General features: G+C 41.1%; 2 protein-coding genes across 2 annotated transcripts; both read left to right on the forward strand.

Moving 5' to 3' along the window:
• Positions 1–5,533: 5,533 nt before the first annotated feature.
• On the forward strand, positions 5,534–97,118 carry LOC132832558 (butyrophilin subfamily 3 member A1-like). Its single transcript, XM_060850649.1, has 10 exons — positions 5,534–5,600; positions 11,012–11,041; positions 13,035–13,070; positions 33,075–33,095; positions 34,259–34,294; positions 35,608–35,634; positions 91,478–91,504; positions 94,336–94,727; positions 95,420–95,523; positions 96,032–97,118. Exons 1-10 carry the CDS (start codon positions 5,534–5,536, stop codon positions 96,093–96,095), a joined length of 804 nt encoding a protein of 267 aa, XP_060706632.1. The 3' UTR covers positions 96,096–97,118.
• Positions 97,119–103,054: 5,936 nt separating this feature from the next.
• LOC132832675 (nurim-like) lies at positions 103,055–124,500 on the forward strand. The gene is made up of 4 exons (XM_060850762.1): positions 103,055–103,229; positions 119,975–120,177; positions 121,775–121,951; positions 122,903–124,500. The coding sequence occupies exons 1-4, from the start codon at positions 103,070–103,072 to the stop codon at positions 123,227–123,229; spliced, it is 867 nt and encodes a 288-aa protein (XP_060706745.1). The 5' UTR covers positions 103,055–103,069; the 3' UTR covers positions 123,230–124,500.
• Positions 124,501–144,179: the final 19,679 nt, after the last annotated feature.

Raw genomic sequence — 144,179 nt, forward strand, 5'->3', positions numbered from 1 at the left:
ATATTGCATGAAGTCCTCGTTTACCCTTTCCCCAATTGATTTTTACAGTCGATATGTACATTAATTTCCTTTCCATTATTATTTCATCTACACTAAATAGTGTAGTTATCACTGATGGTCCTGTTCACCACTCTTTTAAATAACACTTTACCTTTATAATTTCTTATTCTACCTAAACTGTTTCTCTATCTTAGTTTCCTAAAATTAGGTCAGCCCTACCTATTGTGCTATAACAATTGTTAGCTAACAGTGCCATTTTTCCCAAAGTTTCCTATTTGTTTTTAAACCTTCAATAACTTTCAAGAGCCCGTTGCCAATTAACGTCACCTCGTAATGATGCATTTATAATGGCTACCAGGTTATGCTTAGTTATTTTCTGTTTACCGTCTCTTCTGCTTTGTTCCGAATGCTGTGTGCATTCAAAAACAGAACATTTAGATGCAACATTTTACTCTCTGTAAATTCTGTTGTTAGATTTTGATTCCTACTCTTTATCCTTTCTTATCATACGCTGTTTATTTTGTCATATATTCCACGTTATACTTTTCCCTTGACACTAAGCTATCATGTTCCCAAATTAAATTATCATGCCCACTTTTCAGTTTGCAATCCTTTCTATTTACTTAAGCTATGCGTAATTCAAGAATTCCCTTAACTATCTGGCATGCAATCACGCTGTCTTGCCCCTGAACACTAGTCAAATCAAATAATCCATTCGTTAGAGGTGGTGCTTTGGAGTATTAATCCAGGTAATTTCCTCCTTCCTTCGTGTGCCGCAGTGTCTGCAGTTCAGCTACTAGCTCCAAGCAGAAGCTGAAATCTTTCCAAAAGAAATGAAATGAATATATGACACAATGGAACAGAAAGTGATGAACAGTGATGCGATACATGGGACCTAAATGGAATGGAAGAAGACTCGTGTAGATTACAAATATCAGAACAAGTTAGACGAGTCAAATGATCTGGTTCAACGCTGTCGTCTTTTTATCAATACTTTATGTAGAAAAGATTGATGTCAGCCGTAAGAGACAGGAGACTGAAAGGAGGAATGTTTTTTACCCTGAGTAAATGTATCTTTAAAGTGCAAAAGCAACACGCTGTCAAGCAATTTGATTGAAACTCAAACCACAGTCCCATTGTTAATACAGATGAATACGGGCCTCAAGGCAATTCTGGCATTGGAGTGAGGTGGGGTGAGTTTTCTTCGACCTTTTTGAGATCTTGCTGACGTTTGGCACAGAGGCAATACATATCTGGAATGCTGTTACGTTACGAAATGCTGTCAGATTACGAAATCACAGTGAATAAGATTCTGAAAAATATGAAGACGAATGCGAGGGTCACGATCAGATTGATTTCTGCTACATGACATTGAACTCAAGCCACGTGGTCAGGATTCATCATCCATTTTCCCAACACCGGTCTTAAAATACAGAGATTTTCTGTTTTGATTTACTGTGGTGGAGAATCCAACATTATTTATAAACCTGCTGGTTTTCACCCATAATTAAATGCTGTTCTTACCGTGGTGTAATATTGTTCTCTGTCGATACTCGATTTCAGAAATAGAAAAATTAAGAAAACAGCTTTCAGATGCTGGTGAGTTCATTTACTTTGAACTAGAATTAGCAACGTCTTTCCTCCTGTTGTCCGTGTTCTCTTCCGAGACAAGCCTCCATGTACTCACTCCTCGGCTCAATCTCTTTGTCATTCATTTTCTGCTCTTTAGGGCGAAAATATCTCTTGGGTAACTGGTGTTCTGAATCTATCATTTTATGCAAATTCTACTGGTTTCCTTTCCATTAAAAATACTTTTGGCTGCTAGTAGGTTCATATTCAAATCTCCACGATGCTTCCACTCCTCGACAATTTATGGAGTGATAGCCGACTGATTACTCCAGTTGGTCATGCTAAGCAGATCAGATTTTATGTCTGAGGGTAAAATTTGTTCTTCCAATTATTGATTCTTTCAGGTGACTGTTTTACTGATCATGGAATGCAGGCAACGACATGATTTCAATGTTTTGAATTATTTCATTACCAACAACTTTCTATGGTATGGTAATCCCCGTCATATTATAGTCCTCTTTCGGACTCACGGTAGATGGAGAACCAAATACAGAAACTTAATTGGAAGAAAACAGCATATTAATTGTTACATCATGTGGTGAAAGAATGATATCTAGATAGTGATGGAATAGTGTATACCTGATATTCTGTATCGTATGTTTTAAAATATCAAATTCATCACTAACTTCACTTTTTTTTTAGCATCATCCAGATCATTCTTTTCTCATATTAATTACATTCTTGCTGTTGATTTTGTTTTTAGACGACAGTATTGCCAAAAAAGACAAAGGTAAATAAAGCGATTAAATGGTTCCCAATAATGTTGCCGGTGGTGAACAGAAATGCAAACAAAAGACTGGCAAATTATTCGAGAATCCATTAGTCATACTTAGAGGCAATGTAAACATGGTAAGAATAGCAGTGATCAACCACTACAAGAGAGGTTTCTGGGGCCCTCCCTACAGCGGCCATAATTGCTGGAGTCAATTGGTGTAAATGGGTTTAGCAGTGATCAATAGAAATTAAGTCATTTTCAATTCAATAATATGATGGTATGTATGTCCCAAGGCTGATAAATAGAAGCATTCACCATAAATCTACACAAATTGTTTCACTATTTTCCGTGCACAAAAATCTGTATACTTGTAAAATTTTGATACTACTAATAAACAAACAGCTCATATAACTAGTAATATTTTTCATAGAAGTGTCATGGAAATGAAAGTAAGTCTGGATCATCTGACAGAAGTTTGATCCGTAATTTTCATGTTCATCATTGGCAGGAAATTGGAAGTCCACATGAGCAAAAATGATGTAAAAGCGCAAATAAAAATAAATAAATGGTACAAGAAATTTAAAATGAAATCGTCAATGTCTGTACCTTAAGGCATTTCTAGATATTTCTAATGAAAGAGAAGTTAACAACAAACTAATAGCAGACTGGAAACACGGGAGAGAAATTGACAACCTCAGAAAAGTGCATTTGCACTAAGCCACAAAACAATCTTCTGTAGAAATAAGACCTCTTAAACGGATGGATTTGAGGCCATGCAGATTCCATCAGGGGCGAGTATTTCAGAGACCCAACTCTACAAACGTGAAAATGCCATAGCTTGTGTTGTGAATGCGAAACTTCTGGAGCAGCAAAGCAGTTACTGGGATATGAAAGCGTCATCTGATTTTAGAGTGTCTACCGAAGACATAGAGGAGACAAAAAATGGACAGAATTTAAAATGCTTTGGGCAATAGAGCAAAACGGTCGGTGCCAATTTTAACACCATGCTTCATTACTTTGTTGTTGCAATCATTAGATTTAAGCTCGACTTTGCACCATTCCACAGTAAAAGCACATCCCTTTTAATCTCATTGTATAGGACTGCACTTTCTGTCTGCATTACCTTTCAGTTCAGTTGAGCCTGGCATATAATTGTGTTCCAAAATGAAAGCACAACGTTTATTCTTAGTGGAGCTCAAACTGAGTTACTCAAGGATAAAATAGACGTGGAGCGGATGCTTCCTCCGGTGGTGCATTCTAGGATCAGTGGTCATAGTCTTAGGATAAGAGGTAGCAAATTTAAAGCAGAGTTGAGGGGAAACTACGTCTCTGAAAACATTATGATTCTGTGAAATTCACTAACCCAACGTGCGGTGGATACTGGGACAGTGAGAAAATTTAAGGAGGAATTAAACAGATTTTTAATCGGTAATGGGTTGAAGATTCTAGCGAGAAGGGCGGGAGCTCAGCAGTTAGCACTGCTGCCTCACCGCACTAGGGTTCCGGGTTCGATTTCAGCCTGGGGCAACTATCTGTGTGGAGTTTGTACGTTCTCCCCGTGTCTGCGTGAGTTTCCTCAGGGTGCTCAGGTTTCCTCCCACAGTCTAAAAATGTCCAGGTCAGGCGAATTGTCCATGCTAAATTGCCCATAGTGTCAGGTGCATTAGTCAGAGGGAAGTGGGGCTTGGGGGGACATCTCTTCAGAGGGTCGGTGTGGATTGGTTGGGCCGAAGGGCCTGGTTCCACACTGTAGGGAATCTAATCTAAAAAAATTTAGGAATGGAGCATATCAGTCATGATGGAATTGCAGTACAGACTCAAGGAGTCGAATGGTCGTATTCTGCTCCTATGTCTTTTGAGTTACGGATGTATTTTAATTATTTCTTCATGTTAAATTTAAGTCAAACTGAAATTAAATTGTAGTTTTATTCTGTTTTACTTACTGCAAGAAAAAGGTTTTTTTCATCTTATTTTGTCACTTTATGCCATTAGAGTCGGTTTGCTAGACTGGTTGCAGGGATGAAGTGTATATCTAATAGAAAAGGTCCAGTCTAGAACAAATGAGGTTTAGAAAACTAATTATTTGATCTAATACAAATGTAGGATCCTGAGGGGATTTGACAATCTGGAGGCAGAGAATGTTTCCCACGGTGAGAAACAGATGTAGGACATTCAAGTTACAAATAGCAAGACTCCCGTTAATATGCAGGTGAGCAGCAGGTTTTTCTTTCTCTCAGATAGTTATTAGTATGTGCAAGTGTCTTTTGTGTGTGTGTGTCTTTTGACTGATGGAAACTTTTGTATATGAACCCACAAATCTGTATTCTATCAAAGGATGGAATGGGGAGTTTACTTTTGAAATCTTTAGGAAATTGAAGAATACTGCACAATCAGTGAAAAGGATTATGTGCCTGATTTACTGACAGTTTTCTGAAACGTGGAAGTTGAAGAAAGTCACAGTAAGTCAATGATATTTGGTTAGTGAAGAGCTATCATTCAAACATCTAGGAAGTTGAGCAAAGTAATGGCGGTGAAGATTATGGAAATCAAGAAGGAATATTTTGCCACTTTCATAAGAAGGACGCAAAAAGGAAAACAAGGGAAGAATTGAAAATGAAAACATACTTTCAAAGGTAGATACAGATAACCATAGGGAATGATAGTGTCCTGCGCAAAATATAATCACAACAGACAAAGGAAACCTTATGCTAACGTGGAGACATTGAGATAGTATAAGAGCTGTAACCTTTTTGATACTGAGAAGGCACCAAAATAGAATGTTTTGAGTAATACAAAATAAGGCAAGAACATTTTTAAAAATTTACGTTGCAGAATCACATAAATTTTACATTCACCTCTTGCCAATATAAATGCTACAGAATAGTCAACTGACTTTTTCTCTACATTTCCTGTTTCTCTTTGTTTGCCTTTCCTTTTTCTTACTCCATAGCCCTAGAGGCGAATCCTGGAGGCAAACACAGGGGGCGAGTCTCTTAGCTGTGCATGAGCCGCCCCGCCCTCCTCTAACCCCCTCCATACCACCTCTTTGGTATCCAAGATTGTACCGAGGGACTTGTACCTAAGATGGTGCCATAAGAGGCAGGCATTATAAAAATGCTTCACTGTACTTCGACAATGGTGTACACGTGACAATTATGGATATTCTATTCTGTTCTACTAATGGCAATGATGACAGCGCTGCTGATAATCATCACCATTTATTTCATAGAGATGGACGACCATAGGAAAACCGATGGTGAGTCACTTATTTAGATATTTGCACAGAAGTTACTGATCACTTGCTGCAATGGCTTACTTTATTTTCTGAACGAAAAATCATAAAACCAGACCTAGAAAATGCAAAGCTCCTGGCAAAATCTTCACAGATTTATCAGATTTTGCAGGCAGACCCACTGCTTTTACGATATTTGATAGCTCACGTCCTGTGCAAAATCATATAGTGAAAATAATGGTAAGCACCGTACCATATGCACTCGATTCCAATTACGAGAGATTTAGTGTCATATTCTAATCACGAAGTGGTTTGTTTGTTTTAAAAATCTTTTAGACTTTGAGTAATTGTTTCTGTGTGGCCCTAGAAGAAATATAATTGAACTTGTTTATTAACATCATGCTTTGCAAATCAATATTAGTATTAAGTAGAAACACCTCGGAAGGGAAAACTGCAACTTCCTCGAAATTTCCTTTGTATTGAAATCTGGTGTTCAATTAAAAATAGCGGCATTTATTCTCCACGTGCATTTCTGTCACAGCCCTGTATTGATCCTTCATTTTTCAGATAGCAGATTGAAGGAAGCTCGAACAGGTGAAATATTATCTACCCTTTTCATCCATTCAGTGGTACGTGCAGATTCACGAATAGTAAGAGCCAGACTGCTTTTAAAAATACCATCTCCTTAGTCACAAATAGTCGTACAGTCAAAGAACTCTATAGCATGGAGACAGACCCTTCCGTCCAACTCATCCATGCTGACCAGATATCCTAACCTAATCTAGTCCTATTTGCCAGCATTTGGCCCATATCCGTCTCAACCCTTCCTATTCATATACTCATCCAGATGTCTTTTAAATGCTGTAACTGTACCAGCCTCCAACACTTCATTTGGCAGTTCATTCTATGCACCTACCACCCTCAAGGTGAAAAGTTGCCCCTTAGGTCCCTTTCAAACGTTTTCCCCTCTCACCTTAAAACTATGTCCTCTAGTCCTGGTCTCCCCTGCCCTGGGAAAAAAAGACCTTGCCTATATACCCTTGTCATGCCCCTCATGATTTTATAAATGTCTGAAATTTATAAACACTCCAACACCCCACGAAAAACAGCTCTACCCTTTTCAAATTCTCCCTCTTGCGCAAATCCTCCAACCCTGGCAATATCCTAGTAAATCTTTGCTGAACACTTTCAAGTTTCACACCATCCTTCTGATTGTTGGGAGACCAGAATTGCACACAATGTTCCAAAAGTGGCTCAACCAACTCATATACAGCCGAACTTTAACCTCCTAACTCGATGCAACATGCACATCCTTAAATCTATGACCTCTCGTCTTGCGGTCCCCTACCCTAGGGAAAAGACCTTGGCAATTCACCCTGTCCATGTCCCTGGCGATTTTCTGAAATTCTGCGAGTTCACTCCTCAAACTCCAATGCTCCAGGGAAAATGGCCTCTCCCTATAGCTCAAACTTTCCAACTCTGGTTACATCCTTGTCAAATATCCTTTCGAATTAACATTTCATGTGAAGAAGACCTGGTGGTTTAATGGCAAGTAACTGTGCTAACTGTGTGGAAGCTGAGGCTCATGTTGTAGGGATCTGTATTCGAGCTACATTAAATTAGATTGTTAAAATTAGAAGTCAATAAAAATCTGCGATTAATACACCAAGGTGGTAACATAAATAGTGTCAAATGTCACGCAGGCACAGCTGCTTGACGGAAGTCCCTTTTGGAAGGAAATCTTCCAATTTTATCTGGTAATTCAGAAAGGCCGTTAAATTTTAATTGTTTTCTCCATCTCGCCCTCAACATCACCATAATGCAGCAACAACCGAGCTTGTGTTTGATTTTCCTGCATGGTTGGAACGCGATCCATTCTTTATTTCCTCGACAGAGATCATGAACAATCCTGTTCGTTAACCTCTAAACACTCTCATTGATCTTGTAATGTCTATGTCAGCTGCAAATTGGCTGGAAATAAACAACGTGTGTTTATCTGCAGAACTGCAGAAATTACAACAAATTCTTGAGGATGTTGGTAAGAGCTGGTGTATGATTTAAACTACTTAAAGTCTTTGGCAATTTTCAATGTGTGTAGATGTTTTAATAGTTGAATCAAATGTATCAGATATTCTTCGACAACAAAATTGGTTTCACTCCATGATGTGATGTTCATATTTGTTAAAATGTCAGTCTGATTAATCATGGTTAGAAAAATCAATAAAATGGATATTTAGAGGAATTAACAAAACAGTTATTCGTTCGCCATTTTTATTGTTTTATTTCCTCATAATACCATTAATTCTGAAACTTTGCAAAATTGATTCAATTGTAAGTCCCTCCTGAACTTTACTTCAGTTACAATATCATAATCACAACAACACAAAATATGTGTTCAAGGAAATCACGAACAGAAAATATATAAAACTCCTTTTTATACAGGAACGACCACTGCTCCACACATAAACTGTTGGTGACTAAAAGCTTTTTTCCCCTCAAAGGGCATTAGAGTTGCAATACAAGAACTATAAGAGATTTGGAAAAAATGCAAATCAGGGAATAGTCAGAATAGCCAAGAACATTGTCGATTTCTCCTTAAACTAGAATAGGAGATTTTATCTACCATCTTATTGAATGGTATACACCTTGTACTGAAGAGTGGGAAGACAACAATTTGTGAAGCATACTGAGATATTTTTTATTAATCACCAAATAAGAATGGAGGCTCTGTGGATATAACCTCGTATGGTCAAATCAAAACAAAATCGCTTTAGTAGGGGTGGATGGTGCCATTCTGTTAATTGTATATGCTTCAGTTACAGTGTATGTGTGCTTTCTCGACATTTAACTGAGGGTATCCTATATGATTCCCCTACGTGAAGAACAAATGAGAGGTGGATCATAAATATGATTGTGGTTTGGTATATAGTGAATACAGTAATTAGAATATAATAGGATAGATCGGAATAGAAGAGAATAGATTAGACTACAACAGAAATTTATTGCCACGTGTATTGCACATGGAAGGCTTCATAAGTCGCCCCACCACGGCACCTACATCAATTGCAGAAATCATATATAATAACAAAAAACAAGCGAAATTTAAACAAAGCTCGTCACCGATCGGTTAATGGCTACAAGGCTCGAGGAAAGCCAGTTTAGAAATGATGCAACAGCCTGGAGATGCAGTCAGGAGGCGACTGTCATGCAAGTCTGATGGGTACTTGGCCAGAAGCCTCCACTGAAAAAGGCTGCCATGTTGCACAGAGACCGCCACTCCCGCATTACTGTAAGAGATAAACATGCTGAATATAGGCGATATAATTGCAAGTTTAAAATGGAGTAAGGAGGTCAAATATATTATCAGACTAAAAATGAACGCAAAATGGCATCTTAAAGGATTCTCTTTACAAAATACAAGTAAGAGATTTTCTCGAATAAAGAATGCAGAATATTGTCCTGCTGTGCTCGGCTGTTCTATGATTTTGAAACAAAACTATCTAAATTCACAGCCTAATATCGATATCCAGTATGAAGTGTGCAAGAAATTAAGTTTACAATTCAGAATGCTTCCCGTGTTTTTCATGCTATTTACACTATTTATGTTTTATCTCAGAGCAACTGTTACGTTTGAAAGATGAAGGTAAAACTATTTTCTACACTGAATCACTACTTTTGTTGGAATTTCCAAGATGAAATGACGTGGAATTAACTTAACCTTCTGCCAATGTGGAATGCAAGTAAAAGCAAGCAATCAGCATATTTTGCATTCCTCCACATATTTAATACCATTAAAACAAAACATGTTACACCTACGCTGCCAATATGGCAACATCTGTAATGAATTAAATCGACATTTCAACTTAAAACCTTTCGTCAAAAGTAGTGCTATTACATTGATACCGTATTCATCTACATTATTCACAGTTTTGAAAAATAAGGCAATGCAGGAAACATTTCTGGTGAACAAATGCATTCTAAGTTTGAACTTACCATTATGACCTGGGCTCGATATTTGTATTTTATCTTACCAGCCTTAAGAAAAGTATACTTGTCTATGAATTGCATTTAAAGAAAATATTAAGATGACTTTATTTTTTATAGGATTTGCATCCGCTGAATTATGGCAAGCTAGTGATTAGATAGTAAGATTTCACTTAATAAACAGCGTGCAACTTGGGATTTAGCAATGCATGCAGGTTTTTGTAAAACATGTATTTCAATTCTTCGAGTGTTTGACCATATCAAGAGATAAAGCAGTCAATTCGCCACTCTTAGCGTTAGGTTGAGGATGGTTTAAACAAGATTGTCAGGAAAAGTAGTCATTTTTTAGAATCTTGTTCATAACAATTCCTGGATCTTGCTTCAGTGTGTTTTCCAGAGTGGAGTTACAGCTCAGTTGGGATGGGAAGGGAGATCCAGATCACAACATCAAACGAAGCACAGTATGGAAACTGTATATCATTTATAACTATCATGTGAAAGTCATTTTGTAACCAGGTCTAACAGAAAACTGTTTGCAGTTTCGCTAAGTAGATTTATTCATGCTATATATTGATTCACAGAAGAGTGTCCTGATATTATGCAATAGTGTAAGAGAATTAGAGGTGGCATAATGATCCACAGAATGATATAAGAATTTACATATTTCTGGAGAATTAAAAGTGAGATGTTCGATTACAAAATATTTGAAACATTTGGAAATTCTTTGGATCAGTGTTCTGGACAGATGTTTAAATTAAATATTAGGGCAAGCATTCCCGTGAAAGATTTGGTAATTTAACAAAAATGTAAAAGGTGAGTGCAGAGTGGCGATATGAAGAATGGTAGCCAAAGATTGGAAGGGATGCGGTAAAACAAAAAGTATAAGGGTCAAATAAATGACAAGATGGAAATGTTTAGAATAGAAAAATAGTTAAACCAAAACGACAGAAAAAATTGACTGACAAGGCCTCACAAGAAAAATCATACTGCAAACAGAAATTGAAAATTTTGGCCATTAAAACAGAAATGAATGGACCATGACATGATGGCTGTTATGAAGATTTTGTTGTAAAGTAATGAGGTTGAATATTCAAGAATGTTTCAAGGCAGGTAGGAAGAACATGAAAGAAGTGAGTAGAAGTAAAGTAGCTCTGTTGTAAAAGGATGAGTTGATAAAGCAGTGACGAATGATCTTGACTCAGGATATCAAGATGTATCAGTTCATCCATATTTTAGTTTGCATTACAGTTGGATCGTATGATGAAGGGTACCCGATTTACTATAAATCCTCTGTGTCCTGTGGAAGAAGGCTGTGTTTCAAGTTTAAAAGATCATTAAGTTGAGCATTTAATGTTCTACTTCAATGGCAAAACTTTTAAGAGTGTAAATTTATTAATTAAGGTGTTCAGTGTTGGGGGTAATTTGTTCATCTTTGCATATTTTCTCTGCAGAACTTAGACGACTTAGAAAGCAGCCTAAAGGTAAGAGATGCAAAAAAAGTTACAACATTTTCGGCATTCCAAAATATCCAGAAAAAAAAACTCAAGTGCTTTAATGTTCTTTTTGTCAAAACACAAAATGAAGTGCGTGCATAAATGTCATAAGGACAAATTCAATAATCCAAAGCTTAAAAATCACACAGCACCAGGTTATAGTCTAACAGGTTTATTTGGAAGCACTAGCTTTTGGAGCGTTGCTCCTTCATCAGGTAGTTGCGGAGCAGGACCATAAGACGCAGAATTTAAAGTAAAAGATTACAGTGTCATTCAACTGAAATGATCATTGTCATTTCAGTTGCATGACACTATAACCTTTTGTTATAAATTCAGTGTCTTATGGTCCTGCTCCACAGCAACCTGATGAAGCAGAAGCAATCTGAAAACTAATGCTTCCAAATTAACCTGTTGGACTATAATTTGGTGTTATGTGATTTTTTTTAAAACTTTGTTCACCCCCGTCCAACACAGACTCCTCCACATCATCGATATTTCAAGACTGTGCTACTTGGGATTAGATGTTTAAAGAGTCCTACATTATAAACGGACATTACAAATTTTAATTAGACATTGCTTTCTCCAATGAACATAAAATATCACAATTGCAATAAACAGAATTAATACTATGTAAAAGTAAATAATGAGTGGTAGTTCATTTAAAAATGAATGAATGGCTCACAATACTTATGACTTGGTTATGGTGTTGATCAATTGAGAAACTTATAGACAGCGGTGGAACTCATGATAGATTAAATGCAGACGAATGTGACATATTGAAAACGAAGGCACTAACTCTGCATTAATTATGAAAATCCTTTATCTAAACGAGAGTCTAGAAATGTTGCCTAATAATTTTATTTAACAAAACAACAAAACCATTGAAATGCAATCATGGAATGACTTATCAACTTTGGAGTAAGCTATAGCAAACGGACTTAACAAATGTGCTACTGTCAGGAATATATCTGGAATTAGGATTAATAGTGGAATTATTGGAATTTAGAAAAACATGCAATGATCTACTTGTAGCACAAGAAGAATTAATGGAATATTTGTCAAAAGAAGTTTTTACTTTTTGAGAGACACTCGAACAAGAAGACACAATTTAAATATGATGGGACTCCTATTTAAATTGTATATTTTTTTCTCTCTCAGAACAGTTCTGAGGTGTTCACTACCCCAGAGATCTTTTCTGGCAGGTTTACTTGTTTTTTTTTTAAGGAAGTTATGGCTAGAGTCTTTATGAAGAAGGAAACTATGATGTTGATTTCCGTTTTTCTATATTGATGTTTGAACTTTAAAAATGCAAAGGAGCGTAGATTTTCAAATCAAATTATATAGAAACAGGTTTAATTCCCGGTTTGTTAGATCAATACTGAATTAAACATTTCTTTCTCTTACAGAAGATACAGGCGCCTCAAAACAAGGTAAAATGACAAATGAGAAATCAAAACACAAAGGATGCCAGAAATCTCAAATAAATTGACTGTGGTGAGTGACAAATGGAATGAACCTTTCAAATGGATCTTCATCAGAAGTGGAGCAAAATTGAGATGCGTTCAGATTCAGTAATGATAGATGAAAGCAAAAGGGGAGAAACAATTAAATTGAAATTTTGTCATTCTGGAAGGCAGGAGATGGTGAATGCTGAAGATACGAACAAGGCACGTCAAGTGGGATGACAAAGAAGCATGAAAGTAATAAAGTATCGATATGAATGTGCTTTTAGTGTCAAAACTCCTAACATTGAATGACATCCATGGCTACCCTTGAGAAGGTGATGGTAAGCGGCCTTGAGAAACAGTTTCAGTCCATTGTGCGCTGAATTCATTAATCAATTCACTCACCGATCTGCATGAACCACTTTTAAATAGTTAATTGGCGCACCTATGAGATTGTTTTTGAAATGTAAGAAAATTCAGAGATAAAAAGTTAAGGTGAAAGATTGTCGATTAAACATTGTGAATTTGGTTTTCAGATGTTGAAAACCTGAAGGCACAGCTACTTGACAAGGGTAAGTAACTATCATCACGACTTCTTTAATATTGATTTAATTACTTTACAATACATTGCTGCTCTGAAAATACTTATTTCTTCAAATCTGGTTTATTTTTACTGAAGACTAAAAACACTGAAAAATGATCATTAATTTTGAATGCTGTTATACTTCGCTCTTTTTCATGAAACTGTCATAAGATTTAAAGATAATTAGTTAGAATTGTGTCTCAGGTGTTATCACAAAATATACATTGCCTGAAGAATGACGCAGTTTAAGGTTTGCATACAGCCAGTGAGTTACTTAGATGTTCTACCATGAAATCTTTCCAATAGTGACTGATTGGTGTGAAGGACATGACCATGGCTTATTCTAGGAGATTTTTGTTAACAAGTATTGAGAAGACAGGAAAATGTTGAGATGCAGCCGTACAGCATATCATGGTGAAAGAATAAAAGATATTCTGTGGAGTGCGCTTTTCATTATTATTGTATTCCAACCTTTATTACGATCTTTATGCAGTAAGGCATTTTGCTTAAAGAGTATTCTCTGCTGTTTCTGTGAAAATTAAAAATTACTTCAAAATTAAAAAGACAGTAAGCATTTTTTTAAATAAAGGTAAGACGATCATGAGACAGTTTTGCTTCTACTTTCTTTATTAAATTATTATGATAATTTTTGCATGTTGTCAATAGCTTCAGCCTGGAAGCTTAAATTTGCCACACACCTACCAAATTTCGACAACAAATTTGTTAGTAGACTCTACTTGTTATGTATGTAGTTGCGTATGTGTTGCCCATTAAGAGATTGGTAGTGTTAAACATAGGCAGGAGCTAGTTGGGCAGTCTAGGCCTGACTGTGGAGCTGAGAGGACATTGGATATGATATTTCTATTCAAGTTAATCGCCCGCTCACCTCGTGTACTATTTATTGTTCAAGTGAACCACAAACGCAACATTACTCTAACGTCCTAATCATTCACTTCTGGGTTACCATATTTTTCTTACAGATTCAAAATAAACAAGTGGAATATCGTTGCCAACATTTTCAAACTTAACCTACTTTTGAATCTTCCAAATGTTAGAATATAAGACGTCAGTGGCCAGTTTCGGAAGTAGACAAGATGAAGGTCAGATTTAGGATTTAACGTTAGGCATTTGGATAAGCGTACTTTGAAATTGAAGTTTATTAACTTGAGACGACCAATCTTCCTCCACTGATTTTATTTTTCCTGAAAATAACTTGGATGTACCAGAAAAAAAGAAAGTTGCCCAAAATAAAGAGGCCAAATAACACAAGAAGACAGCTTTACAAATTGACGCTCAGTTCAAAGGGTTCAGGTGGGGGAAGGAGGGAAACGAACAGCACATGGATAAGATTAGATTAGATTACTTACAGTGTGGAAACAGGCCCTTCGGCCCAATAAGAACACACCGACCCGCCGAAGTGCAACCCACCCATACCCCTACATTTACCCCTTACCTAACACTACGGGCAATTTAGCATGGCCAATTCACCTGACCCGCACATCTTTGGACTGTGGGAAGAAACCCACGCAGACACGGGGAGAACGTGCAAACTCCACACAGTCAGTCGCCTGAGTCGGGCTAACGGACAACAGATTCCTTACAAGACACATGAGAAAGATCGACATCATTCAGTGTTATCGGGCTTAAACTACAACATGCTTTTTTGAAAAATCTTGAAATACATAGTTAGATCTACCAGAGGTACCCGCATATGGTGATCCTTGTAATATCCTGCAACCTAAATATACGTATTTGTGCTACCTATAAAGAATACAGATCATTTAACCTATGTGTCTCCATTTCTTATCGCACAATCTAAAAACTACTCTTCCATGGTCTGTTAAACATTCAGATGTTTCCTTAAACGTATCTTATGTCTTATGTGTCATATAACTTACAGATCGACAACTGGAGAGAAAAGATGACGGTAAAATTCTAAGAGAGTCATAGAGATGTATAGCATGGAAACACAGCCTTTCGTCTAACTCGCCCATATTGACTAAACATCCTCAATTAATCTAGTCCCATTTGCCAACACTTGGCCTATATCCTCTAAACCCTTCCTATTCGTAAATCCATCCAGATGCCTTTTAAATGTTGGAATTGTACCAGCTCCATCTTCCTCTGGTAGTTCATTCTCTACACGCACCATCCTCTGTGGGGAAAAAGTTGCCCCTGAGGATCCTTTTCAATCTTTTCCCTCCCACCCAAACCTGTGTCCTCTAGTTCTGGACTCCCCCATCCCAGGAAAAAAATCTTGTCCATTTTCCCTATCCATAGCCCTGATGATTTTATAAACCTCTAAATGGTCGCCTTTCATCCTTTAACGTTCCATGTAAAACAGCCTCAGCCTATTCAGCCTCTCCTTATAGCTCGAGCCATCGATACCTGGGAACATACTTCCAATTTTTTCCGAATCCTTTCAAGTGTCACAACATGTAGGAGGGAGACCAGAATTGCACATAATGTCCGAAATGGTCTGTACAGCCTCAACATGACCTCCTAACTCCTATACTCAATGCTCGGACAAATAAAAGATAAGCCTACCAAACGCCTTCTTCACTTTTGTATCTAACAGCGACTCCACTTTCAAGGAATTATGAACCTGCTCTACAAGATCTTTTTGCTTCGCAACACTCCCCAGAGCCTTACCATTACGTGCATAAGTCCTTTCCTGGTCTGTCTTTCAAAAATTCAGCACTTCATATTTATCAACATTCAACTTCATTTGCCTCTCCTCAGCCCATTTGCCCATCTGATTAAGATCTCGATGTATTCTGAGGTAACCTTCTTCACTGCCCACGATACTTCCAATTTTGGTGTCATCTGCAAACTTACTAATTATATCTGCTATGTCTACATCCAATTCATTTATGCAAATGACAGAAAGCAGCGAATCTGGCACTGGTCCTTGTAGCACACCACTGGGCACAGGCCTCCAGTCTGAAAAGCAACCCAATCTTCATACTTATTCATCTTGTCCATTTTCCCTATCCATAACCCTGATGATTTCATAAACCTCTAAATGGTCGCCTTTCATCCTCTAAGGTTCCAGGTAAAACATTCCATAATTATAACTGCCTTCTTTTTCGATTTAACTTGACAATTTTTTAAATATATTCCGTGTTACCCTCTTGAGCAATTGTGGTTAAACATGTACCTTAAATGTGATTGAATTTGCTTAAGGGATTTTGATTGGATGAGAGCTAATTGTTGTGACTGATATTGCCTATAATAATTGTCCCTTTGTTCAAGAACGGGAGTAAAGACAACCCTGGTAATTATAGACCAGTGAACCATACTTCAGTTATGGGTAAAGTGTTGGAAAAGTTGTAAGTGAGAGGATTTATAATTATCCAGGAAGGAATAAATTGATTAGGCACAGTCAGCATAGCTTTGTGAATGGTAGGTCGTGCCTCACAAACCTTATTGAGTTCCTTCAAAAGGTGACCAAACAGGTGCAGGAAGGTAAGGCATTTGATAAACTTGGCCACAGTAGGCTATTGCACAAAATAAGGAGGCATGGGATTGAGGGTAATTTAGCAGTTTGGATCAGACATTAGCTAATTGAAAGAAGACAGAGGGCAGTGGTTGATGGGAAAAGTTCATCCTGGAGTTCAGTTACCAGTGGTGTGCCACAAAGATCTGTTTTGGTCCACTGCTCTTGGTCATTTTTATAAATGATCTGGATGAGGGCATAGAAGAATGGGATAATAAATTTGTGGAGAACACTAAAATCGGTGGAATTATAGGTAGGGCCGAAGGATGTTGTAGATTACAGAGCGACATAGATAAACTCAGACCGGAGCTGAGAGGTGGCAAATGGAGTTTAATGCAGAAAAGCATGAGATGATTCACTTTGAAAGGAGCAACAGGAACAAAGAGTGTTGGGCTAATTAGTGTCAATGAGCTTAGGGATCTCTGTGTCCATGCGCATAGCTCCCTGAAAGTTGCCACCTAAGTTGATAGGGTTGTTGAGAAGACCTGTGCTATATTAGCTTTTATTAGTAGAGGGATTGAGTTTCGGAGCCATGAGTTGCAGCTGTACAAAACTCTGGTGTGGTTGCACTTGGCGTGTTGCATACAGTTCTAGTCACCACAATATAGGAAGGGTGTGGAAGCTTTGGAAATGGTTCAGAGGAGATTTACTAAAATATTGTCTGGTATGGAGAGAACGTCTTATGGGGAAAAGCATGAAAGGCTTGAGGCTGTTTTTGTTAGAGAGAAGAAGGTTTAGATGTGCCTTAATTGAGGCATATAAGATAATCAGAGAGTTAGATAGGGTGGTCAGTGGGAGCGTTTTGCCTCGGATGGTGATGGCTAGCACGAGGGGACATAGCTTTAAATTGAGGGGTGATAAATATAAGACAGATGTCAGAGGTAGTTTCTTTACTCAGAGAGTCGTAGGAACATGGAACGCTCTGCCTGCAACATGGAACGCTGTGCCTGTAACATTTGCAGATTCGCCAACTTTAATGGCATTTAAATGGCCATTGAATAAATACGTGAATGAAAATAGAACTGTATAGATTAGATGGGTTTCAGGTTAGTGCCTCAGGTCGGCACAACATAGAGGGCTGAAGGGCTTATACTGCGCGATAATGCTCTATGCTTATATGGTCTAATTAGTAGTTGCAATTTGTGATAAAGCACTCCTTGTAATGACCATACTGGAAATCAAACACATGTTTCCCGTTTCCGATCTATTTGTACCTTTGCCCTTTGTTTTCATATTAGATGACCTCCAAACGATGTGCATAGTCTTTCAGAGTGCTAACTAAAACTCACCAATTCAAGGTGTGTTTTGTATGATGGTACATGAAATAATTCTTCCCAAATGAATAATCGACACGATGGTTTTGAGATACAATGGCAGTGTCCCTATCTCTGGGTCAAAGGGACCCGGTTCAAGCCTCACTTCCTTTGGTGGTGTGTCGTAACTGATTGCGAAAATAATATAACTAACATGGGACACCTATGAGACTTTTAAAAATTCTGATTACCCCAATATCTATAATTCAGGCGATTACAATTGGTGCCTTCTTACAACGCAGCACATTTCAAACAGACCCTTAGTCTAGAGTCCAGTTAAACATTGCATAGTTTGGCTCACCCACAATGGATCAGGGTTTATTTCCAAGATGAAGGACTCAAGAGTTTACTGTGGATGATGACTTATGCTAAGATAGCTAGTCCCTTGCTAATTTAGATTCATGGAAACATTAATTTCAATGCTTCAATTATGTATTTATTTGTTCATTTATGTAATTAGAAATAGCTTCACTGAAGGAACGCCTCCGCGATGCTGGTAAGAAATCATTCAAAAATAATTGTTTGGAATTCGTCCTGGTAAAGACACCATATTAAAAAAGTTGACTGTAATCCTTGTCTAAAGCAGGTAAAATTAAATCTGGAGGGCCACAGTAGTAATGCTCTCAGGAGCACATTTTGCATGGTGTGCAAAAATGTGTTTCTTCATACACTTCTGGTTTAACTTTTCTGAATTTCAATATATCTTTTTCAATTCTTCACAGATTATTTAGCATTTGAGACACAATTTCCAGCAAGGAGGCCCTGCCGTTCATCAAATTCCTGTCAAACCTCTGCAGATATTTTAACCAACTTGTTCTGGAATAGATGGAACGTCAACCTCAGTCAATAGTATGGACAAAATTTCTGCGGCAAAAAGAGCCTAGATATTTTCTAATGAACATGTTTCAATATGTTACTTCACATCTCTGGAACAGGTCAGGCCTGAACCGGGGCTTTCAGATTCAAACGTAGAGGCTGTACTACTGCATCTACAACAATTCAGCAATGAAAGATACTCGCTCTAACACTGAAGCCCTAAAGTTTGATTCATTTAATGATCTGTTCGAACAATTTTTGGAAATTCATTTTCTGCCTTCCACTATGTTGGTTGGCAGAATATTCCTTCATTTCACCAAGCACGTGGTGTAAAAAAAACGTGTTTCTTCCTACATTGTCTTGCTGACATAATAATCCAGAGATATCTCATCCTTGTAGCATCAACTTTCATTTCTTCATCTCATCTAACCCAATGGTAACTCGTATCCTTATATCACATCTCTCCTCTACGTTCTTGGCTCAAAACGAGATCAACCTTAGATGATAAGACCAAATATTACATAGCACTTCCCTCATACCCGAAGCCACTTTGGAAATCACTTCAGTACGTTTCAGAGTTTAGGGAGTCAGCGGGCAAATGATTCCTCTTTTTTGGACACAACCTCGACATGTCTGTCTTATTCATAGAATCATACAGAATATCGGCTGTTGTCTTAATAATTGGTTGGAGGTGGAGGTGGGGGGGGGAGAGATGGTGGTGTAGTGGTGGTGATGAGCATTTAGTGATTATAATACAGTTGAAACTTAATGAGATACAGTTAGTTGCTGTCCTGTAGGAAGTGGCATCGTTGTTACTTGTCATTTATAGGTTCAATCTTCAGTGCTGTCTCGACAGATAACCGATTTAGCTCCATTCATGGCTGCTCCATTTGGAAAGAATGCATACCATGCAATCGACAGACATTGACCATGAATACTGCTGTGGCATTGGTTAGCCCACGAATTTCTGCGTATCGAAGCAAACGTGTGAAATTGTTGGCAACGTAGAACTAGAGAAATTTATATTAGATTAGATTAGATTAGATTACTTTCAGTTTGGAAACAGATGTGGATTAGTTTTAGAAAATAACCCAAAAACTATGAAACAGTTCTATAGTAATGTGCAGAACCATAAATAATTTTGATAAATAAACAATTAAAGATGTTCAATGGTCATCGAGTCAGGAGCCAAATGATATGTATTCATCAAAAATTATTATCAGCGAAAATCAAAGATTGATTTCGAATAATTTTGGAATGTTATTAAAGTGTGAAATGCCTTATTGGTGTCTACAGAATTAATAATACCACTTAAAAGAGAAATACAGGTAGATAAATGAAGAAATGATATTGAAAGGGCATAATTAAAGAGTTAGGAAACAGAAATTAAAGCAGCAAACTTTCTCAGAGTTTTCACCAGCACATGACGGTGTAATGTAACATGCCTGCAATAGAGTCAGCCATTGATTAAGCTTAAAAACTTTATAAATGCCCATATTGCTTCAATTAAATTCAGCAGAGAATTAAAAGCAGTCAGGTGACAAGCCAAACTTGTATTTGAACTGATCTGTGTAAGTTTTCGTGTCTTGGATTTAATTCGTATTCACTTTTACAGGACTGTTCATTTGTTGTGAAGCTTGCATTTGTTTACGACGTCCTGCATGGATCCCGATGGAAGATATTTTCTCTTCAAAGCACTGCTCATGGTCGTAGTGGCAGCTGTTTCACCAAATGCTGTCTTTCTCAATTAGTTCGGGAACCAATTAGACTGATGATTAATCTAAAATGGGAAGGGCTAAACAAGGACCTAGGAAATTGGTTTACTGTGGATTACTTTGACATAAAGAGGGAAGATTTGTTGGGTAGGCTAAAAGATATTAAGGTGGACAAATTCCCAGGTTGGGATTGAGATAGAATCTATCCTAGGTTGCTGAGGGAGGCAAGAGAGGAAATAGCTGGGGTCCTGACAGATATCTTTGTAGCATCCTTAAACACAAGTGACGTGCCAGAGGACTGGAGAGTTGCTCATGTTGTTCCCCCTGTACAAGAAGGATATTAGGGATATTCAGGTAACTACAGACTAGTCAGCCTGAAATCAGTGGTGGGAAAGTTACTGAAGAAGGCACTGAGGGATAAAATCTATTTATATTTGGAAAGGAATGGGTTTATCAGTGATAGGCAACATGGTTCCGTGCGAGGTAGGTCGTGCATTACTAACTTAATAAAGTTTCTTGCGAAAGTGACCAAGTTGATAGATGAAGGAAGACATGTAGATGTCGTATACATGGACTTTAGTGAGGTGTTTGATAAGGTTCCCCATGGTAAATTAATGGAGAAAGTAAATTCACATGTTGTGAAGAGTGTTATAGCTAGCTGGATAAAGAACTGATTGGAGACAGGAGACAGAGAGTAGTTTCTCGAAATGGAGAAAGGTGATCACTTGTATTCCACACAGATCGATGCTAGGACCACTATTGTTTATAGTATACATAAATGATTTGGAAGAGGATATTGTTGGTCTGATCAGTAAGCTTTCAGATGACAGGAAGATTGGTGGAGTAGCAGAAAACATATAGGACAGTAAAAGAACACAGGAGAATAGAGATAGACTGGAGAATTGGACGGAGAAGTGACAGATGAAGTTCAATCCAGGCAAATGCAAGGTGATGCATTTTGGGAAGTCAAATTCTAGAGCCAAACATACTGTAAACGGAAAAGCCTTGGGAAAAGTTGATGAGCAGAGAGATCTGGGAGTTCAGGTCCATTATAGGCTGAAGGTGACTGCACAGCTGGATAGAATGGTCAAGAGGTATATGGTATGCTTGTCTTCATCGGACAGGGTATTGAGTATAACAGCTGGCAAGTCATGTTAAAATTGCACAAGCCTTTGGCTCAGCCGCATTTAGCATATTGTGTACAGTTCCGGTTGCCACCTTACCAAAAGGCTGTGGACGCTTTGGAAAGGGTGCAGAGAAGGTTTATGAGGATGTTGCCTGATATGGAAGGTGCTAGCTATGAAGAGAGGTTGAGTAAGTACAGATTGTTTTCATTAGAAAAAAGGAGATAGTGGGGGACCTGATTGAGGTCTAAAAAATCATGAAGAGTATAGACAGGGTAGATAGAGATAAGCTTTTTCCCAGGGTGAGGGAATCAATAATGAGAGGGCACACGTTCAAGGTGAGAAGCGAAAAATGTAAGGGGGATATACGCAGCAAGTACTTTATACAAGGATGGTAGGTGTCTGGAAGGTGTTGACAGCCGAGGTAGTAGAGGCAGGCACAATAGGTTCATTTAGGGTGTGTCTGGACAGATGCATGAGTATGTGGGGAGCAGAGGGATACAGATGCTTAGAACTTGGGCGATAGGTTTAAACAGTGGATTTGGATCTGCACAGGCTTGGAGAGCCAAACGGCCTCTTCTTGGGCTGTAAATTTGTTATTTGAAACTTTGTAGAACTGATTTCTTCATTGGTGAATCCAAGAGATTAGGAAGGTAAGGTTTCCCACAATATCAGATCATTAATTCAGGAAACATTGTCATAACAATCTAGGTTATACAACAGGTAGCATTTCACGGCAGTATGGATACGTATACAGAGTAAATTTGATCCAATTGTTGTACAATTTCATCGATCTGATGTTCAGCAGACTATTTTAAAACGGCAATCAAAAATAGAAAGGATCTATTGCCTCTTCTCAACCTTGGAAAGCTAATTCTTATAAAATTCATATAAATTCGCATCTGCTAACGTCATTCATTATTGTTAATATCACAGGTGCTAAAGCGAATGGCAGAGATGGTGAGTATTAAAATTGCTATCAAATAAAAGTCAAACTAAGTCATGTAATATATGGGAAACAATACAAATTATTGATTCATTTGTTCAGAGCTTAATATTTCCAAATATGCACTGACTTGGAAAATTATGCCTCGAAAATTAATTGTTCCTTCATGATTGAAAATGTGTTTTTGGCAAATGTGTCAAGACCGTCTCGGATTTAACATTAAGAGGCAGTGCATTACGAATCAATCATTATGGAAGTGAGCAGAAAATGAGTTTTAAATAAATTATAATTTTCATAGAAACGTTATGATAAGTTTCCTCATGCAGTGAGTCGAATGTCATCATTAATGGTGCACCTTCAACATATGTCTCAGAACAGGTAACATTTTGAAGCAAAGCCAGGGAGACATGGTGGTTCAGTGGTTCGCACTGCTGCCTCAAAGCGTCAGTGACCTGGGTCGAATCCAGCCTTGGGTAACTTGTTTAGAGTTTGGGCATTCTTCCCATGTCTGTGTAGGCTTTCTCCCACAGTGCAAAGATATGTAGGCTAGGTGAATTGGTCATGTTAAAATTGCCCATAGTGTTCAGGGATATGTAGGTTAGGTGCAGTGGTCGGGGTAAATTAGGGGTCTGGCTGGGGTACTCTTTGGAGGGTGGGTGCAGTCTTGTTGGGCCAACAGGCCTGTTTCCACATTATAGCAGTTCTAATTCGTAAAGCAAAAGCCAGAATGCGAATCCCATAGTCTGGCAGTCATTTCCTTCTCACGCTATGTCAGTTATTGTCACCCCATAGCAGGCTGCTTCACCAATGTCTGAATTATGAAACGTGATATTAGCTTTTACGGAAGCTGTATCTTATTCATCAGAAAAATTGCTACCTATTTCCTCTGTAATGCAGCATGCCCATAATGCATATCTCAGACATCATTTTCATGAAATCGGTGCACTCCTCTTAGCTAACTGCAGTCTGGTCCTCTTATTGTAGTAGAGTGAGCAGTGCCATTCTATACACTGCAAAACTACAAGTTCATCCAAAACTGTTATTCCCATGCTCTCAAATAATTAAATACTTTGTTCACTTCATGTTAAAGGGTGACTTCAATACGTATGCAGTCTTTATCCCTCTCCCAGAAATTGATCTTAAAAAGTTTGTGCTACTTTGTTGAGTATTAATGGTTCTTTTTAATTCTACCGATTATGCAGCAAAATAAAAGTTCTTCAATCAACAACGAAACATATGCCACTCTTCATCGTTTTCACTGAAAAACTCATATTTGTCCACACATCAGAAAAAAAAAATCCTTGAGCCTTCTTAAGTACTGCCACAGACTGGTAGCATTCACAAATGACCGAAGTTGATCAGAATGTGGATTTGAAGTCAATATCAGATTAGCTGTATTACGCCTTTATAGAAATGTGACTCAATGTACCAAAATACCTGCTCCTATATTTAATTCATATTATCATATATTCGTATAAACTTGGGATTTAGTTTTAAACGCTCAATATTTTTGGCTAAAAAATACACTGTCGATGTTAAATCGGATTGTTAGTCTGGTTAGTGTAACCAACAACTGTGTTAGAATGAGCCCGATTGCAGAATGTATCTTAGGGCAGGTAAATGTTCATTTGTCTGGGATACGTTCTCTGGATCAAATCCTTGACGGTAACGTAAAAAAAAGGATTCGTTTTCATCAGTAAATGATGTCTCATGTCTTATCAAGCTATAAGGAGAAAGTGAGGTCTGCAGATGCTGGAGATCAGAGTTGAAAATGAGTTGCTGATGAAAATTCCTGATGAAGGGCTTATGTCCGAAACGTCGAACTTCCTGTTCCTTGGATGCTGCCTGACCTGCTGCGCTTTTCCAGCAACACGTTTTCAGTTCTTATCAAGCTATAAACAAACAATACTTGAAAGCATAATCACAACTGAATTAATCACTTAACAGTGGAACAGGCAGGCTGTAGTTTGCTCAGTTCTCTGCTGAGTTATTTCTACGGATTTGGTTATGCAGTCTGACGAGCAACCTTGATGTTTTCGTTTTCAGATAAAGATAAATTAGAAGCAATTCAAAAGGATCTTCGTGAGTTTTTTTTTGTTATTTAAGAGAAAACGAATGTTTGATTTTTGACGTCCCTGTGTTCTTGGTGCACATCAATCCTCCATCGCACTTGTCTTGTTAATATGTATTTGATGCTGATACGTGTGGTTAACTGATGAAATTATCCTGATTATTGCTTGCAAACCCGCAGATAAATTTTATGCTGATTATTTCCACAGTGGAACTGCTACGTCTGAAAGATAAGGGTAAGCGGCCAGGTCTAACACTTGAAACTGCGTCAGATCACCACCATATCTCTCTGGTGCTGGTTCTATCCTTGAATTAGATTACTTACAGTGTGGAAACAGGCCCTTCGGCCCAACAAGTCCACACCGACCCGCCGAATCGCAACCCACCCATACATTTACCCCTTATCTAACACTACGGGCAATTTAGCATGGCCAATTCACCTGACCCGCACATCTTTGGACTGTGGGAGGAAACCGGAGCACCCGGAGGAAACCCGGATGGTCATCCTGTAGACATGCCTGATAACGAGGGAGATTGCAGTAATCATAATGAGGGAAGTGAACTATGTTTCCCTTTAAAGAAACAAGATAATTAATTGCATAAGTATACTTTGAAAAGTAATTATCCGAATGAAATCACTAAAGGCTGACCTGAGTTATCAAATAACAATGAGCCGAACCCCATCGCCATTATTTCTGGTCAAGTGAGACATCAAGGTCTGGCGACTGGGCCGGTGACTTTCGAGAGGAAAATCCAGAGGGTGTTCTTAGACCCTCTTCTAACATTGCCCCAAAAGGTCACCTAACCACATAACGCAGCAATTAAATGTAATGAGTGGTGTGAATACCTCATACCTGTTGCACTACAATTGCCATGGGTGCAGCGGTGGGTTCCTACCACTGGGTGAGCAGGTCTGGATCTACTGGAGTGTGTCGGAATACAACCAAACAGGTTGATTTAAAAAAAAACACTTTTAATGGCTCTGGCAGGTATTAACGACGACATTTTTCTGCTGAAGCAAACAATTTATTCATTCTGTTTTTGAAGGGCAAAACTAATATCTGCTCGTGTTGATTTGTTTACACTGCGGCAAGGGCATAGCACCAAGTCACTCAGGTCCAAAATCAAACACCAAATTGGAGTTTCATCATTGCTTTCAAAAACTATTGGGACGGCAGATGGAGGGATTGAGATAATGTTATACATGTTCAGAAAATGAAAGCCTGGGATTTTGGCAGCTGCATGCAATTCCAATGGTTCTGTAACCATCTATCTCAGCTCCCTCTACCCTTTAACCTGTTCAATCCGCATAACTGGCTGGGGTACAATGGACAGATGTCAGTTTCGGAAATTCAGCTGCAGTAGTTACAGGATCTTAAGTCAAAGTTTCTCCATATCAGTCTGCTTCTGAGCTGGGCTCGATGCTGAACTCAGCAGCTGATTCTTAGCCACAGGGTTTGCACTGGCAGCTGTATGACTGCTAACCATTGACTACTCGTGCCATTTGGACTGGTATCTTTTTTCTTGAATATGTGCAGCGAAATCCTAAGGGGAGGTGATGGTATAGACGAGCAGTCGATGAACTCCAGGGTAAAATTTCTGTTGCTTTGAATCTCACAATGGCAGATGTTGAAATTTGAATTCAATAAAATCTAGTGTGGAGAGTTGACCTTAAGATATTAGTGTCAATTGCTGCAAAATAAAAATATAGTTCTTGCAGTGGAGGGAAGGAAACTTTTACCTGGTCTGGCTACATGTGGCTCCATGCCTGCAGCAAAATGATTCGCTTTGATCTACCCTCTGAGTAATTAGGTATTGGCTAATCGATGTGGATGGAGCAAGTTGAAGTGGAGAGGGGAACCGAGGAAGACTGGCTACAGAACGCTATAGAACTATCTTGGAGTGCCAAAGTCGCAATCTTCAAAGACTCGACTTCTATGGAGCTTAGTAAAGGGGAACAGAGATGAGCACAAACTGCACAGGGGGAGCTGTATCTGACCACGCAAAAATATTCATATTGTGCTGAAGCTTCAATAAAATCACCAGGAGCAAGTTCTTTATCAATAAAAACACACATTTAAAACTGGACAAACCACAGCAAGAAGCCTCACATTCCCCCCCTCCACCCCACCCCCCCCAACCACCAGACTTCCCCCAACCCCCTTCGCCTGAGACATTTGGTGCCACCTGCGCAGGGACAAGTCAAGAACAATATGAGTGAGCTAAGGAGAGACTTCCAGAATCTACTGACTCCTTCAGCAAAGCACACAAGTCAATGATAAAGCCGGTGGAGGAGTTTATTCAGGAATCTGTTGAGGCAGTATTGGATACATTTACCTACAAGAACACTCAGAATCATGATCACACCGCAATAACGTTTGTAAGTTTTGATATGGAAATGGCAATGTAGAGTTTACCTCAATTTTCCTCAGGAAGTATGAGCCATTATCTCTGAATCCTTATTTATTGCATTTAGCTGATGCCTTAAGTACAGAACATGAGACGGAACTTGGTGTACATAATTTTAAAATTCACAAACAATCAATTGGAAATAGAGGAGCATATATGCAGACACAAGACGTTCTCTTTTGGGTGAAATGTCGGAGCAACGAGCCCAGAGAGCTTTGGATGTCCAGGAATATTCATGACTGGATAAGAAATAAAGAAGTGGCTATTAACAGGAACAAATGGAGAAAAGCAATGGAGGCCCTAGAGAAGTATAGAAAGTGAATGGAGAAAGAGATTACAAGAGCAAAGAGGAAGCTTGAAAAACTGTCAAGTAAGATTAGGAAGATTCTGAAAATATTCTACATATGTATCAAAAGTAACAGGATAGCCACGGAAAGAACAGGACACATTAGAAGTTTAAGTGGGAGAGTACTTCTGAGAGCATGGTGGGAATCTGAAATGTGCTGCCTGTGAAGGTAATCAGGGCAAGATGCTTCACAATCATGAAATAAAATTGCTTAGATGTGCACGTGAAATGTCCTAATATTCTAGACTATAGCCAGGTGCTGGAGAGTGAGATTATATTTAAAATTATTTTGCTATTGCAGACTCGATGGACTGAAGTGCCTCTTCTGTACTGAATAATACTATGTATCTCTGATTAGACATTTAAGGGATGAAGGAGTGTAGATTGAAAGTTAGGGAAATGGTATCGAGATTATACTGAATGGAAGAGCAGGTTTGAAGAGTAAAATCATCTACTTCTACTCAAAATTACTTTTTTTTTATTTAGCTCCAGTGCTGGAGTTAAGAAATCACGTTTATCGTTATATAACAATGGGCAATTCATCCCTTACATCTTCAGCACAGTTAAGAACATAGAACATTAGAACGTAGAATATTACAGCACAGTACAGGCCCTTCGGCCCTCGATGTTGCTCTGCCCTGTCATACTAATCTGAAGCCCATCTAATCTACACTATTCCCTGTACGTCCATATGCTTGTCCAATGACGACTTAAATATACTTAAAGTTGACGAATCTACTACCGTTGCAGGCAAAGTATTCCATACCCTTACTACTCTCTGAGTAAAGAAACTAGCTCTGACATCTGTCCTATAACTATCACCCCTCAATTTAAAGCTATGCCCCCTCGTGCTCACCATCGCCATATTTGGAAAAAGGCTCTCCCTGTCGACCCTATCTAACACTCTTGATTATCTTGCATGTCTATATTAAGTCACCTTTCAACCTTCTTCTCTCCCAAGAAAACAACCTCAAGTCCCTCAGCCTTTCCTCGTAAGACTTCCCTCCATTCCAGGCAACATCCTAGTAAATCTCCTCTGCACCCTTTCCAAAGCTTCCAGATCTTATAATGCGGTGACCAGAACTGTACACAATACTCCAAGTGCGGCTGCACCAGAGTTTTGTACAGCTACAGCATAACCTCATGGTTCCGGAACTCGATCCCTATATTAATAAAAGCTAAAACACTGTCAGACAGAATTGGTCAAGTCTTTCTTCAAAACTGATTGTAGCTAGGAAATGATGTTATATATGCCAAAGGCAGAGGGTAAGGTTGGCAGAAGGAGTAAACTATAAATGGTGATGGTCCCAGAGAAAAAGAACAGCAGTTGAGCAGATGAATGGATAATGGTCAGCCAAAGAGAAAGAAAATCTAATTGGGACAATTAGAAAAACTAAAATATTTGACTCTGACAAGAGTAGGGAGAAAGTGAGGACTGCAGGTGCTGGAGATCAGAGTCAAAAAGTGTGCCACTGGAAAAGCACAGAAGGCCAGGCAGCATCTGAGGAGCAGGAAAGTTGGCTTCACAAGCATAAACTTTTCATCAGCTCTTCATTCCTGATGAAAATCTTATGCTTAAAACATCGACTCTCCTGCTCCTCAAATGCTGCCTGACTTGCTGCATTTTTCCAGCGCTACACTCTTTGACTCTGATAAAAGCAGCCCATATAATGTCAAGGTCAATGGTGAGTAAACGACTAAAACTAACAAGTTCAGACTCTTTATTTATAAGTATTGAGTCCTGAAGGTTTCAGCTTCCCAAGCAGAAAATGAGATGCTACTTTTCCAATTTGTGCTGATCCTCACCAGAGCACTGCAGTACCCCCAAGAGAGAAATGTTGGCCAGGGATCATTGTGATGCGTTAAAATGGGAGGCAACAAGATAGATGGGGTCATTTTTGCAGAAAGAATGTTGGCGTTCCGCAAATCTATTGCCCAGTCTGCATTTTATCTGCTCAATGTAGAAGAGAGCACATTATGAACAGAGAATACAGTAGACTAGATTGAGTGAAATGCAAATAATTCGCAGCCTCACCTGGAAGGTGTGCCAGGGACCCTGCATAGTGAAGATGGAGCAACTAAACTGGCAAGTGTTTCATCTTCTGTGACTGCAAGCAAAGGTGCTGTGCTGGCGTGGGCAAGTGTTGGGAATGGAGGAGAAGCGGACCAGGGTGCCGCGGAGGGAATAATATTTACAAAATAGTGACAAGGGAGGGGAGCATAATATATAACTGGTGGTGGCATCCCGCTGGAGGTGGTAATATGGTCGCTCTTGATGCTTTTGATGATTATGCTGATGGGGTAGGAAGTAAGAACTGGGGTGACCTCATTGTTGTTAGAGAGAACAGGGTTAAGGACAGAAGTTAATCACGGCAAAGGGTCATGTCAACTATAGTGACAGCCCCGGGCCAGTGACTGGAGTCCAAGTTTGAGAAAACACATGGACGTTTCTGAGCACACCCTACCCCCACCCTCTACTCAGAAGTAACATAAGCAGAGCAAATGTAATAGAGCATTGTTGGTGGCCAGTTTATCCCCAGAAATGGAATCATGTGTCAAGGAAGGGAAGACAGAACTGAAAGAAGGACCACGTGGAGGTGAAAGTAGGAGTGATATTAGAAGCAAAATGGATCATGTTTACCAAGGTCGGGTGAGAGTAGGAGGCGCACCAATGACCTAATCGAAGCATTGGGCAAAGGGTTGTGAGGAGAGACACAATTATGGTTGTAACAAGGAATTTTCCATGTACCCCACAAAGACAGGCATGACCCGGGCCCATGTTTTTCCCCTGGGTGCACTTTTGGTCTGAAGAAAGAGAGGGCTTAAAGAAAATGTTGTTCAAAGTGAAGACAAACTCGGTCAGATAAAGGAGAGTGGTTTCAGAATTTTTTCCAGGAATAAGTAGAGAGTCATAAAATCATTCTGATGTGGGAGTGACTCGTAAAGTCACTCGCACATTCATGGTGAAGAGGAGGCAGTTGGAATCAGTGAACTGGAAGCGCTGAAACTGACGTAAAGCATCAAAAGAACCGTAGATTAATGGAAAGGGGCAGAAAAAGGGGAGAAAAAGCTCCATTCAAAGTATGAAGAGATGAATGCAGTGCCGCAGAAACAGATAGAAACAATGGATTAGCCTGGGTAGTGCTGTTTTGGCAATTTACAAGAATCGTGATGACACTGTTAGAAAGACCATGTTCTCTTCTTTCTTTCAAATTTCGATCAGTTTTGCAGAGAAGAATAACATGTTTTTCAATCTTTATTCTGCTTGTTTTCACCTCTTCTTTTTAAACTAATTGTGCTATCTGTCTCTTTACTTCTGATGAGTAGTTTCTCCTTGAAGTTGTTATTGCAGCTGGTATTTCCTGGTTCAGACTGCAGTGTGTTCTGCACTGCACTGAGACAAAAACTATACTCCACTTAACCTCCCCCCCCCCCCCCCCCACCACATCCCCCAACCTCCAAAAACATGTTATATGGAAATAGTCTAAACCCTAATTTTTATATTATTTAAACGGCAACAGTAAAGTTCTATGTTCTAGATCTGATTCAGTCGGTCCAATGCTAGGCTTTAATCAAGCATACTTTATTCTTACGACTTAGTTAAAAAAAAGAATAATTAGCATAACTTCACTCCATTCAAATGGCTAACAAGATCCTGTATTATTTAACCATCACACAAGAACCATTCCAATACAGGAAGCATTCTGTAAACGCACCCTTTGGCAAAAATGCAATTCGGCAAAAAAGTGTCTCTCCCATCCAGAAGTTTAAAAAATCTGCCCCTTCCAAATTTTAAAAGGAAGCTTCTCCGTCTAAGACTTCACTTTAGCAACAAGAAGTCAAGCTTTTAGTTCAGCAGCCAGCAGAAATGTTCAATTAACTTAAGTAATAACTAAAAGCTCTTTTGGATCTGTGTGAGCCCTGGCCCCACAATTCATGGGTTTTTTTATCGTGTTATAACAGAAAAACAATCATCGAGAACAAGAAATGTTCATCAACTCCCCTGTTTGCTGCAGATATTTCGGCACCACTGTGACAACACCCCTCAGCAAGAGAAATAGGACAGTAACATCTCTTTAAATTCTTAAAGGCACAGTACTTCCACAATTGCAAGTGAGTGGTTTTACAGTCTGATTAGTTTAGGGATACAAGGCTGCCTGCCTTAGAATATAGAACATAGAACATAGAACATTACAGCGCAGTACAGGCCCTTTAGCCCTCGATGTTGCGCCGCCCTGTCATACTAATCTGAAGCCCATCCCACCTACACTATTCCATGTAAGTCCATATGCCTGTCCAATGACGACTTAAATGCACTTAAACTTGGCGAATCTACGACCGTTGCAGGCAAAGTATTCTATACCCTTACTACTCTCTGAGTAAAGAAACTATCTCTGACATCTGTCTTATACCTATCTCCCCTCACTTTAAAGTTGTGTCCCCATTCCTCTGCCTTGCCGAAATCCATATACGCCACATCAATTCTCATCTACCTGTTTAGTCATTTTATCAAAAAAGTCAGTAAGATTCGTTAGGCACGACCTACCCTTCACAGAATCATGCTGACTGTCCCAGATCAGATTATTCTTTTCTAGATGATTATAAATCCTATCTCTTATAATATTTTCCAACACTTTACCAACAACTGAAGTGAGACTCACTGGTCTGTAATTACCAGGGATGTCTCTACTATCATTTTTGAACAAGGGAACCACATTTGCTGTCCTCCAGTCCTCAGGCACTATTCCTGTAGACAATGATGATTTGAAGATCAATGCCAAAGGCTCGGCAATCTCTCCCTTGCTTCACAGAGGATCCTAGGATAGATCCCATCTGGCCCAGGGGACTTGTCTATTTTCACACTCTGCCTTCTTCATTTGGCTATCATGTGTCGCACACAAAGTGTTATGCCTTGTAAATGAAAACTCTTTAGAAAGATACCACCAAGTGTAAGTCTATGCTATGGTCAGAGAGAATTCCTACCTCCAACATTCTTGTAAAATGCACTGAATGCAGAAGTGAAGCAATCAATAATGGAGTAGATACAAGGGGTGGATATGAGGACTTACAGATGGATTGCAGGTGACAATGGAGATATAAATTATATTATTGGTGTAAGTATAGGGGGAATCTGTTTTCTCTTGTAACATAATAATGCCGTAGATATTAAAATATTATGTGAATATATTTATCATCTGAAGCAGCAAGGTTATGTGTAAGAGGTAAGCAGCATAAATTGATGAACTTGCTGTGGACTTCATCACCGTGGATGGAATGTAATCATGTGTTATGTTTGAAGTGAATCTATTTCCACCATAAATGCAAAAATGTACGTGTAATTTTCGTGCATTTATTGTCTTGAATTCCTCTATTTAGAACTAGAAGAACTCCGAAAACTGAGCAGTAAGCATTGCTACCAAATAAGTAAAATATTTCAAAATTTCTTCTGGCATTATGGAAGTCAGTTATTTAGCATAAACCGAGCACAGCAAACAGAAATATCAAGCGTTTCTTAAGAATTTTTAATCGTGTACGTCAGCTAGCTTTAGCGACGCTAAATAAATGGCAGATGTGCGGGAGTGGGGGGAGTGCTGAGGGAGCGGTGGTAAGGAGGTGGTCGGGGGAGAAAATCCTCTGGTCACTTGGCATTTGATCGGCAATGAGACATCACCCCAGCATTAGTGGACAAGTATTAATAAGCAAAAATAGATGGTTTGATGCATTAATCTAATTGCTTGTTAATGTTTCTCTTCAGATAAATCGCCAGAGGAATGCGGTAAGAATATTTCAATGGGAATGCATGCATTAAAATGTGATTGCCAATTTCATTATATCTGATATGCTTTGGTTACAATAAATGCCGTCATTGCATCCTCACTTTTACAGAAAGAGAACTTCGGAACTGCAAATCAGGCACGTAATTTTACTGTAATACGGTGAAATATAAAGCATGAATATATATACCCTTTTCCGATGCAAAGAAAAGCAATAAAGACATATATCCCACATTGATTCGAGTGAAATTGATAATCATTTGATGCAACAACTAAATTGAAAACATTATAGAAAAACTCAGCAGGTCAGGCAGCATCTGTGAAGAGAGAAGCAGAGTTAATAATTCAAGATGAAAATGATCATTTTACAGCGATTGCAGATGCTATGAGATCTGCTTAGTTTCTCCAGCACATCTTGCTTTCATTTCATATTTCTGGCATCAACAGGATCTTGCTTTTAGTATAGGAAATCATTGGACATTGGTCATAACGAGTGACTAGTAACAATGCAAAGTAGGTCTCAGATTGAAAAATAAGAATAAATGAAACACAAACTGAAACACTCTCATCTTATAGCAATCACTTAAAATCATATGGGAATGCGTGGCAAATGTCGGTGGTAGTATATTTTCGGTAGTACAGACGTAATGGGAGGAACGGTCTTTTCTGTACTGTATCGATCCATGATAATATGGGAGGGAAAACTGTCCAGAATTTTCAGTAACATGCATACAATTTATGTATGCCTGCACTATGAAATATTTTACAGCTCTTCAATCAGGCTGTGCAGCCACGTGGGATGCAACTGTTGACTCCATGGACATAGTTCAAAGCCATGAAGAAAACTAAGGGAGACCAAACATCTATATACCACAGTTGGCGTTGCTTCGTTATTTGATAGGACCAGAGCTTGAGGTTGACAATATATTGATTAGAGAACAACATTCTTCCTCCTTTCCATTAGCTTCTATCTGTTCTAGGAACATAGAATAGGCATAAGCAATCTACAATGTGATTATCAAGCAAATGTCCCACATCTCTGTCCAAAAAAATCAAAAAGTCTAATAACAAGGGAAAATACTGCAAAGCATCAACGACAAATGTAAATTAAAATAGCTTAATCTGAAATATAATTTATGGATTTCTTTTGCATTTCTCCTTTTAGAAACTGATTCGTTGAAAAGAGCACTGAAGAATGCAAGTAAGGGAAATCGTGTTGAATGGTGTGTTTCTTTGAAACCTGACACGAGGAATAAGACAAGAATGTTTCAATCTTGTAGGAAGTCTCCCTTCATTCCTATGTGGCAGTGGCAATTGTAATGTTCATGCATCATCAAATATTCTATGAGCACATATAACGTCATATTACACCTCAGGTTAACTTCTCCTCAATTTGGACTCTGAAAATATATATACCCTAGAATTTTCTGTGAGCCACTTCGAGATCAGAAAGACAATTCTACCTGTGGATTCTGAAATGAACCCAAACCTGTTTCAGAAGAGAGCAGAAAGATGGATCATGTCAGTTACCACTCATTTCATTTATTAAGCCTTCAGTATAAAAGATAGGAAGATGATCCTTGTTTGCACTTCTGCTAATTCTAGGGGTAGAACATTGAAAACTACAGTATGAAGGTGTTCTATCAATCCAAATTGCATATTATCAAACTGTTTATTTGGATGACACGGTGAAATGCACATAGGCATGTCATTTACTACATTTAATTGTCAGCGATTGCTATTAAACATTAGCATTTGCAACGTGGTTCCCAGAGTAGTTATGATATCACAAAGTATCGAGCCATGTACATCAATGAATAAAAGCGATCTCTGCGATATGATTACAGTTGCAGCCAACTTTTCAGTTATCACCTTGCACTACGGACACTGTGCCTTCCATGTTTCATATGCTGGAGCAAATATCTGGGATGCAGCAAAAAACAATTTTCAAAACTGAAAATTGGTAAAAGGCTTGGATTGGCCTGTCATGCTATTTTCAACCAATTTCTTCACCTCTTCCAGTTATTTGAGCTATGAAAAATTTTTTTTGAACACTAATGCGAGGTTAATATATTTCTTTGACAAGTTGTATCATGGAACTTTTCGTGAATGAATTTGAAAATTCATACTTTCCTTCTGCTGGGGCCACATCTGTACAGACGTAAAGCACGACCAACCCAGAGTTTACATTTTACAAATGGAGTAAACCCTGATCATTCTCACGTTAAAAAAAAATCTCAGGTATCTGAGTAGATTTCTCTCGTCTCTACCAGTTAAATACTTAACATAATCAATTCACAGAATCAAATAAGGATAACATTCTTCTTTTTTTTCTGAAAGAGGATGATTTGAAAGCCAAGCAAGAAGGTAGTCTCATTCAAAATGTCATCCTTTCTATCAATAAATCACTTAAACTCTATTGATCATTTCCATTTCTACGTTTTGAACGTAGAAATGCACTGCATTTGCTGAAATGACAATGCCATAATAAATATGTTTCTGCTTTTATTTTAGAATTTGACAAACATGTCAAGAACGATGGTAAGTTGAAAAATCAAAGATGACAACAAAGAATAGAGGCAGTGGGACTTTGCGAGTCATATATAAATTTCAGTTACAAGCAGAGAAGAATAATTTTAACCTCAGCTACCTGTAGACACACCGTTCAGATCAGGTACTACTGAGTTTCCATCCCATCTGGTTTTAGTCGCCAGTAAAGCCCAAATCGGTGTATCCTGTTGAACCCATATTAAAATGAGCTAACAAACTGTAAACAAATTCGTCCTGCAATGTTGCAATCATTTGCGCTTTAGGCTTTAAAAAATGAATGATTCGTCAAAGGAATGGAGGATTGCAAATGCTATGCTTTCATTTACAACAGGGGAAATAGATAAGCCCATTTCAGAGCAATTACGTTCCGTTAGTGATGATGTTTTTGGAAACAAGAGTTATCTAACAAACTTAAAGGTAACTTCGACAAATGTGAATCATGTAAAGAAAGCCAGAACGGAATTCGTGAATGAAAATCAGTTAAGATAACTCGCTTCATCTTTCCAACAAGCACTGGGGAGGGTAACTGGGGGCCATGTATTTGATTGTGTGTACATGGGCTTCCAAATGATGTTTGGTGAAGTGGCGAAATTGGAATAGTTACCAAAGTTACAGCTCTTGAAATAAAAGGTTAACTGTAACGTGAATACAAAATTAATTGAGCGTCAGAAAACGGAGATTAGTGGTGAACTGTTTATTTAACAGTTTAGAGGGGTGTTTACTGAGCGGTCATGGAGTCACAGACATATACACCACAGAAAAAGAATCTTTGAATCAATTTGTCCATGCCGACCAGATATTCAAATTTAATTTACTTCCATTTGCCAGCATTTGAACCTATACCCCTCTATTCCCTTCCTATTCATACACCCCCTTTTAAATGTTGTGATTGTTCCAGCGTCCACAACTTCATCTGACAGTTCGTTCCATATACGCACCTCCATCTATGTGAATGAAGTTGTCCTTTCGGTTCCTTTTATACAATTTCCTCTCATCTTAAATCTAAAACCTCTCGTTTGAGCCTCCTTAACCCTGGTGAATAGAACTTAGCAATTCACTCTATCCATGCCCTTCATGATTTTATAAACTTCTATAAGATCATCCCTCAGCCTCCGATGCTCCAGGAAAATTGCTTCAGCCTAGTCAGGCTCTCCCTATACCTCAAACTATTCAACCTTGGCAGCACCTTTATCATTTTCTTTCTGAATTCTTTCAAGTTTCACAACATCATTCCTATAACAAGGAGACCAGAATTGCACGTAGTATTCCAAATGTAGCATAATCAATCTCCTGTACAGATGCAACGTGACCTCCCAACTCCTATACTTAATGTACTGGCCAATAAAGGCAAGCTTACTAAACACCTTCTTCACTATCCTATCTACCTGCGACTCCACTTTCAAGGAACTATGAACCTACATTCTGAGGTCTCTTTGTTCCGGGACCTTACCATTGTGCATCAGTCCTTCCTTGGTTTGCCTTTCCAAAACGCAGCACCTCACATTTATGTAAATTAAACTCCATCTGCCAATCCCCAGCCTATCGGTTCATCAGTTAAAGGTCCCTTGTATTCTAAGTAAACTTCTTCACTGTCTACTGCACTTACAATTTTGGTGTCATCTGCAAACTCACTAAACATGCCTCCTATATTCACATTCAGATCATTCATATAAATGATGAAAAGCAGTGAACCCATCACCAATCCTTGTGACACATCATGGTCACAGGCCTTCAGTCTGAAAAGCGACCCTCCACCACCACCCTCTGTCTTCTAACTCCGAGCCAGTTCTGCTTCCAAATGGCTAGTTCTCCCACTATTCAGTGTGACCTAACCTTACTAGTCAGTCTATTAGGCGGAACCTTGTTAAATGCCTTAGTGAATTACATAACGATCATGTCCACTATTCTGCTGTGATCAACCCTGTTCATTGCTCTACAATTTTTTTTAACATGCATAAAGCTATGTTGACTATCTCTAATCAGTCCTTGCTTTTCCAAATATATGTAAATCTGTCCCTCTGCGTTCCTTCAAACAATTTCCCCACCACTAATGTCAGGCTCACCGCTCTGTGGTTGCCTGCCTTTTCCTCATCATCTTTCTTAAATAGTGGTTCCACATTAGCCAACCTCCAGTCTTCTAGAACCTCACAGAGAACAGATAAGGAGAAAATTGTCTCATGGGTGCAAGCGTGGAGAACCATTGATCATTTAATCAAGTCTAAGTCAAGAGGACCAGCATTAACAGTCGAGAAAGAAAATAAATAAAGCATGTTTTGAATGGTTAGCTTAATGAAAGAACAACTCGCAATTGTCGTAGAATTATATTCAATCGTAGTTTCTTTTTTTAAAAAAAGAAACTTGAAGAATTATCTCTCCCTCCAGACGTTTCACCATTTTCAATATCTCTATCATCCTTTCATCACCTTCAGTTCTTCCATGAGGACAGCCATAGCTTTTCCAATCAAGTCATACCACTGAAATCTCGTCACTGGAATTATTTGCACGCATCCCTTCTGCCGTCCCTCACGTTTTGACATTCTTTTCTAAAACGTGGTGAGCAAAATTGCATGCAGCATTCTTGTTGCGGTCAAACCATTTCTGTGTAGATTTATTACGGCTTTCATACTTTTTCATTCGATGACGCTATTTATAACAGACACAATCTTCTCTGAGTTATCGGGCACGATAGCAACTTTCCGGCCAGTTTCAACGTATTCCTCTGCTTCTTAGCCCCATCCAGAAGTACTTTCATTGTTAAATATTGTATCTCTTCGTCATTCCCACCAAATCTCTTCAGACTGATCTACATTAAATTTGCTTTAGCAATTCTTTGCCCATTCTACTAACATATCTATCTCCTTTTGAAGTTTTAAACTTTCATAATCGACAGTTCATAATTCTTCGAACTTTAGTGTCATCCACTTTACTCTGTGCGCAGAAGTCTAGAACATTAAAATATCAACAGAATAGTAGAGGTCCTAACACAGATTGTAAGACAACTGGCGGGGAGATTTGTTAGAGCTGCTCGGGCGAATTGAGATTAGATTTCCTACAATATGGAAACAGGCCCTTGGGCCCAACAAGCCCGCACCGACCCTCCGAAGAGTAGCCCACCCTGTCCCATTTTCCTCTGACTAATGCACCTGACACTGCAGCCAATTCACCAAACCTACACATCTTTGAACTGTGGGAAGAAACCAGAGCACCCGGAGGAAACCCACTCAGACACAAGGAGACTGTGCAAACACCACGTAGACAGTCGCCTGAAGCTGGCATTGAACCTTGGACTCTGGCATTATAAGGCAGCAGTGCTAACCACTTAGCCGCCGTGCCACCCAAATTTTGGTTAGTAAGGGGGTGAGGAGCATTTGCAGGTATTGGGAAGTGTCAAGAAATGAACCAATTTTGCAGACAGCAATCAAGTAAATGATTAATCATGGGGTTTCTTGCCACACTGCAAACATTTTTTTAATTTTGTTACTTTGTGTTTCTACGTCCTCATATCATATTGTTTTGTGTGATATAGGGACGTACTTTCTACAGTAAACAATAAATATTTCATTGGAATACAAATTTATTTTGGCCACTCGATGTTCATGATCCTCAGTGTCTTTAATGCACTTTATGTCTCCGATCTAATAGAGGATCAGATAAGAGAGACTCAATTAGGTAAGGTATTTCTTCTTGTGCTAACATTAGTTGTGATCTTTCCTTACACCATAAGGAAAGTTTATTGCTGCAGCTAATTCTTTTCATTATTGTTGATTTAAGATCACACTAATCAATAAGCATGAAACTGCTATAATTCCTCTGCTTTGTCACTTATCTGCAATTATTAACTAGATCAATTAGCATGTGATGGTACAGAGAAAATACTAAAAGATGATTCATGCTTGGATACTTATTCATAAATTATGCATTATAATTTCAGATAGAGAAAGTAATTTTCAAAAACCTAGCCAGTTATGATAATATTTATTCATTGATATACAAAAGATACCTTTATGAAAAAGTCTGGAACGAACAAAAACTCATTTTAATTCTGTTTTATTCTGGTGGTTAGAGAATGCAGTTCCCAGGCAGTCAAAACTAGTGACAAAATTCAACGTCATTGAAATTAGTGCAATAATTAGTTGATTCTGCAATTTGTTTATATTTGAGAATCTTGTCAGTCTCACTTTTATGAACATAATTTTCAAGCGTACAGCTATAAAATTCTGACAAGAGGAAGATTTTTTTGTGTTGTCTTTTTGTTGGACTGGGTGGATTTTATTTTTATGAAGTACAGGATGGATTAGCAAAGGAAGCATTGGAAATAAATTAAGTAAAGAATTGAGAAGACTGAAAAGTAGTATAGAAGTTTTATAGAATGAAGTTCAGATAGTGGACCATTTGTGGTGATAGTTTAAAAAGAAACAGACACTGCATCTTTCTAGACGTTTCAATAGAATTGTTATTGAAGTGAAGTCATAGCTGAAGATTTGGTTACGAGTATAAGCAGAGAAAATATCATTAGGCTTAATAGCAATTCAGAAAGCAGGGATAACGTAAGGGAGTATCTCACCAAATACACTGCAAACAGATGGCAAAATTCATGAATTATTACAATAAAATCAATGGGGATAATGTGCTATGACATATATCTGGAAATCTGTCAGAAAATATATGAAACATGCTGGTAAAAGATGATCCGATTTCCTCTTGTTATTATTGAAAAGCCAAAAACAATTACTAAAAACAAATGACTGTGTGTTACCATGCCTTTCTCCAGTCCAGAGAATCTCTCCGCGAAGTTTCAACGGGAGATTAATGAAGCACTCTCTCACGCTTTCGGATATCACATGGAGTGATTAAAATAAATGTACTGAACTGACTGAATGTCCCGATATAGCGATGCAAGAATATCAAACATTTACATCAAACATGTTCTGCTAAAGATTTCAATTGAATTGGTAAAGCTGTAATTTGGTGCAAAGTGGGAGCAATTCATCAGCTGTTTGCAAAAGCCACAAGAGGCAAGAGAAGCTGATTAGCCTCTGGCTGTTTTTACTTGTATTTTCATATAACACCGCACCAAAAAAAAAGGCAAGTCATCCATTAGAAAAGATGCATTAAACATAGATGTGGTGACAGTATGAAAAGAAATTTAGGACACGTAATCTTTACAGTTTCAAAGAATATACCTTTAAAACTCAGGCAGACTACCTCTGCATTCGTAGAAAACTGGACTCAAGCAGGCTTTCACTAATAAATTCTTCGTAATATTTGTACCACTCAGTTGTCAAGCATTGATTATGTTCAAAAGGATGTCTCAGTCACAGTCCTTTGACAATCAAGCGCCAAGCATCAATGCTCTGGGTGTCACCATTGAATACAACATTAACAGAATCAGTCATATAAATTCTGTGACTGGAGTTAGTGAGATTAGAGATGTTCTGCAAGTAATTCACTTGCCTCATGATTCCAGAAAAGCTTTATAAGAATCTGTCAGCCTCAATTTTGGAGTGGCTTGGACTAAGCTCCATTTTGCAATCAGAACAAAGCATGTTACTGAATAGTCACACCTTCTACGAAAGCAACTATACCATCCCCCATCAGCACACAATTGTTTAGAAGATGCCATCTACATAACACAATATAAGCAATTCTCCATGTCGTTATTCACTACAATTTTCAACATAGCAACTTGTATCACCTATGTGGACAAAGGCTTCAGACCATGGGAACTCTGGCAATATCAATTTTTCCTCCAAGTCAATCATCACTGAAATAAATCGCAATTTCTCAATCACTGGGCCATAATCCAGGAACTCCATATGTAAACATAGCGCGTGGGAACATGTGGATCAGACAGGCTACAGTTGGTCGAGAACGATCCTTGGCCTTACCATGATGCGTCCATCCTAAGAATGAAAAGAAATGTGTGTAAGGAAGCAAAGACTAATTTGGCCCGTGTGTACTGAAAGATTCCTTTAAATTTCGTGTGAACTGTGCGAATGACAAATCGTAAAAGCTGTAAACTTATGTAAGTGTTAATGTTAGCTGCTGATCTTATGGCTTCACCACATTTCTAGTGAAGTCAACTGGCAGAGTGGAAATTCATCCGATTTCAGATTATGTGATATTATAATAAACAGTTTGCAAATAAACAATTCTTCTCTTCCTTCATCCAATTGTTTATTATAATAAGTTGGATGAAGGAAGAGAAAAATTGCTTATTTGCATATTCGGCAATTTGTCACGGATGTCACGAGAACCAGCACTCAAGGTGAAAAGATCACAAAACAATATTTCCAACTAGACAGAAAAATATTGAACAGGGCAATCACATTGCTTGATTGAGAGTTTGGTTCTGTTGAGTCAACCTGCATAAATGGTCTTACATATTGGGGAACCATTAATGAAAATATCTTAACCTCATTAAAATTTACTGGGTCATATGCACAGCACACGCGGAAATTAAACATAGATGACTTGATGATTCTCAGTATTCACTTGTAGTATAAATGGTTTTCTTCCCGCAGAAGTATGAGCCTCTTGCACATGTAAATTATCGTGAATCAATTATTTATGCAGGTTAAGGAAATAAAATTGAACATATATAATTTGCTAATATATTTGTCAGAGCGTCAGAAAATAGAAGCCATTCGCAAGAATGTTGGTAAGACCACTCAACTTCCGTGAGTTGTATACTGTATGTCTTTTGCATTTGTTAATTAAAAGATCAGCCCACACTCCACCTGAATTGTCACACAGGAGACAGAAAAAAAACACAGAGAACGTATTTCTATCTCCAAGCTTACCAATCCAGAGAAATACTTGAATTACTTTTTGATCTCCCTCTCTTAGATATTCGACCACATCCCACGATCAGAGAGTGGCAGATAGAGAGATTGGAGTATAACGATTTTACAGTCTCAAATCCATCCCTGATCAAGATCACACTGGAGAGCAAATGAATGAAGGACGGTTTACTGTAGTCTGTAAGTATGGATTAGAGTGGTGCTAGAAAAGCACCACAGTTCAGGCAGCATCCAAGGAGCAGGAAAATCGACATTTCGAGCAAAAGCCCTTCATCAGGAATACAGGCAGAGTGCCTGAAGGGTGGAGAGATAAATGAGAGGAGGACCACTCTAATCCAGAATCTGGTTTCCTGCATCTGCAGTCATTGTTTTTACCCTGTAGTCTTTAAGTGCCGTGGTATCTCTGTGAACGATTGAACTCGTCAACTCAGCCACTTTCCTAACATTCACTGAGGGAGAATGGTTAGCAAAAAGTTGCTAGTTGGGTTACGCAATTAATCCAGGGGATCCACCGCAGCAAGGTCAAAGTTTTCGGGGACCTTTCAGGAAAATTTCGCACAGTAGCTGGATCCTTTTGATCATCATTGAAATGCGTGTAAAAAATCTTTGCATATAAAATCAACAAGAAGGAAAAGAATATTGACCAAGTTTGTCTAGTGATACCACTGCAAATAAACTTACGACAAAAGCGAAATTAGCAGGTGGCTATGCAATTCAAATTAATGATAATAGTTCAACTTATGAATTCATTCAACCGAATAAACAGTTATAGACTAAAAGACAAAATACAGTTTGAAAAGCATTTTAGAGAGTGGCATATATCAAGAAAGAGAAAAATGATACAAGCCATTCAATCCACTTCCTGCCTCATACGTCTTCAATTCTAAATTGGAACTGCCGAGGTTGCACAGTGCCACATCCCTCCCCCGAGAGGTTTCAGAATGCAACAAGCTGCCCTCATCAGGCTATTTGTCTGACGTCCCTGCCGACATAAATGCAAACATTTAGCAAGTGAGCAAGAAGTCAACAACGACGTCTCCTTATTCTGTATAATCTTTAAATCTAATATCCTCATCACATCATTTTAGAGTCATAGAGTCATAGAGATGTACAGCACGGAAACAGATCCATCATTCCAACACGTCCATGCCGACCAGATATCCCAACCCAATCTACTCCCACCTGCCAGCACCCGGACCATATCCCACCAAACCCTTCCATTCGTATACCCATCCAGATGTCTTTTAAGTGTTGTAATTGTACCAGCCTCCACCACTTCCTCTGGCAGCTCATTCCATACACGTACCATCCTCTTCGTGAAAAGGTTGCCCCTTAGGTCCCTTTTATATCTTTCCTGTCCCACCCTAAACCCTCTAGTTCTGGATTCCACCACCCTAGGGAAAAGACTTTGTCCATGTATCCGAACCATGCCCCTCGTGATTTTGTAAACCTCTATAGGGCCATCCCTCAGCCTCAGACACTCTAGAGAAAACAGCCTCAACCTGTTCAGCCTCTCCCTACAGCTCAAATCCTCCAACACTGACAACATCCTTGTAAGTTTTTTTTTTCTGTACCCTTTCAAGTTTCAAAACATTCTTCCGATAGGAAGGAGACCAGACTTGCACGCAATATGCCAACAGTGGACTAACCAATGTCCTGTAGAGCTGGATATTCTGCACTAAGATGGCACTTGTCCGTAGCATTAGGTAGCATCAAAGTATCTGCGTCAGAAGTTCAATGATTGAATCCCACTCCAGAATACGATAGTAACACATTATTAGCTCATAATGTTAATAGGGACCATGTTAAAATTAATAGGATGACTACCCCTTCTGAGGTGTCGATGCTAAGTGCCATGACTGCAAGACCCAACTAGTCAGCCAATGTGTTACGGGGTGGCGCCCCATCAAGCTATGACCTCTTGTAATAGCCTAGAGATGTGTTACAGGAAAGGCTGGCTAGAAAAATATGCATCGAATGCCACAGGACAACCTCTATCCACTTGCAATTCTGTAGGGTTCTCTGGATGTCAAGGAGTTTGTAGATTGCCGTAAAGCTGTTATACCTATTTCTGAAATTGTTCCGACAGACCGATTCAGCATAGAATTATTTTTTCAAGTAACTGTAACCCATTCGACGGTGTACATGTTATCTTTTACAACATCCTTTCAACACAAAGTAATTTTGTAATATCTCACTGAAATGCCCTTTTCAAGTGCAGAATCTATAACATTACTGAGGCAAAGTGGTTATACAGATGAGCACCGTATAGAAATGAAGGACCATAGAAACAAACGCAGAACAAACGCAGAAACTACTGCCAAGTCTCTGCCGAACTAACAGCATCTACGGAAAGAGAAAAGCACTATTAACGGTCACCTTGAACACGATTGACAAGAACAGGAAAGTGTAAGGTATAGAAAAAACATTTAAAGCATTCAAATTTTGGGAGGAGATTTGTAGCTCGGGTGCTCGTTGTTGTGGTTCTGTTCGCCGAGCTGGGAATTTGTGTTGCAGACGTTTTGTCCCCTGTCTAGGTGACATCCTCAATGCTTGGGATCACCTAGACAGGGGACGAAACGTCTGCAACACAAATTCCTAGCTCGGCGAACAGAACCACAACAATTGAAAGCAATATTTTAAAGACAGGGAGGAGAGGGAGAAATGAACGCCAACAAATGCTTGTAGTGCAGTGGAAAGCAAGAGAGATGAATCAGCAAAAGGACCGGCGGCAGCCTGAAAAATTGAGGGCAGCTGTTGTGTCCTGAAATTTCTTAATTTGGGGGAGATAAGTGGTCGTATGAGTCTGGGAGGTTCTCATGCTTAATCGAAAAGCAAGAATATTATGCGAGTTTGTGGTGGTGGTCAGTAGTTGCAGCTGAATCTTATTCACCTACTCCTCCACACTGCAGGCAGAGTTAGCGTAATTTTGTAACTGTGAGCTGGAATTGATTTAGCTTTCTGAGTTCAGGGCATAATGGCAGCCTCTTAATTTTGAATATATACCGTCACATTTGAACAGTCGTTACAACCTGATCCACTGGAATATCTAGATCTATTTATTATTATGCATATTACCGTTGTTTTTATTGTTATTACTTTCACAATTGCATCATAGAGTACTGTAAACTGCTGATGACACTACTCTGAGATTTGTTTCTTTCAAGAGGAGATACTGCGTCGGCAAGGCTCAGGTACAATTTTTAAAAAGCTGTGTTGAAATATTAATGGGTGGGGACATCAAAAGTAAAATTTTACATTTAATGACATGGTACAATGCGCCTGTTTTTCAGTTATATTCTGCGCAATGGTATTGAATGACAGGAGGTGTATCTCAGGACTGATTGATTTGATGTATATTGAGTTACTTACCTGCTCATTGCACCACACTGAATCTACTTTTCTACTTATCTTGTAGACTTGAGGTCCACTTGTCTACTTTTGGGAGGTTGGAAGAGGGAAATTATCTGATAATGCATTAATGAATACACGTCTGCAATTTTAACAGTGTTTCCAGCGGGGAAAAAAAAACTGCTCGTCAATCTGATCCCGGCCACGAGATATCGTAAATAAATTACAGCTTTTGAAAATGCCAACTTGTCCATCTGGTAACAAATATAAAGCAGAAGGATATTCTTAAAATACTGAGAGCTCGGAATTACAGAGGATCAGTCTGTCCTCGACCATGAATCAAAAAAGCTTATTAGGTAGATCCAGAAAGTAATTAAGAAAGCTGACAAAATTTTATCTTTTATCAGAGGGATGACTGCACAAGCAGTTATGGACGTTATATTTCAGTTGAGCTTTTTTTTTAAAGCGAATACACCATCTGGAGGACTCTATACGTACTGAACATTAAGAAGGAAGTAAATTCATAGAGGACAATTCAGAATGGGTTATAACAGTAACGTGTGAAATGGGGTTGTTTTATGATGAAAGGTTAGCTAGGTTATCCTTGTATCTACTGGACGTTAGAAGAGTACGAATGACTTGATTGAAACATATAAAATGCTGAGGGGACTTGAAGTGGTGGATGAGGAGAGGATATTTCCTTTTGTTAGACAATTTAACTAGGAGCCACAAGTTACTAGTCAGGGCTGTACCAATACAACAGAGACTGGGCGACATTATTTTCTCTGTGAAAAGGGTCATCAGACATTGAAACTCTCTCTCTGAAAGCTGGTGAAAGCACTCCTAAAATATTTTTAAGCAGAGGTAGTTGGATGTTAAGAATGGTGTGAGAAAAAGAAAGAAAGATGGTATTTTTGAAAGGTGAAACAAGCTGGAGAAGCCGAATGGCTTACCCTAACTTCTGGTTCACATTCTCAGATGCAATAACAGTATCATAATGCTTCGCAACTACGTGGACACAGCAAATATTGTAGTAGTTAGAATTCATTCCTTAATTATCTTGAAAATTTGGCATTTATTGAGATGAAAACACTCCAAAATTCCAAAATTTTCACCCAACAACAGTGAAGAAATAAAATGCTAATGCATAAATTAAAGTAATAAATTTCCATAAGGTGCAACAACAGTATTATAAAACAATGCATGTTTGCACAGATGGAACCATATATGCTCAGATTCTTTAGCATTTCCTAATTTTTATATTAGACAAAAAAGGAGTCGTGGCCAATTGGCAAGTCCAAATGCCCAGAAAAGTGGTCACTCGTTAAGGAACGAGTAGCAATTCATTCAATTCAAAGTCAGTTAGGGATTGTCAATAAATGCTGACTGATCAATGTTACCCACAACCCATGAAATATGTATGGTTTTGCAAAGCCCAATATTTCAATCAAAGGCTTTACATGTTATTTAGGTAGTTAAGGGTTTATATTTCTTGCAACCCGTCAGTATTTAATTGGGACAGAAAGAACGAATTGCTTAGGGAAAAAAGTACCTTACTGTTGGAACCAGGCACTAATCCACATCGAGACCTTGCAGTTGCGGTCCATTCGATTCTAAGATAGTGTTCTAATCTGAATTAAATTGTTTTAACTAATTTAGAAAGGTGAGGACTTGGAGCCAAAAAACGGAAAATAAAACGAGTTCAGTTTCAAAAATATGTACATGTCTTCTTTCTCAAGCAGTTGCCTCCAAAGTTACAAAAGAAGAGGTGTTTGGAAATGCAAAATGGCAATGCATTTCTATTTCAATAAATTGAGCATGAGAGTAAAATAAAAAGGGCCACTTCACTCATAGGATTTCATTCCTCTGAGGTATACTAACGAAAAAGCAAAGCACCGAAATTGAAATCTCCTGAATCCTGTATCGAGAGTTATATATCCTAAATGTTGCTCCCAGGTAGAATTTCTAAAATCCAGGCAAACAGATAAAAAGTTTTGAGTTTACTATTGCCCTTTAAGTTAAATGTGAATGAAAGTTTGGGTTATGAAAGGCAAAGGTAATGTAATGCTTCATGATTTCCTGAAATGTACTTGACCTCTTTCCATTGAGAATATCTATTCTAAACCATTTTGCCATATCACGAATAATGTAGATTTTTTTTAAAAAAACAAGTCTTCGGGTCAAGCTTTGCAATAATAATTGCTGTCGGTGGTCGATTCATTTGTTGTAGATGTTGACAGCGAAGCAGCAGCAGCCCAAAAAGATGCAGGTAAGGTATCGAATGTTGATATTAATTTTTGTCTTTGATGCTTCCTGCGGGGGAGCAATATCATACAGTGAAAAGCCCAAAGCTTCTCACTGTAGAAGACGAGAAAGATAAGAAGATGGGAAAGGAAAAAGCAGAGAACCAAGTTACTTATCTGGAAGAGAACTATCGAGAAGAAGTGGTTCAATTTGTTTCTAGGTGGATTCACAAGTGCTGAGGTCAATTGCGCATAACTTCCTAGAAAAATGGCACTTGAGAATTGAGTGAGGCAGAATATTAGAGCATTTTCATTACATCAGGGACGTGGGTTGTTTTTAGCTGGGCCATAATTTATTGCCATCTGAGGCAATATTCCTGATATAAACATTCTGAGAGATAGCGAAAAGAAAAATGAGACCAACAAGGTTCCAGTAGCATAACAGATTAGGAATCAACATAAAGTAACACTAAAATGTTAATGAAAGAGATGGTTGAGGAATGTTTTTACCAAGTGAAGAGCAGCGTGACGATTTGCTGCTGGAGATGGAAGGAGACTATAGCTGTGATCCTAATGTTGCTTACATGCGTGTTGACCAAGAAATAATTCATGTCCGACCAGTAAGCAACAGGTTTTTCAGGCTACTGCATCAAATAAATCAAAGATATAAAGGAGATGTTTTGAAAGATTGCTAATAAGGGTTACACTCGAAACTGTTCCTCCTGGTGCTGCCTGACTTGGTGTGTTCTTCCAGCCCCTTGCCAATCTTTAACAGTAAAACAGATGTCCCTTCAAAGGATTCAAAAAAATCGAAATAATTATATCCCTTATTCAATAAAACCAATGTGAGGTGGTATTCTCTGTTAAGAAAAAAATACAAGAAGAATTGAGTATTAATCCTTGCAATTTAAACGTGTCACAAAAGAGTCTTGTACATTAGTATTTAAATGTGCCCCAACAAGTTAACAAAATAGTTAGCAACGAAAATTAGATTTTGAGTGTTATTGGCATAGAAGACAAAGGCCAGGAACCTTCATAACAACAACTTGTTTTTAACTGTGCTTGCAACATTCACAGATCTTTTCCGTGTGTATTGTTAAACAGCATTGACACTAAACCATGTAAGGCAATATTGGTCAAATGGTCTCAATCTTGGTTAAAGGGATAGGTTTTAACGACCATCTTAAGGCAAAGAAAAGTAGGGAGGTTCTGGAAAGGGCTTCAAGAATTGGTATGCGAGATGGAGCAACTGGAATACTCAAGAAGCTAAATTTAAAATGATGCAAACATCTCAGATCGTCGTGGAGTTAAGAAGCTTAGAGAAGTGGAAGGATGAGCTGGTGGATGCAATCAGTTAGACTGCACTATCTAGTCATTTGATAGACACACAGTCAACAGTAGTATTACAAAAGGAAATGGAGAAAGGCTGAATCACAATCCATAATAACTTGAAAATTAAGGTAACGTCTGATGGTGGGACAATGTGGGTCGGTAAGCAAAATGAGGATAGTTGAATGAAACTTGACGTGAAGTAAAACATAGGTAATCGGGGTTTGTGCATGATCTCAGGTTTGCAGATGGTGGGATGTGGGAGTCTAGTTATGAGTTCTTTGGAATACTGACACCAAATGAAGCAAAGGCGTAACTGCGGGTTTCACAAATTTGGTTTTCAGAAGCAGATGACCTAAAATAGGGAATATCCAATGACGTATTAGAAGTGGAAAATGTTGCCTCAGTCGTGGCTTGACCACATGCTCGTCTTGGCATTAAATCTCACACCAAAGGTGAGAACGTGTCAGTTTAGTCTCAGACTGCTGCAGGACAGAAGGAAGGATTATGGAGCTAGAGCATAGAATTTGTCGTGGAGACTGACAAATACAGATTCAGAGTTCCAAAAATGTGTCAAAAGAGAATTTCTACTCATATAGTAGCAACAGTGAAGAATCAAGAAAGGTATCATGAGATTAAGCTGGATGGTATCTGTAGATATGTAAAAGCTTTCAGATCATTTTGCCAAATTGAAATATGGAGATGAGAAGGAGTAAAGGGACCAGGATAGATTCTATGGAAAATAGCAGCGCAGAAAGAGGAAAGAGGCCATGATTGTTCAGGTTTTTATTTTGATCAAACAAGCATGAATGGTGCTGGCTGGATGATTGCAATGAAACCAACAGAATCAACAAGCTTAAAAAAATCAAAGTGTTTCAGGTGCTGGAAATCATAAACGAAACGAGAATTTACCAAAAAAAAACCATCAGGTCTGGCAGCATTTGTGCAAAGAAAACAGGGTTGATGTTACAGGTCCAGTGCCCCTTCTTCAGAACGTAGGGTTCTCAACAAAATTTATGAAAAACGATCACGAGATTTGAAATATTAACTCTACTTTCTATCCATAGGTTCTACCAAATCTGCCGAACTGTTCCAGCAATTTCAATAAATTAGTGGGGGGGGGGGTCATTCGAGAAGGATGATGTGATGAACAGTGTTAAATGTGTCTGACGGTTGAGGATACAAAGGATAGTTTATCACTGTGCGAATATCATCAGGCCTCTTTCTGTACTAAGGTAGATTGGGAATGTATTGAATATGTATCAAACATGAGTTAAGCCCAAATCCATTTATGTGTACCATGCTGTCGAAATGGCGTGAAATCTTTGGTGAGATTATTAATGATTAACTGAAATTCGTTGGTTTTAGTTTCGAGAGGTGACAGTTTGGAGTAGTGTGGAGAAGCTGGATTCGTGCATTTGGAAAACATGGGATATAGTAGAGGCATTTTTATTCGTGAAAATATTAAAAGAGAAATAGTTTCCAGAAATAATTTTCCTGGAGCGTTGCAGGCTGAGGAGTGCCCTTGCAGAGGTTTGTAAAATAATGAGGGACATGCATAGGATAAATACACAACGTACTTTCCTTGGGGTTGGGGAGTCCCAAACTAGAAGGCATAGATTTAGGGCAAGAGGATAAAGATTTAAAAGGCACCTAAGGGCAACTTTCTTTTCATGCAGATGGCGGTCCATGCATGGAATGAGCGACTAGAAACAGTAGTGGAGGCCGGCAAAATTACAAGAATATCTGGTTGGCATGGACAAGTTGGACCAAATGGTCTGTTTCCGTGCTGTACATCTTTTTGACTCTGTGACTCCAAGTATCAACGAAAATAGGGGACATAGTTCAGGTCATTGGGAAAATAACCAGAAGGGGTAACGATTCATTTAGAGTGCTCTGATCATGTGATGGATACGTACTCAACAGCAGCATTACAAAGGGAAATGGAAAACGCCTAAATCACAAATCATGGAAAAGAACAGGAGTATGTGAGTGATTCTATGACGTTCCAAAACAGTCAATGTTGTAGATATCTATTTCCTTGTGGCTGGTTAACATTGGAATCGACTTGCTCTTTATTCCTCTAAATATTTCAGAAAAAAATACCTTGCACTCTGCAACTGAATGATAAACATGATCAGAAAGAGTGAGGTATATGTGGAAAAATAAGCATTAAATTCAAATATAACTGATCAGGAAATTTGCATTTGATTTTCAGAAATAAAGAGACTGAAAAAGGCATTGCAAGATTTAGGTAACCGAAATTATTTATATATTTAAATGTTCAACAGAGGTTGATCTTTATTATTAATATATTTGACATGATAAGTAGGGAAGTATGCGGTGAGCAGGTTAGTAAATAGGCCGCACGGGCAATACTTACATTACGTTCATGGTTAAAATTTTGCAGATGACATATAATGTTGAAAAATGTGAACTTTAGAAACGCAATTTTGCAAAGCAGCTTGTTCAAATAGATAAAGGTTGCAGAACTCTGAGGGTCTAGATATTCAGATATATGCATTCATCTGAATTTGGCAGCTTTTCTCATTTAAACATGAAAAGTCATCTTTTCGCCAATTTTCCTGTAGTCAACTGTCTTCCATTGCATTGATCCATCGCAATTGCTGCCAGTATCAGACGTTATAGTCGAGCTAATAATCTATCGTTGGGTTGCAGAAAAATCCACAGAAGATCTGAGCCAAATTAATTTACTTCACAACATTTCTTCAGCCAGAGAGTGGTGGGCCTGTGGAATTCATTACAACAGAGTGCAGTGGAGGCCGGGATGCTAAGTGTCTTCAAGGCAGAGATTGATAGATTCTTGATGTCACAAATAATTAAGGGCTACGGGGAGAGTGCGGGTAAGTGGAGTTGAAATGCCCATCAGTCATGATTGAATAGCGGAGTGGACTCGATGGGCCGAATGGCCTTACTTCCACTCCTATGTCTTATGGTCTTACAACCTGACGTCCAGATCCTCTAAAAAGCAGAGAACAATCATCGCTTTTGGGCTTTAGATCCCATCCGAAGATCTTATTCATGCAACGCACAGTTATTGATCAGGAGGGCTTTATTTCCAAAATGATTATTTGTTGTGTCATAAACCAACCATGACTATCCCTTGTGCTGATCTCAGCACAGGCGACATGAGCTACCTATGCACTGCTTATTCGAAGAGTTACACTGGAATTGTAGCAGTGTTTAATATCTCGTAAAATTCAATCACTTACAACTTGAGTCAAACCTCCAATGGAACTGTGCAACTCTCAACTCCCCACTCCCCGACCTGACTGCTCATTCAACTAACTAAATAATCCCTACAATTTTGTGGCCTTCCACCAGAGCTCACCAATCCACTAACCCACACAATCAGTCACACAATCTCTGACACTTGCTGACTCGCACACCTTCCCACTCACTCACTCAGGCGCTAGCTCTTTCCTGGTGCACTTACTCCCTCTCCCACCGACTCATTCACTCAACCTCGCATTCACTCATTGAAAACATTTGTGATTCTTGGACACAAGTTCCTGCAAATGATAGTTTGTGGGAAAATAAACAACTATACTTCATTTCTATTTTTGTTTGAGCTTCACTGGCTAGTCAGCATTTTGGTGGGCCCCAGTTTCCCTTCAGAAAGTGGTGATGAGCGGCCTTCTTGAACCTCTGCCTGCTGAATGTTGACCCACACTGATGATAGGGAGGGAAGTCCAAACTTTTGACCTAGAAACATTGAAGGAACAGCAGTATATTTCCAAGTCAGGATACTGAGTGGCTTGGAGGAGACCGTGAGGTGGTGGTGTTCCTCCGTATTTGATGCCCTTGTTCTTCTAGGTGGAACAGTTTGTGGGTTTGGAAGGTAATGTCTGAGATCTAAGATGAATTTCTGCAGTATATCTTGCAGATAGTGCATATTGTTGCTACTAAGTATCGGTGATGGAGGGAATGGATGCTCCTGGATGCAGTACCAAACATCAGGCTGATGGTGTCAAGCTTCTTGAGTACTTTTGGAGCTGCAGCCATCCAGATCAAGTGGTGAATATTCCAACACACTGATGATTGGTACCATATAGATGGACAGGCTTTCGGAAGTCAGGAATGTGTTGTGTGCTGCAGTATTTCTACTCTCAACCTGCTGTTACAGCCATTGTGTGTGTGTGACGAATCCAGCTGAGTTGCTGATCAACAGTAACTTCAATGTTGTTGATAATTGCAGCTTCCGTGATGGGCGTACTATTGAATGTCAAGGGGCGTTGGTTACATTAGCTCTTCTTGAAGATAGTCAAAACCTGGTATTTGTGTGGTGTGAACGTTACTTGTCACTTGTCAGCCAGACACTGTGTATTGTCAAAACCTTCTTGCATTTAAACATGGCCTGCTTCAGTATTTGAGGAGTCATGAATGATCCAGAAAATTGCTCAATCATTGGTGAACATCCCCACTTCTGACTTCATGATAAAGGAAGGTCATTGATGAAGCAGCTGAGAAAGGTTGAACTGAGAACCCTACACTGAGGAATTCCTGCACAACTGTCCTGCAGCTGTCCTCCAACAGCTTCAAACATCTTCCAATATAATTGCAACCAGTGGAGATGTTGACCCTTTATTCATTGATTCCAGTTTTGATGCCACACTCGGTTGATTGCCACTTTGATATCAAGAGTTGTCACTCTCATCTCACCTGTGGAATTCAGTTCTTTTGCCCATGTTTAAACCAAGGCTGTAATGAGGTCAGGAACTGAGAGGTACTGGCTGAACACAAACTGTGGATAACTCAGCAGATTATTGCTGAACAGATGCTGCTTGATAGCAGTATTGATTACACCTTTGATCAGTTTATTGATGATAAAATGCAGACTGGTGCACAGTAATTGATCAGTTGGATTTAGCCTCCTTTTATGCCCTTATAACTTTCCACATTGTCGAATAGAAGCTAATGTTATGGCTGTACTGGAACACCTTGGTTAATAGGGACGTAATTGCTGGAGCACTTGGCTTCTGTACTCTTGGCAGAATGTTGTCATGGCCCACAGCCTTCGCACTATCCAATGCTCTAACCGTTTGTTGATTTCAAGTGGAGTGAATTGATTTAGCTGAAAACCGGGAGACTAATGCTCAGGACCTCTCGAGGAGGTTGAGATGGATCATCTACTTGGCACTTCTGACTGAAGATTGCTGCGAATACTTTGGTCTTATCTGTCGCAGTGATTCATTGGACTCGCCCATAATTGAATATGGCAACATTTGTGGAGCACCTTCCTTCAGTAAGTTGGTGAAATGGCCACTGCCATTCACAAAAGAATGCAAAGCTTATATCTGATTAGTTGGTTGGAGAATAGCTTAATTTTGTGTTTCAATTGTTGTTAATACCGTTTGGCATGCAATTCAATTGGGAGCTTTATCAGGTTGACAGCTCATTTTTAGTTATGTCTGCTGCTGCTTCTGTCATGCCATCTTCTACTCTGTATTGAACCAGGGTTAATCACTATTATGATGGTCATGATGGAGTAGGGGACATGCTGGGTCATGCGATTGCAGATTGTGATGAAATACAATCCTGCCGCTGTTAGTGGCTCATTGATGGCCAGCCTTGAGTTGCTAGATCTGTTTGAAATCTACCACATTTAGGACGGTAATAGTGTCAGACAATACAATGGATGGTATTCTCAATGTGAAGGTGGGAGATCATGTCAACAAGCACTATGCTAAGTTAGTCTTATCTATACTGTCAAAGACAGATGCATCTGTAACCAGCAGGTTAGTAAGGGTGAATTCAGGTATGTTTTGCCCTCTGTCGATTCCCTCATCCTCTGTTGAGACCCAATCTAGCAACTATGTTCTTTGGAACCCTATCAGTTTTAACAGCAGTACTGCAGTCGAAACACTATTGTTGGTGGGCATTGAAATGTCCCACCCAGGGTACATTTTGCGCCCTCGCCACGGTCTGTGCTTCCTCCAAATGTTTTTCAATTTGGATGATTACTAATTCTTCGTCCAAGGGAAGATGGTATGTGCCAATCAGCAGTTTGTTTTCTTGACCTTGTTTAACTAGAAGCAGCGAGAGTCCAGCCTCAACGTTGAGGATACTTAGGGCAATTCCCACCACCAAGCCCCTCCCCCAACTGCACAGCACTATGCCATCGTCTCCGTCCTACTGTTGAGACAGGACATATCCAAAGACCGTGATGGTGGTTATGAGACATTTTGTTAACATATAACTCCGTGAGTACGATGTGACTAGTCTATAATAGACACACAGGAGGCTGGAAGAATACAACAAGCCAGGTGGCATTAGGAGGTGGAGAAGTAATCGTTTCTTCCAGCCTCCTGCTTGTTTACCTTGGAAACCAGCATCTCCAGCATTTCATTTCTTTGTTGAGACTTTGTGGCTTGCTCTCAGAAATGGCTTGCTCATCCATTTCAGAGAGCAGTTGAGAGTCAACCACGCTGCTATACATATGCAGTACTGTAGGGGTCAGACTAGGTGTGGATGGCAGATTTCCCTTCTTGAAATGCAGACTGTTCTTATGAGTGAAAGTATTCGAATTAAACAGATTTAAAAAAAATAAGTTTGTCTTCGTTTGTACACACAACAGGTGGTGATATGCCTTTGATCACCCATTATATTCACCGACTGATATTCCATTCCATCAACTTGAACATTTGTCTAGGGAGGCACGAACTGTGCAGCTGCCCAAAAAAATTGCTACCCATTCTTCTGGAGCATTCATATGTTAGGAAGTGAGACCATTCACTATTTATTCATTCAATTCAGGATACTTTCTTGTCTTCACTGGCTGAAGACACGTTGTAGAACCAACCTAATTACATTGATTTTATATTGAGTTAAACTCACGGAGAACCTATAAGGCATATGCAACCTGATCTGTGTCCTGGAAGTGCAAATAAAGCTATATCCAAGTTGTACACTTCCCATGCAAACCCATGATTTATTTTTGTGTGTTTAGAAGATAAACTTCGTGAGAAGGAATCAGGTAAAATTGCAAAACAAAATCATCCTTTCACCTACTCTAATTGTTCCATGTCACATTTTTGCTGTTTTTGTCAAAAATAAAGCTCTGTAACCTTATTATACTGTCGTGCATAACATCTGTTTCAGATTCTCGGGCTTGCAATGAATGTCGTAAGTAATAAAATGATATTTAAACATGGTTTTCTAATTTCCTGAAATCACTGCAAATTCGCCTTGAGAAGTAATGACTGACAACTGAAGTAAAGCTCTATCTTGTTGCTGAGGTGCAGCATGAATGTACTGGATTGCTGGCTTCTTCTAAGAACTCGCCAATTTTTGATATTTGCATTTTCGGTTATGACATCACTAACAATAAAAGAAATGGTAACTGCCACCGCCACCTTCATCAATATTAATGATAAATTATACCAGTGTGATGAGTCATGAATAAGGCAGGGTACATAAGTACATAGAGAATTTCCTGAATGGCACTCCATGAAGCAAGTTTTTAAAATAATAATGTTTTGTACTTCATCTTCAAAATTCTTTTTGTTTCAGTACCATTTGTCTCTGAGTGAGAAAGCAAAGGGTCACTCTGCAGTTACTTTGTGCATTCCAGAGTGTTATGTTTAGTTATTGTACTTTCAATTAGGTTAACTGTGGAAAGGGATTCAAATCAGTTCCATCTGATTGGTGGCAAGCTTCCCTTTCATTGATGCATTGTAGAGACAATTGATATGCACCATTCTTTTCTGTTACAGTGACAAAACTGAGACAAAAGACCTCAGGTATATAACCTCAAGTTCGCAGTATAACTTTCTGTAAAACAATATTACCAAAATGCAGAATATTTCAGTAGTGGTAAAATACAGCACAGTAAATTAGAAAGCAAAATATAATGAAGTGTAAAATCAATTATTGATTTTTTGAAAGATAAGACAAACTGACAATGTTAAAGACAACGGTGGAAAAAATGTCTTGCGGTTTACATGGGATCCAAATATATCGAGGTCTGATGTTTGTCAAAAGATTCTAGGTTTCTCTGCACAATTGATTACGTCAAAGTTAGTTATAAGGTCCACTGACAGAATAAAGCATTTTTTTTTCTCTTACTGCAGTCTCGAAAGCATGCATTAGATATCTGCCAACTGTTGGAGCAACCTCAAATAAGTAGAATCATAGAACACCTAAAATGCAGAAAGAGCCCATTCCGATCATCAAATCTACTTCTTCAATCAAAAATATAGAATCCCTACAGTGTGGAAACAGGCCCTTCAGCCCAACAAGTCCACACGAACCCACCCAAATCAATTCCTCTGACACGCTACATTTACTGCACAGGCAGTCACCCAAGGCTTGGATCAAACCTGGCTCCCAGGCGCTGAGATTTTGCAGTCTCCTCTGTGGTTTTACAAATCATGAACTGATTTGAGAGAGCCAATCTCGAACATAGGACATAGAACATTAAAGTGCAATACAGGCCCTTTGGCCCTCGATGTTGTCGAATCTGAACCCCATCTAACCTATACTATTCCATTCTAGTCCACGTGCCGTTCCAGTGACCATTTAAATGCTCTTAAAGTTGGCGAATCGACTACTGTTGCCGGCAGTGCGTTCCACATCCCTAATACTCTCTGAGTAAAGAAAATATCTTTGACATCTGTCCTGTATCTATCACCCCTCAATTAAATGCTATGCCCCCTCTTGCTAGTCATCGCCATCCAAGGGAAAAGGCTCTTATTGTCCAACCTATCTAACCCTCTGATTACCTTATATGTCTCAATTACGTCGCCTTTCAACCTTCTTCAGTGTAACAAAAACACCCTTAAGTCCCTTAACCTTTCCTAGTAAGACATTCCCTTCATACCAGGCAACATTCTAGTAAATCTCCTCTGAACCTTTTCCAAAGTTTCATCATCCTTCCTACTATGTGGAGACTAGAACAGTATGCAATATTCCAAATGTGGCTGCACCAGAGATTTGTACAGCTGCAGCATGATCTCATTGTTCTGAAGCTCAATCCCTCTACCAATAAAAGCTAATACATAATATGTCTTCTTAACAACCCTATCAAGCTGGGTGTCAACTTTCAAGGATCTATGTACCTGGACATCGAAATATCTCTCATCATCGACACTACCAAAAATCATACCATTAGCCCAGTACTCTGCATTCCTATTACTCCTTCCAAAGTGAATCTCCTCACACTTTTCTACATTAAACTCTATTTGCCACCTCTCAACCCAGCTCTGCAGCTTATTTATATCTCTCTGTAACCTACAGCAACTTTCATCACTATCCACAACTCTAACGAACTTAATGTCATCCGCAAATTTACTAACCCATCCTTCCATGCCTTCATCCAGGTCATTTATATAAATGACAAACAATAGTGGGCCCAAAATAGATCCTTGCAGTACACCACTCGAAACTGAACTCCAGGATGAATATTTCCATTCAACCACCACCCTCTGTCTTCTTTCAGCTAGCCAATTTCTGATCCAAGCCACTAAATCAACCTTAATCCCATGCCTCCATGTTTTGTGCAATAGCCTACCATGGGGAACCTGATCAAATGCCTTACTAAAATCCATGTACACCACTGCAACCGCTTCACCCTCATCACTATTTTGGTCACATTCTCAAAGAACTCAATAAGGGTTGGGAGGTATGACCTACCCTTCACAAAACCGTCTTGACTATCCCTAATCAACTTCTTCATCTCTCAATGATTATATATGATATCTCTTACAACCCTTTCCAACTCTTTACCAACAACCGAAGTAGGTCTATAATTTCCAGAGTTGTCTCTACTCCCCTTCTTGAATAAGGGAACAATATTTGCTATCCTCCAGTCTTCTGGCACTATTCCTGTAGACAATGACGACATAAAGATCAAAGCCAAAGGCTCAGCAATCTTCTCCCTGGCTTTCCAGAGAATTCTAGGACAAATCCCATCAAGCCCAGGGGACTTACCTATTTTTACACTTTGCATAACTGTTATCACCTCTCCCTTATGCACGTTAATCGCATCTAGTCTAGTAGACTGTATCTCAGTATTCTCCTCAACAACTTGTCTTTTTCTAGTGTGAATACTGACGAAAAATATTCATTTAGCACTTTCCCTATCTCCCCTGATTCCACGCACAATTTTCCACTACTATGCTTGACCTGTGCTAATCTTACTGTAGTCATTCTTTTATTCCTGATATACCTATAGAAAACCTTAGGGTTTTCCTTGATCCTAACCGCCAATGATTTCTCGTGTCCACTCCTGGCTCTTCTTCGCTCGCTTTCTATGTCTTTCCTGGCTAATTTGTAACTCGCATGTGCCCTAACTGAGCTATCACGTCTCATCCTAACATAAGCCTTGTTCCTCCTCTTCAGGAGAGATTCAACTTCCTTAGTAAACCACGGTTTCCATGCTTCACAACCTCTTCTCTACCTGATCAGTACATACTTATCAAGGACCACCAGTAACTGGTCATTGAATAAACTCCACTTTTCTCTTTTGCCCATCCCCTGTAGTTTCCTTCCCCATCCTATGCATTTTAAATCGTGCCTCATCGCATCGTAGTTGCCTTTACCCCAGGTATAACTCTTGCCCTGTGGTATAGAACTATCCCTTTCCATCACTAAAGTAAACAAAATTGAAGTCTGGTCACTATCACCAAAATGCTCACCTACCTCCAAATCTAACACCTGGTCGGGTTCATTAGCCAGTACCAAAGCCCATTGTTGGCTTGACTACATACTGTGTCAGGAAACCCTCCTGCATTCATTGGAACAAAACTGACCCATGTAAACTACTTGAACTATAGCATTACCAGTCAATATTTGGAAAGTTAAAGTTCCCCATAACAACTCCCCTGTCACTCTCACTCCTAGCTTTGCTATCCTATCCGTTACATTCCTGGAGTTTTATAGAAAATTCCTGACAGAATAACCTCTCCTTTCCTGTTTCTAATCTCAGTCCATTCTACCTCAGTAGATGAGTCCTCAAACGTTCTTTCTGCAACTGTAATACTGTCCTTGACTAACAGTGCCACACCTCCACCTCTTTTACAATTTTCTCTGTTCTTACTGAAGCATCAAAATCCCAGAATCTGTGATAAGCATTCCTGTCCCTGCTCTACCCATGTCTCTGAAATGGCCACAACATGGAAGTCCCAGGTACCAACCCATGCTGCAAGTTCACCCACTTTATTCCAAATGCTCCTGATGTTGAATTAGACACACTTCAAACCAACGTCTTGCCTGCCAGTACCTCCTTTCGATCTTGAAATCTTAGTTTTGACTTCACTACTCTCGTCCTCCCATATATTCGAACTACAATTTAGATTCCCATCCCCCTGCTGATTAGTTTAAGTGCACTTGAAGGGCATTAGCAAATTCCTTCCCACCTCCCCCCCAACCCCCACAGGATATTGGTACCCCTCTGGTTCAGGTAAAGACCATCCAGTTTGTAGGGTACCATCTACCCCAGAAAGAGCCCCAATTATCTAGGAATCCAAAACCCTCCCTCCTGCATCATCCCTGTAGCCATGTGTTCAACTCATCTCTCTCCCTCTTCCTCGCCTTGTTAGCACATGGAACAGGCAACAAACCAGAGGGAATAACTCTGTTTGTCGAGCTCTAATCTTCCATCCTAGCTCCCTGAATTTCTGCTTTAAATCCCCATCTCTCTTCCTACCTGTGTCATCGATGTCTATGTAGACCATGACTTAGGGCTGCCTTCTCTCCCCCTCAAGAATCCTGAAAACATGATCAGAGACATCATGAACCCTGGCACCTGGGAGGCAACACACCAAATCTGAGCCTCTCTCCCTCCCACAGAACATCCTATCTATCCCCCAACTATGGAGTCCACAATGACTAATGCTCTGCTCCTCTTCTCCCTTCCTCTATGTGCCAGAGGCCTGTGCCTCATTGCTTACCCCGGTAAACCATCACCCACAACAGTATCCAAAATGGTATAATTGTTGTTGAGGGAAATGGCAACAGGGGATCTCCGCATTGCCTGCCGATTCCTTTTCTGTCTCTTGATGGTAACCGATCTTTTACCTGAGGTGTGACTACTTCTCTGTAACTCCTCTCATTAACCCCTTCCACCTCCCGAATGATTCGAAGTTCATTGAGCTCCAATTCAATTTCCTTAGCGCGATTTTCAATGAGCTAGAGTTCAGTGCACTTCCTACAGATGTAGTTAGCAGGGACACGACTGGTGGCCCTGACCTCCCACATTCTGCCCTAACCTCCATTCCCACTATTCTAATTTCCCAATGAGACGACTGAAAAACTAAAAAAAAATGAAACCAGTTACCTTGCCAATTGGCGCACAGAACCTTTTTTTTTGGTTCGAGGAGAAGGACGGGTGGGAGACACTACTGGAGTAGTGCTTGGGGTAAAGCAACTGCCCAAATATAAAGCCTCACTTACCCAGCAGTGTCTGTCCTGGTTCGTGTGCGGTCCGCCTACACATGAGGTAAACCTTTATTTCTTGTAAAATTTACCTTCCCGCCAGGCCTCGAGTCATCGATGTCGCTCCTCCCACTCCAACTGCCGCCAGAAAATATCTAAATGTTTCCAGCCCATTAGAAGATCCAATTGGAGATGTGCAAGTATGTTTTAATAAGTTTGACAGAATGCCTTATGTTTATCAAATTAGTTAAAATCAAACGATATTCAATAAAACTGTGGCTTACAGTTTACCTGCTTCCAGACACCGATGTTCACTTTAGACTAACTGGGTTCATGGCTTCTCCTTCGTTGACCGAAGTTGCCCTCTGTCTTCCTTATGGTGTACTCGCCAATTATTAATCAAAGATGTCGCCTACCCTTCGTGAATGATCAGATGCTTGAATTCCATTTTTGCCCCGACAGGTTTGTCATTATTTCAGTCAATTTTAAGATGGGTGACAGTTTCAATGAAACAAGGAACTTTTCCTCCTGCCCTGAACTTCGGACGTCATTGTCACCTGCCCAATCAAGGCAGTGTCAGCTTTTAGTCAGACTCAGGTGCAACTATGCTTGAAAGAATATATGATTCATCTGTATGGCAAGAAACATGCATTAATACAGTTTCTATGTGTTCTACCAAATTTTTTTTTATATGTTAGTTTTAATTGTCTCTGTGCTCATAGCCAAGACAAATTTCTACTTTGTGATACAACAAAAGTTAACATGTGTGAAATGAGTTTTCATAAATATCTAATTTGCACCTTCTGAACTTCACCTTTTCTTATGAGATTGTATGGAAATTTCTATTAGTATCCAGACTAAAACTGCAAGGGGGATAGTTTTGTTTTGTCCAATGAATGTGAATAGGATTTGATCACACTTCCACAGCGAAAAAACTTACCCCTCACTGTTGAGTTTTTGAGATGAATAGGTTAGGTCTTTGCTCAATTGATAATTTTCGACTAGGGAAAATGTTTGCTCGCATCAAACTAAATGAGCTGATAGTGCTGTTCTCTGTTTTTAGAAGCGGAAAAGCTGAGTGAAGATCTGCGAGAGTGTGGTAAGGAAGCGATTTTTTTTTGTAGCCTTTGGCTCTCAAATGACGCTATGAATTGTCTTCCCCATACTACGTAAAATGCGTCAAAGAAAATTTAAGTAAAACAGCAGAAGGAAGCTTACACATTTCCGCAGAGTATCACTGTTAACATCAGGATGCCTTGATGATACCAAAGTTGATTTGAGGGTTAATTACATTGTGACTTTCCTTATTGGTGACTCGGTTTCGGTAAACATTTGAAAGCTACTTGTTGCATTCTTCGAAGTACATAGGACATTTTGTATATCATATGGTTGCCGTACTTTAGATTTGCATTGTAAAGTTCTGCAGTGAGTCTGAACCATTGTAGTCGGTTTAATTAACTATAAAAGATGATATTTGAATGTGGACGTTTGTGGAAACCAAAAATAATTTAAATTGGTTCTGGCACCAATAAAGTTTCCCATTCCATACTTTTTTTTAACTGAATTGAAAAGATCTTAACAGCCTTAGAATGGCACAGTGATCAGAAAAAAGCATTGTGTACCCTGCCAACATCCAGTTCTTTTTTAAATAGATATTTTTTATTGAAAATGTAACGTTTTACAAGTTTACAAATAATAAAAAACAAGTATAAACATTGATATACATTTAAATATTAAATAAATAATAGCCAAAATCTATCAAACAAAATACCGAAAAAAAGACAAAACTCAACTAACTACTAATCTAACCTACAACTAACCACAGCGTATGATTAAATCCCTTACATTACTCAAGAAAAGAAAAAACGACGGATAACACTAAAATTGAGTAGTAGAGTACATGCTCGGAATGTGTTAACATCAGATCGTAAGAATACCCGTATTCATGCAGGATTCCTCTCCCAAGGGGCCCCGGACCATCTAGGGTCTTAACCATCCAGTTCTTAACCAATATAATAATTACGCTCTGTTCCCAAAACTAAATGCTACATCTCGAGAAATAAAAAATAGAAATTCCAAAAAGCACCAGTCTCCGAACCTTCATCACCAATCTTACTCGGGCTGACGTCATGGATTGTTTGTTTAGACACCGTTCTGCCTAAAGTAAGTGAGAACTCATATGAAATGAGTGACTGCATGTAGCAGTTGACAATAGGTTCCAGCTTAAAAAAAAACTCTGAGATGGACACCAATTGCATGTTATAGTTTCCATTATACATAGCGCATACTTTTCACCACAGGAAACATCTGCAAGTCTGGCAGAGTTTTGAAGAAGAGTCTTACTGAGGTCAAAACATTTCTCACGCTGCATATGCTGCCAGACCTCCTGAGTTTCTCTAGCATTTCCTATTTGTATTTTCAGAATTTGAACATTAATAATACTTTGCTTTAGTCAGAGGCTCGGATTCCTGTAGTGAGCAACTCGCACCCCAGCAATTCGCCAATGTCTGTCCACAAGGCAAGACACAAGTCAGTAAAATAATGGAATACTCCCCACCTGCCTGGATGAACGCAGCTCCAACAACTCTCAAGAAGTTTGACATCATCCAGGAAAAGTATGATTAGCACCTCCTCCACAAGCGATCACTCCACTCTCACTGATACTCAGTTGGAGTTGTGTATACCATTGATCCAATATGCTGCAGAAAATCACCATTACATAGCGCCTTCCAAACCCATGACCACTACTATCTGGAAGGAGAATGGCAGCAGAAACGTGGGAATACCACCACTCCAAGGTACTGACCGTTAGACTTGGAAAAATATCAGCATTGCTTCAAGGCTGCTGGATCAATTTATGAGAATGATTTCTCTGACGGCATAGTGGCTCTGTATACAATACACAGGCCAATGTGTTCCAAGAAGCCAGCCACTTTCTACAGGCACCAAGGACTATAATAAATGCTGGTCCAGACAGTATTGCCTATGTCCCATGACTTACTTTTTTTTTAAAAGGAATTGCTGCAAAGCTGGGTGAAAGAACAGAGGGGTGGAATGGAAAGGAATGGCTGCAAATGGTTTGGTAAAAGGAAATGTGGTGCCATCTGCTACAAACATGGATGATAATAATAAAATTCTTCTCTTTCAACAGAACGAAAACTGAAGACAAAAGATAAAGGTACACATAGATTATGTAATGCTTCACCCTTTTTAATATTACTGTAATTATGTAACAAATTTCGCAAATTTTATATACTTCTGTGTGTTACCTTACATTCTTGAATTGTAGCTTTATAGCATATAATAATATTACAAATTCTTATTAACAGTGCAATGCTAATCTTGATCTTTAGACTTCAGTGATCATAAGAAAGAGGATGGTAAGTAAAACTGGAGAAAGATGAACAAGCAAAACTAATTTTGAAAGTTATTCAGGTTAAAACTCCAAGATCTCTTTGTTCAGCAACACTCCTTACTATTAAGTGTATAAGTCCTGCTCTGATTTGCCTTTCCAAATTGCAACACTTCACATTTTTTTTAATTAAACTCCATCTGCCACTCCTCAGCTCATTGATCCATCTGATCAAGATTCCTTTGTACTCTCAGGTGAACTTCATTGGTGTAGACTATACCTCCAATTTTGGTGTCGTCTGCAAACTTACTAACTATACATCCTATGTTCATGTCCAAAACATTTATATAAATGATGAAAAGTAATGGACCTAGTATTGATCCTTGTGGTATGGCACTGGTCACAAGCTTCCAGTCTGAAAAACCCTCCACCACCACTCTCTGTCCTCTACATTCGAGGCAGTTCTGTACCCAAATCGTTAGTTCTCCCTGTAGTCCATGAGATTAACCTTGTTAAGCTGTCTCCCATAAGGAACCTTGTCGAACACTTTACTGAAGTCGTTATAGATCATGTCTACCACTCTGCCCTCATCAATGCTCTTCGTTACTTCCTCAAAATCAACTCAATCAACTTTCAGAGACATGATTTCCCCTGCACAACGCCTATACACTGAAGAAAAAAGCCCTATCTTGTCCAATCTCAGATCCTTGAGTCCTGGTAACGTCCTTGCAAATTTCTCCTGCACTCTTTCCAGTTTAATAACATCTTTCCTAGAGCAAGGTGACGAAAATTGAAACGCAGTATTCCAACTGTGGACTCACCAACGTCCTGTACAACTGCAACATAGCTTCTCAACTTCAATACTCAATGCCCTGACTGTGAAGGTTAGTGCGCCAAAAGCCTCCATCACTGTGAGTTTGTATTAACTTATCCAGACTGTGGTTCTATGGTTTGTCTTTGTATTCAATATCTCCATTCTCCTTCTCACGTATGAAGTCCCCAAAGCTCTGAAATGCCCCCTCTACACACCTCTCAGTGCCCACTTCCCTCTTTACAGTCTATCCCTTTGACCAAGCTTCTGGTCATCTTCCTAATGGGACCCTGTTATTACATAACACTACTGTGAAATAATGCCTGAGTTCCTTTTGAAAATCCAAATATACTACTTCTGCTGATTCCCCATTATCAAATGTTTAAGGATCCTTAAAGCATTTCCTGATATTAAAGGCACCAGACCATTATAAATTGTCGCTGTTGTCGCTGACAGCACGTGAATGCAAGCCTGATGTAAGAGAATTTGGGCAGAAAAAAAGGCAACATTTATTCATTTTTATTCGCACACGTTTGTTTGCAGGACTGGACTGCATTTCCGAAATGCCCAGTGCCACCAAACAATATGTCCAAAGCACCCTTATTGTGACAGAGCCTCAATAAAATCCATCTGCTCACCGAAATCCTGGAACAGATATACCTATTTCACTAAATAATTGGCCATTGATGACTCGCTTACAAAACACCTTAAAATACTTTTAAGGTGTTTTTAAATTTATTGAAGGAAACTTCGCACAATGTTCTAAAGATGAGTGGCAGATCAAAATCCCTCCAACGTGTAAACAGGTCATTCGACCAAACAAGCCCACATCAACTCTCCGAAGAGCATCCCAGACAGACTCACCCATTACCCTACCCCTGCATTTTCCACAGCTAAACCACAACCTACACGTCCCTGTTGGGACATGGCCAATCCATCTAACCTGCACATCTTTCTACAGTGGCGGGAAGCTGGAGCACCCGGAGGAAGGCTACGCACTCACCGGGTTAATGTGCAAACTGAATGCAGACAGTCACCTGAGGCTGGAATTGAACGCTAGTCCCTGGTGCTGTAAGGCAGCAGTTGTAACCACTGAGCTACTGTCTCATACAGGCAGTAGAACAAAATGGAAACTACCAAAGCATTTGGCAAAAAGACTTGGTGCAAGTTGTAAAACTCATAACAACTATAAAAACGAAGAGCAAATGCTTCTGCAAGGGATACAGAAATGAACTGGGTAGCCAATGTGAGCGCCTTACTCAGTGAGGCACTTTAATTTAAAATGGATAACAAATGAATAGACAAATTTTAAATGAAATATATTCAAAAGTTGAAGACTCAAACAAATGCGAGAATAAAAGACAATAAAAGGGTAAAATTTACGAGGAACTTAAAACAATTACAGTCCTGGAGAAAGTGTCTTAGAAAGTGCTTATGAAGGTACACAGACTGGAACTGTTCACCTGTTGGCTTGCACTTTACATTCTTCCAAGGTCTTGCAGCAGAGATAATGAATGCAAACGAATAAGCAAGAAATTGATAGAGGATTATGAAGTGCAAAATTGAAGATGTTTGGATTTAAAATAGATTTAAATCCAGATCTGATTTGTGTTTTATTAATTTTCCTGACATTTTTGGATATTGACAGTTCCTTTAATTGGAGGAAGAAAATTAGCTTTTAAAAAGCAAATGTTGTGAAAGTCGTAATGAAGGGAAGTAATGACCATCTCCCGGTAACCTCTAGCACTAAATGAATGTTGGTGGTCGCAAAGATACGATTAGAAAGTGAGAAAGCAATAAACAATTCAATATATCTCATGGTTACACCCTAGCGTCTTTTGTACTAGGATGGTCCCTGGGAATCGTAAGTCTACAGATATAAATTTCTGTTCAAGAAAGAAGTGCAACAGGAGTCTAGAAACTATAGCTTAGTTGGATTAAGCTCTCTCATTTCGAAAATGCTCAAAATTGTGATAAGTCGCAAGGCATTCATACACGCAACAGTTAGAGTAAATATACTTTTTAGACTAGAAAAATTGTGTTTGATAAATTTATTACAGTTCTTTAAGCACCCTTAAATATTTGGCAATGAGGAATCAGCAGATGTGATATATTTAGATTTCCAAAAGGAACTCGATGAAGTTAAACTAAACAAGTCATTATGCAAGTACTCTTCATATTGGGGTAACATATTAGCATGGACAAGAGATTAGCTAAATAACAAGGAAAAGAGAGGAAGGGTTTTTTTTCAGGTTGACAAATTGGAAGTAATCTGTGCACTAAAGATTACATTTGGTGCTTTAATAACATGAATGACTTGAATGAAGGCTCGAGTGTACAGTAGGCACATGAAAAAAAGTAAGAAACCAAATTCTGAAGAGTATGCAAAGAGCTTGTGAGCGATGAAACTGAGTTAACGAATAAGCAAGAAATTGATAGAGGATCATGAAGTGCAAAATTGAAGATGTTTGGATTTAAAATAGACTCAAATTCAGAACAGATTTATTAATTTTCCGACATTTCTAGGTATTGACAGTTCCTCTAATTGTAGGAAAAAAATTAGTTTTTAAAAGATACAGGTTGTCAGAGTTGTAATTAAGGGAAGTAATGACCATCCCCCCCATTTAGTCTAGCACTAAATGGATTTTGGTGGATGTAAAGATATGATTAGAAAGTAAGAAAACAATAAACAGTTCAATATATCTCATGCTTACAGCCTGGCACTTATCTATTTTCAGGTTATAAATCGAATCTTCGATATTCAGGCAACAATGGACAAATTCATATTCATAGTAGTTGTAGATGGAAAGTATTCTGCCTGCAGGTCAGTGGTGAGTAGTGTCCCACAGGGTTCTGTTCTTGGGCCTCTGCTCTTTGTAATTTTTATAAATGACTTGGAGGAGGAGGCTGAGGGGTGGATTAGTAAATTTGCCGATGGCACAAAGGTTGGAGGTGCCCTTGATAGTATCGAGGGTTATTACAGGCTGCAGCACGACATAGACAAGATGAGAGCTGGGCTGAGAAATGGCAAATGGAGTTCAACCTGAATAAATGCTAAGTGATGTATTTTGGAAGGTCGAGCATGAAAGCTGAGTATAGGATTAAAGACAGGATTCTTAGCAGTGTGGAGGAACAGAGGGATCTTGGTGTTCAAGTGCATAGATTCTTCAAAGTTGCCACCCAAGTGGATAGGGTTATTAAGAAACCATATGGCGTTTTGGCCTTCAATAACAGGGGGAATTGAGTTTAAGAGCCGTGAGGTTTTGCTGCAACTCTACAAGTCCCTGGAGATATCACATTTGGAATACTGTGACCAGTTCTGGTCGCCCTATTATAGGAAAGATACGGATGCTTTGGAGAGGGTGCAAAGAATGTTCACCAGGCTGCTACCTGGACTGGAGGGCTTGTCTTACGAAAAGAGATTGACTAAGTTGGGACTTTCTCTCTGGAGAGAAGGAGGAAGAAAGGTGACTTGATCGAGGTATACGAGAGGCATGGATAGAGTCAATAGCCAGAGACTTTTCCCCAGGGCAGGATTGACTGGCACAAGGGGTCATCGTTTTAAGATATGAGGAGGAAGGTATAGAGGAGATGTCAGAGGTATGTTCTTTATGCAGAGAGTTGTGAATGCATGGAATGCATTGCCAGTGGTGGCGGTGGAAGCAGAGTCATTAGGAAAATTTAAGCGACTGCTGGGCATACACATGGACATCAGTAAATTGAGGTGTGCGTAGCTAAGGTTATTGTACTTTAGATTAGGAATAATCCTCGGCACAACATCGTGGGCTGAAGGGCCCGTTTTGTGCTGTACTTTTCTATATTCTATATCACATGACTATGTTGACTACAAAATAAGTTTAATCCTGTCCTTTTTTTAAAATGTTCGCTGATTTTCTATTCTTCTTCAACCTTTCAGAGAAAATTCTCAATGAAACTCGGACTGGTAAATAATTTATTTGGTGTCACATGTGAATTATGAACTGCAAAAGAAATCTGATAGGTTGCCGCCGATCTCACATGACGAGGTCTAGGAATGTGTTAAAAAATCAATGTACTTGATTCCCCTGTTACATATGCTTTGTCATCCCATCAGAACAATAATGATTTGCCCTCTTCTGAGTTACAAAAATGTTGCATTAAATTAAATTGAACAGATCGAAAAATGACTCAAATGGAAACCCAAATTTGTTCGTTTCAGAGCTAGAAAAGTTGACAAGTATTCAGAAAGACATTGGTAAGCAGAAACTCGGCAATGTGTGCTCCTTCTTAGAACCACTTACAGGAAACGTTTCAAATTTTTACCTTGTGGCATTGGAATTGAACTTTGGGGAACTTTATGCGCGTACACTTTCGATCCCCTCCTTAGACACCCAATAGTTATCTCCAGTCTACTGATTTCGCGTTTTTATTCTGACATTTGCCTCTTTTATCACAGCGGAGTTACTGGTTTTAAAGAATGAAGGTAATTAATCACTCGTTATTTGAAGCAGATTGGTCTAATGTTTATAGGGATAAAGTTGGTTTTGTGTGCTGACATAAAATGGGCGAGAGCACATTGGCACCTCAAGTCATAGCAGGGCTAAATTTCCCTATCAAAGCAACCGAGAAATAATCTGGCAAACGTGGAACCAACAGACAATTAGCTTTCATTCATTTTGTGCAGTTCTCCAAGATCAATTTAATCTACTAAAGCATGCATGAGAAAGTACATGATTTGTCCCACAAGCCCCATCGTCCACAAATTATTTGCCATCCAGTGTGAAACAGTTCTTGTAATTATTTCCTGATTGATAAAGTATTCCTCAAGAAAATACCATCGATGAAATAATTTGAGCACCTTCCATCCAACGATTGCTATCTCATATTTAATATCAGATAAATTGATCTTTCAAAAGATGTGTATATGATGATAGAGCTGCATGAAAGTTGGTGTCTCATGTTACATTATGACATTGACTATTCATTCATTCCTGGAAGTCCTAACACCTCAGCAACCCAACACGTTTACAGCTCACTAAACCTCCAACATGCTAATGCTGTTTCGGTTGCATAAAGATCATCACATAGGCAAAATCTAGGCTGGGAGATTCATTTTGTCGAGTTCAGTAATGCATTAGGAGGTGTTCATGCCGTTTGCACAGATGCAGGTTGATGCTTGATTATTTACATTGCTAACGCCAAGTCAACAATCAAAACAACCAACGCACAGAAGCACGATTAAAGACTGCAATAGCCACTTTAATGACCATTCTATCAGATATTTACAGTCTTCTCACGTAATTGCTCTATTCGTATTTCAAAACCACACGTAGCCTTGTTTTTCACATAAAGGGTTGTGATTGCCTGGAAAAGATTGCTAGGGGAGGTGGGGGAAGCAGACACAATAGCAGCATTCAAGAAAAACCTGGACAAATACATGAATAGAAAGAAAATAGATGGATATGGATCCTGTAAGTGAAGAAAGGTTTAGCATAGAAGGGCAAGATGTGTCAGCGTAGGCTTGGAGGGCCAAAGGCCCTGTTCATTTGCTCTATTGCTGTTTGTTCATGTACTATAAAGGCACCATTTAGACCAACTATAATACTTTGAACAGTTTTTGACCCCTTATCTAAGGAAAGAAATATGGGCACTGCAGGGATGTCAGAGAGGTTTGATTTCGGGTATGAAAGATTTTCCTTTGAGGAGAGATTGAGCAGGTTGGACTTGTGCTCATTGGAATTTAGAAGAATGAGAGACAATCATGTTGAAACATAAAAGATTCAGGGTTAAAGGTAGAGATGAGAGACATTTTCCCTCCTGGAAAGTCTAGGACCAAAGGCCGTAATATTTGAGTGGAGGAAAGCTCAGTTCCGACAGAGGTTAGGAGTAATTTCTTCTCTCAGAGGGTAGTTAATCTGTGAAATTCTTTTCCACGGAGTGCTGTCGAGGCTGCGTCATTAAGTGCATTCAAAAACTGTAATTGATAGATAGATAATCAGTAAGGGAATCAAAGGCTATGAGGAAAAGGCAGAGAAATGATGCTGGTGACTGTCAGATCAGCCATTGAATGGCAGAGCGGACTTGAATGATATACATCTCCACTTTTGACATACAGTTTTATGTTCTACAAGAAAAAAGGGACAAGGTGCGATTTTGGTTTTTAAAAGGCCCTCAAATTTGGGCTATTGCTTTGAGGTTAGCTCAAAGCCAAAATTGCATTCAACTCTGTGAATTTTCAGATTGACAACTGGCTTAAACTTGTGAATGAGCAATTCTGGATAGCAGAAGCTAGAAAGTTTTACGTTCTTCCACAGAATGTACATGTCTTGATCATGACGATAACTCCTGATTCTACCATTTGAAAATCCGAAATCAAAACTGGAGCCACTGTAAATGCAATTTGAAGAAGTAGATGAGTAGTTTGAATCTATAGATGAGAAAGATTGAAATAGATTTGATTTGTTTGTCTTTCATCTAACCCTATGGCTGAGCAATAACATTCAGTCTGATGAAAATGTGAATGTAAAATAACATTGCACATCGTTTTAAGTCAGCAAATGCTGACTGGGCTGCTTTATATTTACAGAACTTACTGGTTTTACTTCCGATCGTCAAAGTTTCTACTGTCGCGTTTTAGTCTTCACTTACATATTTGATCAGTGCGAAATAACACTAAACCATGCCTTTCAGCTATGTTTTGTGATATTGTTCTCTCCTATTTTGTTAAGACACAGATTTATGAATGGTCTTTCCATGCGTGCCTCCATTTTATCCCATTTAGAGCTCAGAAAACTTCGTGAGAAAACTGGTGAGTAATGAAGTCTCTTTTGACTATTCCCAGCATTATTTTAAGTTTTAATTATCCATGAATGGAAATGTTGCAGTTAACAGGTTTCTATGTGGAAAACGTAGGTGCTTGGTTGTCCATTTCATAACTTGCTGGATATATATTTTCATCGGGCTCTCAAGAAAGAACTGAATGGATGGAGGAATAATAATCAGTTTGCTATGATCCTGACTTTCAATTCTGCCGCTAAGGGTTTTGGGTGTGAATGGAGTGTTGGTGAAGGAAAACACTAAAATGAAAGATTTGATTGATGCTACCTGCATCAATTTAAATGTGGCTTGGTAAGAGTCTAGCCTGTCTAAGGGCTGCAGGGAAATTTAGTCACATTTAGTAGCCAGCCATGCTTACACAATGAATATCTTTCCAATGCTTAATTTTCCAACAAAAACTAGCTAAACTAGTTGTTTGAGCCGAGCTAGCGGATTCTGACAACGGCAGCCTGACAGGGAAGTGACGCAGTGCTCACAGAGTCTCAGGTTAAAATCACCTCTAAGCTCCATCTTTCAGTTATTCAGAATTAGGTGGTGTAGTTCCTGGCTCCACTGTAACCACTATGTATCTTGTTCATTGACCAGATTATTGAAAGTTTACACACAAATTATTACAAACCTAGAAGAATGTTCACTGTTATTAACAAAGATGTAATTTTCTTTTGAGGCTTATCTCCTTAGTTGTGGACTTCATTGTCAACACCCGCATTTGTTGTCCATCCCTACATACACTTGAATTGGAGACTCATTAGGTCAACGGTCAATTAAGGGTTAACTACGTTGCTGAGCACTGGAGCCACATATTGGTCACACAATGTGACATCTCCAAGTTTCCTTCTCTAAAAGGTATTAGTGGTCCAGATGTAATTATAAGACAATATCTACCTTAAATATTGCCCAAATGAAACTCAAAAGGTGAAATTTGGGAGGGAATGAGCGCTTGATAATGAATTAAACACAAATTTCTCCCATAATTTAGTTGGACGGGAGATCAGATTGTTTCTGTAAGGTTTTCGCCCACATTCTCTCCTGCCAATTCTTGCCACTCAGTACTTAGGACGAGGAATTGTCTCCATAGTAGGTTATATACCATCTGCATGCAAATTAACTTCACAACAATTTTGTAAAATAGTTAGCTGTAATAGCATTTTTCAGGAAGTTGTTGAGAAAATCTTTTCGGTGACAGTGCAGCAAATGTTCTGTGTTCATATCAATCAGTCAGGTGGAGAATTAGGCAGTAGGACAAAGGGCTTATGCATCTTGTGACCTGGCACTTCCACAGTTGGAGACATATAACCACTTGTCACATGAATAACAAGTTGAACATTGCCTCTGGAGGTGACAAAATAATGTTCTGGAATGACCACTCATAAGAGTCAGCACCAGATATTCAGACCCTTTGAGATAAATGGAATTTCAAATCGGAAGCTGCATTGAACAGATCACTGAAACAATACCACAGACTTTAGACACCCCTCTATGTTGATGGAAATCAAAATTAGGCAACTTCTGGAAAAGGTGACAAGTTGCAACATCACGTGACAAGTTAAAATTTTATTTCTGTATTTTATTCCCAAAAACCAGTTGTCAGAGCTGAATCATAGGAGATTTAAACTTGCTCTTTGAGGGTATGGTTAGCTGTTTTATCCTTTATCAGTTGGTTTCTATTAACTTTGGCTGAAATTATAATGCATTTTGAAAAGGAGTGGCACGTCTGCTATGCCAGTTGATGCTCAGTGACAAGATGATACTCTAGCAGAATGTTGATTGACTCCTAGAAATCTCGGCCTTCTTCTGTCCTTGGGCCTATCTTGGCCTCATGGCTAGCAAATGAGTTAAGTCGTCCTTAGTCAATAAGCAATGGAAAGTGTACCAAAGTTAAGAATTAGATGAATGTTGCTAAAGTTCCCTTGAATGAACTCTGACGTGGCATTAAGCAATCCAGTTAAACTGGACTATTGTTTGCATGGACCTCAGAGTTTTGTTTGCGAGAGACTTACCTGGCCAGCAGTGATGAGGGAGTGTGCCGTAACAAGTTCAGCAAAAATCATTTGAAGAACACGAAGGAAATTGAGGCTTCCAATAAATTTGTTTTATTGGCAGAAGCTGGAGCAGCAATAATGAAGGAGAAATTGGTCTAATCCTACACGAGTCATTGTTTTAGTACAGAGCTACATTTGCTATTTGATGAAGTCCAGGGAAGAGAGAATGTGGTGACAACTTCACTACAGCCATTTTCTCGTCTGATGCTAAAACGCTCACATTTCATTAACTTAATGAAACAATTTATAAAGCAGAATCTTGTCAGTAAATCCTTATGTAAGAAAAAAGGCAACTCATCTTTGTTGTATCACCCCAGGGTCTTACGACACTCATATAAAAACAGACAAACATTGTAGAGGATAAATACCTAGGTACATATATAGGTAAATGTATACAGACTTTCAAGATATATGTTAACCAGGTGAGCAAATAAAATGCCTCTCTATGCTAATGTGATGCACCCATCTATTCGGGAAGAAGTCCTAATTTCACTTAGATTTAAAAGTCTTAACTGAGGGAAAGATCATAGACAGAAGCAACACTATCTGGCATTTTATTGTCCTAAGCTGCACATTCAAGAAATTTGACCTCTACCTCTTGCGGTGTTCCTTACCTTCCAATAGCTGAAAATTTCCAATAAAATTCCACATAAGGAGGAACAGGAATGTGTTACATTCATTTTCAGAAAAAGAGCGGATGTAGATAACCTAATATTGCACTTCCCAATTCTTCTATTAATGGTTTGTCAGATTTCTTCTTGAAAGACTTCAGTTCTAGCGATTCAGGAAATTGTCAGCGAAGGGTCACATCGGTGGTCAACAGTCCATTCCTCGAGTTTGTAAGCTGATTAAAACAACGTGGTCAAAATGAATTGTTCAAATTTTTATCCATGCGCATTTTCATGTGTAGGTATAACAGAAACAAAGACAGACGGTAATGCTCCATCTCCCTTACATGAACATGGACCAATACTGTTTTTGGTCTAACTTGCATACATGAGAAAGTGTTTCAAAGCCTTAGACTCTGCAATAAAATCTACATTAAAAAGTTAATAAGAAATCACTGTAAGTTCTTTTAAATATATGCTGTAGATGCATTTTGGAAAAGCATTATTGGTTTTAATTAACCAGGGGAATGACAGAATTCCATGTATGCCTCCAGATTTGTCAAGAAAATCTGAGTCTTTGCTGCAGGCATCCCCAGTCAGGCAGTTGAGATAATTTGTTTAGTTTCAGTTTCTGTGAATGAGTTCCATCTTAATGTGGCAGAACAGCTTCCAAGGGTGAGTGCATATTTCTCAAGTAGGAACATGCTGGGCTGCTGCACAAACAAGACATAGTAATGACATAGTAGGATGGATAGAAAACTGGCTGATTGAAATGCAACAGAATTGGAATAAATGGATAATTTTCAGGCCAGCAAATGGGAATTAGTAGAGTGTCACAGCAATAAGTGCTTAGAGTAACATTATATGGAGCCTAAAATCTGAGAGAATGTTATGTTGCACAATAGTGAATATTCTTATGTATGAGCCAAAAACTGTAGGTCCGAATTGTTCTCTAGGACTTGATTGTCAAAAGAGTGTGTTCAGAGTGCAGGTTGTCATCCTGTAAATCCTTCTAATATGCCTCAGGCAGGCAGAAAGACCGGAAGACGCTACTGGTCAAATATGTTTAATGTATTGTGGTGCCCTTTAAGTTGCAACTTCTGGCTGCAGAATAGCAGCCTATTCAATTTTTGTTTAGAACAAGTACAAACCACAGAAACAGTCGTAAGCATCTGTGTTGCCAATCTATGTATCTTCAAATTCTGAAGCTCTTCTTAGCCAAAATCTTATAGCGTGGAAGAAGGAAATGACTTTATTGTAGCCAGATTTACTAACGATACAGCGATAAAATCAATTCGTTAAGCACATATGAACAGTTTGCAAAGGGGTGTACACAAGTGGTTAACCAAATAAAACTTGTCCCTTGAAGTATAAAGTTTAAAAAGTTTGTCCAGTTTTGCAAAAATGTCAAAAATAAAGAACAATATGCAAATACAGAGAGATTTGCAGATTTACTACGTGGAGATCTGGGATTCCTTACTCATGAATTGTCAACTGCGAGTATTTAGGAAGGCAGGTGAAATATTTGCCTTCATTGTAAAGTAGAATATAAATGGAGATAAATATTATTGCAATGTATAGAGCTTGGTAAAACAATATCTGAAGCACTTAGTACAGTTTTGGCTCCTGCATGTTTGCATTGAAAACAATTCAGAAAAGATCATGGGGTTGATTCCAATGGTAAGGATGTTGTCTTAAGAGGGAAATTTGATCAGGTCCCAATGGAGTCTCTAAAACGAGAGGTGATCATAAACAAGTGAGAATCTGAGGTGATTTGACAAGATAGATGCTTAAATAGTTTGCCTCGTTTAAGGCCTTGGCAATATTGAGAAGTCAAAATAACCCATTGCAACAACCTCTTGTTTTTACGTCTTTCCATGATATGCTAATACATCCGTTCCTTTATTTCCTGCTGGTTATTGGGAGGCCAATAATATAATCCCATCATGGTGATTGCACCTTTCTTGTTCCTGAGATCTACCCATTTTGCTTTAGGGGCTGAGCCCTGCAAGATATCCTCTCTGTGATATTCTCCTTAATCAGCAATGCAACTCCTTGTGCATCCCTCTCTATCATGTCTGAAACATCTGGAACATTGAGCTTCCAGTTCTGCACTTCTCTCAACCAAAGTCCTGTACTGGCTCCAACAACATAGTCCTATGTATTAATCCAAGCTCGAGGTGAATTTAAAACACCAAACATGTTATGTTCCTAAATTTGGTATACTCCTTGCATTGAAAATAAAACGCTAGACTGCCAGACCCGCCATTATCATTAACCTGGCCCCTACTATTCTTCCTATCTGACATACGTGACTTAATATCTACCTTCTTGTCAATCTCCACATGCAGACTTACTGCTCTGGTTCCGACACTTCTGCACACTTATCACTCCTGGAACATTACATGGTTTCACTTTGACAGGGAGTACAGTAAAAGTATTCTGAAGCAAAGACAAATTCAACGATTTTCAGCAGTTTGAGGATTTCAGCAAATACTGGTTACTTAGTCTTGTCTGCCCTGAAATTTGCTCTTATAAGCAAACAAAAGAAAAAGAAAAAGAAAGCAATGAAGATTTCTGTGTGAAGAGGTTCAACACCTAGTTCAGTTTGAATGAATGCCCATGACGCAATTGTACAAAACATGAACATATGCTACATTGCCTGAAAAAGATTTAAAGAAGCTAATTAAAGTATTTACTAGAATGCTTCAAGTCAGTAGGTTAAAGTGATCAGAACACAGAAACTGGGATTGATCGATTTATAGTAAACAGGAAATTTATAAGAGAATTTGAGATGACGAGCGTTTAGTATATGCAATGACCAACTGGGTAGGATGATGGATAAAGATTCATTAGTAGCCGTAGAAATAATTGAGGGGGAGTTGAGGGAGAAACTAGCATTGGATCAGGAATTGATAGAGATTTGATGTGCTGACTCAGTTCCCTTTGTATTGCATATTCTATCATTTTCATATTACATTTAATGGAATACGTGAATTAAAATTATATTAAAACCGAAACAATTGTAGATTATTGAAATCAGAAACAAAAACAGAGATTTCTGGAAAGGCTCAACAGATCTGACGGCATCTGTGGAGAGAAATCAAACTTAACATTTCAAGTTCAGTGATCCTTTCTCAGATTCTTCTGTCACTTTCTATTTGAATAAATTGATATTTAGGCCAAACCCTGGTGTGATTAATTTTTGATTTATTAAAAAGTAAAGGAACTAGCTAAAAATCACGTTAGTGCTTTTTTTTTCCTTTCCAGCTACAAATATTCTTTCTCAACGCAGTACTGCAAGTCTGCAATATAAGTATGGCAATATTTGTGTTTCTAACAAAATCATTATTTTGTTTCCATGAAAAGACGCTCGTGGGAGAAGTGGTGAGTGATAAAATAGATCTCCATTTGACCAACTACTTTTTGCAACATTGCCACAATTGCAGGATTTCTTTTAATCATTAGCAGTAGGAAATTCACAATTTCAAACATTTCATTTTACCCTCTGCATAATGGTGTGTTACATAAGTTTTTTTTAATTTAATTTATAAAGGTGAACAGTACTACAAGCAGATATTATGAAATACACACAAGAGCCTGTTGTGGAGATATTGGGTTGCGTTAATCAAAAGCATGGTCAAAGAGTTAGGTTTTAAACTGTGCCTTAAAGTGATGAAGAGAGGAGAGAAGTTTAAGAATGGAACTCCAGTACTTAAGAGTCGCAGCAGCAAATACTTTGGGTAGGGGGATGTCCTCAAGGGCCAAAATTAGGGAAGCATGGATATCTAGAGGGCTATTGGATTGAAAGTGATGGCTAGAGAGGAAGAATGACAGATTTGGGAGGAATTTGGAAAGATTATGACAAAAACAACATGGGCAACAAAGCTCTGGATAACCCGCTGGATAACAGTGGTTGTGATGTGAAAGGCTGATCAACCAGTCCCGAGAATGGTAATGTAAGGAACAGTCAAAGATATTAATTGAGATATCAGCATTCTTGCGTTTGAAATAGGGGGGGAGGTAAGTGATGGTAGTGAAAATAGGCGGCCTCAGTGATGCTGCAAATGTGCAGCTGGAAGTCCAACACGGGATCAAATCTAACATTAAGTTTGAATTGCCTTGCTCATTTTTACACTGTTAAAAGAGAAAGGGATGGATTCAATTCTGATGATGAATCATTGTGGCAGTTTTGGGAAATAATGGCTTCAGTCATCCCAGTACTTAACTGGAAAAGACGGATGTTTATCCAGTATTGGGTGCAGGACAAGCAGAATGGCAGACAGATGTTGATGGAAGGGTAAAATTTGCTATCAATCATTGTACATGTGAAACGGGTATTATGTTTGTGCTGATATTGCAGAGAGACTGAATATGGATGAGAAATAGAAGTTGTCCAATGGTAGAATCTTCGGAGACAAAAGAGGCAGCTTTAGCGAATGGGAAAAGAGCCATTGCTAGTAATGCACAAGCTATTATTAGAATTATAAAGATAGAATCAGACTAACATTACGACACAGACAGGTGACAAAGGAAATGAGGTTGGTATGATTAACTGTGTGAAAATACACAGACATGTCGAGAAGGACAAAAGGGGTAGTTTACCTTTGTTGCAGTCACAGTATGTCAACTGTGAACTTCTGTAAATGCTGGGGTTTTTTTTGTTTGGAGGGGGTCAAACATGGAGTGCCTTTACCGATAATCATAAGATTGATTGTCGAGGAAATAGAGGTTGAAGGTGGGTCATAGTTTGCAAGAAAGCAGTGAGGAAAGCAAGCTTTCTTTGAGGATGAGTTGAGCAAGAGAGGCACAGTACCATGGAGAGAAAGAACTACTAACAATGTCAGCTAGTAATAACCAGAAACGGAAGTTGGATGGTCAGCAATTTAATGGTAATAGGGTCGAGAGAGCAACATATTCAAGATGAGTTCCAGTCGAGCATGAATAAACAGGAGAGAATTTAGTGAAGAAAATATGTTTAGGTTTAAGTGGGTAGAAGGTTTTGACCGGATTTAGAAAAAAAACAAATGATTTTATGGGGATGACTGAAAACGTGGTCTCAATTTTGGTAAGAACAAGTATATGAAGCTGTAGGACACAGGGCAGAGGAGTTTAAAGGGATGGTTTATAGTAGAGAAAAGAAGCGGAATATCACCTTGTCAGTGTTGAATCATTTTAGAATATTTGCCAGTTTTCATAGTCAAAGCTATGATCCCTTAGATGCTTCAATTTTCTGGCCAGTTTGGGCAGGTAATTTGCAAAGCCATTGTAGAATTATTTATCAAAATTAAAGTCTATTCATGACTGTTTGAGATGATAACACAAAAAGCATATTCCGGTAGCATATGCTTGACGCCATATGCTTAAAGTTTAAAATTGTGAAGAGTAATATTACATGTTTCGTCCTTCGTGATGCAAAATGTATTTTTTTGATGAACAATGTATTCTTCTCTAGAGAGGAATTACAACTTCAATGGAGAATGGTTGTGGGCAAACTGGCGGGTAGCATTTTATCTGTCCGTTATACACTCCAGCCAAGGGAAGATATTCAAAACAGACGAGTCGCTTATTCACGGGTTAATCATTGGAAAATTAACGCGGCCAGTGGTGTAACATATGTGACACTAGATTAACATTCTATTATACAGCATGATGTGCAATCAAACTGAATTGAACACCACTGCCCGTGATAAACATCTGTAAATGATCCACACCATTGTTCTCTTCATTTCTTGTCAAACAACTGGCGAATTCTGTCTCTACGTTTCAGTCAAGAACAAATTAACGCAAAAATACGAAATCACAGTTTTTCTGATATGACACCTGGAAGTATAAGGGATGGGATGGTAGAATTTTACAAAACCCACTAGTCAGTCTTGTGCAAAACCCTGCCGGGTGTAAAACCACACATTTAACCAGTCAGGTGATTTTCTCTAAAAATTGCCCAAAGTATCTAATTTTTCTTTTGGTTGAAGCTGCGTGTGACCATCCCTGTCTTCCTCTGGCTACCCTTTCGCTCCCAGTTAATTGATTGTTACTCGTAATGGGGTTTGGGTAAAAGCAACTGAGCTGTAGTTGAGAACAACTGAAAGACTGGAAGTCAAGAGTTTCTGAATCAGAATAATCTCAAACTCTAAAATGCGAAGTTCTGGAATAATAGAGTTGGTTAACACTGCACAATCTTGACATTCCCCAGAAAGCCTTCATTTGCACCGAACTGTTTCTCATTGCTTTAGCAAGTGACTGGTCGGATCGTCCTTTCCTCCCATCTCCCAGGAAATATAGGTCTTTTAAATGCTGGTGGTTCCTTGCATGCCATTCACATGGAGTACAGCAGGATGAAAACCACAACAATGAATAAGGAGGTAGCTGGGAGTGCCACTATTTGCCAGGTATCATATTCGTTAATTAAAAAAAGAAGATACATCAGGATCTTTCTTGGTGGTTAGCGCTGTCATGATTAAGGAGGCGACACTATACCGAGAAAGGCTACTACTTAGATGGTGAGTGACCTCCATGCAACTTATTTGTCGTCACTGCATTCTGCAAACCTATAAAATTGGCGTTCGCCACCAACATTTAATGGTAACGGGTCATTCGGAGCAACCATCGTGACCAATGCAACAGTAGACATGAGCAGTTGTCGGTACTCCGACACACTTTGCAAAAGAGCAAACTGGTATCCCACGTGTTCCAAACAACAGAGGGACTATGACATAATAAAAGACCACTTGCAGCTATCACTGCACTGAATGCATGTCTCATGATTGCACTTGCAAATACACCAGGACGATGGAGTTAATGCACCCAATACAGATACTCAGCCAAAGTTCTAATATGCTGGATAACTTGATTTGTATTATTATGTTTATGTGCGATAAACTGGAAATACTTAAAGAGCTCGAGGAACTGCGAAAAGCTCATCAGGATCTAGGTAAGATCATTAATCAGAAATCTACACCGTCGAATTTTCACTTTAACTATTCTTAGAAACGAGTATACCATTTATTGTCCTAGACGGTCATGTTGTCTTAATTTAACTGAGCATAAAATAAACTGCACAGTGATGGTGTAAAAGAGCCACTGCTTGTAATGGAATCATCGAGGCAAAAGGCACCCAGATGTGGTCTAACTTAACTGCTCCAATCTTTCATGAAAGTAGTAATATGGAGTGCAGCTCTGGTTTTGTGCTCCGTTGATTACAATACAGAGCAACATCGGGTGGGACATAAGCCTGACTTTACGTTCTCTGCCTGTCGAGACAAGAATGCAGAATCAATGGCCATTATATTCAAGTTCCATTGCAAGTGAACTTGCACGTTTCTGAATCGACTGCCTAGTCACTGAGGGAAAGCCGGCTGGATTAGCAGCTGGAAGAAATAAATGGGTGCGTATTATGGGGGAACGGAATTTATCACTTTAAATCAGCTTTATTTTTATTCTTTTGTGGGTGTTGGGAGTCGGTGGCAAGATCAGCATTTGCTGACTACCTCAGAGTGCTCCTGAATTGATCCCTTGTTCGGCTGTTTCAGAGGCCATTTCATTGCTGTGGTATGAAGTCGCATGACAGTCAAACTCAAAAATACATTTCGTGTAGCAGAAGAGTTTACAACAATCTATGATAGGTTCGTGATTGTCATTCCTGAGACTAGCATTCGATTCCAGGTTTGTTAAACTGAATGCAAATTCTACTAGCTGCCGTGGTGGGATATGAACCAAGTCCCTGGAATCTAAGTTACTAAATTATTCTGAATTACTGAACATTAGAATTACATCACCATCTCTTCAGTAACAAAAATATGAAACCAAAACTTGCTTTTCTTCAATCATGTGCTGTCATTTTCACTAGCTAGGCCAGGATTTACTGCCCTAGAGGGCAACTAATTGTCAACCACATTGCTGTGGGTCTAGAGTGACAACTAGGCAAGAGCATGTAATAATGGCAGATTTTATTCTCCAAAACGAAATAGTAACGGATATAATCTTTTTGGTAAAAATGGCAGTGATTATTAAATTAACATCAAACTTGATTTTTATACTGAATTCAAATTTCAGCATTTGAACAAGAAAATTTGAACCCACGATCCCAGGCCATCAGTCTGGCGTTCTGGATAACTGGTCAAAAGGCATTAGAACAACACCATAACTTGCCCCTGTACCTTTCTCTGTATGCGCTCTAAACCACGTTGCAGGACTGCAGCATACAATCCGGACTCACATCAAGCTTCAACACATTACTGTTGGGTTTCTTTTTCACTCTATGCAATCTTTAAATGAAACAAACTACTAGTTCCAGTGGAGATAATGTGATCTTCTAGCACTGTTTAAAGAATATCAGTGTCAAAGTAAAGTTCATGAAATTTTTGAGAAAATTTGTAGCTCAAGCTGAAGATCTGGTTGCAAGCTTACTCACTGAGCTGGTAGATTTGTTCTCAGATAGTTGTGTCACCATGCCTGGTCGCATCATCGGTGAGCCTCTGTTGAAGCACTGGCATTCTGTCCCACTTTCTATTTATGTGTCTTAGTCTGATAAGGTGGGTGATATAATTTTCTGTTCTTTTTCTCAGAGGTTGGTTAATGGGGCCCAGATCGATGTGTTTATTGATGGAGTTCCATTTTAATGACAGGCCTCTAGGAATTCTTGTGCATGTCTCTGTTTAACCTGTCCTAGGATGAATGTGCTATCCCAGCCAAAGTGATGTCCTCCTTCATCTGTGTGTAAGGACAGTAGTGGCAGTTGGTCATGTCTCCTGGCAGCAAGTTGGTGCTTTTGCAGTCTGGTGGCTAGTTTCCTGCCTGTCTGTCCAATGTAGTGTTTGTCGCAGTCCTTGAGGGTCTTTTGTAAATGACATTTGTTTTGCTGGTTGTTGGTACAAGGTCCTTTGGGTTCATCAGTAGCTCTTTCAGTGGGTTGGTAGCCCACAAACCTACCAACACAATGAAATTGACACCAATGAACCTAAAAGATCCTGTACCAACAACCACCAAAATGAATGTCATTTACAAAATACCCTGCAAGGACGGCAACAAACACGATATTGGACAGACAGACAGGAAACTAGCCACCAGGATACACTAGCACCAAAAAGCCATGAAAAGACATAATCAACTATCACTAGTATCCTTGCGCACTGATAAAGAAGGACTCCATTTCGACTGGGATAACACATCCCTCCAAGGACAGGCTAAACAGAGGCAAACACAGGAATTCATGGAGGCCTAGCATTCAAACCAGAACTCCATCAATAAATACATTGATTTGTACTCCATTTACCAACCTCTGAGAAAAAGAACCAGAAACGATATCATCCACCCGAACAAGTTATGGTGATGGAACGTCTGAGAACAAATATACCAGCTCAGTGAGCAAAGTTACAACTTGCTCAAAGTTTATCTCTGAATCACCAAAACCATTTTTTTTTGTTAAATTTCAACTGTATGAAGGCACACTATTTGGCCCAAAGAGGCTCCAAAGAGCATCCCTCTTACCTACCCTATAACTCTGAATTTTCCATGGCTAATCCACCTAGCTTCTGAATCTTTGGACTATGGGAAGAAATCAGAGCACCTGGAGGAAACCCACGCAGACAATGTGCAAACTCCACACAGTTACCCAAGTTTGGATTGAAACCCAGGTCTTGGCACTGTGAGGCAGCAGTGCTCACCACTGACCCTAACATTAATGTGAGGATGTTACCAATAACATTACTACTATAGCTGAAAATGTGTTGCTGGAAAAGCGCAGCAGGTCAGGCAGCATCCAAAGAGCAGGAGAATCAATGTTTCAGGCATGAGCCCTTCTTCAGGAACTACTATACCATCATTATTACCATACCATCACGGGCGGCACGGTGGCACAGTGGTTAGCACTGCTGCCTCACAGTGCCAGGGACCTGGGTTCAATTCCCACCTCAGGCGACTGACTGTGTGGAGTTTGCACGTTCTCCCCGTGTCTGCGTGGGTTTCCTCCGGGTGCTCCGGTTTCCTCCCACAGTCCAAAGATGTGCGGGTCAGGTGAATTGGCCATGCTAAATTGCCCGTAGTGTTAGGTAAGGGGTATATGTAGGGGTATGGTTGCGCTTCGGCGGGTCGGTGTGGACTTGTTGGGCCGAAGGGCCTGTTTCCACACTGTAAGTAATCTAAGCAATCACTTCCTTCTTGATATCAAACTTGGCTTCCTTGTGATGTCTAGACAACAGAAATAGTTATGCTCATTTGGTTCCTAAACTACTTAAACTTCTCTGCCATCGTGGAATACTATGAGGTGTGACATAAATAAACCGTTGGATTCCTGTGGTCAGACAAATGCAACTTTTGGATAGGAAAATATCCATGTTTAAGACATTTGAATTCAGATCCCTTTTACATTGCTTTAAGCATGAATTTCATTAGTCAAGATCAAGTTGCAATATTCTCAATTAAATAGACTGGAAATTGACAAGGAATGATGAGGAAACATTCTACCATAACTTGTCTTCTCAGCTGGCAGGTGACTTTGAACTCTGTCTGGAGGGGAGGGGGGAGGCATACAGTTTCTTCTAGACATTATTATTTACTATCAGCAATCCACAACTTAAATATAGCAGGATCAAATATTCACAAAGGGTACTTGATTAGTATGTAACTCTATAATTGCCAACTCTGTCTAATGCAGCTAAAAGTACAGTTCAATAGTTGGTTCCAAACAGAACTATAAATAAGCTACTGGGCATCAATTAGCCATCAAGGAATTCACGAAAATGCTTTTTGAGAACTGTGTGATATTACCTAATTTTTCCCAATAAAATTCTAAGAATAATCTTATGTATTGAATACATACCAAAATGATTCAGCTAAATATTCTTCGGTGCTATAACACTGAAAAATACCAAACTGGTGGATGAAAACAGTAAAAGTTCATAATGTGGATAGTAATTTTTCTGATTATCACAAAACCATATGTTCAAGATCAAATAAACTAACAAAGGACCGTTTGAAGATGTTCACAATTCCCTCCATAAATTTTAACGTAATCTATAAGGATATAATATTCAGCGTGCCATGGAATAATTTTAAAATGTTAACGTTGCCGTCTTACAATTTGCCAGAAGAACAGCTGCGCAAAAAGGAATCAGGTAAAAAAAAACACTCGGTAATTAAAGCTTTTTCTCATCTGTTTCCTCAACAGTAGGGAATCATCAAAAATCTTTATTGTGACAAAAAAATTTCCATTTGTACTTTTGTAATACATTAAAACAAGATTTACTCATTCAAACCTTCAACGGTTGCATAAATTTATTGTGGTTGGACTAGTGAATTGAAGGTGCAGCTTTGTCACAAGTTATGGAGTAATTGGAAGGAATGGAATTCAGCGTTCTATCTATCAATGCCTTGAAGCCACTTTATGTTATGATTTGACTAATTGTAACGATACAACCTCTTCAACGTGAAGACAGGTACCTGAGGAGCTGAGCCTCATGCCAGCATAAGTGAAATCCCCACTTCTGACTTTGTGATGGAGGGAAAAACATTGATCAAGCAGTTGAACATGATTGGGCCCAGGACACTGCCATGAAGAACCCCGGCAAATCCTTCCTTTTACGATTCCTTGGTACTCTATACCATTCACACGTTCTATTCCTTCCTGTCATTGAAGTTCACATCCCTGTCTAAACAAATATAAGAATAAGGAGCAGTAATAAGTCGTGTGCAAATTGGAGACAAGTCCATCATTTCAAAAGATCAAGGCTGAACATCCATATCGATTCCTCTTCCCGCCCTACTTTCCCTTAATTACCAACATTTATCAGTCTCGGCCTTGAACATCATCATCAACTGAGCATCTTGCACTCTCTTGGCTAGAGAATTCCAAGTTCTCATAACCATCTGAATGATGAAATACACCCTTAGCTCAGTTTTAAATGATTATTCCTTATCCTGACGACACCCACTTTAGTTTCAGATGTCCTAGCCAGCCTGTCAGCATCTTCTAAGCCATCCCTCTAAGAGTATTATATATTTGAATAAGCTTGACTCTCATTCTATTACATGACATAGAACCTCAGCCGATTGACCTCAGTCTCTGACTATAGGACAGACATTTCTTTATAGTAGGCAATCTAGGGAGCATTCAAAGCATCCTTGCTAAGAAAAGCTCATCATTCTTTAGCTAAAGAGACCAATATTGTCTCTAGAATTCTTAATGTTACCTCTTAAGGCTATCCTTTATTCTATTCATCCTAACAAGGTTGGTAATTTGACATTAGCCCAAAATATTCACAAACCGAAACCCATCACCTTTCCAATTGCTGAATAAGTCCACATGCAATTTTTAAAGATTCTTTACATTCACCTCTCAGCTTCCTATTCCAGCTAGTTCTGTACTGTCAACAAGGGGATCACTGCAGGGATTCCTTGTAGTAGTATCCTAGGCCCAATCATGTTAAGCTGCTAGGTCAATGATCTCTCCAACTCCCCATCATAAAATCAGAATTGGGAACTTTCACGTTGCTTGTGTGAAGCTCAGCTCCTCAGATACTGATGCAACCTATCCAGTAAGACCTGGGCTACACACAGGGTTGGGTTGACAAGTGGAAAATAACATTAATGCTATACAATGCCAAGAAACGAACACAGATGCTGTCAGACCAGCTGTGTTTCTTCAGCACTTTGTTTTAGTTCCCACCATAGGTGTTGTAGTGATAGTATTGTGGCAGCACAGGCAAATTTGCTCTCCTTATTATAACCAAAATTAGAAGTACTCTTGTTGACTAAAAGAATACGGCCACCAGATTCCATGATTTACATCAAGCAGAAGTTTTCTTTTGTTACTATCCAAGTGTAAATAAAGCAGACACTAATCTCCCCGACATGCAAATATCCAGAATTAACTTCAAGTAGAGTTGAGTGATCAGGCAAAGTTTACTCTACATAAACATCAAATTCCGCACTAAATGGCCATGCCAGCCAAGATACAACCCAGGAATTCCAGCTCCTTCCTTTCTATAATCCACCTAATCCTGGGCAGACAGCAGCGTTACTCCAGCAAAGTCCCACGTGTCAGTATCCACTCAAAAGCCTCACTGTTCTGGAATCCTCACAGATCTGTTCGTGAATCCAAAATTCCTGGTTGTTTTCTTTTCTTTTACAGCTGCAGAGACTGTTCACGCCTGAGGCTGCTGCTCAATGTGTTAGCCCGGTTACACTCCAGCCACAAGGCACAGCAACACCTATGCTGCTGCCCATGCAGGCTGCCAAAATTCTCTCCTATGACACCTGCTCCCAACCTTTCTCCTTACCCCAAAACCCACAGTAGCACTGAATGGAGAACTGCAGTACACAGCTTTTCAGTGCTCCACCTCCTCAATTGCTTGGAACCCCTCACCATCATTTTTTAATGCTCTCGACCATATCCATCCCACCTATCTAAACTCGACATATGGGTTGACTTTTGGACCACACGCCAAGTCAATTCACTAGCATTCTCATGCGACACATCCTTCAAGAATACTTCAAATCTTCAGCCAGGGCTCAGCATCAAGTCTTCTTTAAGAATACAGATTCCCTCATACCTCACAAACAGATACGAACTAGAACAGTGATAGACAATTGTAACAATTGTTCTCCTTTCTACAGTGACTTTAAGTGATGCTAATTATTGCACTTGCTTTCAGAAATTGCTGATCTCCGGAAGAAATTAGGTGAGGCTAACTATCAGTTCTTTAGTATTTCAGAGAAAGCTAGTGTCACAGCCGGCATGTATAGTCCATGCTTAATTAACTTTCAGAGGACGGGAGCAGTGACAAAATAATGATGTTACTCAATAACAAACCCAGTGACCTGGATTAATATTCTGGCTATGCCCACCCTCTCTGCCCCACCCTCCTCTCCGACCTATCACCAATACCCCCACATCCGTCTACTTATCCCACTTTCAGCTACTTTCCCCCAGCTCCAATCCCCTCCCATTTAGAACAGAGAACATAGCACAATGCCACACAAAACAGGCCCTTTGGCCCACGATGTTGTGCCGAACATTTGTCCTAGCTTTAGCACCTATCCATGTACATATCCAATTGCCGCTTAAAGGTCACCAATGATTCTGACTCTGCCACTCCTACAGGCAACGCATTCTATGCCCCCACCACTCTCTGGGTAAAGAACCTACCCCTGACATCCCCCCTATACCTCCCACCCTTCACCTTAAATTTACATCCCCTTGTAACAATCTGTTGTACCAGGGGAAAAATGTCTCTGACTGTCTCCTCTATCTATTCCCCTGATCATCTTATAAACCTCTATCAAGTCACCCCTCATCTTTCGCCGTTCCTTTGAGAAAAGGCCTAGCACTCTCAAACTATCCTCATACAACCTATTCTCCATTCCAGGCAACATCCTGGTAAATTTCCTCTGCACCCTCTCCAAAGCTTCCACATCTTTCCTAAAATGAGGCGATCAGAACTGCACACAGTACTCCAAATGTGGCCTTACCAAGGTCCTGTACAGCTGCAACATCACCTCACGACTCTTGAATTCAATCCCTCATATATCTCACCACCCCCTCGGCTCACAGCCTCATTCCTGATGAAGGGCTTTTTGCCCGAAAGGTCAACCCTCCTGCTCCTCAGATGCTGTGTGACCTGCTCTGCTTTTCTAGACTCTAATATTTTGGCTATTTGAGCCTAAGTGTCACATCAGTCAAATTTAATTAATAAACAAGGAATCAAAAATCTCGTCATTAGCATTGACACTATAGCGTCACTAGTTCACAACTATCCTTCAGGAATGAAAACCTACCACTCGACCTGTGACTCACAATGTACAGCTATGTGGATCACTCAGAACTGCTCTCTAGTCTAAACAACCACGCAGTTGTAATAAACTGCTACATGGAAGTCAAATTTGAGAACACGTTAGAGTTCATATTATAATTCAACTTGCTTAGACATGTTATGACACTTTTTAGACAGTGGGGCCTGAATCCAAATTACCACTGCCCCTCAAACCTCCATGTTATGTCATTTAAATCTGCTGCATTTTACTTTTCTGAAAAATCTGTGCCATTCCAATGCACACCACAACACCCTTCCCAACCCCCATCCCCTCCTCGCTATGCCCCTTAATGTTGATAGATCAATTTGGTATGCCTCCAGACCATAGTTAACTGTGAAGATTCCAGCCTTGACATCGGCCTCCGAGCTGATTAACCTGATCCCAGGGGGAGTGAGGTGTAAAGGCAAAGTTTTTTTTTGTCAGTACTCCCTTCATGGTTATGGAACTGGATCTTATAGGGTATTTATATTTTTAATTCATCCATCAGATGTTGGCCCGTATTTATTGCCAATACCCAATTATCCTCAAACTGGGTGCCTTGCTAGGTCATTTCAGGGGGCATTTAATAGCTATGGGATGGAGTAAAATGGAGTTCAAACCAGGCAGGAAAGTCAACCAAGTGGAGTTTTGAAGCAACAGCTGACAACTTCATGGTGGAGGGGAGGGGGGGGTGGGGTTATAGAGACTTGTTAACAACTGTAGATTCAACTCTCATCCACTTGGCCCTGTGTCCCAAAAGCATTAGACTAGGGCTCTGAATTATGAGTCCTCAGTGACATTATCACTTGCCAATATTATTCAAAGTTTTTACCCAGTTTTAACGTTGCCAGAAGCCACCACCCAAATGGTAATTGGAAACTAACATTATTTTGATTTCTGAGCAATTAGAGGGTCTAATTTCCGAAGCAGCATTGAAAGGGATTTTCTTTCAAAAGTGCACCAATAAGTTGAACCGATTCATTAGCAGAAGTGATCAGGTCAATGGGGAAAGGAGGCTGTTGAAATTTGATCAAACTGCTTTCTGTCCTGCACAATCTTCAATCTAATTGCAGTCAATGGTGGTCCTACTGTAATTGATCACTACTGATTGACTTAGGTTTCTCACTCATTTGGAGAATGAGGATGCAACCCATCAGCAAGAGTATGGTGGTGCATTTACATTCCTCAAAAATTAGCATAGCTGTTATCATACATGGTCAATCAGACATCTGACTTTGTAAATAAATGCAAAAATTAACATGACCTGGTTTTGTTGATTTTTGTTTACTCCAGGAATAAAGAAAGAACCAAGGGAAAAAGGTAAGAGTTTTGGGATGAGCTGGGTGATTGTAAGAACCTTAAGACCTAAAGGGATAGAAATTTGTCTCGGACGATGATACTAAAAAGACATGCTGAACTGAAACTACTTATTACCCCTCGAAAAGCATTTCTTCTTCTCTCAGGGCTGGGGTATTTATAACAGACAGAAAATGGGCAATATTAGACTGAGGACTTTTTTTTGGAGTTTTGCTCCCTTTGGTGTCAACTGAATTCACATGCAGGAGAACTGTGCAAAGAGCAGTGGCTGTGATACCGGCCAGTGCACATTTTGACATAAATTATCCCTAATCTTGGATTTTTGGTCACTGGTAGGATGTGAGTGTTGCTTCCTGGATCAGCATTTATAACCCGTCCATAGCAGCTTTGAGAAAGTGGTTATGAGCTGCCTGTTAGGAACACAGGAGCTGGGGTAGGCCATTCAGCCCCTTGAAATTATTCCATCATTCAATAAGATCATGAGTGATCCGTGGCCTAATTCTATGTGTTTGCCTTGAGCCGATATCTCTTGGTATCTTTGTCTAATTTTTTAAATAGTCCACCTTAGCTTTAAATTTAACAATTGAATTAGAATCGACCAAGAGAGTTCCAAACTTCCATTACTCTTTTCCTGTAGAAGTGCTTTCTAAGATCTTTCCTGAACTTCCTGGCCCTAATTTGTGAACTATACCTCCTGGTTCCAGAATCTTCAAACAATGAAAATAATTTATCTGCATCTACTTTGTCATTCCCTGTTCATACCCTGAAGACCTCAATTAGATTACCCCTTAACCTTTTAAATTCCCAGGGGAAAGTCAAATTTGTCTAATTTCTCCTCACAACCTAATAGCTGAATTCAGGTATCATCCATGTAAACTTACTTGAACCCCACCCCCAGCTCCACCCATACCTGCCCCCCTCACATCAGCCAGATTTAGGGGTGCCATGGTGGCACAGTGGTTAGCACTGCTGCCTCACAGCACCAGGAAGCTGAGTGTGTGTGTGTGTGTGTGTGTGTGGTTTGCACATTTTCCCCGTGTCTGTGTGGGTTTCCTCCAGGTGCTCTGATTTCCTCCCACAGTCTAAAAATGTGCAGGTTAGGTGAATTGGCCATGCTAAATTGTCCATAGTGTGAGGTGGATTAGTCATGGTTAAATGTAGGGGAATGGGTGAGTTGATCTTTGGAGGGTCAGTGTGGACTTGTTGGGCCGAAGGGCCTGCTTCCCATCTGTAGGGAATCTAATCAATTATTCTTCCTGGGGTGCGGTGCCTACATCTGCCCACAGTAGTCCAAGTGGGCTATTCCAACATCTCCAATGAATCAGCGACAAATTTGAAAGTGGGCATGCAGTTCACTCAAATTACTGTTTAATATGAACTTGTTTGGTACCATGCCAATCTTAGATTGGCACAAATAGTCTATTGCATTAATTTCTAATCAGCCTTAGCTTTCTAATCACTCTTTGTTAATATCACATCGCAGCCCTGGAAATTTCCACTTGCATTGCCCACTGGCAACCTCCAGGTGGCAGTTTTGCTGCCCATCAAACTTTCATGTCCGTTCCAACACAATGAATGAGGAGTGCTAGTGCCAGTTAACCACAAACCAGAAATACAATCAAAAATTGCTGGAAAAACTCAGCAGGTCTGGCAGCATCTATGGTGATAAAACAGAAACTGTCCTTCAGGAACTGGACACAAAACAGACAACGTTTCTCACACCAGTCTTTAAAACGAATTAATCACTTTAATTTTATGTGCCTTAGGCTAATTTGCAAGCAGAGACGCCTTTGAGATTCTCTTTTAATATTAAAAAGAAACTGCCTACTCTGTGCAAAATCTCTTTTCCTGCTCTATCCAATTAATCACTCATAGCTCAGCACTATTTTGATGAAAAGGGATAATGTGGGATGGGGATTGTGAACGGGGAATGAGTTGCGTATCTTCCATTTTAGAACATAAGACCATATGATATAGAAGCAGGAGCTAATCACTCAGCCCTTCGAACGGCCCTATCATCAGGGAGGCTATGGATAATCTTCCACTTCAACTCCAAGGCGACCATCAAGGCTAGCATTCAAAATTAAAACTATCCAAACGGAAAGAGAAGAGACTAAACAAAGTCGAACAAGAGGGCATTAGTGATGGTTGTTTCGGTAGCGACAGGGACACAGAGAGAGAGAGAGAAAGATTGGAAAAGGGAAAGAAAATAGCAGCGATAGTAGAAGTTATGCGGAACTTAAAGAGGGCTCTTTAGCCTCAATTGGATTATTGCATAAGGTTCCGGGCACTACATTTCAGGAAGAATTATAGCGAGTGCAGAAGAGGTTTACACACATTATGCCAGGGTTGAGGAATTTCAGTTCTGAAAATGGTTCAGAGAAATTGCACTCAAGTTTGGGAGGGACTCTGATTTAATCATTCAAAATCATGAGCGGTCAGACGGCATAAATCGGGAGAAAATGTTCCCACGACGAAACGGTCCAGAATGTAAAATAATTCGCAAGGCGTTGTGAGAAAGAATTCTTACCCTTGCAGGGATTGGTTAGGATCTGGTCGCTGCCTGAGTCTGGATCAGTGGTGCTGGAAGAGCACAGCGCTGCCTGAGACTAGAGGGATGCAGGTCCGGTTAGAGGGAAAAAAGATGATTAATGGGAAAAGCGTTACAGGTGATTGGCACTTAATGGGCTGTTCACTTGAATGGCTGGGGCAGAAACGAAGGGCTGAATGGTTTTCTTCTGCGCTGAGACGATGCCGTGGACTGTCCAGCGGCTGCTAGTATTGACGGTTCCTCTCTTGTGTGTGTGTGTTTGTTTGTTTTCACACCCTTGCAGCTGTCATCCATTTCGACGAGGCGCACTCGGACCCGCAGTTCGTGCTGCACAGAGGCGAGAGCAGCGCCACCTGGGGAGGCGAGCCCGAGCATCTCAGCCCGGGCCAACGCATCTACCTCGGCAACTGGCGCCTGTGGGGCGCGGAAGGCTTCACGTCCGGGACGCACTACTGGGAGGTCCAGGTGGAGGACGGCTCGGCCTGGTTCGTGGGCGTCTCCGTGAACTCCTACAAGGCCAGGTCGTGGCTGAAGTCCCTCCCGAGCAGCGGGCTGTGGCTGGTCATGCTGTGGAACGTCGGAAAGGGCAAGTACCCCTCCAGGAGCCTGGGGAAGGCGGTCAAGTTAGTCGAGATGACCAAGGTCGGGGTTCTGCTGGACTTCGACGGCGGGCAGGTGACCTTCTCTAACCCTGACAAGGATGACGCCGTTGTCCACTCCCTCAGCGGGAATTTCACTGAAAGGCTTTACCCCTTCTTCAGGTTTTGTCTGTCGGTCAAGAAAAACCCCAAAATCGCCCTGATCTGATGACCACTGCCGGCCCCCTTTCCCTTCCCTACCTCAACCCCGCGACGCTGACTCAATGAACGAGAGCGCCTCCCAGCGAGGCAGCCGGAAACTGCTTGTGAGGGCTCGTCACGGACCACCGCCCCCGCTCCCAGCTTCTTTTTGAGTTCGCCCACCGGCCGCCAGGCGGCGCTACTTCCACAAGTCTCATCTGCTGCTGCATAGGGATGGGGCGGATTGGCGAAAAAGTGACATCCAGGCACTGGGCTGCCGTGTTTTTTGGACTTTTTTTTAAAAGCTGGAACTAGGTGGTAATGATGGGGTTCGTGTGGGGCATTCCGTTCTTTGGGATGAACAAAAACCCGTTTGGCCAGGGATCTCAACCTTGATCTATGCCACAAGAGCATCTGACATTTGGGGAGGGGGCGTTGTTGGAGGGAGTGCGTTTATAGTCACAGGGATGCTCCGGGTAAAGTTCAGAGGAATTCTTGGGCTGAAGGCTTTGCCATTTCTTCCTTTTTCATCACTCCCAACCGCATTCAATCGCTCATCCTCCATTCACTTTTCTCTTTGTCTTGCAGGTTGGTGGAGTTGATCTTTTCTGGTTTTGTTTTAGTAAGGTCCGGTTCGCTGTACCGCTCCTCCCACCTTACTCCATGCTCCTTCTAATGCTCCAGGCAACAAGGTATCTCCTCTGCTGGCGACCCAGAAATAAGCGCGGTGTTCCCTAGCCAATAGGACCTTTCCTAAAATATTCTCAAGAGCTACTAATGATGCGCGTGAATTTAATGTAATCATCTTTAATCTGGCTATAATATCTCTTTCAGTTCCTAATATAGTGTAAGTTTTAGGATATTTAACGTTGAAATTTTTTAACCAAATCATGCTGAAAATGTTGATCCAGGTTTGACCTGACAAGACTTAGAGACTACAAGCGACAGCTAGTAATATTGAAAATCATGCATGTTCTATTATATTCCTGTGCGTGCTATATTAAGGCGTGTGATAACCCCCCTGTTAACTGTGACGCAGAGAGGGAATTCTCTTGAACTGCCATTGCTATGTGAAATTGCAGAAGTTCCTGGGGCCTCAGCTCCATTGTATTTTCCCAGGACAGAGCACCCCTGCCTTGCTGGTAAGGGAACCGTTGTCCTCCAATCCTGAATGTGACTAACTCTGCCCTTATCTTTCAGTAAGAAAATGACCATACTGCTCAAATACATAAGTGGCTTTGAAATGCTACATGTGAAGGCATGATGGTGCAAATGGACTGGCATGGCTGCTCAGTTCACCAATGCGTTATTCATTGAAACGGTGCAGAACAGAAGCAGGGTTACACTTTTCGGCCCATCAAGTTGGTCAGCCATTCAGCACATTGATCGTTGATCCTCTATTGCAAAGCCATATTCCGACTCTCAGTCTTCCCTCTACTCTTTGATGCCTTTGGCGTCTAGAAATGTATCTATTTCTTGCTTAAGCATATTCAGTGACTTGGTCTCCACAGCTTTCTTAGCAGAGAACTCCACAGGTTCACCCACCCTCCAAAAGAAGGTATTTCTCCACATCTGCACTCTATACCCTGGTTAATGTCAAAAGATTTTCACAGGAAGGTAATAATCATACAGGAGGGTAAATTTGCAAATGCAATGGGACTATTCATTATTCCAGCAATTCAACCCAACCCATCAGTGGGATGGGATCAGGCTTAATGCACCCAGAGTAACAATGTTGAAAACTAGGCAAACCTACTCATTATGAAGCTGATGCATGTGGGGGCAGGAAGTACAATACTGGGAGGGGTTTAAACCAAAAATTCAAAATGAGTGATATCCCAATTGGCAACTTGATCTAACACCCGACTCACATCCCCTTAGCTCCAGCCCTTGAAGTCTGTGACTATAGGCTCTCACTGGAAACAAGGAAATCACCCAGATTTTTTTTACATCATGATTCTCCCATCTTGTAGCATTCAGATATTGTCCAGAGAAAAAAGTGCATGCCCAATCCATGAGTGGAGTGGGCAAAATCTACCACCTAGCAACAGAATTTAAGAGACCCTCCTGCCTGTGAGTTTGTAGCACCATTGTGTGACTCTGAAATTGTAGCTTGTAATTGTTCAGTGAATGTAATCCAATCAGCCCTGATGCTGTTGTACCAGCTTAAGTCTTCCTGTTGAATTTTTTTCATCAATATGTAATACATGTAACAAAGCAGTGTGCCTGCACAGAACCAGGCTGTGTACTGTGCATGAATTGAATGTCCTTCTTTGATTGAATTGTTCTGTGCTCCTTTTAATAAAAACTGCTTGATTACTACTACAAAAGTGTTTGTGCTAAATGCAAGACCATTCACCAAAAATGAAAAAAATTTGAGTGGTAGAGGACACTCTGAATACCAAGGTATCTCTTTTTCACATTTTTTTTTCAATTTTTTATTCCCTCAAGGGATGTGGGTATAACTTGCTAAATCTTCATTTATTGCCCATTTCTAATTGCCCTGGAGAAGATGATGTTTTTCTTAAACCATGATCATCCATGGTGGGTAGGTACACCCTCCATTGTCATTATATTCATTTCTGTTAGGGGAGGAGTTGCAAGATTTTGATCCAACAACAGTTGAAGCGATATAGTTCCAAATCAGGATAATGTGTGACGTGGAGTATTAAGTGGTGGTGTTCAAGTTGGGTGTGGTCATAGCTTGGAATAAGTTGTCAAAGGATCCTTGGTGAATTATACATGTGCTTCTTATACATGGCACACACTATTACAAAGGAGCGAATGTTGAATGTTGTGCATGAGCAGCTTTATCCTGGAGGCTTTCAAGTTTACGGAGTGCTGTTGGAGTTGCATCCATCCTGGCAATGGGGAGTATTCCATCACACTGATGACTTGTACTTTGTAGATAGTGGACAGACACTAGGGAGACGGGAGTTGAGTTACTCGCTACATTGTGGCAAGTGTCCGATTTGGTTGTGTAGTCAAAGTAGTTAGATGTCCACTCCTGTTCAGGTTCTGCTCAATTATGACCCCTAAACTGTTGACAGTACGGGCTTTAGCAATTACATTGCCAGTGAACATCAGGAGGCGATGGTTAGCTTCCCACTTTTTTTCTCTCTCTTGTGTGGCATAAGTATTACTTGCAGCTTATCAATCCAAGCCTAGATATGGTCTATGCAGAGGGATATGGCTGCTTAAGTATTTAAGTCATTGCATATTGTATTAAACATTGTGCACCATCTGTGAATATCGCTACTCCTGACCTTAAGATGGAGGAAGGTTATTTGTGGAACAATTGCAGATGTTTGGGCCACGTACACTCCACTGAGAAATGTATGCAGAGATGCCTAGGAGCTGAGATGATGAACCTGCAACAACAATAACTGTCTTCCTATATTCTGGTGTGACTCGAACCAGGGAGGTACTTTCCCCTGATTCCCATTAGCACCAGATTTGCAAGGGTTTCTTGATGCCACACGCTATTAAATCTGCCTTGAGGTTAATGGCTATCATCCATGGGGTTTACCTCTTTTGCCCATGTTTCGATCATGCCTGTATTAATGTCATGAGCTACATGGTCCTGACAGAACTGAAATCAGTGTGCAAGTCATTTTATAGCGAGTCTGCTTGATAACACCACCCAAATTCCATGCCAGAACTACACTGATAATGAAGAGTAAAATGATAGGATGGTAATTGGTTCCGTGTCCTGATTCTTATGGACAGGTCATACCAGAGAAAATTCTATATTGGTGGGTAATTTGCAGTTCTGTAGCTTTACTGGTCCAGCAAAACAAACATTGAGAGTCATAAAGTTAGACAGATGTACAGTACAGAAACAAACCTTTTGGCCCAACTTGTCTATGCCAACCTGTCACAAAGCTGGTCCCTTTTTTTCTAAAGATCATGGACGGCGTGGTGGAACAGTGGTTAGCACTGCTGCCTCACAGTGCCAGAGACCCGGGTTCAATTCCCGACTCAGGTAACTGACTGTGTGGAGTTTGCATATTCTCCCCATGTCTGTGTGGGTTTGCTCTGGTTTCCTTCCATAGTCCAAACCTGTGCAGGTCAGGTGAATTGCCTGTAGCATTAGGTAAAGTGGAATGGGTGAGTTGTGGGTTGGTGTGGACTTGTTGGGCCGAAGGGCCTGTTTCCACACTGTAAGTAATCTAATCTGTTCCTTTTCTCAAGGATACTGTGTCCTTGATTTTTTCAGAGGAGTCATAAAAACCGTCCCGGCTCCGATGTGACTAGTTTGGTACAGAGATTAAAAAGGATATTGAGAGGCCTTTTATTTTTATGTGAACAGATGAGACTTCAGACCAAAGTGGTCATGTTTTAGAAGCAACCTGTATAATGAAAGGGGAGTGGTCAGCTCTCCAGCTGAGAAGTTCAGTCCAAAACTAGTTAGGAGTTCAGCTGTGTGGATACAGACTGTTAAACTCTCTCTCTCTCTCTCTCTCTCTATCTCCCCTCCTGCCCTTCGTGGTTCAACCTGTAAGCATTTGTTCCATTGTTACTGTTTTTTTAAAGGGGAGCTGGTTATTGGGACTATTGTGTATATTCAGAACAGCATAATGAAATCTAATTTGGACAGACTGAATTCTATGGGGGTACTTTATTCTGTTCTTTTGATCCATTGTGTAATTTTGTGATTTTCTTTAGTCTCTTTTAAAACCTGGTAGTCAATCTAGCTAACTTACTCTGGGTAACTGTCAGTGTACATTTACCAAAACAAATTTATGGTCTGGATTGAAAATGTGTTGCTGGTTAAAGCACAGCAGGTTAGGCAGCATCCAAGGAACAGGAAATTTGACGTTTCGGGCCAGAGTCTGGATTGCCTGCTTAAGAATGTTTTGAGTGGTATGGCCTAGTCCATAACAGACCAGATATCCTAAACTGATATAGTCCATTTGCCAGCATTTGGCCAATATCCCTCTAACCCCTACCTATGTGTTTACCCATCTAGATGCCTTTTAAACCAACCTCCATAACTTCCTCTGACAGTTCAATCCATACACACACCATCCTCTGCATGAAAAGGTTGCCCCTTAGGTTCTTTTTTAAATCTTTCCTCCACACCTTATACCTATGCCCTCAAGTTTTGGACTCCCCCACTCTGGGGACAAGATCTTGACTATTCACCCTATCCATGCCACTTGTGATTTTATACCTATTCAGCCTCTCCGTGTAGCTCAAATCCTCTAAACCTGGCAACATCCTTGTAAATTTTTTCTGACCCTTACAAGTTTAACAACATCTTTCCTATAGCAAGGAAACCAGAATTGAATGAAGTATTCCAAAAGTGGCCTAATTAATGTCCTACACAGCTACAATATGACCTCCTAACTCCCTTACTCAATGTACCAACCAGTGAAGGCAAGCCTACCAAATGCCTTCTTCACTATTCTGTCTACCTAAAACTCCACTTGCATGGAGCTCTGAACCTGCACTCTAAGGTCTTTCAGTTTGACAACATTCCACAGGAACTCCCCATTAAATGTATAAGTCCTGTCCTGATTTGCCTTACTAAAGCACAGCATCTCACATTTATCTGATTTAAATTTTATCTGCTATTCCTCAGCCCAACTGATCAAGGTCCAATTTTACTCTGAGATATCCTTCTTGGCTGTCCAGTACATCACCAATTTTCATGTCATCTGCAAACTTACTAATTATACCTCCTATGTTCACATCCAAATCATTCATACAAATGACAAAAAGGAGTTGACTCAACACTGATCCTTGTGGCACACCACTGGTCAAAGGCTTCCGGTCGAAAAACAACGATCCACCATCACCCTCTGTCTCCTGACTTCGAGCCAGGTCTGTATCCAAATGGCTAGTTCTCCCCGTATACCACATGAGCTAACCTTGTTAGCCAGTCTACCATGTGGAACCTCATCAGGCCCCTGACTGAAGTCCATATACACCACTTCCTCTGCTCTGCCTTCATCAGTCCTCTTCATCACTTCCTCAAAAACTCAATCAAGTTAGTGAGAAATTATTTCCCTTGCCCAAAGCTATGTTGACTATCTTTAATAAGTTATAGCTTTTCCAAATACATATAAATCAGATCCCTCAGAATCCCTGCCAAGAATTTGCCCATCACTCATGTCAGTCTCACAGTCTATAGTTCCTTGGCCTTTCCTTACCACCTTTCTTAAATAGTGGCACCACATGAGCCAACCGCCAGTCTTCTGGAGCACAAGTCCTCAGTATCATTGCCAGAAGGTTTTCAGAACCCATAGTCTTAGCAATATCTGAAGCCTGTAGCTGTTTATTGGCATCTTGCAGAGGAATCGAATTGACTGAAAACTGGCTTTTTTGATGCTGAGTAGACTCAGCATTTTTGGCTGAAGCTGATGCCAATGCTTCACCCTTGTCTTTTGTACTAATGAGTTCTGCTTCCCTATATTGAGGGCAAGGAGATTTGTAGAGTCACTTAATTGTCCAGCATAATTTACCACTTGATGTAGCAGGACTTCAGACCATTGGTTTGATATGTTGGCTATGAGATCACTTAGCTCTACCCATCATAAGCTGCCTCTAAGGTGTGGCATGCAAGCATTTTGGAAGAATTCATTGACACCTCATTTTTAGATTTGCCTGAATGTTGCACTTGACATTCCCTCTTGCATGTTCTATTGAGCTAGGCTTGATCATATTGCTAGAATAGGAAAATATGCCAAGCCAAGACATTACACTACGTGGTTGATCAAATTCTGCTTCTGCAGATCGCCCAGAGTGCCACAGGGACACTCACGTTTTAGATTGATTAGATCCTCTACAGTGTGCAAACAGGCCCTTTGGCCCAACAAGTCTACACTGACCCTCTGAAGAGTAACCCACCCAGACCCATTTCCCTCCAACTAATGCACCTAACACTACTGGCAAATTAGCATGGCCAATTCACCTGACCTGTAGATCTTTAAACGTGGGAGAAACCAGAGCACACAAAGGAAACTCACATGGACATGGGGAGAATGTGCAAACTCCACACAAATAGTTGCCCAAGGCTGGAATCAAACCTGAGCCTCCATTTTAGTTGCTAGATCTCTTCAAAATCTGAGTAATTTAGCACAATGGTAGTGCCACACAACACAATGACATGAGAAAAAGACAGAATGATACCTTTACGAGTATTGTGCGGTGAATACTCCTACCAATACTGTCATGGACAGATGCATTTACAATAGGCAGATTAATAAGTTTCTTGTTATCCACCCTGTCTACACCACACATGATTTTGTAGGCCTCAACTAGGTCCCCCACCCCCCATCTCCATCTTTCCAATTAAAATAATCCTATTCTACTCAACCTCTCCTCACAGCTGGTACCCTCCATATGAGGCAACATTCCGCTGAACCTCCTCTGCACCCTCTCCAAAGCACCCACATCCTTTTGGTAATGTGGCGACCAGAACTGCATGCAGTATTCCAAACGTGGTCGAACCAAATTCTTATACGACTGTAACATGATCTGCCAACTCTTGTACTCAATACCCCATCCGATGAAGGAAAGCATGCCATATGCCTTCTTGACCACTGTACTGATCTACATTGCCACCTTCAGGAAACAATGGACCTGGATACCCAGAACCTTCTGTACATCAATTTTCCACAGGACTTTTCCATTTTCTGTATAGTTCACTCTTGAATTGGATCTTCCAAAATAGCGAAGCACTATGAATGGATCTGGCTCACTCAAAGAGTTATGGAATTCTCCTTCCCTGAAAGCCGTGGATACTTCTGATTGAATTCATGGCAGAGGGGAAGATTTGTGGGCGGTACTCATGAAACTAAAAGATTTGGATACAGCCGGCGGAAAGTGGTGTTGAAATCGAATATCATTCATGAACGTATAGAAACGATATCCATATATTCAAAACAGTGCGGAGAAATAATTTCGCTTCATCTCTGCCGTAAATGGGAAGCTCCCGCCCTGTCAAGCTCCACAGTATTTTACGGGTTTCAAGAGATTGTCTCCTGATTTGCTTTTTCTCCTTTATATTTTTTTTCCCCTCGCCAATCCATTATCGGCCAGCGCTTGACATTTCCCAAAATCAACGATGGGAGTGCTGTAATCCTCCCTGTCTTCTCGTTGCCTGCTGATCCTGGGTGATGGCTGCCCTCCTGTCCCAGCGTGCACCGCGACAGCGAAGACGCCCTATGCGCCTCCATTGGGCCTGCGCGCCCCGCCCTGTGACCCGGAAGCGCTCCCTGGCCCGTTGCCATGGCCGTGCTCCATTCGGCCGCGCTCGTCGCCCTGTCTCTGGCCAACTTTGTTTTCGTTTCGTGGAGCGCGGCCGAGTTCGTGGCGTTTGTCTCCCTTCGGCAGATTTACCGGGAGAGCAGGAGGCCTGCAGCGGCGGCGGCGACAGAGCCCAAGGCGGGTGAGATGGAGGAGGGAGAGGGGTGGGGCAGGAAAAAACGCGGGCTCGGGCCGGGGCCTGGGCAGAACCAGAGGCTGCGGTGGAGTGGAGGCGCTGACCCTCCAGTACTGCAGGGGGCGACACTGAGGGTGCAAGAGCTAGTGACCCTCCAGTACTGCAGGGGGCGACACTGAGGGTGCAAGAGCTAGTGACACTCCAGTACTGCAGGGGGCGACACTGAGGGTGTAAGAGCTAGTGACCCTCCAGTACTGCAGGGGGCGACACTGAGGGTGCAAGAGCTAGTGACACTCCAGTACTGCAGGGGGCGACACTGAGGGTGCAAGAGCTAGTGACCCTCCAGTACTGCAGGGGGCGACACTGAGGGTGCAAGAGCTAGTGACCCTCCAGTACTGCAGGGGGCGACACTGAGGGTGCAAGAGCTAGTGACCCTCCAGTACTGCAGGGGGCGACACTGAGGGTGCAAGAGCTAGTGACACTCCAGTACTGCAGGGGGCGACACTGAGGGTGCAAGAGCTAGTGACCCTCCAGTACTGCAGGGGGCGACACTGAGGGTGCAAGAGCTAGTGACACTCCAGTACTGCAGGGGGCGACACTGAGGGTGCAAGAGCTAGTGACCCTCCAGTACTGCAGGGGGCGACACTGAGGGTGCAAGAGCTAGTGACCCTCCAGTACTGCAGGGAGTGACACTGAGGCACTGAGGGTGCAAGAGCTAGTGACACTCCAGTACTGCAGGGGGCGACAGTGAGGGTGCAAGAGCTAGTGACTCTCCAGTACTGCAGGGGGTGACACTGAGGGTGCAAGAGCTAGTGATCCTCCAGTACTGCAGGGGGTGACACTGAGGGTGCAAGAGCTAGTGACCCTCCAGTACTGCAGGGGGTGACACTGAGGGTGCAAGAGCTGGTGACCCTCCAGTACTGCAGGGAGTGACACTGAGGGTGCAAGAGCTGGTGACCCTCCAGTACTGCAGGGGGTGACACTGAGGGTGTAAGAGCTAGTGACCCTCCAGTACTGCAGGGGGTGACACTGAGGGTGTAAGAGCTAGTGACCCTCCAGTGCTGCAGGGGTGGGGGGCGACACTGAGGATGCAAGAGCGAGTGACCCTCCAGTACTGCAGTGGGCGACACCGAGGGTGCAAGAGCTAGTGACACTCTCGTACTGCAGGGGGCAACACTGAGCCCAAGAGCGAGTGACACTCCAGAACTGCAGGGGGCATCGGTGGAGAGCAGCAGACAGAGACCCTCCAGTGCTGCAGGGGGTGACACAGTGCAGCTGACACTGACCATTCCATGTTGACCATGTTCCCAAACTAGACTAGTCCCACCTGCCTGTGACTGGCCCTCCAAACCTTTCCTATTCATGCACTTAACCAAATAACTTTTAAACATGAACAACTCTGTGTGTATCTATGTTGCCCATTGTGTCCTTTTAAATCTTTCACCTCTCATCTTAAAAAATGCTTCCATTTTGACCTGCACCACCCTAGGGGAAAGACCCTTGATGTTGATCTTATGTATGCCCCTCAAACTCCTACACTCCAGTCAAAAAAGTCTGTCTATTTTTATAACTGAAACCCTCCATTCCCAGCAACATCCTGGTAAATCCTTTCCGTCTTCAAATTAATATTATCCTTCCTGTAACAGGGTGACCAGAACTGGACACAGTAGTCCAGAAGAAGCCTCGCCAATGTCCTGTACAACCTCAGCGTGACGTCCCATCTCCTATACACAGAGGTCTGAGCCATGAAGGCAAGCGTGCTAAATGCTTTCTTAACCACTCTCCCTGTGATGCAAATGTCAAAGATTTATGTACTTGATAGCACGTCTCTCTCTGTTCTCGAACACCACCCAGAGCCCTACCATTAATTGTATAAGTTCTGCCCTTGCACCAAAATGTAATACCTCGCATTTATCCAAATTGAACTCCTCAACCCATTGACCCAATTAAGATCTCTTTATAATCTTAGATAACCATCTTCACTGTCCTCTATGCCACCAATTTTGGTGTCATCTGCCAACTTACTAACCATGCCTCCTATATTCTCAACCAAATCATTTATATCAATGACAGACAGTCCCTATGGAGCACCACTTGTCACAGGCCTCCAATCTGAAAATCAGCCCCCCTCCACCACCACTTGTCTCCCACCATAAGGCCGATATTGTAACCAATCGGCAAGCTCACCCTGAATCCCATGTGATCTAACTTTAATAATTCGTCCACCATGCGGAGCCTTGTCAAAGGCTTTAATAAAGTCCAAGTAAACAACTGCTCTGGCCTCATCAATATTTTTGGTTGCTTCATTTAAAAACCTCAAGCTAATCAGTCATGATTTCCCTCGTACAAAATCATGCTGACTATCCCTAATCATTCACTGTCTCTCCAAATGCATGTAAATCCTGTCTTTCAGAATCACTTGCAACAGCTTGCCACACCACCAATGCAGGCTCACCAATATCACACACGAAGTCCACAAGGGGAACAGTGAGCAGATAACAGAAAAGCATCAAATACTAATAGAATAACTTTTGAAAAAATGGAATTAAAAGCACTCTGAGTGCACATAGTATTGGCAAAACTGTTGATTACTTGACTATACAAATTGAGGTAATTGGGTATGATCTCATTGCAACAGGGAATATGTAGCTCCAGTGTGACCAGGATAGGCTACTGAATATCTAAGGATATTTGGCATTTAGGAGGGATAGACAAAAAGAAAAGTAGGTGAGGTAGCTCTTAATAAGAGCTGAGATCATTTCATTAGTGTGAGAGGATATTCAACCAATGATCGGGGTTTAGAATCAACGGAACTAAGAAACCACAAGGGCAGCAAACATTGGTAGTTGTTGTTTATTGATAGCCAAACTGTAAGCAATGTTGAAATAAAAACAGAGAAACTCAGCAGGTCTGGCAATATCTGTGAAGAGAGGAACAGAGTTAATATTTCAAGTCTGATATGACTTCTTCAGAACTATCTTCTGCTGTCCACAGATGCTGCCAGAGCTGCTGAGTTTCTCCAGCACTTTGTTTTATTTCTGATTTCCAGCATTCACAGTATTTTGCTTTTATATGATCAGTTGTTGATCTATCAGTGCCGAAGGTAAACTCGCTGGCACGGGTTTATGGACAGTCTTTCCAATGTTAGAGCATTTCTTCCAGTCTTTTGCAATCTGCATGTGACTGAAGTTTATCTGCTTTCTAGTTCAGCCAGTTGTCGTCATCTCTTTGAATTTACATTAGACAGTCCGACAGATATTTCAGTCTGCATCATTCTAACATGGAGAGGACTTGTCATAGAATCCCTATAGTGTGGAATCAGGTCATTCAGTCCAACAAATCCACACCGACCATCCGACGAGTATCCCATCCAGACCTATTCCCCTACCCTATTACTCTACATTTCCCCTGACCAATGCACGTAATCTATACATCCCTGAACACTATGGGACAATTTAGCATGGCCAGTTCATCTAACCTGCACTTATCTAGGCTGTGGGAGGAAACTGGGACATTCAGAGGAAACCAACACAGCCACGGGGAGAATGTGCAGAGTCCACACAGACCATCGTCCGTGGATGGAATCGAACCCGAATCGCTGGCGCTGTGAGACAGCAGTGCTAACCACTGAGTTACCGTGCACCACTCACCCCCATCACTGGGCTAAACCCTGTTTCTCCTCCAGTTGCTTCTCATTGTTGTCATCGAACCAGATCTCAATCTTTACAAAAGATACAGCCAAGGGCCTCCAAAGGAGAAATACACTGCATCCCCATAAGTCACCTCGGACATCCTCAGTGGGCGAAAGTGAGGACTTCAGACGCTGGAGATCAGAGTCGAGAGTGTGGTGCTGAAAAAGCGCAGCAGGTCAGGCAGCATCCGAGGAGCAGGAGAATTGACATTTCAGGCAAGAGCCCTTCATCAGGAATGAAGGCGTCTTCAGTGGGCGTCCACTTTTGTTGTACCTAGATGACGTCCCTGTGAGATTCTTTCATTACTCTATTTGCATCTCAAGATATTGAGACACTTCTGGATCTTCATGATTAAGCTGCATTATCTATGGGGCTGGATGCTATTGGTAATTGATAAAAGTTGTGATCAGTTCAACATTCAGCACTGCACATAAATTTCATTATGTTCTCAACTGGCATGCTTCTCACCCTGGTTATGACGCCACTGATTAGATGCCAGTGCATGTACTGTATATAGGGTGCATATGCTGGTTGGAGGCATACCTGGCAGATAGGAAGATGGATGTGGTTATCAGAGGTCAGTCATCTCAGCTCCAGGACATCTCTTGAGGGGTTCCTCAAGGTCGTGTCTTTGGCCGAACCATCTTCAATTGCTTCATCAATTACCTTCCCTCCAAGTACGATCACAAGAGGGGATATTCACTGACTCCTCAGATACTGAAGCAGTCCATGCCCAGTTTCAGCAAGCCCTGGACAATATGCAGGCCTGGGCTGGCAACTGGCAACTAACATTGACACCCCACAAGTGCCAGACAGTGATCTTTCCAATAAGAGTGACTCAAACCATCATCCCTTGACATTCGATGAAATTGCCATCACTGAATCTCCCACTATCAGAATCCAGGAGTTTACCATTGATCAGGAATTGAACTGGACTAGTCACGTTAAGGACTGAAGCTGCAAGAGCAGGTCTTAGGCCAGGAATCCTGCAGCGAGTAACTCACCTCCTGACATCCACCAAACCTATCCACCACCTAGAAGACAGATTTCAGGATTGTGATGGAATACCCCCTTACTTGCTTGAGTGAGTGCAGCTCCAACAAATCAAGAAGCTCTCCTTTGTAGCAGGGTGTGGCTGGTTATCAATATCAGACAATGATCCTAAAATACTGAAGAGGGCAGCACTGGGCTGATGCTGAGCCACCAGGTATGAATGCATACCAATCCTATAAGACAGATGCAGACTGTTGTTTTCAACAACAATAACCAATATTTATATTACACCTTTGACATAAAGGAACGACACAACGAACCTCATTGTAATCAAAACAAAAAGGCATTAAGCCAAAGAAGGGATGTGAGAAGCACTGAAGAAGCTCAACGCCATTGAGGACAAAGCAGCCCACTTGATCAGCACTCTGAACAGCTTCAACATTCACTCCCTGTGTCACTGAGGCAGAGTAGCAGCAGTGCGTAGCATCCACAACATGCTCTATAACAACTCACCAAGGCTCTTCTGTCAGCACCTTCCAATCCTGTGACCTTTACCAAATGTAATGGGACACCAACCCCTGCAAATTCCTCCCCAGGCCATAAAACTTGCGAACTTGGAAATACATCACCATTCCTTGACAGTCACTGGATCAAAACAAAGTCCTACATCCCCGCCCTCCCACCCCCAGCAGCATTGTGGGTGACTGCAGTAATTCAAGGCAGCACTTGACCACCACAATCTCGAGCGATTCATGGTGAACAATAAGTGCTTGCCTCAACAGTGATGCTCACGTCTGTGATAAAATAATAGTGAGTGTGTGTGCCTATGGGGCATGGAGTATTTGAATGTTTAGTTAATAGTGGAGAGGACACTCGATGCATTTTGAGGAGTGGACTCCATACAAGTGAGCCCCAACCCACTTACCAATTGTGACTGAAAGGAAGGGAGTGTACAGAAGGTTAAGTGTCAAATACTCTGCCTGTTTTGGGGTTGTTGCAGGGACTGCTGAGTTGACGGAGATTGAAAAATTTAAAAACTTATCCAACATGCAGTGGGATGGAGTATAGCACAGAATTTGTATGGACCAAAGTTTCAACATCCAAATACCCAAATGGCCCAATGCAATATGCACAAAACGCTGAACATAAACCAAATATTGACTCCAGTGCCGCAGGGTGGGGACATATTGGATGCTAATCCAGCACGAGACAATCCAGTTCACAATGGTGTCACTGCACATGTAATTTACGTTACTATAAAACATGGTCGCATACTGTAAATAAAAACATCCTTGGAGGAAAAAAGGATACTTGGAGAACCGAGGGGATGTAACCATTCGTAAAGATGGGGCTTTATGCTTGGAACGAATTTCTCCAGTATAGTGAAGGCTCAAGGGTGGCCTAGTAGAGGTTCTTTCGCAAGTATAACTGCATTTTGATCAGGCCAACATTGAGAGGTTGCTCCCAGTTATTCGGGAAGTGGAGAAGATTCCAAAACAAGGGGCCCAGATATACACGGTGTTGGGGAAACTCAGCTGGTTTGGCACTATCTGTGGAGAGAGAAATTGTTAATGTTTCAAATCTGATATGACTCTCCGATCCAATACAGATTGGGTTTTTATTTTATTTCTCGATGAAATTGAGAGAATTTTATCTTGTATAGAAAATGTGCAGTCACCACGGGGAGAAAGCAAATGGTTGTGGGCTAAAAAAAAGCCTCCCTCCATGCCGTAGGACTCTGATAACTCCACTAAATACGTGGGATGCTTTGTCTCTTTTGGTATTTAAGGTACTTTCCCAACCGCACATTGCCAACAGTGAACATTTAAACTGAATCCAACTTCCTGGTGCTGAATTGTAGTTTGAGGGTAAACAGTAGACTAGCAGTAGATTCCTGAGCGAACTCGGCTTGTTGCCTGTTTCCGGGACCACCCATTTGCAGTCAATGCCTCTCCTCTCTGAACTACATGTCTCCTATTTGCCTGCTCACCCCACTGAATGCCCCCCCACACCCCGTTACCATTCACTGAGTTTAAAACGTCGCTTCAGATTTCTCTGAAAGCCCAGCTGAGCCCTCTATGTTTCACATCCCTCCTGTGCAGCACGTGGTTGCAGCCTTCTGTAAGTTGAAGGCTTCTTCATTCTAGCATTATTGAGAGCACCCTAAGTCACCTCGGCTTGGTCTCCTTGCACACTTTCCCGTTTGTCAGAGGAAGGTCACGCCTAACAGATTTGATTGCATTTTTCCAGGAGGTTGCCAGGTGTGTATAAAGCACTTGCTGCACTTTATATGGATTTCAGCAAAGTCTTGTTACAGGGTCCGATATGGCAGATTGATAAAGGAGGTAAAAGCACACATGGTCCATGGTAATTTGGCACATTGGATCTAAATTTGGCTTAGCAGTGGTTGACAGAGTGTCGTGGCAGATGGCCTTTTGTGTGACTAGAGCCTGGTCTCCAGTGTTCTCTCACAGGGATCAATGCTGGGTCCCTTATTGTTTGTGATGTGTATTGATGGTATGGAAGAAAATGTAGTGGGGGCGATATGTAAATTTGTGGATAACATAAAGATTGTCCGTGTGGTTGATAGTGTTGGGTTTGAAGAAAATCTTCAGTTACAGCAGGATATCTACAGATTGCTCAGATGGGCAGATCAGTGACCAATGGAATTTAACCTTGATAAGAGTAAGATGCTGCATCTTGGAAGTAGTAACAAAGAGAAATACTCAATAAATTGCAGGACATTCGGACGAAACTTGGAGTGTGTGACCTCAGATCCCTGAAGGTAACAGGACAGAAGAATAGGGTAGTTAAGAAGGCGTACAAGACCTTATCAGTCTTTATCAGTCGTGACATAGATTGTAATAGCAGGAAGGTTATGTTGGAGCTTTACTCCCGCTTTGGTTAGACCACAGCTGCAGTACTGTGTGCATTTCTGGTCACTCCTCTATGGTAAGGATGTGATTATACTCAAGGTGGGATTTGATTGAAGTGCACAAATAGGATTATGAGGTGTATGTACAGGGTGGATAGGAAATAGCTGTTCCCCTTAGTTAAAGGGGAAATAACAAAGGGTATAATTTTAAGGTGAAAAAAATGAGGTTGCAAGGGAAGTTGAGGAGAAGTTCTTTTCACTCAGGGTGTTGGGAATCTGGAATGCAGTGGACAGAAAGCTCGCAACCTTTTAAAAAGCTCTTGGATGAACACTTGAAATGTCATAGTCCTTGGCTATGTGCTGAAAAGTGAGACCATTCCAGGTTTAGAGTCATTTTGTTGGTGCAGACTCAATGCATAAGAGAACTTATCTGTACTACATGATTATATGAGCTATAATCTTAAGACTGTTATTACTGTCGGCTGGCATAAAATATACTGTTGGCTGATGCTGAACGTAGTCTACTGCTGCTGGCTAATATTGAATACTGAGACAATTAATGGCAGCTCCTGTGGTGCAGTGGTAGTGTCCCTATGTTGAGTTAAAGTCCCACCTGCTGCAGAGCTGTGTCAAAGTACAGTTGAACCAGTTGCTTGAAGCCTATCTGTAGACCATTACTGCCATATGCTCACTTCTGCTTTGATGTCAAGGGCATACTGTTGCTTCACGTAGAATCATAGAGATGTACAGCACGGAAACAGACCCTTCAGTCCAACTCATCGATGCCAACCAGATATCTTAAGCTAATCTAGTCCCATTTGCCAGCAGTTGGCCCATATCCCTCTAAACCCTTCCTATTCATAAACCCATCCAGATGCCTTTAAATGCTGTAATTGTACCAGCCTCCACCACTTCCTCTGGCAGATAATTCCATTGTCGTGCCACCTTCTGCATGAAAAAGTTGCCCATTAGGTCCCTTTTATATCTTTCCCCCTCACGCTGAACCTATGCCCTCTATTTCTGGACTCCCTCACCCCAGGGAAGAGACTTTGTCTATTTACCCTATCCATGCCCCTCATGATTTTATAAACCTCTATAAGGTCACCCCTAAGCCTCCGAAGCTCCAGGGAAAGCAGTCGGTTTATTCAGCCTCACCCCATGGCTCAAATCCTCCAACCCTTGAATTTTGCTCTTTGATCATTGTTTGAGCCCAGACTGCAATGAGACTTAAAGCCAAATAGACATGGTGGAACCCAAACTGAGCATAGGTCATCTGATTGTTACTGAGTGGGCGCCACTGATAGTGCCGTCAATGTCACCCTCCATCACTTTGCTGATGATTGAGAGTAGATGGTGGTTGGCAAGTTTAGATTTGGTCAACTTCTTGTTGCCATTCCATCCCTTGACAAGTTTGACATGTTGTTAACTAACATACCAGTTTGAAGCTGGTTAGGGGCTCAGCTAGTCATAGGATCATACAGCAAAGAAACAGACCCATCAGTCTAACCAGTCCATGCTGACAACCATAATCCCAAACTAAACTAGTTACACCCACCTCCGCTTGGCCCCTATCCCTCCAAACTTTTTTTTAAAAAGTAAAAAGCGTGCAAGTGTGGGTCTTATAGAGAACAAGTCTGGAAAAGTAGTCATGGAAGGTAAAAAGATGACAGACAAATTGAACAGATATTTTGCATTGCTCTTCACTAGACAGGATATAAGTAACATCCCAGAAATAGCTGCAATTCAGGAATTGAAAGTAAGGGGGGAATTGAAGAAATTAAAATTACCAGGGAAATAATAGAGGAAATTGATGGAACTGCAAGTTGACAAGTCATAAAGTCATAGAGTCAAAGAGATCAGAAAAGGGCCCCTTAGCTGGTCAAAAGAACAATTTAACTATTCTAATCCTATCTTCTAGCACTTGGCTCATACCTTTCTATCCCTAGCCCCCAATTCCTGATGGATTTCCTCCTAGTATCTTAAAATAAGTTGCTAGTGAGATGGTTGATTCTTTTAAGGTACTAGGAGGAAATCCACCAGGGCCTATGGACTAGGGATAGGAGCCATGAGAAACCTTCAAATAATAGGATGTTGTAAGGGCTCCTGGCCTATGCAGTTTCCAGCATGTTCTTGATATCATGTGGAGTGAACCAAATTGGCTGAAGACTAACATCTGCAATGCTGGTAACCTCACGAGGAGGCCAAGCTGTGTCATCCATTAGGCACTTCTGGCTGAAGGTGGCCCCAAATGTTTTGAGGCTTGTATTGCTGGACTGTCCCATCATTTAGACTGGGGATGTTTGTGGAACATACGTCTCCAATTATAGTTATAGAATCATAGTCATAGAGATGTAGAGCATGGAAATAGACCCTTTGGTCCAACCTATCCATGCCAGCCAGATATCCCAACCCAATCTAGTCCCTCCTGACAGCACCAGGCCCATATCCCTCCAAACCCTCCTATTCATATACCCATCCAAATTTCTCATAAATGTTGCAATTGTATCAGCCTCCACCACATCCTCTGGCAGCTCATTCCATACACGTTCCACCCTCTGCGTGAAAAAGTTTGCCCCTTAGATCTCTTTTATATCTTTCCCCTCTCACCCTAAACCTATGCCCTCTAGTTCTGGATTCCCCGATCCTAGGGAAAAGACTTTGTCTATCCTATCCATGTCCCTCATAATTTTGTAAACCTCTATAAGGTCACCCCTCAGCCTCCGACGCTCCAGGGAAAACAGCCCCAGTCTGTTCAGCCTCTCCCTATAGCTCAAATCCTCCAACCCTGGCAACATCCTTGTAAATCTTTTCTGAACCCTTTCAAGTTTCACAACATCTTTCCGAAAGGAAGGAGACCAGAATTGCACGCAATATTCCAACAGTGGCCTAACCAATGTCCTGTACAGCCACAACATGACCTCCCAACTCCTGTACTCAATACTCTGACCAATAAAGGAAAGCATACCAAATGCCTTCTTCACTCTCCTATCTACCTGCGACTCCACTTTCAAGGAGCTATGAACCTGCACCCTTTGTTCAGCAACACTCCCTAGGACCATACCATTAAGTGTACAAGTCCTGCTAAGATTTGCTTTCCCAAAATGCAGCACCTCGCATTTATCTGAATTAAACTCCATCTGCCCCTTCTCAGCCCATTGGCCCATCTGGTCCAGATCCTGTTGTAATCTGAGGTAACCCTCTTCGCTGTCCACTACACCTCCAATTTTGGTGTCATCTGCAAACTTACTAAATGTACCTTTTACGCTCGCATCCAAATCATTTATGTAAATGACAAAATGTAGAGGACCCAGCACCGATCCTTGTGGCACTCCACTGGTCACAGGCCACCAGTCTGAAAAACAACCCTCCATCACCACCCTCTGTCTTCTACCTTTGAGCCAGTTCTGTATCCAAATGGCTAGTTCTCCCTGTATTCCATGAGATCTAACCTTGCTAATCAGTCTCCCATGGGGAACCTTGTCAAACGCCTTACTGAAGTCCATGTAGATCATATCTAGTGCTCTGCCCTCATCAATCTTCTTTGTTACTTCTTCAAAAAACTCAATCAAGTTTGTGAGACATGATTTCCCACGCACAAAGCCATGTTGACTATCCCTAATCGGTCCTTGCCTTTCCAAATACATGTACGTCCTGTCCCTCAGGATTCCATCCAACAACTTGCCCACACCGAGGTCAGGCTCACCGGTCTATAGTTCTCTGGCTTGTCTTTACCGCCCTTCTTAAACAGTGGCACCACATTTGCCAACCTCCAGTCTTCCAGCACCTCACCTCTGACTATCGATGATACAAATATCTCAGCAAGAGGCCCAGCAATCACTTCTCTAGCTTCCCACAGAGCTCTCGGATACACCTGATCAGGTCTTGGGGATTTATCCACCTTTAACCGTTTCAAGACATCCAGCACTTCCTCCTCTGTAATCTGGACATTTTGTAAGATGTCATCATCTATTTCCCTACAGTCTCTATCTTCCATACCCTTTTCCACAGTAATTGCTGATGCAAAATATTCATTTAGTATCTCCCCATTTTCTGTGGCTCCACACAAAGGCCGCCTTGCTGATGTTTGAGGGGTCCTATTCTCTGCCTAGTTACCCTTTGTCCTTAATATAATTGTAAAAACCCTTTGGATTCTCCTTAATTCTATTTGCTAACGCTATCTCATGTCCCCTTTTTGCCCTCCTGATTTCCCTCTAAAGTATACTCCTACTTCCTTTATACTCTTCTAAGGATTCACTCGATCTATCCTGTCTGTACCTTACATATGCTTCCTTCTTTTTCTTAACCAAACCCTCAATTTCTTTAGTCATCCAGCATTCCCTATACCTACCAGCCTTCCCTTTCACCCTGACAGGAATATGCTTTCTCTGGATTCTTGTCATCTCATTTCTGAAGGCTTCCCATTTTCCAGCCATCCATTTACCTGGGAACATCTGCCTCCAATCAGCTTTCGAAAGTTCTTACCTAATACCATCAAAATTCACCTTTCTCCAATTTAGAACTTCAACTTTTAGATCTGGTCTATCCTTTTCCATCACGATTTTAAAACAAGTAGAATTATGGTCACTGGCCCCAAAGTGCTCCCCACTGACACCTCAGTCACCTGCCCTGCCTTACATCCCAAGAGTAGGTCAAGTTTTGCACCTTCTCTAGTAGGTACATCCACATACTGAATCAGAAAATTGTCTTGTACGCACTTAAGAAATTCCTCTCCATCTAAACCTTTAACACTATGGCAGTCCCAGTCGATGTTTGGAAAGTTAAAATCCCCTACCATAACTACCCTATTATTCTTACAGATAGCTGAGATCTCCTTACAAGTTTGTTTCTCAATTTCCCTCTGACTATAATACAATCCCAATAAGGTGATCACCCCATTCTTATTTCTCAGTTCTACCCAAATAACTTCCCTGGATGTATTTCCGGGAATATCCTCCCTCAGCACAGCTGTAATGCTATCCCTTACCAAAAATGCCATTCCCCCTCCTCTCTTGCCTCCCTTTCTATCCTTCCTGAAACATTTGTATCCTGGAACATTAAGCTGCCAGTCCTGCCCATCCCTGAGCCCTGTTTCTGTAATTGCTATGATATCCCAGTCCCATGTTCCTAACCATGCCCTGAGTTCATCTGCCTTCCCTGTTAGGCCCCTTGCATTGAAATAAATGTAATTTAATTTATTAGTTCTACCTTGTCCCTGCCTGCCCTGACTGTTTGATTCATTTCTGTTCTCAACTGTACCCATCTCAGATCGATCTCTTTCCTCACTAACTCCCTGGGTCCCATGCCCAACCCATCCCCCTCCCACCTTACTAGTTTAAATCCTTCTAAGCAGTTTGAGCAAATTTCCCTGCCAGTATATTAGCCCCCTTCCAATTTAGGTGCAATCCGTCCTTCTTGTACAGGTCACTTCTACCCCAAAAGAGATTCCAATGATCCAAAAATGTGAATCCTTCTCCCATATGCCAGCTCATCAGCCATGCATTCATCTGCTCTATCCTCCTAATCCTGCCTTCACTTGTTCATAGCACTGGGAGTAATCCAGATATTACTACTCTTGAGGACCTCCTTTTTAAATTTCTGCCTAACTCTCTGTAATTTCCCTTCAGAATCTCAACCTTTTCTCTTCCTACATCATTGGTTCCAATGTGGACAATGACCTCTTGCTGGGCCCTCTCCCCCGTGAGAACATTCTGCACCCTGCTGAGACATCCTTGATCCTGGCACCAGGGAAACAACGTACCATTTTGCTTTTTCTCTGCTGGCCACAGAAACTTCTGTCTGTACCTTGGACTACAGAATCCCCTAACACAATTGATCTCTTGGAAGCCGACGTACCCCTCATTGCATTTGAGCCAGTCTCAATACCAGAAACTTGGCTGTTCCCCTTAGAATCCATCACCCCCTACATTTTCCAAAACAACATACCTGTTTGAAATGGGTATATCCACAAAAGACTCCTGCCCTGGGTGCCGACCTCTCTTACCCTTCCTGGAGTTAACCCATCTATGTGACTGCATCTGAGACTTTCCCCCCTTACTATAACTGCCATCCATCACATACTGTTGCTGTTGCAAATTCCTCATCGCTTCTATCTGTCTCTCCAACCCATCCACTCGATCTGATAAGATTCGCATCCAACAGCATTTATGGCGGATATAATCCACAGCAACCCTGAAACTGTCTTTGAACCCCCACATCTGACAAGAAGTACATATTACTGCAAAGGCCATTTTTGCACCTTCACTATCTACAGACCCAGAAAATAACACTGTCTTATTCCTCTACAAAACACTGCACCAGGTTAAATTAATACCTATGACTTATATTTTAAGTTTAATCAAGAGACTTATCTCCAAAAACATATAATCAAGAAAGAACCCACTGTACTCAGTAATACAGCCTTTCTCTTGGACAGACTTAAAACAACAATTAACTTATCTGATTCTGTGCTGTGAACTCCGCCAAAACAGGTTCCTCCAAGATTAGTTGTGAAATTCACTGTTTGTTAATTTTCCCAGATGCACTCCGATGTCCAACGATACATGAATTCAAAAACAGCAAAGGCAGTAATTGTACAGGTTCTCTCTCTCTCTCTCTCTCTCTCTCTCTCTCTCTCTCTCTCTCTCTCTCTCTCCTGCACTGTCCTCACCATGTGCTTTCATTGTCTGCTCTTCTCCCTGCTCCTGGAATTCGAGGAAATCACCTCCAGCACCTCAAACAAGGACCAGCTCTTTTAGCCAGAAATTTTTCCCATCCTTCATAATCCACCAGAATTGTCCACACCCACTACTGGCTGTGGCAGAAATATCAAATACTAATTCCACTATTTGGCATACATAAGTTGCAGCTTGCCAAGGTTTGAACATCATTCTTAGATACGCCTGATCGTGAGGTTACAAGTTATGGTTGAATAGACTTCTGCTGCTGTAATAGCCCACATGCCTTATCATGTTCAGTTTGAGTTTCTAGATCTGTTCTGATTTAATTCTATTTAACATATTGGTAGTACATACTGGGTATGATCCATGGTGTGAAGATGGAACAGGCATCTGCAACAGGTAATTTCTTGAAGATAAACTCAAGTAAGTTTGCCCCTTCTTTTATATATGACACATAACCAGTTTGACAGATATACCCTCAGGCCTCAACTAGTTCAGCCAGTAGTGGTGCTACTGAACCACTCTTTGCAATGGACATTGAAGTCTCCCATGAAAAGATTATTACACGTCTCAGTAATTCTTCCAACTAATCTTCTTCATAAAGTTGTACTAAATTCATTAGCTTTTAAAAAAGTCTTTCAGAGGGTGTGGGCATGACATAGACCAGCAATAGTTGCCAATCCTTAATTGGCATTAGTGTACCATTGCAGTCCATTTGATGTAAGTTACCCTCAACAATGTTTGGAAGAGAGTTCCAGGATTTTTAATGAACAGCAAAATAGTGTTGTTCCAAGTTAGGTTGGCATTAGCTTGGAAGGAAAATTACTGGTGGTGCTCCCATGCATTTGATGCCCTTATCCTTCTAGGTAGGCAAGGTTTAAAAGGTGCTGTGGATGGATCCTTGCTGAGTTGGTGCAGTGTATCTTGTAGATGCTGATTGTGATGGCATTGAATATTGAAGATTAGGATGATAATCAAGCCCTATTGAAGATTAGGGCTGCTTAGTGGTATTGAGCTGCTTAGTGTATTGGAGCTGCACTCATCCAGGAAAGTGAAAGATACACTCTAACACCCTTGGCTTGTGCCTTGTAGATATTGGTCAGGCATTGGGAAGAGCTGTAGTAGATGATAATTAGCTCAAGATTTCCTTGCTCAGATTTGACTAGATGGCATGAGGTTGAGAGGATCTGCAGTCAATGTTATCAACACTCAGGGCTAGTCTCTCCCAACTGTATACCAGAGTGGCCCTCCCTTAGCAGATGTGACAGCACATTCCCGGGAATGTTGGAGTCTAGAACAAAATAAGGTAAAATATGACTGTCATTTCTGGTGCCTAGGTTGATACCAAATGGCGCATGTGATTTTATTCTTCAACTTTTCGCTAATGGTTTTGTACAACTGAGTGGCTTGCTAGGCTATTTCCAATGACACTTCAGAGCCAACCACAATTGCTGTAGATGTACAACAGGATCTGGACCAGATGGGCCAAAGGGCTGAGAAGGGGCAGATGGAGTTTAATTCAGATAAATGCGAGGTGTTGCATTTTGGGAAAGCAAATCTTAGCAGGACTTATACACTTAATGGTAAGGTCCTAGGGAGTGTTGCTGAACAAAGAGACCTTGGAGTGCAGGTTCATTGCTCCTTGAAAGTGGAGTCGCAGGTAGATAGGATAGTGAAGAAGGCATTTGGTATGCTTTCCTTTATTGGTCAGAATATCGAGTACAGGAGTTGGGAAGTCATGTTACAGCTATACAGGATATGGGTTAGGCCACTGTTGGAATATTGCGTGCAATTCTGGTCTCCTTCCTATTGGAAAGATGTTGTGAAACTTGAAAGGGTTCAGAAAAGATTTACAAGGATGTTGCCAGGGTTGGAGGATTTGAGCTATAGGGAGAGGCTTAACAGGCTGGGGCTGTTTTCCCTGGAGCGTCGGAGGCTGAGGGGTAACCTTATAGACGTTTACAAAATTATGAGGGGCATGGATAGGGTAAATAGGCAAAGTCTTTTCCCTGGGGTCGGGGAGTCCAGAACTAGAGGGCATAGGTTTAGGGTGAGAGGGGAAAGATATAAAAGAGACCTATGGTGCAACCTTTTCACACAGACAGTGGTATGTGTATGGAATGAGCTGCCAAAGGAAGTGGTGGAGGCTGGTACAATTGCAACACTTAAGAGGCATTTGGTTGGGTCTATGAATAGGAAGGGTTTGGAGGGATATGGGCCGGGTGCTGGCAGGTGGGACTGGATTGGGTTGAGATGTTTTGGTCGGCATGGACGGGTTGGACCGAAGGGTCTGTTTCCATGCTGTACACCTCTATGACTCTATGTGGGATCACACATACGCCGTTCTGGTGAGGATAGCTGACTTCTTTCCGAAAAGAAATTAACCAGTTACCATTGTTTTCATGTGCCAATCGTTTGCTGCACCGTTTGATGAATATTGGGTGAATTCTCTGAACTTCCTCCTGCTGAGAAAGGTTTTTTTTTTAACCTTACCTAAGTCCATGATATTTACAGATGCACAAGAACACGTGGAATGGCAGTCTGTCTTTAGAGATAGGCAAATCCAGCAGGCTCTCCTCTTCAACCTGACACTACTCGCATTGTTCATCCTGCAGCACAGCATTATGGCGATGGAGACAGTGAGGAGATGGACGCTAACTTGCTTTGGGGTCCTTCAGCGATCCGTCTATGTGTTCTGCACGGCAGCCTGTCTCCAGGTGGGCAAAGAAAAGCAGAAGTCGCTCGTTCTGAGAATAGAAATGTAAACTCCTCGCGGGAATTTGCAGGTTGTGAAGAAGATTCTGAAAAATCACACTGCCCCACATCAGAGAGCTAGAAACCAGAATGTAATACTGTCATGTCAGAAAAAACAAACTCGGGTACCACATTGTTCCATTTCAGTTAGTTACAGACTGTAATATCACACTGTCTCATCCCATCTCACTAGAAAGTCTCACTGTCCCATGTCTGAATACTGCACACTGGAATATCACAGGGTGTCCCCAGAGTATCACGTTGTACGATAACTGGGATAGAATCTGAAATATCACATTGTTTCATATCAGAATGATGGAAATGGAATTCTTACGCTATCATACAACTGATTAGATGCTGGAATTTCACATTGCCCTACTAGAGTTTTAGACAGTGAAATATTGCAGTCTCATTTGGATTGTTTAATACTAGAATATAACACTGCTGCATATCAAAACATTATACACAGATACTCGGATATCAGTCTCAGAAAATATTATGTAGGCATTAGTAATTGCTTACCCCTGTATTAAAAACCATGAAATGTGATTTGTTTTTTTTCTTCAGTTATTTCCTGCTTTTGACCTCTGTGTGATTCCTCCTCTGTTTCTCTGAAAACTCAATTCATACAGAAACTACTTATTCTGTTACCCTTTCTTCTCTTTCTCACCCAATGTCCTCACCCTCTGTCCCTGTTCTTTCTCTCCTACATCCTCCCTCCATTCCTCCAGTTCTTGACCTGCTCCCTTCCTGATCTTTGCCTCTAACACCTTTTTGTCCGCATAATCTGTAGCGCTGCCATCTCATCCCATTTTGTGCTAAGAATTTTTGTTGCTTCTCTATGGTTCATGGGATTTTCATTGTGAGTCTACATCTGTCACCTTGTCACTTTACTTCTGTGGTGCATTGACCCCATCTTTCTCTCCTATAATAGCACTCCCATTGCTTGATCTCTCTCACACCATTTTCCTTCTTTTTCTTGTCTTTCCCTGTGTATCTGTCCTTCGTTGTTTGCTTCCGTCAATGAGCCTTTTTCTTCTGCCTTCTGGATCATTGCACTGTTTTCTCTCCTCTCCATGTCCCATCGTCACTCCTCTTCCTGCACCTCGCTCCTTTCTCCCTGAACATGTCTGTCCTCTCCTTGCTCTTCTCTGTTTTCTCCTTGCACCTCTTGACCCTCCCTGAAGCTCTTTTTTTCTCTTCCTTGACCTTCCTCTCTTCTGCTGGTACTTCTCCCTCCTTTCCCTAAACTTCTGTCCTCTCCCCGTACTCTCTCATTTCCCTGTGCCTCTGTCCTGTCTCCTGACCTGTTCCCCTCTCCTCCCTCTGCGTTGTAGCCCTCCAGTCTGAATCATCATCGTCATTTTAACTGTCTGCATGAATGGTTCACTTCGCTCTATGTTGCAGGTACAATATCCTATTTCTCTTTGTCTGTATCTCTCCCGAGTTGTCTATCCCTTGTATCCTGTCCCGATTCTCTTTTGTCTTGTGTTGTGGAGATTGTCCTCTCTCTTTGATTTTTGACACCTCTCTGATTTCAATGGTCCTTCTCTTCCCCAGCTGCTGATGCACTACTGGCAGCCCACCCACACTGCCCCCTTACTATGGAACGTGTCCAGGGAACCCTGGCTTACCTGGTTTCCATTGGTCTGTTTCATTGTTCACATCATCGCCTGGCTGATCATCTTCAGTATTGTCCTCATCTTTGACTACGCTGAACTCATGGGTCTCAAGCAGGTAAGTTCTAAGCCCTATGCAAGGCAATCACTGGTGTCTAATTATCGGACCTCAATTCAGCAGCAGCAGGAACTTAGGTGGCCCTAAAGACTTTGGGGTGACATATATGAGAAACGTCTGTTCAGAAATGCAGAAAACACTTCATTTCCCACATTGCAGTGGTTATTGGTGATCAAGCTGACTGATAGAATCCTTACAGTGTGGAATGAGGCCATTCAGCCTATCGTGTCCACACCAACCCTCCGAAGAGCATCCAAACTAGACCCCCCCCGCCCCATCCCTATAGCCCTGCGTTGCCCATGGCTAATTCACCCAGCCTACACATCTCAAGGGGCACTTTAGCACGGCCATTCCACCCCACGTGCCCGTCTTTGGACTGTGGAAGGAAACCGGAGCACCCAGAGGAAACTCACATAGACGCGGAGAGAATCTGTAAACTCCACGCAAACACTCACCCAATGGTGGAATTGAATTGAGGTGCCTCGTGCTGTGGGGCAGCAGTGCTAACCACTGTAGCACCCTGATGGATAGTAGAATGGGATTTGGGGATTGTGCTTTTCATCCAACAGCAGGAAGGGCTGTTGGGGATCCTTTGGAATGCTGGCGTTACTATGCATTGACCTCGACGCATCGGGTTAATACATAAGGCTGTAACTCGGGAAGGATCTCCTACTTAATCCAAAGATAAGAGGATTGTTGGAGAGCAGTGAAGGTGGGATTATTAAATACTTCCATGAGCAGAGGAAGATTGACTCCTTTGTTAGTCAAGAGTCTGTGTTTATTGAACATCTACAGGAATGTGGAGTTCAGGCTATTGAATAGTAGATCAGGCTCAAGGGGCTGGATGGCCTACTCCTGCACCCAGTGGTTATTTGTAAACTTGTATGAGCGCCCCTACCCCCCGCCTTACTCTATTGCACAGTTAATGATTCCCTCCCTGTTGTCCTCCAGGTTTATTATTGCTGCCTCGCTCTTGGAGACCCCATGGAACTGAAATCGCAGAAGGCCCAGCGTTTGTACTGCCACCTGCGGCACCCGGTCTTCCTGGAGTTCCTGGTCATCCTGTGGTTGCTGCCCAGCTTGTCCCTCGACCGCCTGCTGCTGTCCACCACCTTCACCCTGTACATGATCTGTGGCCACAGCCTGGACCAGCACGACTATCGCTACCTCCGCTCGCAGCTCAACAAGAAGTTTGAGATTTTCTCCCGGGAGGAGAGCACTCACGGCCACCCGGCAGCTCACAACAGCCTTGGAGGACCGGCCGAGTACCAGGAGTAGCCTGCAAGCCTTGGGAGGGGGGAGGTGACACCTGCGCTTCTGGAAGCATTCGCTGCTTTACCTCTGTGCTGTGACTCCTAAACTGCACAAGGTCTTGGTGATCTTTAACTTTGGCAGCAGATAAGTGCTCGCTTTTTTTTAAGAAAGCACTTTTGGGTTTGCCTGGTAGTCAGCTTTGGAGCCTTTCCTCCTCTGCTGGCACCTAGCATCCCATCACACTCAGGTATCTCGCAGGTCAGATGTGCAGTGAAGCTCCATTTATCCTGCCTCAACAGTGTGCCTTCGCTTCCAACTTCAGAAAACCACCTCTTCCCCACCCCCCCCCAGCCTCTTCCTCCCCTTCTTGACGAGTGCTGCATTGCTCTATCGCTATCCTATTACCATGCTATAGACTGCCTTGACTGGAGTTGCCAGATCAGTGCCAATGAATATTTTTGGGACAGTTTCCTACTGTGCCTGCCTTTGATTTCCAATAGATTGTGTTCTGTTTTGATCGTATCATCTTCCATTTTTAGCATGTCATGTCCCATTTCTAGGAAATTGTGCCATTTTGTGAATGTTAAGTGCCACACTGGGGACAATTTTTGCTATGACGTCCCATGCTGCGCTAGAAACCACTAGCGACATGCTGAGCAAATTTCACACAGTGTCTTTACAGTTTTCATCCCTTCCAAATGAGACAGCTTTAACGAGGAAAGTTTTCCCAGAATGAGCATTTCGAGTGTCTGAGTGAAGTGTGAGGCAGTCAGGAATTCAGGACAGAATCTCGCAGGAGTGATTAATGTTCCCCAATTCTGTTCATGTCGGGAGCCTGTCTTCGACCAGAGCAGAAAGTGTAAGTCTTCCTGTGAGTGACGTGCATCAGTGATAATTTCAAATCAAGTTGAGTTTGACAACTGCCATTTGTAAATAGGAGTGGTGCATGGACAATTTAATTCCACCAAAAATGACATGATTGAAATTCTGCCATGTAATTTCTTATCACCAATTTTTATCAAAAAATATCATGTTTAGAACAATAAATCATTGCATTGTGATAGCAGCAGCTTGTGTCAAAATGCCTGAAATTACTTCAGGCAGTGAATTAACTACCAGAGTGCCAAGGTTGGTAAATGCATAAAGGGGTAGCCTTTCTTTTGTTGCTGAGGATGTTGCTTGACTAATTTGCTAATTCCACAGAGAGAACTCTGTCGGATTTGGTTGCCAGAGAATCTTTGCCAAGACTGTAGTTTAATGACTCAGAAATAAAGTTGGAGGGTATTGTTGCTTTACACTTGACAACTTCAGACAGGTTTCATAGGATGGAAGAAAGTTACAAATGTAATCTAAGAACAAAAGGAGGACACTTAAACCATATTGATCCTGTTCTGGCATTCACTGAGATCATGGTTACCTAGGTTCATGTACCTTCCTTGTCTCCACCCACTATCCTCATTACTTTTGGGTTAACATAGACTTAAAATTAACAATCAGCTCAGTACAGGTCAAAATTAACAGAAGAAAAGCTTCAAACCTCTACTTCCTTTTGTATTTACAAATCCTAATACTAATATAAATCTTGAAAGCCTTGGCTCCAATTTTTGTCCCATAACTACACAAGACTATAAGACACAGGAGCAGAAATTAGGCCATTCAGCCATCGAGTCTGTTCGACACATCAACCGTCACTCTGTATCTATCTTATGAGTTCCCCTGAATATCTTAAAAGATATCACTCAACTTGCACCGCAGACTTCCTCTATATTCTGTCAGCAGTGTTGACCTCTTCAGTCATTCTTAAGCACAACGGCCACCCATAAAAACAACCAATCTTCCTGCGAGGTCATGCCAATTCCAGTAAAGTGTTCTGAAGTAATTCTGACTGCTGCCGGCTTCTCTTACAAGTTTGGAAACTTCGAGTTTGGAGTATCTATCCAGCACCGAAATTTCAGAATTAGAGACATGAGAACGACATTGCGATATCCTGAGCAAATTTCATACAGAGTCCTTTTGACTTGCATTCCTTCCAAATGCGATGGCTTTAATAAGGAATTTGGTCCATCACATGTGATGAGGGCTGGGTCATTGGGACTTATAGCTCAGTTCCCTTCGAAAGTCGGTGCAGCAGGGAAGAGGTGTTTTTTGCTTGTTTATTTTGTGGCATAGTTTGTAATATGCCTTTGAACAGGATGAATTGAACCCCAGGGTCAGGGGTGCAGCACAAAAGAGTGTCATCACAGGTAATCCATAAACTCTGGCTGGTGATAATTACTAATTTGACTGTCTTAGTATAGGTTGAAAGTAAATTGAGGAAATACTTACAGACTACAAATGAAATGATTAGCACAAGCATACTAATAATCAAGTTAATAAGCAATTAAAATAGAGATGTTGGGCCATGTGTCATAACTGCATGATGTCGGAGCTGGTAGACCCCATTATTGTCACCATGATCACATCTGAAGCATATGTTGGTTACTTAAGGAACTCCAGCTCAGAGCTGATGAACTGGATCTGAGCTTTGAATATTGTGACATTATCGGGGGGGGGGGGGGGAGTTACGTAGTCACTGCGTTTCAGGAGACAGTCAAAGCTCTTCAGTTACCCACTTTGAAATCAGTCAGTGTTCAGGCACAGGAGGGCGTGACTACCAGTGAGGCAGGGAGAGGAATACAGAAGGTAGTGCTGAAGGAGCCTCAACCGTTGAGCTTGTCTAACAGGTTTGAGAGTCGTGCTCCCTGTGTGGATGACAGTGGGAGGCTGGAGAGACAGCCATAGAACTGAGGTACAGGAAGAAATTCAAGTCGGGGTGGGGAGGTGGTAGAAAAGAGAAATGTAGTTGTAATCAGGAATGGTATCGTCAGGGGAATAGACACTGTTCAGGAGTCCTGAAGGTTATGTTGACTGCCTGATACCTGGTTCAAGATCCCTTATCTGGGCTGCAGAGGAACTTGGAGTGGGTGGGTAAGGATCCAATTGTCGTAATCTGTGTAGGTATCAATGATATAGGCAGAAGGGGAAAAAAGTCCTGCTGAGGGAATGTGAACAGCCAGGGCTAAATTAAAAGGCAGAACTAAAAAAGTAATAATGTCTGGATTGCCACCTAAGCCATGAATAAATTGGGCACAAGGTCAACATGATTAAAGAGGTAACCAGTGGCTCAAAGATTGGTGTTGGAGAAATGGGTTTGCATTCATGGGGCATTGACACCAGTACTGGGGAAGAAGGGAGCTGTTCGAATGGGATGGGCAGCTCCTGAATCATGCTGAAACCAGAGTCCTGGTGAATCTCATAACCAGGACTGTGCTTAGGGCTTTTAAACTAAATAGCTTTTCATTTTAAAACTAAATAGGGGAGTTGAGAGCGGTTTCCGTGGCTGAGGTGGGAATTGAACCCGGGTCTCTGGCGCTGTGAAGCAGCAGTGCTAACTGCTGTGCCTCCATGCCACCCACAGTTTAGAAGATTAAAACTTAAGAGTACTGAGAAGCCTGATAGAGTGGATATGGAGATGTTTCCACTTGTAGGAGAGAATAGGACCCGAGGGCATAGAGTCAGAGTGAAGGGTCGACCCTTTAGAACGGAAGATGGGGAGGAATTTCTTCAGCCTGAGGGTAGTTAATTTGCGGCAATGGAGGCCAAGTCATTGAATGTATTTAAGACAGAGATAGATAGACTGTTGATAGTAAGGGAATCAAGGATCACAGAAGAAGGCAGCAGGAGAATGGGGTTAAGAAACGTATCAGCCTGATCAAATGGCAGTGCAGACCTGATGGGCTGAATGGCCTACTTCTCCTCATGTGTCTTATAGATCTTGGACTCAACTCCATTTTCCTGCTTGCCCCGATTAACTCTTGACTCTCCTAGATCAAATATCTGTCTAACCCAGCCCTAAATATATTCCACTGATCTCTGGAGGAGAGTATGCCAAAGACTAAATGACCTTGTGAGAGAAAAGAAAATTCATCCTCACCTCCATCTTAAATGGGAGACGCTTAGGTTTTAAACTGTGCCCTCTAGTTGTAGATTCAGCCCCCGGTAAGAGCTATGTTCTCCACATCCATAGAAGCATAGAATTGTATGAAAAGGAGTAGGCCATTTGACCCTTTGAACCTGCTCCGCATGAATGGTTGATCATCCAACTCAGTACTCTGTTCCCACTTTCTCTCCATACCCCTGTGTCCCTCTGCCATGTCCAGGCACATCACAATTTTATATGTTCCAAAATAAACTCCGATGAGTAGTGTTACAATCTGCTCAATCTCCTGCTCAGAAGACGACCCCTTTGTCCAAAGAATCAAGCCAAGTGAACCCTCTCTGAACTATATCCCTCCTTAGGCATGGAGATTAAAGCTGTACACAGTACTCTGGGTGTCTAGGTTTCCATTTATGACTCGGCTTTTGTTTGGTAAGGTAAAAATTGGCAGAACCAAATGAGGCTTACGTGAATAGAGTAGCTGTTTTAACGTTACATTTTACTAATTTGCAACTTAAATCTAATGACCAGATTTAACATAAACCAGGCCACACCTTTTCATCTGTTTGGCCTTATTCAATGTTCTTTCTGTTATGTCTAATTTATCAGTCAATAAACGCCTTCTTTGTCACTGTCCTACACACACAATACTCTTGGATGTGAATACAATGATTAGGTCTGTGCACCCAAGAGTATTATTTTACATGTGATTCCCTCCTTTGTCAGAAGCTAGAAGATGCACTGTTAACTGTTTACTCAAAGAAACTCATTTCAAACACCAGCCATTTCACATTTCCATACCACTTGCTGTGCTGCTGTCAGCTGTGGCTCAGTTATAGTCAAATAGTGTCATGCAGCACAGAAGAATCGTTTCACTGCATTGAGTCTGTGCTGAACCATCTGCACTAATCCCACTTTTCAGCATTTAGCCCATAGCCTTGAATGTCATGACCTTTCAACTGCTAATTCAAGTATGTCTTAAAAGTTATGAGATTTCCTGCTGCAAACTGCCCTCCTCGGCAGTACATTCCAGATTCCCAACCCTCTTATCGATGATTTATTTTCTCCCCAAATCCCTTATGATCCTCTCTGCTCTTTATTTTTAAAAAGATACCAACTTGCTATTGACCCTTCAACTAGGGTGCTGTCTTACCTCTGACTCCCGTGCTCCAAAGAAAACAATCTAAGCCTATCCAGCTTCTCTTCATAGTTAAACTGCTCTCTCCCGAGCAATATCCTGGTGAATCTCCTTTGGGGCGTGTAATTGCATCCTCCCTGTAGTGTGGTGACCAGAACTGCACACAGTGCTCCAGCTGTGACCGAAACAAAGGTTTGCTCAGCTCCAACATAACCTCCCTGCTCTTATAATCTATGTCACGGCTGATAATGGGAGCATGCCAGAAGCCTCCTAACTGCCCTATGAATGTGTCCTGCCTCCTTCAGGGATCTGAGAAGCATCACAAAGTCTCTCCATTCCTCTGAGCCTGCCTACACCCTGACATTCATTGAGTACTCCCTTTGTCTTGTTACATCTTCCAAAGTGCATCACCTCATACTTTTCAGGGTTAAATTACATCTGCCCCTGATCTGGCCAATATTTCTATATTTTCCTGTAATCTAAAATGTTCTTCCCCATTATTACACAACCTGGTCAATCTTTGAGTCATTCACCAGCTTACTTATCATCACTACCCCTCCAACGTACTCAACTGTATGATGTATAGGATGCTTGGAGGGGTAATGATGATAAGTAAACTTGTGAATGACTCAAAGATTGGCCAGGTTGTGTAATAATATCCATGAGATATATATTATTTTCTTCTCCATTATTACACAAGCTGGTCAATCTTTGAGTCATTCACAAGCTTACTTATCATCACCACCCCTCCAAGCATCCTACACATCATACAGTTGAGTACGTTGGAGGGGTGGTGATGATAAGTAAACTTATGAGTGACTCAAAGATTGGCCAGGTTGTGTAATAATGGAGAAGAAAATTATATATATCTCATGAATATTAAGGGACCTAACACTGATTCCTGTGGTACACGACTGGATGCAGATCTCCAGTCACACCAACAGCTTTCTACCACTACCCTCTGACTCTTGCCACTAAGCTTATTATAGATCTATCTTGACAATTTATCCTGAATCCCATATGCTTTTAGCTTTTTTATCAGTCTCCCATATGGGACCTTGTCAAAGGCTTTGCTGAAATCCATATAAACTACATCAGCAGCAATACCCTCATCAACGCACTTGATTTGATTTGATTTAATTTATTGTTGTCATGTGTACCTACGCACAGTGAAATCTTTCATGAGCAGTACAGGTTGATCATGGCAAACAAGAACATACAGATCATTGGGTGCATAGTCAGAACGAGATATGCAAGGTTACAGCTGCACAGGAGGTGGACAAAGAAAGATCAACATTAGGTTTGAAATTAGAGAGGTCCATTCAGCAGTCTAATAATAACAGGGAAGAAACTGTTCTTGAACCTCCTGATCACTTTCTCGAAAAGTTACATCCAATATGTTAGGCGTGACCTCCCTCTGAGAGGCCATACTGACTCTCCCTGACTAAGCCTTGCCTCTCCAATGGTGATTAATTCTCCCCTGCAGAATTTTCTCCAATAGTTCCCCACTACTGGGAGGTAACACTCTCACTTCAAGGTTATATTTTCCACTAAAAGAGAAAATGCTGGAAAATCTCAGCAGGTCTGGCAGCATCTATAAGGAGAGAAAAGAGCTGGTGTTTTGAGTCTAACTGACCCTTTCTCAAAGCTGGCAAATGATCAGTTAGACAAAGGGTCAGTTAGACTCGAAACATCAGCTCTTTTCTCTCCTTACAGGTGCTGCCAGACCTGCTGAGATTTTCCAGCATTTTCTCTTTTGGTTTCAGATTCCAGCCTCCACAGAAATTTGCTTTTGTCAAATTTCCCACTCCGCCTTCAAAGTTTGAGGATAAAAATCAAGACCAAGGCATCTGGGCAGTAATGATGGAGTGCTGCACTGTCATTGGTGCCATCCTTTAGAAGGAAGGGTAGGACCTTGAGAAGGGTGATTACTCAGGCAATAAAAGCCTGCAGTCAAATACAGATAATGTTGCCATTTCCTGCTCAGATGTGTGCACAGAAACATTTGCGATCAATTTAAATTAGTGTCAGGAGCTGAGGTGAATTGAGACGAGGATGAGGCCATCTTCTTTGTGAAATGGCCCACCAATCCTTTATCCCCTTCACTGTCGGGTCAGATTACCTGAAGCTGCTAGGTATATGGCTCAGTGGGGCCATCAAGGCTGCATCAAGCGGTGCGTAGACCCTCAATGCACAAACACCAAGTGTCACTATGTGCTGAGGTTCTACCTGTCCTTGGTGTTGCGAAGGAGGAGCTGGTCTTCTTGCCGCAGAACACTTCCAAGTCTTTCGACTATGATGTCTGCTTTGTCCCTCGTGGAAAAGTTTGTTCAATAAAGTATGTTTGATGGCAAGTCCAAGGGGCAGTGGTCAGCATGTAGCGAGCTCAAGACTCTGCGGGTAAAGGAGGGGGTGGATCCTGTCGGGTTGTTCCCTGAGCTGACTGTCAAAGTCATTTGGCAGAATGCCTATTCACCAGAACTTTCCAACAAGCACCAAGATGTGGGTTTGGTTAGTGGCAAGAAGGGCAGTACCCATCAGATCCTTCATGTATGCCCAGACTCTCTGTGCCATTGCACACTACCCTTGGGGAGAGCTGTACTGGTGAAGAGATCATTGCACATCCCCTTCTGTAATGTACCTTCATGAAAAATGACTGGAGACGGATGCAATGTTTCTTGTCAAGATTCATTCCTTGCAGCTCCAAGGCATGGCACTCTGTGCTATGTGGGCTGTTCCATTGAGATGCTCCAAGATAGACATTAATTGCACCTGAAGGACTATCAACTCCATGAAAGATGGTCTTTGGTCTGCCAGAATTCTGTTGTTCTTGCAGTGCAATGAGTTGTTTTCGATCGAATGTTGCAGATTGGCACACTCCATGGAATGGAACTCCATCCTAGGACTACATGCTGTGGGACGCAGTAAAGCTTAAGGCAACAGCTGTTAAAGTGCAGTGGGGGAATGACCATCATCTGCAACATTTCTTTCATTATGTACTAAGGATCTGATAACTAATAGAACCCCTTGTAGCTTGTATTGGAATGTGAATGGTTTCTGGTCAAATCTAGTAAATGTTCCAATTTTGTATTAGGGTGAAGGGACATAAGACTGCGATGCTCAAGTGAAAATGTGATATTTTAAAATATTTTCTGTAATGTCCAGACTATTTCATAATGTACTTAGCGATAATTTATGAATAACATACATTTTTGCAAGCTGAAAAAGAAATCTTTTGGTCATTGAACGAAGATGTTTGTTTGGATGAAGATACAAGATCCTCATGGAATTCTTTCAAATGGCTAGGGAACTGCCCCTGATGTCATGACCAGCACTTAATAAAGAAACAGATTATCTGACCATCATATTGCATAAATCGGCTGCATGTTTTCTGCATTAAACCAGTGATTCCACTCAAAGGTAATTCATTGAGAAAGCAGATGAACATTGTTAAAAGACAAATGAATAAGCTTAATTCCCAAACGGCAAGAACATGCGCAAGAGGTCATCTTTTGCATGTTTTCTATTACCTCATAAGGAGTGTCAAAACAGGCAGACAAAACACGTGAAATTGCTTTTCATACCCTGTGCCTGTTAAGCAATGCTATTATTCTCAACAAAACTGAATATGGACTGGGCAGCACAACCAGTGACCGGGAACTGAGGTTTGAAGTCCAAGGGAATTGAAAAGCCAATGTCACACTATGCATGGCTGATATTAGGACTTCTTAAAAATATGTGTCAAAAAAGGCATAAGCTCAGATCTCGCTGTCAGTGTCAAAGTAAGGGCAATCGTCAGTCATCATGCTTAAAAATGGCCATTGACTTTACAATTTCTTGTCCAAAACAGTCCAATGCATTCTACAATGAAGTGTGTCTGTGTGCCCTAGTTGATTGTCACCACATCAACAAACATTCACTACTGACTCTCAGTAGCAGCAGTGTGTACCAAGACACACTGCAGAAAGTCCCCAAGGTTCATAAGACAGCAGCTTCCAACCCACGACCACTACCATCTAGAAGGATAATGGCAGCAAATACATGGGAACACAAGCATATCCCTATCCAAGTCATTGAATTCTTCAAGTCACTTTGTCAATATCCTGGAGATTCCTCCCTAATGGCATTGTGGGTATACCTACACCAATGCATTGCAGCAGTTCAAGAAGGCAGCTCATCACCTTCTTCTCAAGGGCGACTGCAGATAGGCAATAAATGCTAGTAATGCCGACATCCTCTGAATAAATAAAATGTGCAAGGTTGTGTGTAGAACACATCGAAGGAGAGAGGAAGAAAAGTTGGATTAAGAGAGGGGGAAAAGAGAAATCAAAAAGTAAACTTTTCAAAGTATATAGCAATATTGAAATCTGAAGGAATCAAATTACACACTTGTGAATTTTAATTTTCGGCACCCTCAAGATTGTTTAGAAAGAATTAAACTTTCAAACAATGATAAAAACTCAGTTAAATGAAAAAGGCCAACCCCAACATGTTTTTTTTCTGTTTTATGGGTATTTGAGGGGAAACCATTGCAACTTCATGTCATTGATGTGTTGCTTCACTGGTGCCAAGATCAAGAATGTCTCAGAAAGGATGCAGAATGTTCTCAAAGGGGAGAGGGACCAGCCGGAGGTCATTGTATACATTGGATCCAACGACATAGGAAGGGAAAAGGATGAGATTCTGAAGGGAGAATATAGAAAGTTAGGCAGGAATTTAAAAAGGAGGTCCTCGAGGGCAGTAATATCTGGATTACTCCCAATGCTATGAGCTAGTGAGGTTAGGAATAGGAGGAGCGAGCAGATGAATGTGTGGCTGAAGAGCTGGTGTATGGGGGAAGGATTCATATTTTTCGAGCATTGAAATCTCATCTGGGGTAGAAGTGACCTGTACAAGATGGTTGGATTGCACCTGAATTGGAAGGGGTCTAATATACTGGCAAGGAGCTGTTCAGGAGGAGTTAAACTAGTAAAGAGTAGGGTTGGGACCCAGAGAGAGACTGAGGAAAGAGATCAATCCGAGACTGGTACAGTTGAAAAAAGAAGTGAGTCAAACAGTCAGGACAGGCAGGAAGAAAGCAGAGAACAAGGTAGGATTGATGAATTAAGCTGCATTCATTTCAATGCAAGAGGCCTAACAGGGAAGGCAGATGAACTCAGGGCATGGTTAGGAACATGGGACTGGGTTATCATAGCAATTACAGAAACATGGCTCAGGGATGGGCAGGACTGGCAGCTTAATGTTCCAGGATACAAATGCTACAGGAACGACAGAAAGGAAAGCAAGAGAGGAGGGGGGTCGTTTTTGATAAGGGATAGCATTACAGCTGTGCTGAGGGAGGATATTCCCAGAAATACATCAGGGAAGCTATTTGGGCAGAACTGAGAAATAAGAATGGGATGATCACATTAGTGGGATTGTATTATAGACTCCCAAATAGCCAATGGGAAATTGAGAAACAGATTTGTAAGGAGATTTCAGTTATCTGTAAGAATAATAGGGTAGTTACGGTCAGGGATTTTAACTTTCCAAACATAGACTGGGACTGCCATAGTGTTAAGGGTTTAGATGGAAAGGAATTTGTTAAGTGTGTAGAAGAAAATTTTCTGATTCAGTAAAGGTTCCCCATGGGAGACTGATTAGCAAGGTTAGATCTCATGGAATACAGGGAAGACGAGCCATTTGGGTACAGAACTGGCTCAAAGGTAGAAGACAGAGGGTGGTGGTGAAGGGTTGTTTTTCAGACTGGAGACCTGTGACCAGTGGAGTGCTACAAGGGATCGGTGCTGGGTCCTCTACTTTTTGTCATTTACATAAATGATTTGGATGCGAGCATAAGAGGTACAGTTAGTAAGTTTGCAAATGACACCAAAATTGGACGTGTAGTGCACAGCGAAGAGGGTTACCTCGGATTACAACAGGATCTGGACCAGATGGGCCAATGGGCTGAGAAGGAGCAGATGGAGTTTAATTCAGATAAATGCGAGGTGCTGCATTTTGGGAAAGCAAATCTTAGCAGGACTTATACACTTAATGGTAAGGTCCTAGGGAGTGTTGTTGAACAAAGAGACCTTGGAGTGCAGGTTCATAGATCCTTGAAAGTGGAGTCGTAGGTAGATAGGATAGTGAAGAAGCGTTTGGTATACTTTCCTTTATTGGTCAAAGTATTGAGTACAGGAGTTGGGAGGTCATGTTGCGGCTGTCCAGGACATTGGTTAGGCCACCTTTGGAATATTGCGTGCAATTCTGGTCTCCTTCCTATCGGAAAGATGTTGTGAAACTTGAAAGGGTTCAGAAAAGATTTACAAGGATTTTGTCAGGTTTGGAGGATTTGAGCTATAGGGAGAGGCTGAATAGGCTGGGGCTGTTTTCCCTGGAGCGTTGGAGGCTGAGGGGTGACCTTATAGAGGTTTACAAAATTATGAAGGACATGGATAGGGTAAATAGACAAAGTCCTTTCCCTAGGATCAGGGAATCCAGAACTAGAGGGCACAGGTTCAGAGTGAGAGGGGAAAGATAGAAAAGAGACCTAAGGGGCAACTTTTTCACGCAGAGGGTGGTACGTGTATGGAATGAGCTGCCAAAGGATGTGGTGGAGGCTGGTGCAATTGCAACATTTAAGAGGCATCTGGATGGGTATATGAATAGGAAGGATTTGGAGGGATATGGGCCGGGTGCTGGCAGGTGGGACTAGATTGGGTTGGGATATCTGGTCAGCATGGACAGATTGGATTGAAGGATCTGTTTCCATGCTGTACATCTCTATGACTCTATGACTCTATGTGGATGTACCTACTAGGGAAAATGCAAAACTTGACCTATTCTTCAGAAATAAGGCAGGGTAGGTGACTGAGGTGTCAGTGGGGGAGCACTTTGGGGCCAGCAACCATAATTCTATTAGTTTCAAAATAGTGATGGAAAAGAATAGACCAGATCTAAAAGTTGAAGTTCTAAACTGGAGGAAGGCTAATTTTGATGGTATTAGGCAAGAACTTTCAAAAGCTGATTGCGTGCAGATGTTTACAGGTAAAGAGATGTCTGGAAAATCGGATGCCTTCAGAAATGAGATAACGAGAGTCCAGAGATAGTTTATTTTTGTTAGGGTGAAAGGAAAGGCTGGTAGGTGTAGGGGATGCTGGATGACTAGAGAAATTGAGCTTTTGGTTAAGAGAAAGAAGGAAGCATATGTCAGATATAGAGAGATCGAGTGAATCCTTAGAAGAGTTTAAAGGTAGTAGGATTATACTTAAGAAGGAAATCAGGAGGGCAAAAAGGGACATGAGATAAGTTTGGAAAAAAAGGGTTAAGGAGAATCCAAAGGGTTTTTACAAATACATTAAGGACAAAAGAGTAACTAGGGAGCAAATAAGGCTCCTCAACGATAAGCAAGGCGGCCTTTGTGTGGAGCTGCAGGAGATGGGGGAGATACTAAACGAGTATTTTGCATCAGTATTTACTGTGGAAAAGGACATGGAAGATATAGAATGTGGGGAAGTAAATGGTGACATCTTGGAAAATGTCCATACTACAGAGGAGGAAGTGCTGGATGTCTTGAAACGCATAAAGGTGATAAATCCTCAGGACTAAATCAGGTGTACCCCAGAACTCTGTGGGAAGATAGGTAAGTGATTGCGGGGCTCCTTGCTGAGATATTTATATCATCGATAATCACAGGTGAGGTGCCAGAAGACTGGAGGTTGGCTAACATGGTACCATTATTTAAGAAAGGTGGTAAGGACAAGCCAGGGAACAGTCGATCAGTGAGCCTGATGTCGGTGGTGGGCAAGTTGTTGGAGGAAATCCTGAGGGACAGGATTTACAGATATTTGGAAAGGCAAGTCCTGATTAAGGATAGTCAACATGGCTTTGTGCGTGGGAAATCATGCCTCACGAGCTTGATTGAGTTTTTTCAAAAAGTAACAAAGAGAATTGATGTGGGCAGAACGATTATCATGATCTATATGGACTTCATTAAGGTATTTGACAAGGTTCCCCATGATTTACAAGGATGTTTCCAGGGTTGGGGGATTTGAGGTACAGGGGAAGGCTGAATAGATTAGATTACTTTCAGTGTGGAAAAGGCCCTTCGGCCCAACAAGTCCACACCAACCCGCCGAAGTGTATACCACCCAGACCCATACTCCTACATTTACCCCTTCACCTAACACTACAGGCAATTTAGCATGGCCAATTCACTTAACCTGCACATTTTTGGATTGTGGGAGGAAACCGGAGCACCCGGAGGAAACCCAGTCAGACACGGGAAGAATGTGCAAACTCCACACAGAGAGTCGCCTGAGGTGGGAATTGAATCCGGGTCTCTGGCACTGTGAGGCAGCAGTGCTAACCACTGTGCCACCATGCCACCCAAAGCTGGGTTTTTTTTCCCCTGGAGCGTCAAAGGCTAAGGGGTGACCCCATAGAGGTATATAAAAAAATCATGAGGGGCATGATAGAATAAATAGACAAAGTCTTTTCCCTGGGGTGTGGGAGTCCAGAACTAGAGGGCATAGGTTTAGGATGAGAGGGGAAAGATATAAAAGAGACCTAAGGGCAACTTTTTCACATAGAGGATGGTACATGTGTGGAATGAGCTGCCAAAGGAAGTGGTGGAGGCGAGTACAATTACAGCATTTAAAAGGCATCTGGAAGGGTATATGAATAGGAAGGGTTTGGTGGGATATGGGCTGTGTGCTGGCAAATGGGACTAGATTAGGTTGGGATATCTGGTCGGCATGGACGAGTTGGACCGAAGGGTCTGTTTCCGTGCTGTATATCTCTCTGACTCTATGACTCTAATGCCAGACACTAAACCATGGTGCAGTGAAGCTGCTGGCGGTGAAGGGAAATTCTTCAGCAAAGTCTTGATCTCCAACTTTTAGAAGAAATGTTAAGCCTAAGCTCAATCTGCTCCTTCCCGTCAAACTAAAGGAATCCATTTTGAAGAAGACAGGAGTGTCCCTGGTGTCCTTCAAATATTGAATAAACTTTAGTCTTTGCGGGATTTTGGTCTGTGTAAATTGACTGCTGTGTTTCCAACATTACAACAGTGACTACACGTCACAAACATACAGTTGACTGGAAAATTCATTGCAACATCCTGAGGTTTTGTAAGCCTCCATACAAGTGCAAGTTTTTTCTTCACTGAACTGCATATGTGAGTACACCAGAAGTCACTGTCCAATTTGTTCCTAATGAATAGTAAATACTGACGGTCTTGTTGTTATTCCTACAGTAGACTCTGAAATATTGTTTTCTTTTCCTGACAGCTATGGTATGTGAAGGATGATACACTCTGCAAAAATGACTTCCCTGTCAGGGAAGTGGTCTGTACTTATTATCATTTCTACAGGTGGAATGTGCTGCAGGCTGCATGCACTAATTACAAATCAGGAACTCTTGTTTATTTCTATTGCTCAAGTTAGGTTCCTTTCTATGTTATTGAAGAGAGAGAGAGAGAGACTGCATTTCTGTAGTGCCCTTCACGAACTCAGGCTCTGTAAATCTTCTCGAACAATGAATTTTGAAGTGAGTTTTCAACTTTTTTTAACGTGCAGTCACATCTTAAATATTTAACTTACCTTTGCCATTCCAGAGAACAACAGCAGTCAACTGGGGCACAGGAAAGTCCCATGAAGAGCAAAGATGTCACGATGATTAACGGTTTACGTATTAGCCATAACGTCAGAGGTTAGTCCATCGGGTTGTTCAAAATGGTGCATGGCATCTTCTATGTCCATCTGAGAGGGCTGACGGAGTCCTATTTTAGTGTCTCCGCTCACATGAAAAGTCACATCTCCAGCGATCCAGCACTCTCTCAGTGCTGCTAGTGACAGTGGTCAGCCCCCAGATCATTGGCTGGGCCTCAGGTCTACTCAGCCTGCTAAAGAAAACTTCAGGTCTTTACAAAGGCATGTTCTTCCACGAACTTCATGTCATTGCCTCCCTTTACGCATTGTCTACCTTCTGCCCCTTTAGGATTGCCAACTGACAGGAAAATTGCCAACCAGAATAGCCACGATCCTCCTGAATGGTGGAGTAAGCTCAGAGAGTCAAGTGGCCTTCGCCTGCTTCTGGGTGGCTTTAATTCTCCCGAGGTCTCCAGCATTTCAGAGCTAACCTCCAGCACATTGCTGCTGGCAATCGTGAACAAAATATATTACAGCATTAAAAAAAGTGTTTTCATAACATTTTATTCTCAACACATTATTTGTCATAAAAATATTACAGGCCAGGAGAAATAAAAGCTTGACTGACAGGCTAGCACCAGCCAGAACAAGGTGGACTAGATTGCCTACAGTTTGGAAACAGGCCCCTTTCCCCCACATGGCCACACCGACCCTCCAAAGAGTAACCCACCCAGACCCATTTCCCTCTGACTAATGCACCTAACACTACGGGCAATTTAGCACGGCCAATTCACCTGACCTGCACATCTTTGGATTGTGGGAGGAAACTGGAGCACCCGGAGGAAACCCATGTCGACACAGGGTGAATGTGCAAACTCCACACAGCACAGTTGCCTGAGGCTGGAGTTGAACCCGTGTCCCTGGCGCTGTGAGGCAGCAGTGCTAGCCGCTGTGCCACCCCAGTCAGGTCACTTCCCAATCAGCCGTGGGAAAGAGGGACTGTATAAAGGTATTGTTTCAGGAAACCTAGAACTGAAAGAGCAGGATGCGGGGTAAGTAGTTGGGTTGGATGTGGAAGTACCGTGGAACAAGGTCAGGGATAACCAGATCTGGCAACCAAAGCCCTGCTGCAGAACCTGATTACGGAATCAGAATCGTAAAGTTGTTACAATGTAGGAGGAGGCCATTCAGCCCATCATGTCCACCCCAGCTTTCAAAATGAGCAGTTCACTTAGTGTCATTCTCCTGCCTCCTCCCCATGACTCTACACTTTCTGCCTGATCAAATAACCACCTCGCCCCTTTTCAAATGTCCCAGTTGAATCTGCCTCCACCATATTCTCAGGCAGTGCATTACAGATTCCAATTTTATTGCTCAGGCAACTGTGCTGGTGGAGTTTGCACATTCACCCTGTGTCGACATGGGTTTCCTCCGGGTGCTCCAGTTTCCTCCCACAATCCAAAGATGTGCAGGTTAGGGTGAATTGGCCGTGCTAAATTGCCCGTAGTGTTAGGTGCATTAGTCAGAGGGAAATGGGTCTGGGTGGGTTACTCTTTGGAGGGTCGGTGTTGCCATGTGGGGGAAAGGGGCCTGTTTCCAAACTGTAGGCAATCTAGATTTTATTACTGTGTGATAAAAGATTTTCCTCATGTCAGTTTTGCTTCTGACACCAAGTACTTCACATCAGTGCCTCTCATCCCAATCCTTTCATGAATGGAAAGGTTTTCCACCTGTTTACTCTGCCCTGACTTTTCGTGATTTTGAATACTTCAATCAAATATCTCTCCTTCAAGGAAAACAACTTTTCCAGTGAGTTTTATAACCAGAATTCCTCAGCACTGAAACCAGTCTTCTGCACTCTCTCCAACACCTTCACACCCTTCCTCAACCCTGGCACTTAGAACTGGACTCCAACTTCAGCCAAACTAGGCCACATAATGTCAACAACTTGCTTTTTGTACTTCACATCCATGTGAATAAAGACGAGCAGATTGAATGCTTTATTAACTGCTTTCTCGACCAGTCCTGCCATTTTACCAAGGAAACATCTACCTTGTGATTTCTTGCGTGCCCTTTCCTAAACTCTGCTGAAGGGCTGTAGTGGAGACAAAATTACTTGCTCCTGTCACTTGGCTGTACCTTTCTTTGCCCCGTACACCGTAGCCATGAAGGGAACACTGTCTTATTCAAAACGGGGCTGCACATTTTTGTGGTAATGATGTGAGCATTCCCCTCCCCCACCCTGGTGCACCAGCACGTCTTTGAATCCATCCATTCAATGTTCGATATGCTTTTGCATGGTGGACAATGCGGTTCTTTTACAGATGAACCTGATCATACCCAACAGTCAAAGTTGGTTACAACTGGGTAGCTGGTTTGTGCTGCAGAGTGACACCAACAATGTGAGTTCAATTCCCACACTGGCTGAGGTTACCTTGAAGGTGTATCTCAAGCCCTTGCCTGAGGTGTGGTAGCCCTCAGGTTAAACTAGATGTTTTTCGCAAATGAGAGGGAAGCCCGCTGGAACTATGGTGACTTTACCTTCTTGTGAAGCATGGTAATGGGGATGCATGATCCATGGAAGTGAGGAGGCTGCAGAAGGATCTAGACAGTTTGGGAGAGTGGTCCAGGAAATGGCTGATGGAATTCAACGTGAGCAAATACGAAGTCTTGCACTTTGGAAAAAGAATAAAAGCATAGACTATTTTCTAAATGGTGAGAAAATTCATAAAGCCAAAGTACAAAGGGATCTGGGAGTGCTAGTCGAGGATTCTCTAAAGGTAAACATGCAGGTTGAGTCCATGATTAAGAAAGCGAATGCAATGTTGTCACTTATCTCAAGAGGGTTGGAATATAAAAGCACCGTTGTGCTACTGAGATTTTATAAAGCTCTGGTTAGGCCATATTTGGAGTACTGTGTCCAGTTTTGGTCCCCACACCTCAGGAAGGAATACCGGCACTGAAACGTGTCCAGTGGAGATTCACACGGATGATCCCTGGAATGGTTGGTCTAACATACGAGGAACGGCTGAGGATCCTGGGATTGTATTCATTGGAGTTTAGAAGATTAAGGGGAGACTTAATAGAAACTTACAAGATAATACATGGCTTGGAAAGGGTGGACACTAGGAAATTTTTTCCATTAGGCGAGGAGACTAGGACCCGTGGACACAGCCTTAAAATTAGAGGGGGTCAATTCAGAACAGAAATGCGGAGACATTTCTTCAGCCAGAGAGTGGTGGGCCTGTGGAATTCATTGCCGCAGAGTGCAGTGGAGGCCGGGACGCTAAATGTCTTCAAGGCAGAGATTGATAAATTCTTATTGTCACAAGGAATTCTTGATGTCACAAGTCCTTGTGACCTGACAAGGAATTAATGGCTACGGGGAGAATGCGGGTAAGTGGAGTTGAAATGCCCATCAGCCATGATTGAATGGCGGAGTGGACTCGATGGGCCAAATGGCCTTACTTCCACTCCTATGTCCTATGGTCTTATGGTCTTATGTTCTTATGGTAGTGTCACTACTTCTGAGTAAGGACGCCTGGGTTCATAATCACACCTGAGGTATATAATAACATACCTGGGCTGACTGATTAGAAAATATTTTGGAAAAAGAAAGGAGGGGACGGAAAGTGAGCAGCCGGTGAAATTCTTTGAGAAGTGGTTCCCTGAATTCCTTGGTTTGGAGGTAGAGAAGGGAAGGATAACAATTGGAAGAACCCACCGGATCGCGGCACGAAAACCAGGTGTGGATCAGCACCCACGCCCTGTCCTGGTAAGGTTCCATCATTGTAAAGACAAGCAGAGGGCTATGGAAGCCTCCAGAGCACCAGGGAGGGTGTCGGTATGTGGTGGCTCCAGGGTCACATTTTCTCAAGACTTCTCAGCGGCAGTGGTCCGGAAAAGGAAGTTGTGTGATGGTGTCAAGAGGAGAGTGAGAGAGCTTGGGATCCAGTACTCTTTAAGATATCCAGCGGTGCTTTGGATCAATCATAATGGATCCATCCATTTGTTTGACTCACCAGAGAAAGCGAAGAACATTGTGGACACGTTGACTTAACTCGAACGGCCAAGTAGGTGTAGAGGACAGAGCTGTTCAGGTTTGTTCTTCTTTAGAAAGGGACTAAGTGGATCTCCTTTCTGGTAACACATTGTGTGAAATGATGTTCGGGATGGATAGAGTATTTATCTTTAATCTCTAAGTTATATTAAGGGATGGGTGACATATTCATTTTCAGTTTACTTGTCTATAGTACTAACCTTGCTGTTGGGTGTTTTTTTTTCTCTACCAAGTAATCGGTGGCGCGATCCCAGCTGGTAGGAGTTGAGTGGGTGGTTGGGATTGTTAGTAGGGTTGTATGATGTGTAGGTACCCCCTTTAAATGGGGGGTAATTTCCACCAATCAGTGCCTTTGGTGATTTATTTTTGGTTTTGCCCACTTGCCCACATTCTCCATGTACCCTTAATTCCTTGCGAGATCAAGAATTTATCAATCTCTGCCTTGAAGACACTTAATGTCCTGGTCTCCACTGTGTATATAGTTTTTGTGCATTTTGTAGATTCGTTGGCTGTAGTTATTTTAGTCTGCGTAGTTTTTGGGTTTTGTGGATTCTTTTGAATTAAAATTCAGTGATCTGAGTTTTGGGTTTTTCTTCTCTGGAGTCTAAATGGTGCTGTAGAGGGCTATTAAACCATAGGACATAGGAGTGGAAGTAAGGTCATTTAGCCCATCGAGTCCACTCCACCATTTAATCATAGCTGATGGACATTTCAACTCCACTTGCCCACATTCTCCATGTACCCTTAATTCCTTGCGAGATCAAGAATTTATCAATCTCTGCCTTGAAGACACTTAATGTCCTGGTCTCCACTGTGCTCTATGCCAATGAATTCCACAGGGCCACCACTCTCTGGCTGAAGAACTAACTCCTCATTTCCATTCTAAATTGACCCCCTCTAATTCTGGCTGGGCCCACAGGTCCTAGTCACCCCACCTAGAAAGGAACTTAATGGAGTCTCCTTTCTGGTAACACATTGTGTGAAATGATGTTCGGGATCGATAGAACTTCCCAGCGTCCACCCTTTCTAAGCCATGCGTTATCTTGTAAATTTCTATTAGATCTCCCCTCAACCTTCTAAACTCTAACGAACACAATCCCAGGATTCCCAGCCGTTCATCAGATGTTAGGCCGATCATTCCATGGATCATCCGTGTGAATCTCCGCTCCAGTGGCAGTATGTCCTTCCTGAGCCATGGGGCCCAGAATTGGACACAGTATTCTAAATGTAGCCTAACTAGAGCTTTATAAAATCTCAGAAGCACATCGCTGCTTTTATATTCCGACCCTCTTGAGATAAATGACAACATTATATTTGCTTTCTTAATCAGGGACTCAACTTGCAAGTTAACCATAAGAGAATCCTGGACTAGCACTCCCTGATTAATTTGTACTTTGGCTTTATGAATTTTCTCACCATTTAGAAAATAGTCCATGCCTGTATTCTTTTTTTCCAAAGTGCAAGACCTCGCATTTGCTCATGTTGAATTTCATCAGCCATTTCCTAGACCACTCTTCTAAATTGTCCAAATCTTTCTGCAGCCTCCCCACCTCCTCAGTACTTCCTCCCTGTCAACTTAACTTTGTCTCATCGGCAAAGTTTGCCAGAATGCCCCCAGTCTCTTCATCCAGATCATTAATATATAAAGTGAACAGCTGCGGCCCCAACACTGAACCCTGTAGGACACCAATTGTCACTGGCTGCCATCCCAAAAATGAATCATTTTAGCCCAACTCTCTGCCTTGTGTCAGACAGCCAATCCTCAATGCATGCCAGTAGTTCACCTCAAACTCCATGGGCCCTCACCTTACTCAGCAGCCTGCCATGAGGCACCTTATCAAAGGTCTTTTGGAAGTTTAAATAGATAACATCCACTGGGTTTTCCTGGTCTAACTTACTTGTTACCTCTTCATAGAATTCTAACAGGTTTGTCAGGCATGACCTCCCCTTACTAAATCCATGCTGACTTATTCTAATCCGACTTCCAAGAATTTAGAAATCTCATCCTTAACGGTAGATTCTAGAATTTTAACCAACAACCAAGGTTAGGCTAATTGGCCTATAATTTTCCATCTTTTGCCTTGATCCTTTCTTGAATAAGGGGGTTACAACAGTGATTTTCTACTCATCTAGGACTTTCCCTGACTCCAGTGATTCTTGAAAGATCACAG

The sequence above is a fragment of the Hemiscyllium ocellatum genome, chromosome 35 (assembly GCF_020745735.1).
Source record: "Hemiscyllium ocellatum isolate sHemOce1 chromosome 35, sHemOce1.pat.X.cur, whole genome shotgun sequence".
NCBI classification, from domain to species: Eukaryota; Metazoa; Chordata; class Chondrichthyes; order Orectolobiformes; family Hemiscylliidae; genus Hemiscyllium; species Hemiscyllium ocellatum.

Excerpts from the sequence above, each read along its gene's own strand:
- LOC132832558 (XM_060850649.1), top strand. The coding sequence starts at position 5,534 with ATGACAGCGCTGCTGATAATCATCACCATTTATTTCATAGAGATGGAC. Across the intron at positions 13,071-33,074 it reads GGCACAGCTACTTGACAAGG|ATAAATCGCCAGAGGAATGC; the intron begins GTAAGTAACTAT and ends GTTTCTCTTCAG. Across the intron at positions 33,096-34,258 it reads TAAATCGCCAGAGGAATGCG|AAACTGATTCGTTGAAAAGA; the intron begins GTAAGAATATTT and ends TTCTCCTTTTAG.
- LOC132832675 (XM_060850762.1), top strand. The coding sequence starts at position 103,070 with ATGGCCGTGCTCCATTCGGCCGCGCTCGTCGCCCTGTCTCTGGCCAAC. Across the intron at positions 120,178-121,774 it reads GCACGGCAGCCTGTCTCCAG|CTGCTGATGCACTACTGGCA; the intron begins GTGGGCAAAGAA and ends TCTCTTCCCCAG. Across the intron at positions 121,952-122,902 it reads AACTCATGGGTCTCAAGCAG|GTTTATTATTGCTGCCTCGC; the intron begins GTAAGTTCTAAG and ends GTTGTCCTCCAG.